Source organism: Ixodes scapularis, unplaced genomic scaffold, assembly GCF_016920785.2.
Source record: "Ixodes scapularis isolate PalLabHiFi unplaced genomic scaffold, ASM1692078v2 PGA_scaffold4__175_contigs__length_147842914, whole genome shotgun sequence".
Classification (NCBI taxonomy): domain Eukaryota; kingdom Metazoa; phylum Arthropoda; class Arachnida; order Ixodida; family Ixodidae; genus Ixodes; species Ixodes scapularis.
The window spans coordinates 125571980-125716158 of record NW_024609879.1 but is presented as its reverse complement, the minus strand read 5'-3'; the positions used below and the strand labels follow the sequence as shown (position 1 = coordinate 125716158).

Below are 144179 nucleotides of genomic sequence, written 5' to 3'. Positions count from 1 at the left end.
ATGGTGTACATACCAGTTACTGACACCGTGCCAATGTGAGGTTGATGCCATGCCACATACGTGCTACCAGTGACGCTAGCAAGTGTGGATCACATTTCAATATGTGCAACCAACTAGTACACCAGTTAATTTTGACTTGGTTACATTGTGACAAATATTTTGGCATCGTCATACCAACCTTTGTTCACTGCGGTGTCAAAACGCCGACACTGAAATGTTGATTACAGAGTTACCTCTCAGTTAGAAATGCAGCCTTACAAACTTAAAGGGACACTGCAATAAAAAATATACTGTAAACGACTTAATTTTCGCGGGCTCAAATTTTCACGAATTGGGCCAAAGATGAAAATTTTAAATTATTCGCAGGTTCTAATTTTCGCGAATCAAGTGTAGCTTCTGTAGCATTGACATACTGCCCGAATCGTTTGCGGGACATATTTTTCGCAAATTGTAGGCAATATGCGAAAATTAGGTTCTAGCAAAAATTTGGTCGTTTACACTAATTTTTTTCTAAAAAGCCTAAATGGGACACATATTTAAAAAAAATTTCCCCACATTTCAGTTTTTAGCAATATTTACATTGTTTGATGCACTTTAGGTGGAAAACAGGGAGGCTGCAGCCTGCTAAGCCCCGCCCCATGCTTACACCGTGCTGACATTTCTCATTGGCTGGAGAGACGATTGACGTGTGAAATGTTGGTTGTAAAATTGTATGTACCTCCGTGCCGCTACAGTATTTTAATTGGCAATTTTTTTATGCTTGAGAAACAAATAATCTAGATAAAGTCATTGTTGTTTTCAAAGGTATCCCAAGATTGCCTTTTCCGCATTGGTCTGAAACGATGAAAACAAGGCTGCCGGCTTCTGCGGAGTACATGCTCAACGAGCGCAGCTCGTCAAGCTCGTCTATTTTTACGACGGCGAGTCGTTTTGCGTTCACCAAAGTGTTTAGAGAAAGACCTCCTCAACCGACGTGGTTTGTGACAAACAACTATCGCACACACCATCGGAAGCGCTGTGCGGATGCTAGTTTTCATAGCGGCACTGGCCCAAGCACCTTGTGTCACCCATGTTGCTCAATCTGGCTTGATTTGTTCGTTTGTGCATGTTGATGCCGAATAAAGATCTTGGTTCCGGTAAAAGCGGCTCCGCCGCTTCGTGAATTGTGCAACTGTCATGACTGCAACCATGGTTTCAATAGCCGAGAATATACCTCCACAGGTAAGAACTTGCGAGCCATTTGGCCGAAGGCAATCTGGCGTTCGGCTCGCATCAATTCAGTCCAGGTATGTTCCCGTCATTTCGCTTCGAAAGGCAAGTAGCTCTCAAGTTTTGCAGTGCACCTGGCCTGACAAAGTGAATATTTTTAGGTCACGTTTTAATTGCGCGTCATGACACTCACTCACCTTGCTTGCGGACGCCACGCGAAAAAAATAACAAGAATATGGAAGCTCAAATGACGGCATATTTATTTTGTTGCTGTTTTCAATCCTCTTGGTCGCTTTTTACCACACATCGACAGATGTTGACAGACGCTGGTATTGGACCGTCGCTCACACATAATAGAATGCTCGAATGCCACCTTCAGTCTTGCCAGCATTGTCGAATTTTTTAGATCGGGGCGGAATAGCAGACGGCCAAAGATGAAAACGGACGCCGACGCACAGTTTTCACGTGAGCGCCTCACGGGCATCGCCGACAATACTACCGTGCGTCTGCTCGCACGACTAGCAGGTGGTGTCAAGGTGCCAGACTAGCTGCACCGGATGTCGCGAAAGGGAGACACTAGACATACGAGCATGTTTGGTCGAGCAGCCAAGCCAATCCAGTAGCTATGGGCAGGACCACTGATCTGTAGGCGGGGCTTAGAGCGGGCCGTGACCTCCACCTAAACCTCGTCTAAGGGAGTAAATATCGCGCAAAAAAGTTAATTTTCCCCGTGGAAACACTAAGAAAAAATAAATATGGGTACCAAAAAAGCCTAAAAAACTATCTTTTCATTGCAGTCTTTCTTTTCAGACAAACCTCAGAAAGGATGTATGCTGAGCGACTCACTTGGAGTAGAGCTCGTACAGCGTCTTGAGATACTTCTCAGGATCGTTACGGTCACTGAGATTGGACTGGATGTATTCCTGAAAAAGAAAAGCACCTAACATTAGAGCTTTGCCGTTCATGCATCCACATACTTACAATCAAATACTGAATGAATTCTCATCTCTGATGAAGCTGTTTTTCTGGGTAAATATCTTCATGGCGAAAAGTACAGAAACATAACTCAAAATTGCAAGATCTGAAGGAAATTCTAAGCCATGCTGTCAATATCTAAAAAAAAAGTATAAAAATTAATTCCTCAGGTATAGACATCTACATGAACTAAGATATACATAGGTTACGATTAACATACCTTTTCACAAACAAGTCTAGTTTCAACTACCTACTACTTTTAAAATATCCCATGCTGTTGAAGTGTGCTTAAAATATTCAATCAAGGTTCACTTCCCAATGAGGACAAGATACTGGTGCAGTTCCATTTCAAGCAACACTGTTTATGGCCGAGTTTGAGGTAGCCACAGTAGTACATAACAACAGATAACACTGATATCAAGAACTCGTCGATACATACGAGCTTCGCCAACAGGATTTTGAGACAAAACTGTAGCTAAACCAGCTCTAGTGGCAATGAAGCAAAGGGACTCACTTGCAGCTTGCCATTGTAGATGTTGCAGACAAACTTGCACATCACCTGCTCAGGGTTGGTGAAAACCTCCTCTATGATCTGCTCACAGCGCTCGCAGAGCGGAACAATGTCGGCAAACAAGTCCTTCTTCAGAAAAGCGCCCTACAATAAAGAGTATCCTTTAAAGCACTGCAACCTACCGTGTGTGGGAAACATTTCAAAACTTACGGAACAGGCGGAGCTTAACTCACCATTTGACTCTGGTCGATGAAAGTGTCCACGCAAGTTGAGTAACCCTGGAAGAGAGAGAGACAAGGTAATGTTGTTTCCAGGAATGACATAATTAAGACTGCCAGAAGTTTCGATGCATGAGGCCCGGGAAGCTATAAGAAAAGAAACAGGTGTGTCTGACCTGGCATCCTATGACATGTAGTCAACTACAAATAAGATCAATAATCGACCCCCAAAAAATCTCGAAATTTCACAGAGATGCTTTTTGACTGCCATTTCATCAATACGGGAAAAAAGAGACACTACGACTACGCATCACTTGTAAGTGCATGTTACCATCTTGCACCATCTTTTGCAGGGCACCATAACTACATAGCCGTAGGTGTTGTTTCCCCCTCCAGGAAGCACTGCTGTCGCCGGACTCTTCTACACTTTTCATAACTGACTAGGGGTGTCGCGAACTTTTGTCGAACCGGATTTTTAGGTCGAACTTTCGGGGTTCGACTGGGTCGAACCGGTTCGGAACTTTTCACCAGATTCGACCGGTTCGACTTTGTGGACACTGTGGCCAGACCTTGATACAAGCATGTCTAGGGTTGGAGAACTTTTTTTTGTATGCGATGGGTTATTTTATTTTATGAACAGTTGCAGTTAAAAGAAATCAATTCTTATCACTGAAGAAGTTAATAACTTAATTTTTTGTACTGAATTAACTCAAAGAACCAATCAGCGCTGCCCTTGATTCATCACTTAGCCATCATCATCCAATCCGAAGCCAACTGGTCAGCCTGTCGCGCGTGCGCACACGAGTCGAACCTCAATGCAAGGTTCGCCGAACTTTTCACTAAAAGTTCGAAAAAGTCGAACCTGGTCGAACTCGAACCGCGGCCGGTTCGCGACACCCCTATAACTGACTCGGAGAGCGAGGAATTTGACGGTTTCCCCGAAGCAGCTTAATCTAGATAGGCAAGGCAATGAGAATAAATCTTTTACAGCATGTGGTTGATGTTGCCAAATTCAGCCATGGCTCCATATTCTTTTGCTTCAGTCCAATAACATTGAAAGGTAAGTGGGCCGGTACACATGCATTGTATAAAATTTTCTCATGTCTTAGTTTTCATTCGATGAGCATTTTTTATCTGTCAAGCTCTAGCCGTGTTGCTACATGTAAAAGGAAGGATTGCAGCTAGCTGATCTTTTTGCGGTACCAAGAAAGCGTGTCAAGATTTATCTTTCTGCCTGTGTGTTTATGCATGTGTTGTCTCTGCGACTTGGCCTAAGCTAGGCCTAATGGTCCACAGCTTGGTTTACAAGTGCGTAGCACATTAAAACTAATTCGCTCATCACACATACACTCAAATAAAGTCGACTACCTTCTCATTTTGTATATTTTACATCCTTTTGCTGCGAAATACATACTTGATTGCCCCTGCCAGACAGTGCCGTGCTATGGGCGTTTCTCGCGAATCAGAACGTCAACGTTGTTGCACGTCAAACGGCACATGTGAACAAGCCCATTGTGCGAAGCACAGAATTCGCGATACCAATGTTCATAAAAAGAACAAAAATTCATGTGTGAACCATGCACAGGTGCGACTTGAACAAAAGTGCAACTTATATACCAACTTTTCTGCGAAAACGGCTAAATATACGGAAGTGAGACTTATAGTCTGGAAAATACGGTAGCTAGAACTAATATATTTATTACAAAAAGCTTAACAGTTTACAAACTGTTACAGGAAACCTAACAATGTTCCCTAAAAACTGCAACAAATAATCTAATACTGTAGTCATTACTAGAAAACTGTTACAAGAAACCTTGTACTCTAAATCTACTACACAAACCCAAAAAGAAAAAATACTGTTTGAAAAGAAGCTAGTATTTCGTGCATTCAGGGCAAGGAAAAAAAATTTACATCTCCATCTTCCATTTGTTCAAGATCCTTCATGCGGCATGCCATAGCAAAAATTACTAATACATCAATGTGAGTAATCTCATAGGCACTGGGAGAATCGGAAACCTTTAAATGCTCCTTGCAGCGTAAATACCCGCTTGCTGTTAGACACCTTGGGCTGCGACACCGATTGTGTGCCCAGCTAATACACAGGCACAACCGTACAGATGCTAAGGCAAACCTCGGGTGGGAGACTCACCCTGAAATGCGACAGGACGGCGGCAACTTCCCGCATCACCTCCTTATCGCCCTCATGGTGTGCCCTCACAAATTCTGCGGTCAGGGCCTTTTCGATCTCGTTGTACTTGTGGGCAATTCGCTGGCGGGCCTTGTCAAACCTTGGAGTCGGATTCAACGAAAGACTTGTACAAGCGAAACAAAACTTCCACCTGCTAGAAATTCCTTCTGCGTCTCGTGCCGACGAACTTATTGTTCCACAGCACACGTTACAAGTCGTGCGACATCCTCTTTCATTTTGTGCCTGTCTCTGTCACAACAAAGCTCCTCTTTAAGATTTTCCTATCAACTCCGACTCCCACCGGGCTTTACCTCAAATTCTAGCTACAATGATTCGACATCAGCACTCCTGTCCCCTTGCGTTAGCTGTGCTTCACTGCGCAACAGCCAGATACCGCCGTGAAAACTGACTCTTGACATTCACTGCGTAAGTTACTGTCTCAATTAAGGTGGCGTGTCAAAAGGTACCAAAGTGTCTGCGGCGATCCACAACGAGACCGCATTGAATGAAGACCCAACATACTTCCCGGATGGAAGTTCCTGGGCAATCAGGTGGAGTTTCTGAATGATGTCCGCCGCCTCGTGAAGCTGCAAGGGACGCAAATGGAAGTGTCGCTCAATTGCTCTGCTTTCTCCAGAGTTGAAAAATTGGGCTCTGTCAACAGCACAGCACCTACGTTTCATATGTTACCGAATGAAACAGTTTGTTTGGACCCTTGGCAAGAAATACTCCCCTTATCGATGTCAGCCTGCCAGTTTTAACATCCACTAATGTTTCTTGTCATTACTATCAGCCAAACAGCAATAATATGAACAATGACAACTGCTTCATGCAGCAAAAAGTTAAAGGAAGATCCATTGTTGGATTCTTGATGAATGGTTTAGCATGACCCTTGGGAAACACCACACACGTTCCCATTTTGGGCACGCTAACATTGACCCCTTCACTTTTTTGTTTTGGCTTTCACCTTTGCTTTCTCTGTATCTTGCTACCTCTTCTTGGCTTCGTCACGGGGTCAGTGTTAGCGTTTCCCAAGAGGGGACGTGTGTGGGGTTTCCTAAGGGTCATGTTAACGCATTCCATAAGGATCCACCAATAGACCCTCTAATTTTTTCCGGCTTCAGTCCCATGCAGGTCCGCGTCGGCTTGCTGCTTCTTGCACCACATTTCGGCCAGCCAAGCTAGGAGCTGCTTCCTCTCCTCTGTCACGTTCGCCCGCCTTGCACGCTTAGCAGCTGCATCCACTGCCTGACGCTGCTTTCGCCGTTCACCGGCTACCCATGCGTGCCTCGGTGCCCACCCTGTGACGTCGCCTCCCTATCACCTTTGTCCTTCACTACTCTCCTCCTCTCTATGCGGCGTGCTTCCCTTTCCACTGTTTTGTCCGCAGACAGATGCCTCTAGGACAAAAAGAAGGAGGCTATCTATGAAATGTCCAAGGTGTTAGTGAAACAAATAAATTGGTGTATAATTATACAGCAATTCAGGTTTTCTTGCTAAAGTTAGTGAGGAAATTATGTGTTATACTTTTACGTCACAATTTCTTGGGGGAAATTTCTTTTAATGCAACCCTAGCCCTTAACAGAATCTGTGTAGAACACTGAAAAGAGTGCGAGAAAGATATAATGTGCTCGCCACCCTCACCTTGTTGGGGTCGTGAAGCACGCTCGCCGACGCCAGCCCGTGTTGCTGTTCGGGCGGCCCCAGAAACTCCGCGAAATGCTTCATAAGCTTCTGTGCCTCGACGGCTCGCGAGCGCGGCGTGTTGACGCTCTCCAGAAGATCGCCCAGGTGAACGACCTTCATGGCCACGTAGCCGATCTGTGCATCCAGTTCCTTGTAGGTGGCATACGACGCCTGGAAAAGGAGGTCAAAAGCAATTTGAAGCACACGCTCATTCATTTCATTGGTTTATCCATACAAATCGTTTTGCGCCCGAATAGCTTTCGGGGACACTCTGCAGCTTGCTTTGCTTTTATTGTCCATGGGATATTATAATGTCCCTTGAACATCTCATGAAAATCTATACATCGTAATAATGTCATAAATATCTACAGACGTCCATAGATCAATATATGGCATGGAAAAAGGCGGTCGCACCTCTGTCTAAGTAGTCGACATCTACCTTGATTTGTTTTTGTCGTCCATGGGATATTATAATGTCTCTCCAATATTCTATGGATGTCCATAGATCATTATATATAGCCATAAATATTTATAGACGTCCATAGAACTGCAAGTTCCATGTAAACTGTATGGAAAAAAGTTAGTTTCCACATTCATCTAATTTGCTTCCGCTTTTGTCATCCATCTGGGCTTACAATGCCGCATGAATATTCAATGAACGTCTACACATCGTTACAATGTCATATATATCTGTAGATGTCCATAGAGCTACGAGTTCCACGTAGGCCGCACCTTGTTCTTGTCCTGTAGCTCAGAGACTTTCTGGCAGTGGCGCGTCTCCTCCTCGCGGCAGATCATCTCGAGTCGCTCACACTTTTTCTGGGTCATCTCAAAGAGAAGCTGGAGGTCTCTGATGCCCTGCTTGAAGGCCTCCTGCAGCACACTTGGGTCAAATGTCTCGGGGTCCATGTTGCCCCCGAGGCTGCGCCATGCCAGGCGCTCCACAAAGTCCTCCGGACTGAAGGACTCCTGACATGTCAGGGCAGTGAACGGTTTCAGTTTCCATCCTCCGAAATTCATTCAGCATTGGCATTCTACATTGAACTCTGCAATGTCAGGTCACCACAGAAAGCCGTATGCTCGTACCCGTAGGTTAGCAATGCCTTGCAAAAGGTTAATAGATACATGCGTGCGCATGAACAAACAAAACAGAATGAAACTTGAACGCCGGAGTGCGTGGCCTTCTATGTAAGTTGCGCTGTCTAGAGGCGATAAAAACAGCCGTGTGGAGAGGGGTATGTGAGGTTGTGCACATCACAGGAACGGCACACTCTTGCAGCCAAGGAGGTTAGAAGTACTAGAAGAGGGCACGTTGCAATATTGGTGAAGCCTAGTCATAAAAAGTTTAAACGATGTTGTGGCCAACATGACCGTAGATCTCTCTGGCAATTGGTGCGCGTGACATGTCACGTGTGAGATGGATGGTTGATTGTAGAAGCACTCCTTGCAGGCTTGCGCGCACTCCGTCCGTTAGGTTTTATCAGATTGAAAGCTAGACTGTGGTGTATTCTAGTACTCCATGGCTAGACGAAGACTAGCTACGGTCACGTGATCTGGTCACGTTTACCCTGGTAAGTGGGGAGAGTAAGGAGGAAAATGAGAGAGGCGAGGCGTCAAGGAAGCATGGCTTGTGGAGCTACGCGGCTGTCGTCATGCCCTCTCCTACCCTTCTATCCTCCTTGCTTGCAGCCCCCCTCTCCGCCACAAAGTTTTATCAACCTCCAGGTAAGCATGTAGCAAAAGCTACGTGTTCTGGTGCTCACATTTCATTTTATTCCGATAGTACATGTATACAAAAAAGAAAGAAGATGGACGGAGGTAGGAGTGGTTTAAGATAGATGAATGGCATGCATAGTATCATCCTTGCAGAGCTCTGTCACGGTTTATCACCTATACTCCGCTCACCCTTAAGCCGAGACTGCAGCCAAAGCCACAAGTGCGAGCTAGCACGCACACTCCTGGATTCGAGACGCGCTTTTCTAGTGCGAGCGCTCATTTCCTGGAAGAATGTTTCAAAGCCACAATTTCTCGCTCTCGTGCTTGCGGCATTGCCCGCAGTCACGATCTTTAGGGTGAATGGAGTATGGGGCACTAGCTGCGGGATCGTTTCACAGCAGGCACCAGAGCTGAACAGCTGGGTTTGACCGTGGTTGCAGGAACGGAAGATTCCCGATGTACGGGGTCCATAAACCAGCTTTAGTTTCAACGCCTCTATTGTAACTGACGGGATGAGAACGTAGGACAATCGAAAAACCTCCCTGCTGTTCTCATCCTGCTAGTGACGGCAATTCAATTTGGTATTCTACGCACAGCGTTTTTTTTTTTTCTTTTTTCTTTTTGTTAGAGTGAGGACGTCAGGGCCTTTCGGCTGTCCCGCCTCCGATGTCTTACGAGCTTCGACGAGCTGCGCGATGCTGATTAGAGGTAGGTATACTTCGTTTCAGCTTCGGTCCAGACGCAGCCAAAGCTACAAGCGCGAGCTCCGGACTTTCAGCATCCCTGCCTAGCACGCGCGCTCGTGCAGTGCAAGCACCGTTCTTGGCCACATGCTCGCGCTTGCAGCACCGGCTGCGTCTGGACCGAAGCTGAAACGAAGTATAGGCTACTTCGATGCCGATGAAAGCAAGAGTCACAAAATCTATGCCACTGAGGCAGCGATCATCTTATTAAAAAAGTTTCACGTTCGCATTAGGATAAAAAAAATAATAAAAAAAAAAATAACGATGTTAACACTCTGTATGCACCTCGCATCGTAGCACGTATGGAGAGAGAACGAACAAGTAGGTTCAACTTGATAGGGAGGTTTTCGTCCTCGGTAACCTCAATAAGCGCCAGTGTAGAGCTTAAACTGAAACTTATTTAAGCATGCGAGTGACAAGCGATTGTCGTAATTTGTTTAATAGAAAACAACAACAACAAAAACATAAGCCGCACACGTCCGGCGTCCGGTGCCTCTTTCGAAATATGTAGAGGCACACAGTTCGTTCGGACGAACGCGCTACTCACTTGTTCGAGTTCGGGAAGGAAGTGGGACATGTCTGGTGATTTTCGTCGGGTTTGACATGCAGTTTGTAAACAGCGGAACTGCTCGGGACTTCAGCGAACGACGGTCAATTTGTGTGTTGGGAAACGCCGCAAAACACACCCCTACGCCGCCATCTTTGGTGACAGGACTGCTAGCGCCACCTTTCGAATACAAAGCGAAGCGGCAAGCCTTTTGCCAAGAATGCGTTCGATGAATCGTGTTACTCGCAGTTTTCTCTGACGCCTCTGAATCCTTTAGTTCGCAATTCAAAAAACAACTTCTTGCTAATAACTTATCAGCTTGCTTCAAATAAATTTAATTAATTTTACAAGTGTACAGTTGTTTTTATATTAATTCGTGGGATTTCTCACCTTTAGTGCGACAAATTACGTCACGTGAGCTATAACTGGTGACGTTTTTGTCTTTTCGCCCATAAAGAGGGAGAACGTTTAATCCTAGAGTGAAACAGATCGGGTACGCGAAAACGCTCAGAAACCCGGAAAGCACCGGAAAACTTCTCGGATGTATTGGTTCTCACGTGCGATGTTCCGTACTCCACATACGCTACAGTTGTGCTCGGTCCATTACAAAACTTTCATCGATGCGATCCATGCACTCCAAAGTCGGATCAGCCAAAAGGTCTTGTGCCGCTCATGTTCGAGCTCGAGCCGTGTCAGCGGACCCGCAAGAAAATACGATGTCGACCCGAGTCAGTTCCCACAGGAGAACATTCGAAATTTCTGCATCGTCGCTCACGTCGATCACGGCAAGAGCACGCTTTCGGACCGCCTCCTCGAGTTCACGGACACGATTCGAACATCGAAAGACAACCAACAAGTCTTAGATCGCCTCCCGGTCGAACGCGAACGAGGTATCACCGTCAAGGCGCAAACGGTGTCTATGGTCTACCACCGACCCGGCCACGAATCGCCGTTCCTCCTTAACCTCATCGACACACCAGGTCACGTAGACTTCAGTTACGAAGTGCTACGGTCCGTAGCCGTCTGCCAGGGAGTCATCCTGCTCGTAGACGCCAATCAGGGGGTGCAAGCGCAGACGGTAGCCAACTTCAACATGGCCTTCTGTTCGGACCTCACCATACTCCCCGTGCTGAACAAGGTAGATCTCAAGAATGCCGATGTCGAGGGGGTGACGTCTCAGATGGAGAACCTCTTCGGTACCAGGAGGGAGGACGTCCTCAAGGTGTCTGCTAAGCTTGGCACGGGTGTCGAAGAACTTATCGAAGCAATCATCGACAGAATACCATCACCGAAGGGTGATGCTGACGCGAAATTTCGCGGGTTCCTGTTAGATTCCTGGTACGACCGCTACCGCGGCGTCATCGCGCTTTTGATGGCTGTCGACGGAACACTCAGACTAGGAGACGAGATAATCTCGCACATGACGGGAACCAGCTATACGGTGCGGGACCTTGGGTTCTTGAATCCCCTCGAAACACCAACCGCCATGCTGTGTGCTGGACAGGCCGGCTACGTTGTTGCCAACATGAGGTCACCCAAAGAAGCCCACGTTGGAGACACCCTGTCGCACAAGTCTGCGGCCATCAAGCCGCTGCCCAAGCTGGAAGAATCTAAGCCAATGGTCTTTGCCGGCATTTACCCGGAAGACCAGTCGCAAAACAATGAACTGAGGAGCGCCATTGACCGTCTGCTATTGAACGATCCCAGTGTCCAGGTGTCCATCGAGAGCAATCCTGCTTTGGGGCAGGGCTGGCGGCTTGGTTTCCTCGGTCTCCTCCACATGGATGTCTTCTGCCAGAGACTGGACCAGGAGTTTGATGCTCAGGTTGTGGTCACGGCACCGAGCGTCAGCTACAAGGTCAAGGTCCACGGTGCTAAGAACATCAAAAAGTATGGCGGGGAGATGGTGACCGTGAACAACCCCCTCCACCTTCCGGACAGGTCCATCATCAAGGAATACTATGAGCCGATGGCCTTTGGTACCATCATCACTCCGGGCACTTACCTCCGCGACGTGACGAGTCTGTGCGTTGACCGGAGGGGTGTCCCCAAGAGCACGCAGGACGTGGATGACAACACCATACTGCTCCAGTACAAGTTTCCGCTCAACGAGATCATCGTCGACTTCTACGACGAACTCAAGTCTATCACATCCGGCTACGCGAGCTTCGACTATGAGGAAACCGGGTATGAGGAAAGCAGTCTTGTCCAGATGCAGATCCTCATCAATGGCAAGGTGGTAGAAGAGTTGACCACCATCGTGCACACAACGCGAGCCCAGCGGGTGGGTCGTTCTATGCTTCTAAAACTTAAAGAGTGCATTCCGCAGCAGTTATACGCTGTTGCGCTACAGGCTGCCGTGGGGGCCAAGGTCCTTGCACGGGAAGACATCCGAGCACTGAAGAAGAACGTTCTTGCTAAGTGCTACGGTGGTGACATCACCAGGAAGGTGAAGTTGCTCAAGAGGCATTCGGAGAAGCAGAAAAAGCTTAGGCTCATCGGTAATGTGGAAGTCCCACGAGATGCCTTTATCAAGGTGCTAAAGCGAACGTGAGGAACTGTGCTTTGTTGGTTTAGGTTTTAGTCATAGGTTGGACTGGACCTGACTGCTGGTCCTCTTGTCAAAATGTGAAGAAGCTGGTGGAAATGTTTGTAGTTCAGGCCTTTGTGGTAACCTTATGGCTGTTTAACTTCATAAGGGTTGTACATATCAGGTGTGTGCCAGTTTGTTCTTTGTAGCATGAAAGAGATTGGCACGTGCCTCAAGCTATGTTTACCTCAAACTACGTCATGTCTTATTTGAATAGAGAGAGGAAGTGGAAAACTGCCATGTTAATGCTTGTTGGCTGCTCTGAAATGAGAATGATTGGTCCGTTTTTTAGGCACAAGAAGTACAGAGGAAAAAAGCTACAGCATTGAAAAGTAAACTCACTAGTCAAAGCATATATGATGGCATGGCATGTGCTTGTGTTGTCTAGTTGTTGATTTTTCTGTGCTCCGTCTGTAGCTCTAAAGAAATGAATGAAGGAACCGTTTTGTAGTTTGTCTTTATTGGTACCATCTTGAACAATATTGGTTAGCAGTCAGCTTACTAAATGTGACAAAATGTATTTGCTAATAGACACCACTCCTGAGAGGCCCATTGTTGTACAGTGTATGCAAGACATTGTATAGCAAATATATATTCATCTTAGTGAACATTGCCACATTTGGCTCACTGTTTTATTATTTCATAACTAAACTACAATCCTCTACAGGTGCTCAAGAGTCTATGTTTTCACGTGCTGCATTGTACAGTAGGCAGCACTAGGGGATGCTGAGGGGTGTACTCTGTGATGTGGTTGATATGTTTCCTATTGCCTCATACTTCTGGGGACGGCGAAGAAACAAGGGGGCCCAACGTCTCCCTTAATATGCCTCTGAAACTGCAGTGACTTCTGTTACGTCTCAGCCTCTGCGGCCACCTGTTTCGTTGAAACAGCTCATGCTGCTGCCGACCGCACATCCATCTTACGAGTTCTTCTGTGGCATCGTGGTGATAATCTGCAAGGGCAAAAGCGTTCATACTCAATATCTTAACAAAGGCCTCTAAGCAGAATCAAAACTTACCGTCTTTACTTCAGTATATTCGAGGGCTCCGTCTTCGCCCCTGCGTGGAAGAAAAGCCAGTTTATACAAATCAATGATCGAGCATGGAAGGTGAAAGAATTAGAAGGTCGTATTTTGCTACGCACATTTCTCGACCAATCCCGGACATCTTGTAGCCCCCAAAAGGAGCTTGTGCACTCATGGACAGGAATGTGTTGACCCTAGTATTGAAAACGCCAGGAACATACGAGTTTTTAATCGCCCCTTTATTACAGCAACTGGATTGCGCAAAACTCGCGTCAGCAGACCAAAAAGCTTTGATTACAGAAACATTCACTGGATCACTGCAGGGCATATTCACAGTTTAAATGTGAGCATTAAAGTACGCTATCGTCATCCTCAATTCAAGGGAGCAAAGGTAGTGATGGGATTGCTGCACCAAAGTGTTCCAAATTTCATACTCTGCCATGTCCTGTTCCATTTCACCAAGTGTGATGGGCTTGTGCGTACATTACGCTAGAAGTTGAATTCCACTTTATCAACACACAAACGACCACGATAGACTCGCGCGAACTTTCGAAAAGTTTAGATGATTGCCTCGAATAATTTACAATTCTATTTAACCTCCGTGTCAAACACTGATTAGTAGTCGACATTGCCCGTGATCTGTTCGGGTCGGTTAGTGAGCTCCGTTGAATCCGCTTCTCCCTACGCAGCGGTGCTGTGCAGAGAAGCGATACTCACAGAGTGGACGTCGCCATCCTGTCTCTGTCTCCTCAGCCTAGTGCAGTTGTCTGCTAAAGGGAAAGCCCCTTCTTCAGAGCGGTGTTGTATTTGGGTAAAAAGTTCGTGAATGCTGATGTATGTGTCAACCTTATCTTACAGTCAGTTTCGAAAAAATAAAAACTCGGTTAGTATACAACTTGCTTCACCAACGACGGAACATATTGCTATTTATGAGGAATGAAAAAAAAAAAAAAAAATTGTTCGAGACACGGTGCAAAACATATAAATGTGGACATACAGCACGGCGAACGCCGCGACGGGATCGACCAGGTAAAGTCCTATTGGCGCGCCCACCAGTAGCTTATTCTAACAGTGAATTGTCTCCTCCGGTCAAAAAGCGCAACTAAAAAAAGAAATAAAATAAAGGTATCGTTGCCATGGCGGAAAGCGCATGCGCATGATATCGCGTGCGCTTTCCGCGCGGTGTGTCGGCTCTGACCTCGACGGACACTGGCTTGAACACCGCGCCAGAGATACCTTAATTTCAACGCGTTCATAAAATTTGCTTTTGTCGACGTTGAGGCACGAAACTAGGGTCAGTGATGAAGTTGTCTCTAAGCAATACGTGAAGCGTAAGGGCCAAGTTCTACACGACGCGGCTTACCCAAGAAAACGACTTTAAAAACAAGCATGTCTCCCATAGAAAAAGCACGGGAAACCGGACCCGCGAGAGGCAACCACTCGTCGATTAATCTGGCAGCTGTGGCGCACGCGGTGTTCATGCCTAAATATATCTTACACCGTGCTCCTTCAAGACAGGGTTGTCAACCGTGGCAGACGTCGGTGTGTGAATGAAAAGTGATAATTATCAACCTAATTACCTAAAATTCACTCATTAACGTTTCAAATATTGTCATTGCGTGGCACATTTTATTTAGAGATCGGTGGCACATTTTCAAAACAGGCTATAGCGGTTCCTCGACATCGGAAAGCTAGGCCCGCTATGAAAGTTTACGTCGCTTTCGGCAAAAACTTCCGTCCCCTTCTCGGGTTTCATAGTTTCGGAATCTGACTCCCCACGGGCCCTGCCGGTCTGCTTAGTTGCAGGTATAGTACTTAACACCTTGCTGAACCTTACCAGCCCTTTTCCTACCAGAAAATTCGCAGAGGTCTGCCGAAAGTTTTATTTTACTTTTTTTTTTGCGCATGATATGCACGGGAAAACAATTTAGCTCCGTTGAATACGCTTCTTCATGTTGCAACATGAAGAAGACATGTTACCACGGGGACTTGCACGAGTCCCCTCCCAATACTTAATTATATGAACTTAAGGATGATTGAGGAATGCTTACCACACTACGCCGGCCTCGAGAGCATGTGCAACGGTATTGGCTGTATTCAAGTCGTTTGTCACGAGCCCTGCAGCCAATCCGTACATCGTGTCATTCGCTCTTGCGATCACTTCTTCCGTGGTTTCGAACTTGAAGATGCTTTGGACCGGACCAAATATCTCTTCCCTGGCGATCTTCATGTGGTCTTTGACGTCCGAAAACACAGTCGGCTCAATGAAGTAACCCCTGGAGCCCAAACGACGCCCCCCGCATCGCAGTTTGGCACCTTCTTCTTGACCGATGCCGATGTATTCCATTATACGGTCGAACTGTGTCTCATCAATCTGGAAAAGTAGATATAATATAATATAATATAATATAATATAATATAATATAATATAATATAATAAAATATCTTTATTCGTAACATACAGATGAACTCATAATGCATACGCAGTTCACCAAAGGTCGTACTTTAACGAAATTTAAAATATACTCGTCCTGCTCAAAAATAGGTTGAATATAATCCACGACATCCGTAAATGACAACCACATGTTTGTATTCTGAGCCTGATGGCTGTATTTTTCCCTATAAACGGCCCACTCTGGCAAGCTCTCGGAGAGCAGCCAGCGGAGCTAGAGCACGTGAGACCCGGCGCAATCCTGACGGAGCCTGTCTCGGGACGACCAAAGCTGCGGCGAGGCTGACGTCGACAAGACGATTGCAAGCAGGGCATCTGGCCGCTGCCATGTCTCTGCTCGTGCGGGCAAGTGCGTGCAATTACAAGCTTGCCAAAGCCACGTTCGCGCCCGTGTTGCACATGCTTGAACGCGTGGGGCACGCGCAAGTGAGGCTATAGGAAGTATTCACTGGCGGCCATAGCTGTGTGCGCGACTGCTGAGCGCGTGCTGATGGCGAGCTTCCACGGTTTTTTTGGAACGTGCATTCCACACCATCTAGATTGCCGGTCTTAGCAACCTATTGATGTGGGCTCGTTCTGAGCATGCGCTGTAAACAGCCCTCACAAATATGGCGTCCAGTGAATACTCCTTATAGTTCTAGGCGTAGAGGTAGGAAGCTTCTGGAGGCGACATGGCGCCGCCAGAGGTGAGACTAGGAGTGTCGAGGGACACGCACCCAACGATGACCAAAACCGCAGCTGTTTCGGTCAACGTTGGGGTCGTGCCCCTCCACACTTTTGCCCTCACCTCTGGTGGTGTCATGTCACCTCCAGAAGCTTCCTACCTGCATGGTTCTAAGCGAGACATGCATCGTCACTAACTGTCAATGTTCCTAGACGGACATTACAAACGAGGCCTTAGCGACATCCGTCAGTTGCTAATCGTTTAATTCGTTTTATAATTCCCTTTCTTGTCATTTTTAACAGGAGATTGGGGCGTACGATGTGATATCTGCTCCCTTGAACACGTATAGGCCAAGAAATAAGAGCCGAAATGTTGGTGTAATATACCTTTGAAGAAACTAGTGATGGGACGAATCTTTATCCGAATCTAGATTCGGAGCCGAATCGAGATTTGGAAAGATTCGGAAGAGTAGCCGAATCTCAAGCGATTCGGAAAAGTTCGGAAAGATTCGGAGCGTTGCCATAATAGCCAGATCACGTTGATGAGAGTTTCAACTTTTCGCGATATTGAATTCACTAAATTCTACAAAATGGACAAAATAATATTGTGATATAATATCATAGTAATGAATAAAATGTTCCGCTTTGTTTATATTATTTTGGATGTTTGTTGAGAACGGTAGCCAGACATCGCGGGAAAATTGGTTTCGGTTCCGGATTACGACCAAAATAGGCAAGGTGCACGTGGAAATAAATACAAACGCATGCTTTTATCGCCACAAGAGATCGATGCCGTAATTACGGTCATGGTGGCACACACCACACGAGTGAGTATGTTCGATTCGATTATCTTCAACGTGTGTCCACTGAGGTATTGTTTTCGGAACACGGGAAACGATCACTCCTTGCGCCGTACTATTACAGTCTCCTGTACTGCATTTGTACCCTTCTGGTTAATGATATCCGATTGAGTTGGTGTTTGTTTACGAACAACGAAGTTGCACTGGACATCCCTGTGTTGTGTTTCTTTTTCATCAAATAAAGTTAACGTACACAAACCTTGCTGCCGAGAACGGAGAAACGACAGTGCGACATTTGTCTTCGCCACCGGCGCCGGGTCGAACTCGTGACGATCAACATTCATATCGCTCTCGCACCTTACAGGTACAGACATACGCAACTCTAGAGAAGGAGACGAATCATTTCCTTGCCTGAATATATTTATTGTGCGTCGCGCCACATAAAGTATAATACATAGCATTTTGCTACGTCTTACCGACCACCACGAAACCGCACAGAAACCGAGATCGTGCATTGGTTAGGCCTACGTCAACCACACCGATCACCTCAGCTCGACCTGGGCGCGTGCCAGGATTCAGAAATGACAGTACAGTACATACCATACGTTGAAATAGACAAGACGAAATCTGGTTTTATGCAGTAACAGTACCTAAGAAAGAAACAAAACTCACCGCATTCGCGAGGTTTACGACAAGGTTCACGCTGCCGTCTGCAACCGGCAACGAACCTGACGAATCTCCGAATATTCGTCGCGGGAAGTTCAGAAATTTCCGAATTTGTCCGAATCCGAATCTCCGGTGATTCGTCCCATCCGAAGAAACATCATGGTCCGATTCGTAGGTGGCTTCAGAAACAGTCGTGAGATTCTATTGTGCTGCATGCAAGACGTTGCTTAACACTGACGGATCATCAACGGCCAATTTGGTGGTTTTGATGATAAGCGCGTACTTCGTGCAGCAGACGTTTTGCACTATCGACTTTGCTATTATCGGCAGGAAGTAGGTATGACTGCTAGCGTTATAAGATGTCCGCACGTAGCCACAATTGTATTTCAGGGGGTGTTTAATAACATTAATCCCCCCCCCCCCCCCCCCCCCCCCCCCCTTCCACGACGAAGCAGGGTGAGATTGGCGGTACGGACGCTCACGCAAAGATTAGCGATACGCTGTTAAAATAAAACGGGTAAAGATGCATTGTCATTTTTGAAAACGGAGCAGGCTTCATTTACAAGAATACGGGCGTAATGGCTTACTGCTCCACTGTCGTCGTAGTTGCGGCCCACCAACTTTAAGAACTTCCTCGCAGCACACAACTCCCCCCGCTTTTTCAGGTAGCCCTGCATTACCAACGCGCGGAGGCCTGACAAAACACAAGGATTGCTATAGACCAGTGTCTGCCCTGTTCCATGGGCGCCGCCTTGTTTGTTTATCCTGACGCCATGACACAATAAAAGGGGAGGGGGGGGGGGCGCTAAAATGCCACGTTGTGCAGTGTGGGAATCAGTGGGAAGCAAAATCCATACGCGCTCCGATCCTGGGCCACAGGTTCCCAGAATGCAACGCGCGCGGTGACAGATTTTTGGAAGCAGTAGTTGGCTCCAGCCTCCATTTGACTGTGATGGCGTTTCATGAAGGACGATCAGGTCGTTCGCTGGCCTCGATTATTCTAGGTGGTGTTATGAAGACACGCTGTTGGGGGTTGCGTATATACCTGTGCGCCGTGTGAAGTGCGTTCGTCGAAGGGGTCTCCCACTATTCTCTTCTTGGCCAGTTCGACCGACTTGGCCACGAACTTGTCGTAGACGTCGGCGTGCACGTAGGTTCGTGTCGGGGCGCAGCACGCCTGTCCCTGGTTCCAGAATACGGCTTCGTGGGCCAACGTCGCTGCCAAGTCCACTGCATGGAATGTGCGGGCTGTCTCACCGAACGCCGTTCAAAATTGTTCGCGTCAAAAACTATGCGGAGAGCTAGTCGTCTGCTACCTGAGCAGGGGTTGTGGTGACGTCAGAATGCCGAGCTCTGATTATCTTGAGTTGAAAGGATAGTGGGTAGACCTCAATGTTAGATGCCTTGAGGTCTACCCACTATTTGTTTCAATCAGCCAATAAGAGCTGGGCATTCTGACATCATCGCGACTCCCGACTTGCAGACGGACTTGCGCTCCGCATACACCAACGCGCGCCTCGGACGTCATGGCATCGCGGTGGCGCTGGCGTCAGCTTGGCGTATGCACTGACGCTTCCCTTCATTCCAATGTGGTGTCTGTGCACGCATAGTGCCATGCACTTGGTGTGGGTAAGTGCGGACTTGTTCAAGAACAGCGCGTTGGTCTATTCGTGCCGAGAAGTTTTGGTATCGCCACCTGGTGGAATTTGTTTCACAACCCAGAGTGAGGAAACTTTGACTTCCTCTGTTTGGTGCAAGCACGTGCAATGACAAGTTTCTATGCACCATGAAAATTAAGACATAATCACGTGGGTAGCACGTGTGCACTACTAATTGTGAGAAAAACAGAAGCGCCCCTAGCGAGCTTCTGACCACGAATCGGGGGTATTCACATGGACGCCATACTTTAGTACGCCGTTTGAAGTGCACACTGAGAACGAGCGCATATTGATGGGCTGCTAAGACCGGAAATCTGGATGGTGTGGGATGCACGTTGCAAAAGAACCGTGGAAGCACGCCGTCAGCACGCTCTGAGCAGTCGCGCACATACCGTATTATTTACCGCCAAGAGACATTTAAGAGGTTTTCCGAGAAAGCGTTCTAAAATTATGGTTTTCAGCTCACAGGCGACGCCATCCGTGATTCTCCAAGTGGAAGCAAAAACAAATTACATCACTGCACGATGTCACGTAGGAAGATTTTTCTTTAAAAGCAATTTCGTGCGTTGCGTCTTATGAATCCCCGATGAAGGCGAAAGGTCGGGTATTCTTTTCTTGTACGCGTGTAAATAGATTTGCGCTGTTGGCATTTTTTTTTTTTTTTGTAATACAAAACAAGATACTACATTGAAGCTCTTGCTAAAATATATAAAAAAAGGGTTCATGTCAAGTAATGAAACTCACAGTCAGCGTCCGGGAAGATAATCAGAGGACTCTTGCCACCGAGTTCCAGAGAAACTTTTTTGATGTTGGAATCTCCCGATGCCTTCAGTATCAGCCTCCCAATCTTTGTAAAAGAAAGAAAAACAATAACAATAACAAGTATTTAGGTTGGGATATTTTTGTTTTCGTTGGAAAGTCAGCGGAAATGTAAAGCTTTTTTATACTTCGTCTCACCTTAGCGTGGACTATTGTTAGCCGCGCGTGCCAAAAGCCCGAGCTAATAGTTGCCTTGGATGAAGCCTCGGCGGCTGCACGAGCGCTCTTGCAGCGAGTGCTCCAGTCAAGGCTGTCGAAGCTACCCGCTCGCGCTTGCACAGCCTTCGCAGTTAGTCCGTGCTAAGGTGAGATTAAGTATAGTTTGTCGAACTAAGCATGATTTAAAATTGTCACGCACACAGCGCCACCTCTCCTCTGTAACTCGCTTGTTCAGCGATAAAAAAAAAAAAGGAGAACAAGTTGAGTTTTTTTAGGACGAGTTTAGTTTACTTTTGGTCTTAACTACACGACTCTAAAGTAATGTTCTATGAAAATTCATTCAAGTAGCTATTCTTTCTAACTCCAGTGAAAATCCAACACATGAAACATCTAACATATTACGTGGACATATGCGATGAAGTATTGCTCGTCTAAATCTGAATCTGAATAATAACGATTGACACTAAAACTTCGACATCCGGTTTGGACCGCTAGCTCTACATTTGGTATGAGAATGAGCATTCGGGTACGAGTAGTTTATTTTGCTATATTAAAAAAAAAAAAAAAAAAAAACTACTGTAATTTTTGGGGGGGGGGGGGGGGGGACACCGTGTATAGGCGTGCCATACGCCTTATGCTATTACAATTTTTCGTAATAATACGGGTTTACTTTATCATGGGCAAGAATTCAACATGCTGCAAAAATTGTTTATGCAAAAACAAAAACAAAACAACAACAACAAAAACGGACAGTCTTGATTGGGAATAAAAAGTGTACCGTTCCTAACGTTCCAAATAGCAGTATCAATTAATATTTTATTATTGCCATCTGTAATTTTTCTGGAGAATGTAACGATGTCTGCAGTTGCTCGGCTGAAGTAAATCTTTTGCAACATTTTTTCTGAGGGTCCCTGGGGATGAACCTTAGAAATGAGTTGGTAGGAAGAACTTGAAAGGAATTTTCTGGAAACTTCCTGGAAGTTTCAAGGAGGTTCAGAAAGCTACCGGAAGCTCCGGCTTTCAAGATGTTCCTTTCACGTCACACGGCTAGTGTTGACACGTTTTTTTCCCATTTCGATATAAGTGGGCATGGCTGCCAACGGTCCTACGAGACCTTGTGGATGAGCTGACACAGAAAAAACTTCAAGTAGACATCTTGGAAGCATTGTAAAAGTCTCATGGAAGCCTCCAGAAGGTTTCATAAACTCCAGGAAGCTCCATCTTCCAAGATGTGCCTTTCATGTCACACTCCTAGTGTGGACACGTTTCTTTCCAATTTCGATATAAGCGGGCATGGCTGCCAACGGTCCAACGAGACATTGTGGATGAGCTGACACAGAAAAAACTTCAAGTAAACATCTTGGAAGCATTGTGAAAGTCTCATGGAAGCCTCCAGAAGGTTTCATAAACTCCAGGAAGCTCCAGCTTCCAAGATGTTCCTTTCATGTCACACTCCTAGTGTGGACACGTTTCTTTCCCATTTCGATATAAGCGGGCATGGCTGCCAACGGTCCAACGAGACCTTGTGGATGAGCTGACACAGAAAAAACTTCAAGTAAACATCTTGGAAGCATTGTGAAAGTCTCATGGAAGCCTCCAGAAGGTTTTATAAAATCCAGGAAGCTCCAGCTTCCAAGATGTTCCTTTCATGTGACACTCCTAGTGTGGACACGTTTCTTTCCCATTTTGATTTAAGCGGGCATGGCTGCCAACGGTCCAACGAGACCTTGTGGATGAGCTGACACAGAAAAAACTTCAAGTAAACATCTTGAAAGCATTGTGAAAGTCTCATGGAAGCCTCCAGAAGGTTTCATAAATTCCAGGAAGCTCCAGCTTCCAATATGTTCCTTTCATGTCACAATCCTAGTGTGGACACGTTTTTTTTCCCATTTCAATATAAGCGGGCATGTCTGCCAACGGTCCTACGAGACCTTGTGGATGAGCTGACACAGAAAAAAATTCAAGTAAACATCTTGGAAGCATTCTGGAAGCTCCCTGGAAGCCTCCAGGAGTTTCCAGGCACTCCAGGAAGTCCCAGCTACCAAGATATTCCTTTAATGTCACACCCCTATAGTGTTTAGACGTTATTTCCCGCTTTAATATATGGGTGTGTATTTTACGGCGTTTATTAATGAGAAAAATCGGGGGACGCTTTTTGGCGTTCATTTTTTAAAAACAGCGGTGCGTTTCGGTTGGGCGACTCATGACGAGGCTAAAAACGGGGATTATCAGATAAAGAATCCGGTTTATTTTTACTATATATTGTGAGCCAAACTTGTCGCCCCCGGTTTTTAAGAAAGAAATGCCATAAAAGTGAAAAAGAGATGTGAGGCTTTGTGCACCCAAAGTGAATATATGCTGCCACCGCGAGAGTAATTGAGGTTCATTATTTTGAAGGAGCTCCATGGGCATCTTAGTTGTTGAAGATATTTTCCTTTTTTTTTTCTGCAGTTGCAGCATTAACTTTAGTCTCAAAATTGCCACAGAGACGCACTGACGCACGCTTTGTTTGTCAGCCTAGTTTTTGTTACCGAATCTTGAGAAAAGACGCACTGACACGTGTTTTACTGTGGAAGCGGCGGGATATTCTGAGCACCTTTTGCGAGGTGGACAAAACTTACACCCCTCAGCTGAGCCGGAGTTGCCAGGCACTAGCAGAGTAATCCGCCATATATTTGTGAGATATAACTTAAAAATCGTCAAATCTCGGGTTATAAAAATAGTCCAAATAGCCCAAAACATAGAACTTTATACATTATATTTGAAACAACTCTTTGGAAGACTTATGACATATTACACCTATTACAAAAGTATGCAAAAGGAAGACCAAACATTACTAGTTTTCAGAAACAATGGCGGAGCACGGGTACATTATTGCGCTATTGAAAAGCGCCAAAAAAACTTTAAACGGCAGTACTTCAGAAAAAAAAAATCAATCACGTTTCCGCGACTAACAGCATGTGAGGACTCACTTTTTATTGTGTTGTATCACGCTTGTGATTTAGACAGTTTTTTTCTTCTCTATTGAACTAATCCTTGTTTTTTATCTGGCTCAAAAATACAATGTTTAAGGCTTAGAAAGAAAGTGCTTTGAAATTGCTTGAATCTCGGGTGTGAAATAGCAAAAAATAACCAAATAGCCAACCACCAGATGTTCCCGCCAGCTACAAAAATAAGGAACAAAACGTGAGGGCGCGAGTGAGCTCATGTAAGTTCATAATTGTAGAAGTACCTGAGACAGCGGTGCCGACAGAAAAACAACGGGAAGGAGGAAAGAAGTCTCCGCAATCTCGGGTAATTCTACAATTATAAAAATAACAAGCCCCATTGGGCTATTTATAGCCCAATCTGGCGACCCTGATCAGCCCCCTTTCCATAAAAAGTGGAACAAGTCGAGCGAACCCATCAAGGGTGACACTAAACCGAGCCAGTAGCCCCGGAAGCCCTAGGAAACTAAACAGAGAACAATATACGCATCTCCGTCTCCCATGCGAAGAGACGCGTCACCAAGGTCAGTGACCCGACCTGGACGACACTGATGTTGGCAGTGTCTTCCAAAAGCGACATCGATCTTCGAATAGACACTGGAAGGTCGATGCAAGATCCACTAGAGATCCACGAGAAGACGTCTTTGATGAATCTCTACGGTGGAGGATTCAATAACCGGTGTGTTTCGGTTTTAACCTTTTTGGTATTTTTTATAACCGACGGATGTTTATCGGTGTTCTACTAGACCTCTGTGGATCCCGTGAAGGCGATCTTGTCGATGTCCGGGTGACCCGATATGGCGGCTCCCGCCGTCTCGCCGTATCCCGGGATGATGTTCACCACTCCAGGAGGAAATCCTGCTTTCGGGACAAGGTTCGCGACAGCCAAGGCCGTCAGTGGCGTCTGCTCGGCTGGTTTCATGACCACCACGTTTCCCATTGCCAGGGCGGGACCCAACTTCCAGCTCAGCATCAGGATGGGGACATTCCACTGCGCGGTGGTTTATTAATGCGTCAGCATTAGTACCCCCATGACGGGGAAAAGCTGACGGCGTCCGTCTGCCGACAAAACAGTTGAAAAGGAAGCGCGTCGCGTAGCGAGGAGGAAAGTAGTGAAGGTCAAAGGCGAGGAGGAGGTGACGTCACGGGGCGGAAGCCCATGAGCGCGCGGATACTGGGGCGAGTCTGAACCTGCAGCAGCGTCAGGTAGCTGGAAGATCTCTGTGTGGATACTTTGGGGATGCGTTAGCATGACCCTTGAGAAAACCCTACACAGGTCCCCCTTTGGGAAACTCTAACACTGACCCCGTAACGAAGCCAAAAGGATGTTCCAAAAAATAAAGGAAGCAAGATAGAAAGCCAAACAGAAAAGTGAAGGGGTCACTGTATAAGCGTTTCCCAAAGGGAGACGTGTGTGGCCTTTCCCAAGGGTCATCATAACGCATTGCCTAATGACGAATTCCACGAGTCGTTTTGGAGCGCGCCGGAACCAGTAGACCTGATACGAGATGGAACACGCTATCCGGACGGAGTCGCTCCGCCTCGGGATCCCCAGTGGAACACGACCTCTGCGGGATCGGCGGATGCCTTTCCCTAATTCACCTTCCCGGGCATCCTTTTCCCGCGGTCCCGGAACTCGAAGCAGATGTTTTCGCAATCGCGGCGCTAACAACACCTATTCAACATACGGGCGAAGGTAATCATGATGTGAAAGATATGAGTCGATAAGCGATGCGCATCAGCGTAGACCACTTGCTTCTTGACCGTAAAACTTGAGAACGGTATCCAAGTACGTCTCGATTTTCGGCCTTCCCTGCGGAGGTCCGAAAAGACAGTCGAATTCATGCGGGAGATACCAGCAATCCTCGTCGTCGCTGCTACTCGAGCCGCGGCTGCTAGAGGAGCTGATCGAGAAGCTTGATGACGAACTGCCATCAAGCAGCTGCAGTAAAATGGGCGGCACTTCGCGAGCGGCCATTACGATACGAATGCCAGTCGAGAACGGAAGTTACGCCTCAAGTAGCACCGAGTGTTGTGCGAACATTCCCTGGATGTTCTGAATGTTGAAGGAACGTTACCACATCATTCAGAACGTTCGTGGAACGTTCGTAGGCGAGCATTCCCTAGAAAGTAAGCTGCTCAACATTCTAGGAACGTTCGTTGGCGAACATTCGTATGCACAATGCTCTCGGAACGTTCTCCTTCGAACATTTATTTGCGCAACATTCTTGGAACGTTTGCTTGCGAACGTTCCTAGACTTTTTGCGGGTGAAGCCAACGTTACGAAGCTCTCACGCAACCTGTGGTTCGAAACACCGCCCATTATAATGCCACTTTGTTCCAAAAATATGCAAATTAAGTGGAGTTTCTGGAAACTTAGCATAAGGGATCATTTGTATTTTATATGAGTCTACCGAGGAATGTGATATAAGGTGTAAGAGAAAAGGAATGGTTTTGAAAACTTGATAATGAACTTGGCACTCACTGCGTATGTTGAGGGGCAGTTTTGAAAAGATCAGATTTTTAATATGTGAAATTTATAACCTTGAAAAAGGTAATTCCCAGTTCTGTGTTGAATGCCATGTGTATCTGTTCTAAAGTTCGGTGTGAGTAATCGGTTATATAGACAGCGCATTTTGAATGGAAGAAGTTGACAAGTGACACGTAGGAGTAAGCTGTCATTAATACGTGCTCAGGCCCGTGCACTGTGAAAGCGGCTAGCTTATGCTTGCACCTTCTAAAAATCTATTTCGATTAAAAAATATCGCTCTGTGGGGAGATTTATCTCATCCATGTATGTAGTGCGGCTCATTGGGGCTGTAGCCTAAGCAAGCCGTAATTGTGGAATCTTTGTAAATAGTCCTCAAATAATGTTTTCTGAGTGTAGTGATGACCCACGCCACATTCTGAGGAGATTGAAAGGATGTCCCTGCATAAATTAGCAACATTTCAAAGAAAAGTTATAGAAGTTCTCTGGATGTTCAGAAAACGTTCTTCTGGTTAGGATATTTGAATGTTGGTTGAACGCCCTGGTAATGTTCTATGTTCTTCACAGAACGTTCTAAGAATATCCCTTGGAAAACATTCCCCGAATGTAGCGATAAGTGCCTGCGTTAAATTCTGACAGCGTTGATAGAATGTTCTTACGTAAATTTTCAACATTCCAAGAATGTTGCCTATGTTCTTTTGAACATTCCCGGAATGTTCTCAGAACGTTCTCGTGCTACGTGGGGTGTGCGCTCAGAGGGCAGGCCAGGCTGATTCCTGGTCGAATCCGCCGAAATCGGCGGAGCGACTTTTCTCGGATCTAGATCGAGATTTGCACTGGAAGCTGATCCCAAACGACAAGTGGAACACGTCCGTCTCGACCTCGATCGCCAAGGAAACAGGCGCGCTCCAGAAAAGCCGATCCCGGCGCGCTCCAAAACGACCCGTGAAATTCGCCATAAAACTCCACCGATAGATCTTCCTTTAATTTTAATGAACAGATTTCGATGGGGGCTTGAGTGAATTGACTATTCATTGTAAACATATAAACAAAATAGCGCAAACGAACAGAAGGACAAGTAGAAGGGACAAAGACACACAACGCTGTCTGTGTCCCTTCTTCTACTTGTCCTTGTGTAAGTTGTGTTCGTTTGCGCTGTTTTAGTTATATGTTTACAATGCACCACCGACGAGCCCACCTCCAAACATGACTATTCATTATAGAAAACACCAGCGAAAATAGAAATCCAGTATTACAGCTGTTAGTGCCCTTCTTGTCTTTCTGTGTATGTATCCTCTGTTGTCCTGATCTTTCTTGAGCTGTTGTTTGCTGCCTATAACATTTTTTTAGCCGATAACTAACGTGAGTCGTTATTTGGCATTTTGATGTATATATTGATTCTTTATAGCAGTTCGGTAATCTGATATGCTCAAATGAAAAGCTTCCATCTTCTTTTTCTACTTCTTTTGTTGGGACAACACATAACGGACGTTTGAGTTAGCAAGGACTACGCACCATTTTTTTAACGGAAAAGTATATATATTTTTTTCATATTCACAATATTTTTTTATTTTAAGGTAAAGTAATAATATAGACTGCTGTACTGTGCGTGGGCTGTGTAGCGCAACCCAGGCTTTACAAAAGAGAGCCTAGCCCCGTCACAAAATATTTAATTGCGCGAGTTCTTGTGCGATCAAACAACAACCATTTTGAAGATCAGGGTTTTCGCGCTGGTGCCCTTTACTTGCGTGCTGCACAGAAGTCTTTAGACGGTACCTACTCCATTGTAAAATGAACGACCACAGCAAAGCGGTATCGGCATGGCTGGATGCGCGTGCGTATGTTTCCCTTCAGAGCACGAAAAGCGTACCAATAGCCCACATTCAAAACATGGCGCCTCGATGTCTGTCTGTCTCAAAGAGAACCCAACCATTCGTGAGGTCCATATACTCAACCTTTTGTTGAATCCCATGCTGCCACTGCACATCGAAATGGAGACAAACAGAAAATGTGTGCGCTAAAATGACCGTCAAGTAAAAAGGAAAAGTCGCGAGTGCGAGAGAGTCGCACAGAGCGGACAAGAGACTCTTTTCAAAAGTGCGCGCCATCTAGGAGCAGCTATGCCAATGAACCTTTTCCGGCCCGGTGCCAAGCGGCGGAAGTCGGCACGAGAAATCGAGGAAATTCAGAAGGAGGCATCGGATCAGCGAGTAGAAAACGTAATTACGGCATATATATAATTGTGTTTCACAAAAAAAGAAAGTGTACGGAAAGAGAAACACCCCTTACAAAAAATTTATATCTGGCCAGATCTGAAGATTTCAGATATGGCCATATCAAAAATTGGCCACATATAACCTGATATGGTATATCTGCCAGATATAACCTGATACTCTTGGCTAGGTATGGAAATCCCAGATCTGGCTAAGTAAGGAAATTCCAGATCTGGTCAGGCATTTCAAAGGGACACAAGCCTGAAATCATCACTTTATATCTTTTTATTGTCTACAATTCTCCCAAGTGCCCCGGTCCGCACTCGAGGAGTTATGGAAACGGTGATCCTTCAGCTCCCTAGTGATCGCTAGTTATGACCAATTCCATGGTTACACAGTTTCGAGTGTAATTCGTAGTCACCCTGAACAAGCGTCCCATAGGGCTCAAGTACCTGTCATATCACTTTTAAGTTTTCTCATCAATGGCAGCGTTTATGATACTGTGCATTCTTCCAACCTTCAACCAGGCTGAGCCGCCGAAATCTCTTACCATATTATCATTCTCGTGATTGTTGTTTTAGCAGGAATTACTTAAAAGCCGAAAATTCACAACAAACAAAACCGGGATTTAGCTCGCATTAAGCGGAGCTGTTTATAACATTTTTAGCATTTCTAACTTAAAATCAGCGTCTTTGAAGCTGCACGAGAATGATAATAATGTAATAGATATGTGTGCAGCTCATCCAGGTGGAAGGTTGAACGGAATGCACAGTACTGACATTGGCGGGACATTTTAAAAGTGGTATGGCGGGTACTTGGGTTCTGTACGCCAAGTGTTCAGGGTGACTCCGAATTACACTCAAATTTGTGTAACCATAAAATTGCTCGAAATTTTCGATCACTAGGCAACTGAAGAAACACCGTCCATATATGATTCCTCGAGTACGGGCCGAGGCGCTTGGGGATTTAGCAAATTGTCTATTCGCGCGTAATGTGAACACCTCGAAATAATGAAGCTACATTGAAATCCTCGTGAAAACTAGCACAAATTATGTCAAACTTAAGCTTGTCAAAGCTGAAGTTTGGGATTATTTTTGCTAATATTTAGTTCGGGAACAATGAGTTATTCCGAGGTTGGCAACAAAGAAATTTTTTAAACCTTTTTTTTACTTTTTAATATATTGAAAACCGACCGCCAGATAACTCTGTATATACGCCAGATCGGTCTGTATATACGCCATATCAGGCTGTATATATGCCAGATAAGTCTGTATATTCGCCAGATAAGTCTGTATATACACCATATCAGGCTGTATATACGCCAGATAAGTCTGTATATACGCCAGATAAGGCTGTATATAGGCCGTATATAATCATATAATGTTTGATATGGCCAGATATGGCCCAGATATAAGATTTCCATACGGGACGACGTTTGGCTGGACGCTACGGATGCCCCTCTTTAAAGTCGCGGTGGGCACGCGCCGCAGCTCAGAGTGCGAAGAAACTGGTATACCGTAGCTCCCATTATCGATTGGTAGCGCAGGTATACGTCACTTCTTCGATTTTTGGTTCGTGTAGCCACCGCCTGATGCCGTCGGTATGTGGAAAAGGTCCATTACGCGAGCCCGTCATTGTCCGGGCACTATACACTGAGCATGTATACTGCGTCAACGTTTTGGCGACGACTCGGATCCAACAAACAGGTTTAAAGCTAAGGAATGGCGATCGCCAATGATGCTTGGTGTGATTTTGCAAAGGGTTCACTTGACAGTACGATCAAGCCTCGCGAGTGGTGTCTGTCCCAGTCTCGAGTGCACACTGCAGATTTTTGGGCTTCAAACGTATTATGTGGGCTTGATACTGTCGGGTATCGCAGTCAATGGCGTTTCTATTGTTTTATAAATGCTCCACAGGGAATCACATTTGGGCTCTTTTGAGAGTTGGAATTGTCTAATAGGCCATATGCTTACCGGTATGATCTGTCCCACAACGCCGATGGGCTCGCGTCTCGTGTAGGCGAAAACGTCTCCGTCTATTAAAGAGAACAAATAACATAGAATGAGAATTAACCGAGAATCGGCGGCTCGTTATGCGAGGTCCATACCTGCTTCTTCCTAGGATAAATACCAATTGTGCCCGCTAAACTATCAACCGTTGGCCACGGTATGCGCAGAGAGCAGCAGATATATAGGACGTTATACCGACCGCTCATTGTTCAGCAAGCATCTAATTTCCGTTTCAGCATCAGCTTATATCGCAACAAGGAACATATTGACATGTTGCTATATGATCACTGCGTGGCGAGTCCAGTGCATCTGATTTGCTCCGAAGCCAATGATATTGTGGCATCAGAGCCGTATATTAGGAGAGTTTGGCCAGTTTATGATCTCGCCACCGTAACGCCCCCCTGCCTAGTGAGCCAATCAGCCCGCGGCGCAGAGGGAGAAGTGTGAGATCATGCGTGTGAACTCCCGGGTGTTCCCGGCTGAGCGGTGAGGGCCGCCATTTTCATGCACTCGCCCGTTGGAATGCATGGGATCGACATCCAAATTTTGGTTATTTCGTTTTATTTCGCTGGCTCTGGCAAGGAAATGATTAGGTGTTGTTCCTCGCTATAGGTTAAGAAGCCAATGAATGAACTTTTCTCGTCGTTTCACCGCAAACGTTTTTTCAGGCAAAAAAGAAGTCGGCCTGTAGCAGACGACGCGTAGCTTCAACAGTGTTCTGTACGGAAAGCGTGTTGCGTCAAAATGGCGGTTGTCTCCTCTTTGCTCTCCTCCACTTTTCTCCTCTCCAGCGCCTTCGTCGCCACACCCACTGACCAGGCTCTACAAATGTACGGCTGTGCGTGGCATTAGCCAACGAGATCGCAGAAGCGCAAATCACGATGCAAGAACCATGAACAGAATTGTCCATGCCCTGCGTTTGCTCAGTGACTGCGATGGATTAAAAGTAGGGTGTGGCTAATCTTGATGCCGCTCGTCGTTTTGGTTATTGGTTCCTGATTCTTTTCATCTGCTAGATCTTGACGCTTCCCGGTGCTCAGTGATAATAATATGATAATGATATAATAATAATATGACAGTGATATGATTATGATAATACAAGGATAATGATAAGGACTGTAGGGCTGATCACACTCTGTTGTTCTGAAGTTGTTAGCTATTATAACAGGTATGTCAAGCAGGGCAAACTCAGACCCGTGGGTTCGATAGAGGGAATAAAACGGAGATCAATATAAAGACGACTGAAGTAGTTATCTTTACGAAACGAATTTATTTTAGTGTATATAAGACGATGGAGTTAAACGCTTGGCAGAATCCTGAGTGTCAAGTCTTGAAATTACATTTTTTTTTAGGTAACGAGGCCCATAAAAGAATATCTTTTTAAACGTACACTTGAGATTGATCTGGAAACTCATAGAAAAGAGAGAAACAATTATTTTGTAAGGCCCACATCTTTGGGGTACCACTCTTTGACCTCGCCTCAAACACAAAAATCTTGAAAAAAAAACAAAAAAAAAAAAAACGAGACGACGGCAATCATCTTTACCGCATGAGAACGCATTATTTCCTTCCTGTCACTCCAATAAACGACCTTGATAAAGAATATGTTGAATGATGGTAGTAAGTGACGCACTGTTTACTTTCCGTATTTGCTTCACACACTACAATAATAGCAAAAAAGATCATATGCATTTGTTGCAGAACACTCATAAGCAGTCACGCAGTCCTAAACCAGTGTCATTTTTCTTCAACTTAAGTAAACTATTTATGAAGTGCACGCAGAAGCTTAGCTATCACTCACCGACAGGAATGGTGTTCCCATGCACCTTGTCAGCATATCCGCCGTAATAGCGTATAACAGCGCTGGCAAACATGACGTCAGCAAGGGAGAGGGTGAAAGGCTTGCCGTTGTCCACCGTTTCCAGACTCTGAAAGCCGTAATACTTCGTCAAATGAGACATAAATGTAGTCGAATACGGCAGAAAGAGCTTGAACCTGAGCATGAGCCTTTAAGTCGTTGATATTATAAAAATCTTGCAAACGTCGAGTATTGCAATACGACCCTTTTCGTTCGTGCAGTTGAGGTACATTAATCTAAGATTGCGTTGAGGGGAAGCTATGTATATACATTGCCGCGCCTAGATGAATGGAATTCTGCTGGGCTAAATAATAGGAATTAAAATTCAGCACAAACACTTTACAATTGTCCCAATGGGTCAAAATGGTTCGTTGAGGTTGAAACACTGTACAGTCACTAACAGTTAAGAAACGCAGAACGTGGCAAATTTCAAGCATCTTATTATCGCTCTACAGCCAATAAGATTGCATCAATCATCATCATTATTCTCGTCATCTTTGCTGCATTATCCGGAAAGATTGCCGAAGAGTGAATTACAAAATAAGAAGTGTGAACATAAGTCACACCCTGGTTAAAATGTATAAAAGCGCGAAAAACCTCAAGTAGCCAAGACTAAGTAAGAAAAGCTTGCTTCTTGCAATTTGCAAAAAGCAAGAGGACTAACAGTGTTTGTTGCTTTCGGCGCTTTCATACTTTTTAAACTACCTACCAACTAGCCCAAGTAACCACTTTGCTGCGCCCTGAGTTTCTCAGGTAGTCAGACACTAACTTAGACGTCGACAACAACGTCACACACTACAGGAAATTCGGTCACAAATCTCACGGCAAGGTAGTCGGCGTTCTCTTCCATCAGGTCCGCCAGTTTGAGAAGCATTCGACCTCTTTTGGACGCGTCCATTGTCCTCCATTCCGAACCACGTGCGAAAGCGGCTCGTGCTGCTTTGACAGCCAGATCCACATCTTCCTGAGTGGCGATATTGCACGTCACAAGTCCAAGTATTGAGCAAACATGATTTCATGCAATGATTTTAGGGCAAATCCCCAAGGTGGAGAAGATTTACGCAATAATGAAGTGACTTCCGCCTGAAATGGTGCGCAACTCGCGCCCTCTATAGGCGATTGGCGGCCGCTGCAAAGCGATGTTCTAAGCCAACACACCTCTTGATAAGCAACTTGTGTACTCACATTGTGTGCACTAATGGTGCGCCCATTTGTTGACAAGTCTGGTGTTGAGACTATCATACAGCCACATTTTATAATCCGTAGAGCGCTTATTAGGTTATTTATCACCAAATAAAAGCGGCATACTCCTTTCTGAGCCTAACCGTCTCAGAGTTCCTTCACTATTTGCGTGCGTGATGCTTCGTAATTCCAGAGGAAATATTTTTTCTTTACTATATTTATTTTAACATGATGTCAGCCATGAGGCCAAAGCAAGTTATTTTGAAAAGTACTTAACTATTAAAAGCACACCTGATATTATTGTTATGATGCTAAAACAAATAATGCCAAGGCTAGTTCACGCAATTGCGTTCGACTGTGATCGACTTCGTTGGAACCGCTTGAAACCGCTTGGAACCGCTTAAAACGAGAAAAAATACTGGCACCATCTCTCAGATAGACCCGAAGCACTTCTGATCTTCCTATATTTTACAAATATTGTTTTTTTCTGTGTGTTTGGAAAAAGAATTGCAATGTTATACAATATCATTTTTTATAGGTGTAAAGTATTCCATCTCACAAATACTCCATGCCAGTGTGTTTTTCCTTCGTAAGCATTCATGAGCTGTCACGTAACGCTGTCTATCACCCCGACCCCAAATGTGTGCACCAGCCTAAACTGTAACAGCAGTGTTGCCACATTACTAAGTTGGTTTTACCCTTGTCAAGGCGCAGACTTTTTTTTTGTCCCGCAATTTAACGTTTAGTTACAAAAGCAGACTGTTTTTAAAGAAAAGTATCACATATGCAACTATCTCCAAATGTAGAAACACACACAAAAAAAAAAAAAAAATACGCTGAGAAAATAGAGCAAAAAAGAAAACAGCACGAATCTTCTTAGGCAGCCTTGAACGAAAGTTGCGTAGAAAATAAACAAAGGTTTTATTATAACATGTATTCAAATTCAAGCCAAAACTGCGTTCTCCTAATGAAGGCTCTTCCTGCTTACGGAATACCTGCGACATTTCAAGCGTGAATCGCAAAATAATTAGTGATCTGTAAAAAAATATCAGAACCACTAAATTAGGGCAATTGCTTTCGCTAACCCTCTTAATGCCAAACATACGTAAATATTAAGAACAGTCTTAGCTAAGATGGGAGCTTTCCGGTGTTGTTAACAAGTATAGAGGAGTTTACTGGCTGTATCTCGGTCTTGACTCAAAGATACGAAACAGAGTTTTTGACAGGGTCAAAGTATTTTACATGCGTTCGAGTTAAGTTTCCCCTATAGGACTATGTTTTTTCTCGAAATATAGGAAATGTTTCACGATTCGGCAACACTGTGTGACATGAGTGCAACCAGAACCAGTGTGACAATGATTTCAATTAATTGATCGAATGATTCTTGCCTTGTCTCCTTCCTGAATGTCGGCAATCTTTTCGCCGGTGGCGGGGTTGTACGTCGCAAACGTCTTGCCCGAAACCGAGTTGACAAACTCATTGTTGATGAAGATCTTAAAAGAATAAAGGACATCAAGTGAGCGACAAATTGGAAATGGTTAAAAAGTCCTCATTATGCCGGAAAAGATAAACATCACGATGAACTGCACTTGCGTGTTTATTTTTAAAATCCAGTGTCGTCATTTTGGCGGTTTCTTTTAGTCTTTTTTTACAACGATGTTTGGGTTAGCAGAATTTTGTTCTTTTACTGAGCTTTCAATTTATCATGCTTGTGCACTCCAAGCAAGGTGTCTAGAACGTCAGCTTTCTCGCAAATCGGGAGGGCAAATCGTTGCAATCTACGAAAAAAGACTGGTGAATGACGGGGCACAAAATACGTTTAGTTTTAGACCTAAGGAAACAAAGAAACCGAAGTTTCAAGATTTCTCAGGGCGTAGCTCTGTGGGGAACGAGGCGATCATCTGTGAGTGGCGCTGACAGGCAAAAAGATCGTACATGTTTTATGAATGGCTAGTTGAACTGTCGACGACTAAAAATGGACGGTGAAAAACAAGTGCATAAGTAATCAGAGAAACATAATAAGGGTGCAGGCGAGCTGGTGAATATTAACGACGTTGAAGTTTTCTGAGACCGGAGAAGAAGAGAAACGTTAAAACGGCAGAAGGAACAAAATATAGACAGGATGAGGTCTCGAGCTCGGCCAAGTCGTTCTTTAGTCCACCACCTTATAAAGTCTAAAACTCATCGTCGTCAATACCAACACAAGACTACGAGGTCTACACAGTTCAAGCGCCGCAACCAGGTGGGGACAATTCTTACATTCCGTGATGGTGGTTGTGGCGCTTGAACTGTATAGACTTCGTCCTTGTGTGTTGACGGCGACGATGTTTTGCCTTTGAGACTATAATGAAGGGGTGGTCAAAATAAACAAGTTAGCCGAGTCCGAGACGTCGTCCTGTTTATTTTTTGATCCCTTCAACCATTTGATGCTTTTCTTCTTCCCCTGTCTCAGGGTAATTCGACGGTACGTAAACTCGAATATCTAAGTCGTGAAAGCCATGTCGTTGATAATGTGCTATGATAGTTTGTGTTCGTATCCCTAGCTAAAAAAAAAGTTCCTTGATAGGTTTGTTTTGTATGAACGGAACTCTAGATCGTAGGGTCCAGGAGGGAAAAGTACAGCAATATCAATAGTAAAATAAAAAAAAAAAAAGTTTTTTGGTTGTTAAAGTATTTCTGATTGTATATAGTTTTGAAATGAAAGACTCATAATGACCGATATGTATGTATACAGTGCCCCTCAAACTTAACACCGCCACTCGGTTCCGCGAATATTGATCTATTGCATGCTACCAAAAAATAGATTGATCGCTGCAGCTGCTGGAGTACCTTCCTTTGGTTGGGTTTTCATTGGGGACGCAAACCTTCACCAACTAGTTCGACCGCTAGGTTTAGGAATAGCTCAAAAAGTGAAGAAACCGGACCATCTCGTGGCGGCGTTAAGCTTGGGGCGCACCGTACCTTATTAAGTTTATTAGTCACCGACAACTTAAGAAACATAATGTACGATGAGTCCCGGACATTTTGTTGACACTCAGCAGCCAATCAGATGGCCGCATTGACCGATAAAAAAGCAGAAGAAACAATCACGAAGCGAGGAGCTCGAACATTAGCTACGTCCAGGTCCTACCTTGCCTTTCTTGAGACGCCCGGGACTACAGTAAATTCTACCAGGATATCAGAATCAACTAATCATAAACGTCGGTATATCGACTAGATTCTTCGTTTTGTTAATTGTTTTTACTAATTGGCCGGGAAATTGATAGTTAGAGCACATTATATTATTTTAATGTAACTCGGTAAATATCAATAACCACTAATATATCAACTTATGCGCATTATTTATGCGCTGCGAGAAGTAGTTCTTTAAAAGGTTGGTTGTCGGAAAAAGAAATTGTGACTTTGGTGATTGAAACAGGTACGTCTTGATAAAATAGCTTAAAAGAAAGCATAGACTTCCACTAACCTGTGTAGACGTGATCTCGGGGTTCCGCACGGGCGCCATTATCTACAGCAGAAGCGCGACGAGTTCGTTAGTGACAAACTGCGGTTCACATCGAGCGATGCTCGAACTTAAATACCAGCGCAAGAGCTGCCGTTGGCATAGTGATCGTACGTTTGTTTCGTTATATGTGGTAAGTTTGGGGTAATCTCGTTCCATCTCGACCTTGACGAGAGAGAGAGAGAGACTACGAGACATAATGGCCCCACTTCGAGCAAACATATACGAATGTTATCTTCGCATGTCAAACACCAAGCCCTACTGTGGGGGGTGGAATGTCAATGCGATGGAACGTTCGGGACGCCTATTGTGAACACCGCGCAATACCTTTTGTTTTGTTTTAGAAATCCATTTATTGTAAACCCCGATGGCGATGACGTCATACTGCTGCGGTGGCGCCACTGTCGGGGCGGCGCATTGTAGAGCTTATATATAGATTTGAGAGAGGGGAGCGACTGAAACCGTTTGAAATTTAATGGCAAACGCTTCCCGCTCAGATCGGTCGCGTGTGCGCATGCGCGTTGTTGTTGCGTGTCGAGGAGGAAAGCAGGCAGAAAGGCGGGGGCGTTTGCAGACGATCAACGCTGTCGTCGTCTCATCGCAGCCGGCATTGCAGACGCGGGCCCGTAGACCACGTGACTGCAATCGAGCAGTTGGAAACGCTCCGAGAGCTAGGCACACTACGGCGCACGCGCAGACGGTATTTAATTCGCGCGAATCCGGTTTCCGTGCGCGTGAATTGCTCAAAACCTGTTTTGCGAAAGCGCGGACTCGGTGCCTTGTATTGTTTGTAAGTGGCGTGTTTGTCTATTACACGCATAAATTGATTAACAGGAAGAGTACACATGAAACTACTTACGCACAGCGACAATCCACCTTTTCGTTTGGTACATTTTAAGAAAAAACACCAAGGACGCGGTTAAATGGGCCGTGCAACAATGTTCGGACTTCGGTAAAATAATTTTGGTAGTTCTTCCCTGTTTCACGTCTGAATTAGAGTACTGAAAGCCGATTTTACCCGCGCACTAATTCTTAGAAGAAAAAAAAAAAGAAGTCAAACAATGCGGAGCCCAAGTTCGTCTGCTTGTTTTGCAGGCGACGTCAAAACGCCGCGCTCTGATTGGAAGGTAGTGGATAGACCTCAAGCAAGCTGCCTTGTGGTCTATCCATTATCCTTCCAATCGGAGTCAATCAGAGGTCGGCGTTCTGACGTCATCACAACCCCCGCAAAAGAAGCAGACGAACTTGGGCTTCATACATCTTGCCAACTTATTACATTGCACCCAGTTACGCATTGTAATATTCCCTTCTTTGCTTCGCAATTACGCAACGGAATTGCGATATTTCAACAGAATGAGACGGTTTCTCCGTCCCTTTTATTAAGATGAACAATGTTAAGATTACTTTAAAGGAAGGCTGAACGCCTTTATGCGCTCTCTGGTTCAGTTCTAACAGACTGGATTACCGAATTACGTAAGAAAATACAAGACCGACGCAAGAATTCATTCAAGATTTTATTTAAAAGTTCGTTTTCTAAGCGTACCTCGGTTCATCCATTCTAAGCGAATTCCGCCGCACAATACGTCGCCCCCTGATTGTGTTCCCAGTAGACGACCGACATGAAACGGCGTAGGCATAATTATCATATCAGGTAATAAATAAACCAACGTCGGCGCCATCCATTTCACATCGCAGCACGCAGCAAGCGTGACAGAACACAACACACGCCTCGGAATAATAAAGCATTCTTACCCTATTATTCGTAAGAGCGTAGCGTCCGACGTGGACGCGTGGCGTGCTATTCGTGAAAAGAGTAAAAAAAGAAAAGAGGAAGGGGAGGGTGAAGTATGCATAAGGTGTTAACACGACCGCCGTTGAGATAACGGCCCTTTATTGTCACAGATGGCTGGGCGCGAGCGGTCGACCTTAGCGACATCGTTTGAAGAATACTGCGGTTAAATTACCATGCGATATTTTTCTTGAAGGTAAACATCTTCGACAGACGCTGATGTACGTGGACCCATTTCTTTCATTCGATCACAATACGAAAATTTGCCATCCCAAGAGAGGTTTTCAGCCCCATTTGCCCCGACCCTCCTCTCTCTCTTTCACTCTTTGCCTCTTTCTATTTCTTTCTCTCTCTCTTTGTTTCAATCAATCAATCAATCAATCAATCAATCAACAAATCATTCAATCAATCAATCAATCAATCCCACGGTTACTCAGCCCCATTCGAAAGCACACTCGACACACACCTTCGCGCTGCGTGTTCGGAAAAGATGTCGCTTTCTCTCTGAATTCTCTTGACTTGTCTTCCTCCTCTTTTCGAATATCTGCTGATATTCCGATATCTTATTCTTCATTTCTTTTTGCTATGTTCGAATGTTTGTCAATAAGAAAACCTACCACCATATCTCGAAAGTAATTTGTAATTTGGGCAGACGCTACTCGGAAAAATTATTTACAGTAAACTGCTAATTAGCGAAATGGAAATGAAATTAAAAGTTACTGAATACTCATAAAAGCAATTGAACTATACACTAACTTCCTAGTGCGATTTTCTTTTTTCTCCTAAAATTAATTTCTAAATTCCTAAAGTGTTCTTTTTGTGGTTAGCTATTCCTGTCACCGCAAACCCTCGATAGACAGTTTTAGTACAGCGTTGCTGGCTCTTGCGTACGCAATAGGCAGTAGTTTAGCGTACGCTAAAAACGACATGCGGCGTACCGATTTTAGTTGTGCGTTACGTTGCCGAGTGAACATATCGCATGATCTTTTTGATCCAATTTGCCAGAGCCGTAGAATTCCGCGTGCTTAAAACGCCACCATGCTACTAAAAAGGAGTATTCTAAATGAAAACGTTTCCAACAAATTTATTTCCAATGAAACCAAGCCGCAGCTGCCCGGTCAAGCGCACTTTTCTGCGAGGTACGGAGGTACGAGTAGGAGTTCGTATCCAAACTCGACCACGGAGATTCCGACAATCGTCCCGTGGAAACGGCACCTTTTATCAATGCTATCGCGGAAAGAAATCCATGACCTACTGATGTCCAGTGCATAGCGAGAACTTTGGCGATTTCTTTTAGAGTCGTTCGTCCGTCGGCGATAAACTTCGCGAAGAGGCTTAGCGTTGGGCAGATCGCAGCGTTCACGCACATTTCGAGCGGTGAACATTTTCACTATGCACTCCTTCAGCTGCACGTCGATCTGATTCGATCGCGGTAGGTCCCGGAAAGAATTGCCGAGATGAACACCACGCAATTTCACGTAATACTGAACTTCGTGAACACCACGTCGCCCTTGCTGCGCCAGTTGAGGTAATCGCCATCTTGGAACTGGTGCTCTCGCTGGGCCCGAGATCTCTCGAGAGCTTCCCGCAAAGCCTGCTAGTCTGCAACGCAAAATCCACAGCGTTGCTTGCATACGCAATACGCTAGCCCTTCTATTGCGTTCTGCGGATGCGCACTCTCGACTCGCAATTTCTTCGTGTATGCAAAAATTTAGTGTACGGTCCACTAATACTGTCTAATATGATTCGTTAAAAAAATCGAATAAAAATAGGTCGATCTTTGGCGCACCACTGGTCCAGCGTCAATTTGAACTTTCAACACCCACAACAAAATATGGGGTGACCACTAAAATACAAGAAGAGGATCTGATGTTCATAGTACTATTACATCTTCACTTCATTTAGAGGGCCTTAATGGTGCGGAGACTTTCATCAGACATGGAGTTCGCCGCAGTGTACTAGACCTGACATTCCTGTCACGGATATATTGGCAGACTGGAATGTGCTAGCCGCTTCCTGGGGCAGTAATCATATACCGATCATGATTACCAGCAAGTTGTCTGCCAAAAAACCAGGGAAACTTACAGAGAAGTTCGAGTTACCAACTGGGATGTATTTCGATCTCAAATGAACTTTGCTCTAGCTGGCAGCACGAAAGACACCACAGCCATGATTGCACGAGCCATTCAGCTGTCAACAAAGAGCATTGGAGTACCATACAGTCGGCCTGTTTCCGACCTCATGTACCTGAACTTAAGGGCTGCTCGACTGTCCAATATGGCTCGCGCAGCGCCGAGCTCGAAAAATAAATGATCCGAATGATTGCACTGCACATCGCAAGACGGACGCCAAATGTCGCCGACAGATTAAGCGCCTCCAACGCCTACAGTGGAAGAAACTATGAGAGTCGGTCGGTTCCCCATCAGGCATTTCTAAAGCATGGAGGGTCGTCAGCGTCTTGAAAGATAGGAAGTAACCTGAGCATCCTGTGGCAGGATTAGCGATAGCCCTGTGCCGCACTACTCAGAAAACCACGGAGCTTCTTGCCGATGCGTTCGCTGCCACAATCCCGCTGCCACAATCCCGCTGCCCCAGGGGTACAGCGACAAGCCTCCAGTTCCATTGAAAACAAATACTTGCACAGAGACAGACCCTGACTTTAGCATCACTGAACTTGATGTTGTCCTCCGACACTCCGGCCGTCAAACCGCTCCGGGACAGGACGGCGTAAAGTTTAAAACACTGAGCAATCCTTTTTTCCCGCATAGAAAGGTCCCTACTGGAGTCTATTAAACACATATGGAGATCGGCAAAAATCCCTGTAACATGGCTCACCTCAGTAGTGGTTCCCACCAGAAAGCCAGGGATACCCGTCGATAAATTTAATCCTACCGGTCAATTTTTATGGCCACATATGTCGGGAAATTAATAGAAAGACTAGTTAGTACTTTCAAGGCTTACCTGGTTGCTTGAATCCAAAGAAGCATTGTCAGATCAACTCTGCTGATTCCGACGAAGCAGGTGCATCTTCGACGCCATTGCTGATCTCGTTTTGACCCTTGAGAAGGCACGTTCAACTCACCAAACAGTCTACTTCATATTTTTGGACATTTCCAAAGATTTCGAAGCCCTACCACACCATACTATTCTGCGTAAACTCACACGGTACGGAATTGCCCGAATCATTCGTACTCATCCGTAAATTGATTACCAAATCACCCCTAACCCCTCTTTTTTTTTCTCACCCTGTTTCCTCGCCTGTCCGAGTCTTGCCCCTGCTCAAGGAGGCTAACATCACGCGCAGGCATCCCATCTTTCTCTGTATAGCAACAATGAACAAGAACAGCGATGTCAATTTGAACATTGGCAAGTAAATATATTTTCCGAATCAGCGTAAAAAACTGAGTCTAGAGCAGCAAATGAATTTCCTCAAAAGTTCTTAAGTATTTCTTAATCGTAGAAAAACGATAAAAGAGAAACCGAAACCAACTTGCAACTTTGCTGGTCCGCCACCTTTTTTTTCCGTCAGATGTATAAACATCAGCACATGGGCAGCTTGAGCCTGTTTCGCCCAGCGTGTGAAGCAGTCAAAAGGCCGTCGCGATCGTCCGTGAAAAATAAGCGACTACAATTAATCGAGCTTGTCTGAGTCGAGCAGTGGCCGGCAAATGTTATACGATTTTCAGCACGAGATTCCAGACGATTCGCCATTCGCATTCGGTCCGACGGCGTCGCCTCCGAGGAGACCACCCGTGGCGGCTGCGTCCGCGATCTGCCGGCATATGGACCCAGATGCCGCTCCAGAAGCATGAATGGCATGGAAGGTCTTGTGTGCTAGCACGTTGCGAACGCTATACACTATTCCAATCCCCTATTCCAGCGTGCGATCTCCTCAACCCAGCAGGCGCATGTTCGTCGCTTCGGAAAGCGAACAAATCACGCGTCATACGCACGAATTTCGAAAATAGAAGCGGCCAGTAGCTCTTTTTTTTTTTTTAAATGTCTATGCGCAGAGAAAGTCGTCTGCTTCTTGTGCAGGAGTTGCGGTGACGTCAGCACGACGCTGAGCTCGGATTGGCTTCGATTGACAGGATAGTGGGGAGACCTCAATGCTAGATGCCTTGTGGTCTACCCACTATTTGTTTTTCAATCAGACAATCAGAAATCGGCGTTTTTTGACGTTACCGCAACCCTTGTGCAAGAACCAGACGACTTGCTCTCCGCGTAGGAGCCAGCGTTCGCGTCGGACTGCTCGGACCCACTTCTATCGCTGAGACTTCTCTATCGAAAACAGATGAGCTGTGTCTCTCGCTCTCTTCGTTGTGTTACTGCATCCCACAGCACATTACCGATTCTCCCGATCCTCCATCGCATGCCGCAAATAGCCTAAACCAGACACCATCCGCATAAACCACAGATTCTCACTACCACTACAACCCACAGCGCCGTGGAGGAGCGAGCGTCGTCTGCTCTCGGATACAACATTTGACGTGGGTGGATGGATGATAATGGCTAGACTCTTTGTAACGGGCGGCAGCTTGCGCCACCTAGCCTAAAATTTTGTCATCCCTTCTTCTGACGAGCGTCCCTGCTCGTTGTTGCCAGTGGAGCGAGGGCCAGCGATTCGGTGTGCTGTACCCGTAAACTTCGAAATTCGTTTTTTGGAAAGAAATTTATTATTTTGATGAGATATTGTGTAGTCATACTCTGAAATGGATGTTTAGTCCATGGTGAAAATTTCATAAACATCGATGACCGTCAATATACGAGTGTATTGCGCGGGTCATGGTGGCTAATTAGGATGATTTGTTCAACAAAGAAAGCAGAAGAAACTCGTCAAACTCGCCTCGGAACGTGATCATGAATAGATGAATTGAGATCAGGGCAATGAATTAATCTATGAATTGGCATTTATACAAAAAATATTAAACCTCGCTAACTTTTTTTTTTTCTTCACTCAAACGGAAAGTGTTCTATTTTCAATACAAAGCTGTATGACCGATATAACGATCATGAAAAAAATCGTTAGTTTTTAGCTATAGCTTAAAATCTCAGATGAGATTGTTTTATTAAAACAAAGTAAAATAAAATAAAATAAAAAAGACACCGTTGTTGTAGCCCTTATTGTTACAAATGCATACCATATGTTTCTAAACAGAGACTGATGTGATTAAATTTGGTATCTATGATTCGCGCTTTATATTAGCTAGTACGGAAAATCTATTGTTCTGAAAACAAGCGTTATACTACAGGAATCATGTACTGCTCAAACCAGGGTACTCTCTTTCTGGAACCTTTGCAAGTTATTTGATGCTGCATGGTTGAAACCTTCTGGTTTATTATGTTTTGAAGGATAACGTTTCGAGAAAGTGTAAGCAAAAATTTCGGACCACACATGAATATTCTTTTTAAATATTTAGGTAGATGGTACAGCGTAGCTTTATTTGGTTTTCACGAGTATGGTATCTCAAATCCCTGAGGGGTGACATAACTCATAACATCCGGCACGAAATGCCAAGTGTTTACGACATCTTCTGTGGGATTGCAGTGACGACCTAAAAAAAAAAAAAGAAAAGAAGAAAATTAAATTTGGAAGTGATGAGGCATTTATTTGTCTAATTGCGCATGCCAAAATTATTATCAATTAAATCTTGTTCGACGAGAACGCAGAAACAACGCCGAGACAATTAAAACGTATGCTACAGGGGTCACAAATATATTTAAACGGCACACTGATTAAGTGAAACGAGTGCTAAACACTAAAGGTTGCAAAATGCGAAGAGCATACGTTCTCTCGTCGGCATTCATTAAAAAAAAGATATTACGCAGAAATAGCTCGTGGGATACGTCTTGTTTCTATCTTTTTAATATGCCTAAAATTCTGATGCAGCTCACACACGCGCAAATAAAAGGCGTTTCTTTGCTGACAACGTAAGACAGTTCTGCCACCTGTCGTAAAGAGAGCAGTGCTAGTATGTTTGAACAAGATGTTTAAGATAATCGCTAAGAAAAATAAAGAAACTACACGCGAACGCCAGCTATCGCGGAAGAAATAAGTAAAAAAAAAAAAGGAAATGACTTTGCACTTCTCACATAATAAAGTATAAAATTAAAGAGCAAACAGTTTTACAAAAGCTGCGACATAAATTCACTCACCGTCTTCACTTGGGTGTACGCAAGCAATCCGTCTTCTCCCCTAAAGTAAAAAAGAATAATAAAAAAGTACAAAAACATGAGACCCGGCAAAGAAAATAAAAATAAAATTATACTTTTCTAACGTGCGACCAATTTATTGAGCAACACCATAAGGATGGGAAAGATACATTCAAAAGTGTATCGAAATACGAATATAAAATATTCCGACTGAAATGTATTTATTTACTAACACAAATACAAATTTTAGTAAAAGTATTTAAATACAAACACAATTACACTTTTTTCATACCTAAGTATGTAAATACAAGATGCAAGCACAACGAGCGTACTTGATCATCTTTAAATACTTTTACAACTAAATTTTGTCCCCATAATCTGGCATCTTCAAATTACATTTAACCTCGTGTTAAAAAAAGAAGACTGCCGAAATAAAAAGAATGGAGTTTCTATATACCAAGAATGAAGCGCTTAAAGGAAAGTTGCAGCTTTAAAAACGCATGGCGAATCGCTAGCCAACTGTGTGGCATATGTGAAATGTTCTAACGTTTATATGATGGTTTAGCAGCTCGTCTAGTTGGTTCAGCCAGACGCCCTATAGACGCTTTCAGGCAGCTGTGCATGGGCGCCGCCATGACCGACCTTCAGTTTTTGTTTCCTCTTATTCCGTTCGCTTCACTTCATATTTTCCACAGCAGGACAGGTTATTGCCACTTTAGATGTTACTGCCTCCTTCTCCCTAGCATAGGCCCTTGTGGAGGCTCGTGAACGCCAGCTTTAGTGACTCGGCATCTCGATAAGACAAGATAAGGTCGGCAATGGCGGCTCAACCTGGCGCGTGTTTAAAGCGTCTATACGTTCACGGCGCTCTTCATTGAATAATTTAACGCGTGGCGGGTGTACACTTGAAACAATAAACCTGGAGATCATCCAGGACCTTCTAATTCAGTCCTCCCCTCCCACCTCGCCTGCTCGCCCATCTCTCCTCCTCACTCCACCCCTGGTCACATGACCTCCCCGTTAACTAATCAGCTTGGAGCACCTCACTCTTTTTCTCACACCCGTCAACCAATCAGAGTCGAGCCTCGCGGCCACGCTTTTATCCAGGCTTCACCTTGTGGCTTCGCGAAACGCCAAACACCTAGCCAAAAAAACGTGTCACGTTAAAATAAAAATTTTCGTTATATACACGTTTGCAAGAGAGGCTCCTGTGCGCTGCCATTTTGAGCGATGCTGGCGCCCCGTACCGTTTCCGCCATGCTGGGGTGCGCCAGGGGCACGTCACTGGGGTGCGCGATGACAAGATGGTGCCGTTTGCTGCATCGCCGATGGCTTACGTTAGCGGTACACTTACTGTCTCGGAACGCAGGAGGAGGTATCCACACAGAATCGTAGCGTCACATATTGTAGGACGGGGCATCTTTCAGGGTTGGAGCTGACTTTATAGACGCTTTACACACGCGCCAGAATACAGCCGCCATTGCTGACCTTCTCTTGTTTTACCGAGATACCGAGCCACTGAAATTGGCGTGGACGAGCCTCCACAAAGGCCAATGCTGAGGAGCAAGACAGAATAAAATTTAAGATGTCAATAACCTGGCCTGCTATGGTAATAATGAAGTGAAGTAAACGTAATAAGGGGGAACAAAAACTGAAGGTCAGTTATGGCGGCGCCCATGCACAGCTGCTGCAAAGCGTCTATAACTATCGCAGCCTCTGTTCCTGCATGTTGTGGAAGCCAGAGCTGCCGCGAGCGCAGCCATCGTTGATGCAAAGACCATGCGACTTTTGGCGCATTCTGAAGAGAGCGCCTTCAGACATTTAGATCTTTTTGAAAATTTTCGATTTGTTACCGCTTTAGGCATTTTATTTAATTTTCCTTGCTATTTCGCTGTCGAAGACGACACGTGTACGTTTTATAATTGTTTTTTTTTTTTTTAATTTCTTTCTCCGCTCAGTGGTGTACGCTTCGGCGAGAGACGCTTGGCAACATTGTACGACAACCAGCGAACGTCCTGGCTGGAGAGTAGGTCCGCCTCACCTTGGCGCGCGGTTCGAGGTTAAGCCGGGATTCCACTTGCAAAGGTGTATAAAATAGGTGGGTAAAACACCAAGAAGCAGAATGCATTTAGTACGAGTTTAACCTGAAAGGCTCAATGGAAGGTAAAACTACCCGTACTTTTCAAACAAGTCGTTAATCCGACGTCTAAAAAATTAAACCAGTCTACCAAAAAGTCAATTACTGTACCCAATGCGTTCCTTCTTCTGCTCTATCTTTTTTTCTCTATGTTTATATGAGTGAAGTGGAGCAAGTTTAATGCTCTCTATGTATGACTCGTGTTGCGAAGGGTTCATAATTTATCGCTTTTGATTACGAAGAACGGTGCCACAATTGTATCTGGGCAGCATTGGAAATACAAGCATTTGAAATACTTAATGTTTGAGTATTTAAATCGATGACACATATAAAATACTCAAATGTATTTTTGCATTTGAAATACCGCCCATCTCTGAGCAATACAAATTGTTTTCAAGACACTTCATACCTTGCATGAAGCTAATGACTCGATGCATGTCTAAATTTGGGACCAACAAGATCACACATAGGCTCGGATAATTTAAGACACGCAGGTCACCCTTAAGTTACCGCTCCACAATCAAGGGGATTGAGGAATTCGCCTATAAGTACACCAAAAGGACGAATCGTGACGCAAGAAGCGTGGCCACATTAAGTCTCCCCTCGCTTTTCAGGTATATTGCTGGTTCATGGCGGCGAAAGACACTACCGATACATAAGGTTTTCCCACATTTGCATTTACAAAAAAATAATTGTACGGGGGATTGCTGGGAAATTGTGTTGTACTGTCGCCGGTTATAACGAAGTCGGTTATAACGAAATAGCGTCCACAGCGAAGTGATCGTGATTCCCCATTCCCTTTTGCACTTCGTTATAACGAAGTTGGTTATAAAGAAATAGCGGATATAGCGAAGTGATTTCCGATTCCCGCTAACTTAGTTATAACCGGTCTTGACAGTATACGTGAAACATTCTAGCATCAAGTGACATCAGGTCACGTGACGTAGATTCCTCCGCTAAATTTGACGGGGAAACTGAATTGGTGCGTAGGTTATGTGACGTTAATTTTCCCGCTAAATTTAGAGGAGAAACTATATTGCCGTATTTATTCACGTGACGCCAATTTCACCGCTACATTTAGCGGGAAACTGAATTGGTGCGTAGGTCGCGGGACGTTAATTTGCCGCTAAATTTAGCGGGGAAATTGACGTCACGTGACCTGATACCATGTGGCCTACACGCCAGTTTCGAATCCCCCGCTAAATCAGGCTACCATGTTCTAGAAGGGGAAGTAGTGGCAAAAGCGAGGCCAGTGCCAGTGGGGGACGCTGTGCTTAAAAGGTAAGGCGGACGGCCGCATGTGGCGCTGCGTTCGACGAATGGAGGAGACAACGGCTGCATCGGTTGCTTCTAGAAGTTTGTGCGCGACACAAGAAACAATCACAAGGGACAAACTCCCTTGTGATTGTTTCTTGTGTCGCGCACAAACTTCTAGACTGCATCATGAACCAACTAGGCCAACAACAAGTTTTGATTAAAATGCAATTAAATACAAAGGTGCAAACGAGCTGGACAATAATGACGAAAATAATCCCTGGAGAAGGGGAACAAGAGGGACAAAGGACAAACATAAATCTCCAAACACAGCTATGTGACTGGTGAGCGACCGAAAAAATCCGCCTGGTCCGGGTATCGAACCCGGGACCTCTCCACTTGTAATGGAGAGGTCCCGGGTTCGATACCCGGACCAGGCGGATTTTTTCGGTCGCTCACCAGTCACATGGCTGTGTTTGGAGATTAATGTTTGTCCTTTGTCCCTCTTGTTCCCCTTCTCCAGGGATTATTTTCGTCAACAAGTTTTGATCGGTTGCTCCCTCTCGCGTTAGCAGCCATAGGCGCCCTGGGCGGACGCCGCTTGTCTAAAAGATTGGATATGTGCTGATCACTCCAAAGCACTAACTGCCGAAGCGATGTTACCACTAGACGCATTTTTGAAATTTTGAAGATTTTGGAAGATTTAAAAGTTAATTTCGTTCTTCAGCGTATTCAATGTTGCAGTTTTCTTGACAACGAAAGCCGTGAAGACCGCTTGACGAGGCCAGGCAGCCATTACATTCTGGATCAGGTGTGCAAACATAACGAAGTAAACTCACTTAGAGATTTATGCGTGTTGGGAAATTTTTAAACCAGCAAAATCTGTTGACTGTGGGTCAGATGACAAAGGAATGGGTGACCGCACATAAGCACTTACAGCTCGGTGCCGATTCCGGACATCTTGAAACCGCCAAAAGGTGCTTGCGTGGCAACCGTGAGGAATGTGTTGATCCTGTCGGGAAAAAAAAAAAAAAAACAATATGAGGATTTTTGTTAAATCTGCGCAAAGACAGGACTTCTGGGTTAAATAAAAAAATAGAGGTATTTGTTTATTTTGAACCTCAGTCAAATATGTTTAGCCACACAATCTTAATCTGTGTGTAATCTGTCGTCTAGGTTAAACAAAGAAAAAAATAAATTTAAAATTGTAGAAAATATTTTTGTAGATGTCTGGCATAGTTTAAACGGTTCCTCTGGGAAGCGCTATCTATATACATCCCGATATTTCAACGAAATCATCGGGGGGAAAAAAAGCAGGGAAGGGGAACGCGCCGTTCTCTTGGTTTTGGCAGTTCCAAAAGGCCCTACTACCGCAACCTCTCAAATATGGATGCTCATTTCTCTCTCTTTTCTGACCCTAGTGGAGTGGTCTATGTTTTTTTTTTAAAGAAGTCATTAGAGGTTTGTGGTTTTCACAATGGGACAGAAGAAGGGCAGGATAGGGAGAATATGCGACTTGGGCCCTTACCACACAACGCCAGCTTGAAGAGCCTGCGCCACGACGTGTGCAGTGGTCACGTCTTGGGTGACGATTCCGGCGGCTAGGCCGTAGATGGTGTCATTGGCTCTGGCTATCACTTCATCCGTGGTGTGGAACTTGAAAATGCTCTGCACGGGGCCGAAGATCTCCTCTCGGGCGATCTTCATGTCGTCCGTGACGTCGGAGAACACGGTGGGCTGGACGAAAAAGCCTTTGGTTCCATGGCGACGTCCGCCGCACTGAAGCTTGGCCCCTTCTTTTTTCCCGATGTTGACGTAGTTCAGGATGCTCTCCATCTGTCTCTCGCTGATCTGGAAATTCAAAAACATTTTTGCATTGGAAGGGTGCGCAAAGGCAAGAGCGTGAACTCCGTGGGATTTTTCTTGTTACTACCCGTTTCGGAAAATGACAAAACAAACTAGTTCCGCAACAAGCAGTTATGTACTGACCGTCATGGCTGCGCGGCGCGACCCAAAAGCCCCCGCGCATAGTATTATTAGTAGAAATAGTAGTGATAGTAGCTGGTTTTTGTGTAACGTTCCCTACACTCAAAAAAAAAAAAAAAACAGTTTGTGCTTACAAGGTTCTCTGACGCCCCAAGAACTCCTTCAACTCGTAAAGAACGGTTTCGCCTCAAGCACAATCGACCCCTGGCGCACTAGAAAGGCAACTGGAAGATGAAGGACTCTTTTGCATAATAAAAGGAGCTTAAAAAAAACCCTTAAAGTTTTCCCACGAAGAAACCTTCTAGGGGTGATTAAAAGCACTTTTTATGGTGCAAAATATGGACAAGCCGAAGAACCCCTGTGTTCTTTTACGTCCAAATTTTTTGTAGAGTGTCTGTTAGCATAGCAGTAAGGTATGCAGCATGGGCAGAAGTCGCGCCATAAAAAGGTCTATTTCGCAGTGTCTTTTTGTGGAGTGTTCCGTCTGGGAACAAGATGTCGTGTGGTAAGTCTTGGTACCCCTGCGCTTGCAATCTTTTGTTCATCTGTGCTCTTTGAACTGTGTACACCGGTATATGGTTTTCTGTCTCTATGTCGGGGCAGGTAAGGCTTAGCCCTTTCTTCATTTTGTTCGGTGTCTACGCAGAATCGTTGCCTTCGCACGTGGCAGCTCTCGTTTTCCTCGGCAAATATGGTTCTGCATGGTTTCCCGCTTTTTATGTCGATTCGCACATCATAATGCTCTTTGAGAGGGTCTGTCGATGCGTCAGCCAATGGGGGGTTCTTGATGGGTCACTGCTGCAAGTCTGTCCACCTTCTCGTCATGCCTCGGAACCCACCAGAAACATACCGGTGTGACTTTTGTCGTTAGGGCACCGACCGCATTTCTTGCTCACGTTGTTAGAGGGTCACTGTAGTTCACGTTTCCCAAGCTCTGCAGGGCGTAATTGGAGCCTGTGAGTGCGACTATCTGCTGTGGTGAGCCCCAAGGCTGCCGACTCAGCAGATAGTCGCAGCTCACTGACTCAGCATTTTTCGCTGAGGTAAAAGGCGCTGAAAATGTGGGCAGGCACTCTTTAGCGCCCCACGAACAAAAATTTGTCTTTAAAAATGAACTTTCTGGAAGCATCAATGTGACAGCTAAAGACTTCCAGGGGCCCTAATTACACAGCGGGACCAAGCGGAGCCAAGCGGGACCAAGGGTCCGGGACATTGCCGCCCGCTGCGATTGGTCAGCGGTTCGGAGCTGGCCAATCGCAGCAGGCGACGATGTCTAGGTCCCGCTTGGTCCCTCCGTGTAGATTAGGGCCCCAGGAGCCTTCTTTTCTTTCTATGGACTTCCAGTAGATTAAGAACGTCTTAGAGCCACCGTGTCTGGAGAAACTGGAGCACCGTACAAGGGTGGAAGAAACCCAAAAGTTTTATCTACATAAGCAGCCCGGTTTGTCATGGCCGGTTTGGTCACTCGAGCGCTCGCAGAACGCGATTTGGGCCAGGGCTGCTTGTCATCGTCCGGCTCACTTGTGGAGCCCGTGGCGTAGTCCGGCTACTCATACCCTTCCCCCTACAAAATTCAAGCTACCCGGCGTCTCTTTCTCGCACGTCGACCGTCGGGGCCTTGCTGAGTCATTGGCCAGCTCTGCTTTCGATCGGTCACTGGAGCTGCCGGCGCTGTCTTCTGGTGTTGGCTGCCTCACCTGCTCGTCAGCCTGCGTTGAACCACCGGCCTTTTGCGTGTGCTTGTCCCGTTCTTGCTCTTTTGGCGCTTTTTTAGCGTCTCGCTTTCGCAGCTGATCCAAGTGCCGCCATTGTTTCCCATCATTCAGCGCGACCATTCGCCTCCCTTGAGTGGATACCAGCGTTCCTGGTAGCCATCTTGGACCGCGCTGATACTGACGTGACCAGACGTGCGTTCCAGGAGCAAATAGCAGTGGTCCGTTTGTTGGGAACTCTTTGTCGCCTTGCTCTTTGTCGCCTGGCTCTTTGTTGCCTGGAAAGTAGCCTATTTGTTGCCACTTCGGGACCACTTTTGATGCACGGGCGAGGATAGGAAGCTAAACACACCAATCGGGGACGATTTCCAGGAAGCTCCTCCCACCTCTCTACACTTCAGCAGAGCGAACACTGGAGAGGATGTCGCTTCCCCTCCAACGGTGTTGCACGGACGCGTTTCGGAATCGGAAAGGCTCACCTGCGGTCCCTGCACACTGCGCTCGTCAAATGGGTCCCCCACGACCCTGTCCTTGGCGAGTTCAACGGACTTGGCCACGAACTTGTCGTAGATGTCGGCGTGCACGTAGGTTCGTGTCGGGGCACAGCAGATCTGTCCCTGGTTGGCGAAGACCGTGTGGTGCGCCAGCGTAACCGCGAGGTCCACTGGAAAATAAAATGTAAGATTTACTTGGGCCAGTTAGCAATCCTTTGACCCCATCTACTGAACTAGTTGGCAGCGCATTGTTCCTCATTCTTCTACCTGTCCACAGGTATTGGGTATCTCATACTCCGCACGAAAAAAGATGGTGAAAGATGTGAGTGGAACTTCCGAGATAGCCATCGCTTACGACGGCATTCGACAAAAGGAATCACTTTGTTCCCTTTTGTACTAGCAGGCCCCTGTATCGACATCACGTGGAATAATCAAAGCCCATATGTGCTAGAACATTGACATCATCATAGTCCGATCGAGCGCAAACAAAAACGACACGAGCGGTGCGTCAGCGCTCGGCTCGGTGTCGGGTTCAATCGGTGCACCGATGGACGCACGGTGTAAGGTTTGGGCCCAGTTGATGTGTTGGCGATGTCTTGGCGTGATAACGTTCCATGGCACTAGAGAAGGTTGTTCACATGCGTTAATTTTATTAGTCTATGCTTCGTTTTAAGTCTAAAGGCAGCCGACGCTATGAGCTAATGGTACCAATCAAGCAGCATAAACAGCACATGTCACTAGCCCCTTTCTGTTTATGATTGGTTGAGCGATGATAAAACACGTACAGAAACACGACGAACACCATGACGTTGCGCTTTTGGAGCTGTCTAATTGGTCCCATCAGCTCGTAGCGTCTGCTGCGTCTGGACGTAAGATGGAACGAAGTATAGACCAACTCAATTCACTGACGTCACGCCACTGCGGTGGCGCTGCCGTCGGCACTGCGCATGCGCAGAAGCTTCGCCTCACGCGAATCTGGTTTCTGCGCACGCGCAGTGCCCACACCCGATGTGGGCAAATGCGGGCTTGTTTGTACACACTGTGTCGGTGTATAGGTGGTGTTGGTCCTCACCGAGTCTATGATAGACTGTACCGAGCCTACGATAGACTGTAGTGGCGAAGACACGAAGCTGAAGGTGACGACCAGGACACTTCCCGTAAAGAATGACTTGCATTTTTTTTTTGTTTTTAGCTGTACTGAATATGTTTTTAGAGCGTTACTCTTAGGCGCCCGTTTCCGGCTTGAGCGGCGTCGGCGTCGCCGTTGCCGTCGCCGTCACCGTCACCGTAACTGCGCGCAACCCTCGTAACCCTCGTGAGGGTTACGAGGGTTACTCTCACGAGGGTTACGAGCGTTACTCTCACGAGGGTTACGAGGGTAACCCTCGTGATCCTCGTGAGGGTAACAACCCTCGTAACCCTCGCGAGGGTTAGGAGGGTTACTTTCACGAGGGTTATGAGGGTTACTCTCACAAGGGTTACGAGGGTTACCCTCACGAGGGTCACGAGGGTTATAAGAGTTACCCTCACGAGGGTCACGAGGGTCTTGAATACCCTCTGAGGTCCCGTGAGCCCCCGCTGAGGTCACGTGACCCCCCGCTTAGGTCACGTGACCCCCTGAGGTCACGGGACTCCCCCTGATGTCACGTGACCCCCCTGAGGTCACGTGACCGCCCCCCACCCCCCCGAGGTGACGTGACCTCAGGTAATCACCTGTCCCTTAGTACTCTAACATCCTATCCCTCTTTACCGTTCCATCCTCCCCAAGAGCTGCGCTCTAACCCGGCATTACAGGGAGTTGTAAACGGCTTTTTAGAACGCAGCTCTTAGGCGCCCGTTTCCGGCTTGAGCGGCGTCGGCATCGGCGTAAGCGCGCGTAACCCTCGTAACCCTCGTGAGGGTTACGAAGGTTACTCTCACGACAGTTACCCTCGAAACCCTCGTGAGAGTAACTCTGGTAACCCTCGTAACCCTCACGAGGGTTACGAGGGTCAGTTACCCTATAAAGGTTTACCCTCACGAGGGTTGTGAGAGTTACCCTCCCGAGGGTTATGAGAGTTACCCTCGCGAGGGTCACGAGAGTTACCCTTACGAGGGTCACGAGGGTTATCCTCACGAGGGTCATGGTGGTTACCCTCTCGAGGGTCACGAGGGTTACCCTCACAAGAGTTACCCTCATGAGGGTCACGAGAGTTACCCTCACAAGGGTTACTAGGGTTACCCTCACGAGGGTTCCCCGCACGAGGGTCACGAGGGTTATCCTCACGAGGGTTACCCTCACGAGGGTCACTGTGGTTTTCTCACGAGGGTCACGAGGGTTACCCTCACGAGGGTCACGAGGGTTGGCCTCACGAGAGTCATGAGGGTTACCCCCTGAGGTCACGTGACCTCCCTCAGGTCACGTGATCCCCTCAGGTTACGTGAACGCCTGCTGTCACGTGACCACCCCCGAGGTCACGAGACCTCAAGGAGGCATCTATCCCTTAGTAGTAAGTACCCTTCCATCCAGTCCCTCAGTACCCTTCCATCCTCCTCCTCAAGAGCTGCGCTTTAATCCGGCGTTACAGGGAGTTGTAAACGGCTTTCATTTTTTTGACACTTGTTAAGAGTAATCCTCTCTTGCCTTTTTTTTAATGAACTCGGTTGGAAAGAAATCGAGGTGGGGAAACATGGAGTAAAACCCGTGTCGGTTTTCAGTAGCTTCCGTGAGGAAGCTGAGGGGCTAGGAGCAGTACCGTCGGTCATCATTGGATTGCGCTAACTAGCATAACAGAAAACGCAGAAGGCGTTTGGAGAACATTGTTTGTGCAAACACTCGGCTCTACCTTCGAACATCATCGCTCGAGGTATACTATGACAAAATCTAGCGTAAGAAACCGCATTTTGTTAAACTATACTTCTAGCCGTTGAGAATAGTGAATGTGTTTGCTTAGGCCACGGGAAGACAGGCAGCCTCAATGGGTTTCTGGTGTCGCCGTTGTAGGTGAGAAGTTTAATCAGTGCAGCTGCACACCCGCTAGCGTGGCGTGTTTTACAATGCTCATCCAGATCGACACGGGCGGGGTTGAGGACTGAACCCAATGATTGCATGGGTTCTGCTGCACGAGTTTCCGCTCCGTGTACTCCGAGTTCCGTTGCTTATAATTAACGCACTTGGCCGCCGATTTCTCGTCGCCAACGGCACTGGCGACGCTCTGCCCAAAACAATGGCCATCCACGCTAACGCAGCTGGCATGTCATCACTGAGGCGAATTAAAGCACTGCCGTCCCGGCAACGTTCCACCGTGCGAGTAGAAGTATATGCTGTCGGGTAACTCCGTTCCTTTTTTTCTTTGGATGACACATAGTTGCATAGCCTCCTATATACTGACAAAACCTTGCAGATCGGCAGGAGAAGCGGCCGCCGAAATGGAAAAGGTGGAGTGGCAGACAACGGACGAGAGGAGAGCCACGTGACTGGCGCCCCGCTGCGGCGAGACGCCGAAACACACTTCTCCGGAGTGAACAAGTGTGTTTCGGGTCCTCGCTGCTGTAAAAGCTGTGCGCTGTCGTCCAAGTTTTCAGAGAAAAAGATCTTTGATGCATGCTCTATAGACGCTTTACACACGCGCCAAATTACAGCCGCCATTGCTGACCTTCTCTTGTCTTACCGAGATGCCGAGCAACTGAAACGGTAGTTGACGATCCTCTACAAAGGCCGATGCTTTAGAAAAGGACACAGTTGAATCTAGTATGGCAATAACCTGGCCTGCTATGGTAATGATGAAGTGAAATAAACGGAATAAGAGGAAACGAAAACTGGAGGTCAGTTATGGCGGCGTCCATGCACAGCTGCTTAAATCGTTTATAATACCAGAGCCTCGCGCTCCAAATCTGCGACCGGGCACTCTATGGCTCCGTCGTCGAACTGCCAGGTTTGTGAGTAGAAAGGAGGATATATGATAGTAGTGACTCACGATCGGCATCCGCGAAAATGATCAGTGGACTCTTCCCTCCAAGTTCCAGGGTCACATTCTTGCAGTTGGATTCGCCCGAGGCCTTGAGCATCAACTTCCCAATCTAAGATAAAAAAATAAGTAAACAAAAAATAAAGCAAGAAATAAGAAATTTTAGTGTAGAGTTTGTACCATTAACTTGCGCAAGAAAATTCCTTCCGTACTCCGTATATGTTTCGTCTGCTCTCTGCTGCCTGTACACTATAAACACCGACAACTTAAGAAGCGCAGGGCGTGGCAAACTCCAAGCATTTCATTATCACTCCGGAGCCAATCAGATTGCGGCATGAGACGATGAGAATGCCGAAGGACCAATCACAAAGTAAGAAGTTTGAAGATAACGAACCCCACCGTGCGTTTTTTAAGCTGTCAGGGACGTAAAGTCGAGATAAGTAAACCGTTATTTTTTTGGAAGGCATAAATAAACTATTCTTTTTTTGCACAAAGCTATATCTCTGCGAGAACGTGACGATAACGGTGGTGACAAAAGTCCTAAAGATTGAGCGCATAGCGTTATCTAAATAGTAAAAGGTGAACAAAAGATCTGAGCCGACGTTTACCTAAGCTATAGGTTTCTTCAAACTTAAATTTTAGATTATAAACGCGTCGATTACGACAAGAAAAAAAAAGCTTGCCAGGAATGGTTTCTTTATGTGCACTCAAAGGTTACCTCACCAAAGTTTACGCATTCGGACTTCATCTAATTGGGTCCGACGCAGTAGCTGTAAAATCCGCGACCTTCTTACAAACCCACTTACAAGTAGAACACGCTAACTATCCCGCCACCTCGGCGTGTAAGCAATTGAAGGAACAGTGGGGAGAAAATACAGCTTTCTTGATTTGAACTAGCCTTCGGTAACTCAAATTAGACCCCTAAAGAAGTTTTCATTAAACAAGATACGGAATATGAAAAACACTTCACCGAACGCAGCACCAGAAGGACGTAATAGGATAAATATTAAAATAGAAGAGTTCGCTGTCCGTGCAAGCCGCGACCAGCGCAATACTGGTTCCTATGTCAAGATTCATGGATGCAGCGTTTGTCAAGATTCATGGATGCAGCGTTTATATACTGAGTGGAGAAGACAAATATGTAAGCGAGGTGTGTGTCAGTTGACGGCACTTAAAAAACAAATGGCATTAATAGCACATTCATTGTCAACAGCGCGTGGCCGAACCGTTTTCACATGAGCCGGTAACCGTAATTTTTTTTACGGTTCAGTTCCGGTTCGGGTTCATCGCGATAACAATATAACGGTTCGGGTTCGGGTTCAGTTCCGGAAAAAATACCGGTTCGGTTCCGGTTTTCGGTTCGGTTCGGTTCCGGTTCGACACCCTGATATATATATATATATATATATATATATATATATATATATATATATATATATATATATATATATATATATATATATATAGAACGGGCATGGTGGCGGGAGGCCGAAGGCGTGGGTATAAAACTGAGAAGAAAAAAACCCTTAGTGAAAACAGCAACAACGGACGATTTAATCTTCGACGTTTTGGCCGGAGTCCGGCCTTCGTCAGGAAGACGAAGGCCGGAGTCCGGCCGAAACGTCGAAGATTAAATCGTCCGTTGTTGCTGTTTTCACTAAGGGTTTTTTTTCTTCTCAGTTTTATATATATATATATATCTATATATATATATATATAGTTTTACTGGCAAGCTTTTTTTTTTTTTTCTTGTCGTAATCGACGCGCGTTTATAATCTAAAATTTAAGTTAAGGATAATATATAAGTGTTTTTTACTGAGAAAGGTGCTACAAGCGCCGACAATCTTAAATTTCGGTTTGATGAATAATATATGCTTAGGTGGACGTCGGCTCCTGCAGACATTTTATTTTTCGTTTGTACCCTCTGACCCAGCTAAGGTCATTTGCTCGAACCTTCACATTATATCACCACCGCTAGCGTGCACATTCCCACGGAGTTGCAGCTTTCTGAAATGCGTAGCTTTTTTACGCGAGCCGAAAAACCGGGTTTCATTTTCTCGATCTAACCCTAATCATTCCTTTAATCGCCTACTGCGTGCTGCAATTTTGGCGCGCTGGGCTGTAGAACGCGTTCCGAGCATGCGCAGTTGCCTTCTTCTTCTGCCTAACATCAAGAGCCGAGCGCTCGTTCACACCCCGATGACTCAGCGTATTTCACCTGGGTGAGAAGCCCTGAATAATAATAATATTATTATTCGTTCGTCTGTCCACCGTGGATGGAGAACGCTTTGTTGGGGCGCCAGTCTAGAAACGTGGGTATACGCCTCGGCGATGCTAACGTCATGAGCTCGAACCGGGCGTAGCCAGGCAACTAAAATCAGTTGTAACATATGTATAGGGGACGAAAACCGGAAATAAGGAAGGAATATCAGTACGATAATTCACGGGGCAGCTCGTTGTTATTCGAGGCTAGAACCCTGTGCCGTATGCCAAGGGGAAGACGAGACAATAGAACATGTGGTGTCAAGGTGCACAGGGCTAGCTCCAGCCCTCCAGGAAAGGGCGACGGATTTAGCCGGAGCGCTACACTCTAAGCCCGGTCCCACTTAGTAAGAGGGACATTTCTTCGATTTTTTCCCACTTAACTTTAAGGGGGGCGACAGACCTCTTAATATTACATGGAGATGCTCCCTCTTAATTAAGTGAGACACCACCCCTCTTAAAGTAAGCGAGGCGGCGTCTCCCTTAAATTTGAGGTCAGAGTCCCTTAGTAAGAGGGACAGTTTTTAGATATTTTCTTCCTTAAATTCGGAGGGACGGTGGCCCGCTTAAAATGCAGGGGTATAGTCCCCCTTAAGTCGGGGTCACGCTGCTTATACTTCATACAAAATACATTCTGCAGACATGTTCCGAAACGAGTCGCCTCGACATCCGCGCTTCGTACGCCACGAGGTAACCAATCAAGAGGTTACTTTGTCACGTGGCATATAAAGCACGGATGTCGCGGTGACTCGCATTGGAACATGTCTGCAGAATGTATTTTGTATGATGTATAAGCAGCGTGACCCCGTCTTTAAGTTACCTCTGTTATTGTATCGTACAATTTCTGCTCCTTCGTGTTTTGAGTGTAAGCTGACATGCTGCACTGCACTTCTCGCACTTTCGCTGATATTGTTTAACCAAAGTTATTCTGTGCTGCGTAGCAGAATTGAAATTTCATCTGTATATCTTGTTTGATAAACGGAATCAATGTGTTAAAGAAAACAGTAACAATCTTTAGGAGTAAACACTGTTTTATTTGCCATGACACAAGAAAATATTTTGATATGTCTTTATCAAAATAATAATTCCATAGCGATGTTCTGGTAGCTTCTACGAATAAAAAAGACTTAGAACGACGCCAGAAATCGCCGTTTCTTGGAAACTATCACACAAAAAATTTCGTGCTGCAGAGTGACTCATTTTGCCTATCATAAACAATAACAATACAATCGTGCTGGAAAAAAAAACTTTTTTTAGCGGATAACACAAAAAGAAAAGTACACTCTAAAAAAAAGCCCGTGCGTCTACTTTCCCGCACAACACTTGGAAAGACAATCACCATAACTCTCGGAGGCAGCTCAGCGAATGTAGATGCCGAAACATATGATTATACCAAAAAAATGAGTTGCGACATTAAGCACAACAAGCGTGATGTTTTGCATTGGTTAATGTCACAACTCGGACTGGCTTTTTTGGTCTTATCTTATGTTTCGGCATCGTGATTCGCTGAGCTGCTTCCGTGAGTTACGGTGATTGACTTTCCAAGTGCTGGCTCGAGAAAGTAGATTCCTGTGCTTTTTTTTAGAGCGTAGTTACCTACTTCATAGCATTAAAAACTAATTATTCGGCGTCACTTGCCATCAGCAGAAGCTCAGAATTTCTGTTGTTTTTGAACGGCCATAAGCAATTTTATGAGCTTCTCCGACATAAACTGAATCGAAACACTTTATTTTCAACGAGCAGACCCTATAGGAGTCCAAGGTTTTGTCCACATGCCTCAGGGTAGGAGAGTCCCGTTATGTAATACACCCATAAGCACATGACTAGTTCCCCCTCCATAGTCGTGCTAGCGGTTAGTTTCACTGACCAGTTCCCAGAAACGATCCCTTTCTCCGAACCGAAGAAAGTCTTGGGTCTTGGAACTTTTTCGTCAGGGGTAAAATCGTCCTGCAAACAGCAATTGTTAAAAAAAAAAAAAAATTGCGTCAGCGTCAAATTTAGATTTCTATTTTTGCATTCGCTTTTTCACATACCAAAGGTGATGAAAGAACTTCTGGCCAATCGAGACCGGAGGATGGTCTTAATGTTCATGAATGTTGTTGGGTTGTCTCCGCAGAAGGCCCATTTTACCTCCTCCAGGTTTCCCAGCATGGTGACGATCGTGTTATGGAACCGAAGTTGTGCATCCACCTTTAGCTGAATGAAAGACCATATTGTTTTCCTTTAGATACAGAGAGTGGGAATTAGAATAAAGGTAATGAAGCGCTTTCACCTGTTATCAAGCAGGCGCTAGGAAACAAATGCGAAAATAAAGTGCAAACAGTTCAAAGATTCGGAACCCAATCTGTATACGATCAAATAGCGAGTGACATTAGCTTATGACGTAACTTCTGCTACTATTAATTTTTAGTACGAGAATAGACTGCAGTTTTAATTAATTTACGAGAATCAATCGTTTTTGTATTACCAAGACAAAACGAAAACGCATTTAGTAGTAGATAAACTTTAGAAGCCCCATGTGCTTTGGAAAGCATGGATTGCATTTGCGGCTCGAAGCTGCAGAAGTGATCTAGTGCATGTTTTAGAAAGCAACATAATCAAATAAAAAATTACATTTCTGTAAATATTTCGCCGCAAGCCATTCATTTTTTTTTTTTTTTTTTTCAGAAGCAGTGCATATGTTAACAGAACGTAAATAGAGCCTACCTACATACCAAAATACAAAAAGTTAATTATTACCGAGTTCGTTGTGAACCGTGTGCGGGTGTCCGCAGTAGGCTCACCACTCAGGGTGGTGCGTTCCACCGTGCACAGGGTCCCGGTAGAGCTCTTTACACGAGCAATCCGAGCGGAACCCCCGCCTGATTCCCTTGATGTCAACGTTCGTTGCCATTGCCTCACTCTGAAAACAAGATTGTTAATAACGGTCAGTCATTTAACGCCCATAGTCAACCTAGCCCGCATAAGAAAGAAAAAAAAGCAAACTTCTGCTTATATATTTTTCGCGGATGTACGACACAGAAAAAAAAAATATTCAGCAAGCTACAGAAAACAAAGAGCATAATAAACATCATAAATAAAATCTCCAAAAACAAAAACATGGTCGGCGCCAAAAAAAAAAAAAAAAAAAGCCGGTAGCTGTGCCGGCACGACCGTCAAAATATAACGAACAAAACAGTACGCCAAAGAAATACAAAAAAAAAAAAAAATGTACTCCCTGGCCACCGCTACACCCTTCCCGCCTTTCCGCAGACGCCGCGACGCCGACGCAACGCGAACACGCGAAGAAAAAAAAAACCTTTATTTCTTCTTTTTGTTTTGTGCTCGTCCAATCCCCCTGCCCATTTCACAAACATACACACACATTATGGGTTTTTGCTCGCCGCCCACTTGAGAAAAAAATGTTTATAATCACTGCAACGCTAACGATGTCTACAACATAACGTTGCAGTGTAAATTGCTGTAATGAATTGTGAAGGCAAACAAACGCAAAATCGCCAACATTGTTTCTGTCAATCAACGCTCTCGGGCGGTCAACCTCAAGCATTTAGAGTCCACACCGAGAAAGAAATCGGCGAGCCAAGCTTACAAACACTGACTGCCCCAGCTAGGGTGCCTTTATGGTGGCTATGCCTTAGGGAGGGTGATGCCATCCTTTGTAGTACTCGATGCCGACAGTGTACGCTCACGGATAAAATACCAGGAAATTGCCGGTAATAAAATGCCGGCGTAGCACTGCCAAAGTTAGCAGCTCGAGCTGGGAGAAGAACGATCGCGCGTTCGAAATTAAAAAGTAGACAAAAGCGTCGGACAGAAAATGGTCTGATATCACCAGCTTAAGACAGACGCGTACACATTAGGACACCCTAACCTGCTAAAAGTGTTTTGTGCGAAAGACAGCCCTGCGGCTCACGGCAGGGCAAACGATTAGCGGCGCTTTGTCCTTAGCTGAACGAGCAGATCCAGGAAGCGACCGCGTCCGCGGACTACAGCTGAACACTCTCACTCTACATGCAAAGCTCGTGCATCTCATAGTCAGCGTGAAAATATTGATGGCTAGTTATTCCCACCCGCACTGCACCTAAAACAAAAGCGCCAATATGACAGGATTACTCACCCGAAGGAAGTCAAACGAGCAGCATGACGCTTGCGACTCTCCGGCAACGACCGTTTCCAGCTCTCCGTGAATTGGCGCGAAGCCTTAGCACCGTCCGAACTCTTTGCCGTGGATTAGTGCGCCCGCCCCCCTCCTCCTGACCAAACTACATTGGTCCAGTTAAGAGGGACCTGTCCCCTCTTAATATGAAGGGACACCCGTGAATCTTTTTGTCTGTCTTTCCTGTTCAGAGGGACTAACGAAACGGTTTCCTTGGTCTCTCTTAATATGTTTGTGTCCCTCTAGATGTTGCTATTTTATTTTTAAATTTCCCTCTTAAAAAGAGCTGTCCCCCTGAAAGCATTGTTGTCCCCTCTAAAATCAGAGGGACAGCGTTTTTTATGAGAGACCGGTTTTAGAGTGTAGGATTTGCAGACAAGAATGGAGGAATGGATGATAATTGTGCATTTAAATAACAAAGAGGAGATTGGAAGGCCGGTGGAAATTACCCAGGGAGAATTGAATGGCGTACAACTAACTCACACAGCTGGGGACAAGCGGGACAGAGGAAACTTTGGACTCCCTCCCGCGTGGCTCCGGCCCAAAAGACTTCCACTCTTTCTCCCAGTGGACCCGGTTTGACCAGAGGAAAATTCGCGACTTTTTCGCCAGGGGGAAGATAGGGGCGTGATGCTTTTAATTCTTTATGCCCGATCCCCCAAAGGTAATCCTGGTGATATCCCCCCACCACCTGGTGATTGTTACGAAATTGCAGAGGGCAAGCAAAATTGGCGACGGAAAGCAATCCTACTTTTGGTTCTTAATGTTTTAGCCTAGGTGGCGCAAGCTACCGCCCATTATAAAGGGTACAGCCGTTAGCATCCATTCATCCATCCATGCTTCACTATCAGACAATCTACCCACACCAGCAGCAAGATGGCGTCGCCCAGAGGCCGTACACGCAAACGTCCATCGAAGGGATTCGAGTGTTGTTCCCAAAAGCAGCAAATGAGCCTCAAAAAGCAAACGTAAGAAAGGAGTGGTCCACTTTTCTTCTTTCTCGCTGCTGGATACTCTCATTACTCTTTCCTCTCACGGCTTTGCTTTTAGGGCTAGAAGAGGAGATTAGCTACCGCCTCTATTGGTCGGTAGCTTGCGCCGCCTAGGCTAAGAAATTAAGAACCAAAAGTAGGATTGCTTTCCTTCGCTAATTTTGCTTGCCCTCTGCGATTTCATAACTATCACGAGGTGGTGGGGATATCACCAGGATTACCTTTGGGGGATCGGGCATAACTAACTAAAAGCAGACCTCTGTCGAAAATGTTTACGTTTAAATCGCTAGAAGATTGCAGATGTAAAGCTGCAGTGGGACCGCCCACACATCGTACAAAGGACACGAATATTTCTCCGCGGACACCATGACTTAGTTATCTCCGGGAACGCCCCACGCATGCGTTCGAAGCACATTCGCTTCATACATAAATGTATGCTTCGAATTTGTCTGCAGACAGTTCTTGAATGGCCAACGTTACGGAAAACCCTCGTACGAGGAAAAAGAACGCTTCAGGCAGTGCCTCCAGACTGTCTTTTGTATAATGTGTTCGCAGGGTGAGCGCGACTAGCCACTATAGCGCATGAGGTAGCCAATATCGCTGCAGTGTACGGAGGGAACACGGGGAATGATATGAAGCTGAACGTATCTATAAACCCCCCTCCCCCCCCCCCTCCCCCCACACACTCCTTTTCCAAATAAAGTAAGTTAGTTTGGGTTGTGACATTGATAATGTCGTTTCACCAGTCTTGTATACTTTACTGGAAAAAACGTATTCGCTTAAAATTAAGATTTCTCTCGGTTGCAAATGTATCCAATTAGATTACTCGATAATACGAGAGGAAAAGTAATTCATAGTTACTTGAAAAGAAAGTAACCGTCACTCTTGCAATTAGTTCAGATGTTCGAAAACGACAAATTTTCATGCCGGTTTGAAAAAAAAACGGCGTCTTTCGTGCTGTCCGTTATTGGATTAGAATGACCGAACTATACAAATCACAATAGCCTCCCCTAGTGCCACTAAATAAGCTACGCTTCAGAGTAACGACACTTGGCCATATTGTGTCTTAAAATCATGGTTGCCAGTTATCTGAAGCTTTATCTGAAATCACAGGAAATGCTTTTTCGCCCTCGACAAATGTTTAAACCGTTCGCGACAGAGCAAAGCAATATTACATGACCTTCTTAACACCGAATCTAGTGCTGAGGAAGTCGCACATTTGAATCATGACGATCGGCAGTTGCGTCTGTTCTGCATACGAGCCAAAATGGCGGCGCCCACAACAATGTCGGGGAACGGAGTGCCGATACTCTAAGCGCAGCTTATTTAGTGGCTCTAGCCTCCCCTATACTGACTAAGCCCGGCAGATCGCCACGTGACGCGGCCGCCGAAAGTGAAAAGGTAGAACGGCAGCCAACGGATGAGAGGTGAGGCGTGTAAGGGGCGCCCCGCTGCGGCGAGACGCCGAAACACACTTCTCCCGATCGATAGAATGTCCGCTCGTGCTCCTCGCGTTCCTCGCGCTACCGCTTCGTTTCTCGTCGGGTTTAAAAGCCATGTTTCGGGTCCTTGCCGCTGCAAAAGCTGTGCGCTGAATACCAGAAATGCTCTCTGCAAGCTGATCCTCGCGGTGCCAATCTGCGACCGGGCACTCTATGGCTCCGTCATCGAACTTTCAGGCTTTTGAGTATAGAGGAGGCTATGAAACTACTCATCTTTTAGATCCTCCATTTTTGGTAAACCATCCTCCTGTAAAAGACTTGGTTCGAGGACTCTTTTCTAAGAAACTCTTACAAAGGGCACCACTATAGGAAGGAGGAGGGAAGAATTTAGCAGTTACGAGTAATGTTTAATACTTCCTAAAGTAACAGGATTCTTCTTGCGATTACTTCCTAATAGATGAATTCAAACGATTATGAAACTTACTCCAAAAAGTATTGGAACAAGTAATTTGATTACTTGTTATGAGTACAGTACAAATCTGCGTTTCACATGCTTATACTCGATGCTCAGTGTCACCGATGCGGACTAACTTCTTTTTAGTTGTAAACAATATTTTAGCCTTGTCATTGGCTGAGCTGCCTCCGTAGCCAGCAGCAATTGGCTCCTCTAAGTGCTTTGCAGGAACGTAGACATACCGAATTACAAACTGTACGAACACCAAGGAAATGCTTTTCTTTTTTTTTTTGTTTTGTTTTCAGACCTGGGTGGATCCCGTGAAGGCGATCTTGTCGATTTCGTGGTGGCCCGATATGGCGGCTCCCGCCGTGTGTCCGAAGCCCGGAATGATGTTCACGACCCCGGCTGGAAACCCGGCCCTGGGCACGAGGCTCGCGACCGCCAGCGCTGTCAGGGGTGTCTGCTCGGCCGGCTTCAAGACCACTACGTTGCCGGTGCAAAGCGCAGAACCCAGTTTCATGGCCAGCATCAGGATGGGACCGTTCCACTGTATGCAGCAATAAAAGATTCATGGGGCGATGAGACACTGTACTCAAGTTGCGCGATTGTTTGGGCATGCGCAGCTGTGGCGTTTTCTTTACGGGTACCCTGGCGACCGCAGCGGCGCATGCGCGGCGCCAGGCTTGTCTCCATAGTAAGGTCTTGTGGCAGATTACAGAGCGAAATGCGGGTGGTTAGCGGGCTGCGGAAACTGTCTACTAAAACTCCCTGTTGAAGCGCGACGTAGGAGAGTAAGAAAGCAAATCTCCGAGTCGCCATTATCTCCGAGGTGGCATCCGTGTATACGCATGAGACACTGGTGGACTTGAGACTTGAGCACCCTCCTCCTCTGTCCGCAACGTAAACCAAAGTAACGTGCGTGGAGGCACGAAAGAAAGCTCCGCCGCCGCGTGTATCTAGTTGCCGGCGTGCGCTCATTTGTAACGTGCCTAACCAAAAAAAAAAAAAAAAGTAATTTAGGAGGCCTTGGAGTTGCTCCATTGTTTTTCTTCGTGATCAAACAGCTACAGTGCAATCCATTTGTAAGAACCATGAAAGAAACCCGAAACTTCTATCGTTATAACCGAATATATCGTTGCACCTGGACTCGAAACTGAGCGTTTCCAGTCTGGAAACTCTGGAAACCGATCGTTATGAGCAGTACATCTTTATGTGTGGTACACCGTTACAAGTGGATTGCACCGTGGTACGCTGATGGCGTCAGTATATACGGCAAGTTCGTCTGGCTTCTCACGCAACGGCCATATAGCGGCTCCAAGGTATATGTACATGGGTAGCGAAGCTTCGGCCAAAAAGCGGTTCAAAACAAATCGCCAGCGGCATCGACCTGGAGGGTCACGTGAAGGATGCGATTGAAGCGTGACTAGGAGAGGTGGGGACAAACATTATTAAAATTAATTAGTTTGTGACTAGAAGTATAATCATTGGTATTTTTAAACAAGCTAAATTAAATTATTAGATAATATCAATCATATTTAAAGTGCAACAAAATTCAAAACTGTTTTTGTTTTGCTAATATTATGCATACTTCTTATTAGCGTCCTCTGTACGCCACTAGCAAAAAGGCCGACTAGCAATAGCGATATTTGCAGTTTTTTTGTAGACCTCGTGGCGCGCGGAAAGGCAGTCTGCTGACGTCCGTCTGCTTGCTTGTGCTTGGGCCTCCACGTGCTCTTCGCGTTTAATTGTTTTAGCGGCAGTTAACACCGTTTCGGGAGTTTTGTTGTTTGCTCGGGCGTGATTAGCCCAGTTACCTGCGCGGGAACTCGGCTGTCGTGCGCTTGGATCTTGGACGCTACTGCGCCCAATGGGCTCAACGTCTTTTGCGATGATGAGCACAGCGCGATACGCAAAGAAACGGTGCTCCGTGGAAATGTGTGAAAGCAACACCCGCACGGCTGGCATCTCGCTGCACCGGTTTCCCCTCGACGCTCGAAGGTGAGACTTCGCTACTGTCAGTGACATGCCTGCTGTGTGATGTATGCCCCTTGTTCGGTCTCCTCTTAACTCTTGTTAGTTTTACCTAAAACTATTAGGGTTGTCTGGATGTGCACAAGAAGGCGTAATATGTTATACTATGAATGTTTTAAGTTCGAAATCACTGACTTCGCAGCGTTGTGTACCGTTATTATAGAAGTGCCCACGATATTAAAATTTACCTGTACCGGCCTGGCTCTGAGGAGCCTAGTGTCGTGATCATCGGCGTGGTTATCAGTGGTACAACACAGATATATAATAGCGCATCTGTGCGTAAGACTCGTGTTTTTACTCTTCATGATGTACACAGAGCAGTGATGTCATGCATTTGTTAAGGTCCTTGCACTGATTTGCTTTGGTTTGTGGACATTTTGGCTACATTTTCTTTTCGTAAGTATTCATGGCACCCTCATAGCACCATGCCTTATCTGCAGGCGCGAAGCCTGGGTTCGGTTCTGCAACAACTGAAGTCTACAGGGGAAGACTCCATGGCAGCTACGAGACAGGGTAGTTTTCTCCTTACATATCGAGGAGTCAGCTCTCATGCGCCCTGGACACCTCCGTCACAATGCGTTGCTAAGTGTGCTTCCCACAAAAAGTAAACAGACCAATAAACCTTCCGTGCACTTTGTGACTAAGCATGGCTAACCCGCTCTTATAAAAATGGTTACCACATGGGGTTGAAATATTGCTTTTGTGGGCTCATAACATTTTTATATTATTTGCAGGGACGACACATGGCGACATTTCCAGCAAAAGTTCTCCAGGTTCAGCAGTTTTGCATGGTGAGCTTTTTCACTGAAACTAACATAAAGTGGCAGCAACTGCCAGCACCACTGCATTAACTCATGGTCTTCATGACTTGAGCATTTTGCAAAAGAACTAGGTGAGATTAGCTGGGAAAAGCTGGTTGAACAAGGACAGAGGTACTGCTAGAAGTTCATTTCAGCCCCGTTTATAATGACATGTTTTACTTGAGGTGACATAATCAACGTCACAGAGCATATTTTGCCTTGCCGACACCCAGTCTTCCATAATAAAGCTGCCCATAAAAGAAAGTGATTTAAATTTTGTGTTAAAATAGGCGAATTCACCATAAATTTGTAGAGGTGAGTTTGACACCCTCATTGAGCTACACATGCTTCGGCAGTTCAGACTCACGGAGCTTCTGTAGTCACCCTGAAGACCAGTCTTCCGAAATGAAACTTTCGTGGGAACAAGGTGATTTCCTTTGTCGTGTGTTAGAATAGACACATAGGAAGGAACTCAACTACTATTCTATGGCCAACTTCACGCTAAATTTGCAAAGAGGATTTCGCCAGCCTCATCGAGCTGCACATACTCCGGCCACTCAGACTGGTGGAGTTCCTGTAGTCACCCTCTTGACCAGTCTTCTGAATTGAACCTGTCATAAAGGAAGGTGAATATAATTTTTATGGATTCGAATAGGGGAATAAGGGAGGACTTCCTCTTCTCCTTTGCTAAGTTCACATTAAATTTGCAGAGCGGATTTCTGTGGCTTCATTGGACCACACATACTCGTGCACCTTACTAGAGAACAGTCGACTAGGGGCCAATAATAAGTGGTGGCCGAATATTGCTTGTTCTATCTTTTTATTCCCCTTTCTTTGTGAGCTTGCTTTCTCAAGTGGTAGAAACAGCACAACTTGACGTAAAACAGGAAACAAGGAGTATACAGACAGGCGCAGTAAAAGTACACAGAGAGGCACTGTTTCTGCCAGCTTAAATGAACGACCAACTCGTCCAACTTTCCACTCTGTTGAACATGCTTTCTTACTTGCAGTTTTTACAAAAGCTTTTCTTTCTTTCTTTCTTTCTTTTTTTTGCGGTTGATGACAGCTGCGCTCTACGTCAAGATGCTGTTCCTGCTGAAGAGTCCAGCGGGGACGTGGTTGACATGGAGATTGTGGTTTCTACACCGTCGCCTAGAGACTCTCTCTCTGGCTGTGCTGCTGGGCCTTCTCACAAATGTGAGTGCTTTCTATGATGCAAACTTTTTTCTTTTGCAGGTTTTTTGTGTGAAGTTATAAAAGATCAGGCCGCAAAAATAAAAAAGCCAAGGCTCGAAAAACACAAGGGGATACTAAACTTTATCTTGAGAGCAGATGACGCAAGGGGCCACATAACACCAGACCGACTAGCTGGCAGCTACAAATCGAAGTTTGTTCAAAGTTCACCACATTTTTGTTCCACGGTATTGTCATTGTCAAGCACAAAAAAAGACAAAAAAAAATGTTCCACACGCAGGTGTTAACACCGTCAAATCAAAACAACTGAACCGGTTTCACTGAATCACAAGTCTTCCCGCAAAACCTCACGTAAGACAGTGTTTCTTAAAGTTATAGAAAAGCTGCCGTGATCATAGGTGTGGGATGCTGAGCCTGTCATGGTCCCTTGTCCTATCTGCCAAACTTTAGTTGCCTGTTGTTGTGCGAGCGCTTCACTGTTACAATGCCATGGGCATAAGTAAGGTATGGTCAAGCTTTAAGAAAATGCATTTCACAGTTTGGATGCCTATTCTGACTTGCATGTTTCTGTGTGCGCCCTTGTCTTTTTGGACTATCAGGTCTCTGGCCAACATGAAGCGCCTAGTCGAACATAAAGATGTACTGTTGCTTTCCTAAACTTGAATTGCATGTGTAGTTTGTCAAACTTACAGTTCTTGTTTAAAGACACTTCAGATCATTGAGGAATGTTCTTGAGCGTGAATAGATTACACATTTAATAAATTGATGGCGAATGCAAGTTTTTCTTGGGGACCTAATCTGGGTCATTTGCCAAATCGCAGCACCCTGCAAAAGCTGCAGCATCGGCAACAAGAAGGTGAACGCCTGAGAGCCAAGGTGCGACAGCTTCAAGAGCGTAACAAGAGGCTGCAAAGAAGGCTGCAAAGAAGGCTGCAAAGAAGGCTGCAACGACAACGTCAGATGAGGACTGTTGCCGAAGTCGTTGAGAGTGTCCGCGTTCATGTGTCTCCTCGTGTCGCCGCACTCGTTGAAGCCCAGCTTAGAATGAGCAATGTGAGCCGGTTTGGCCAGAGATGGTGCAGCCACAACAAAGCCTTGGCTTTAGGCCTCTACTTTCTAGCCCCAAAGGCTATAAGTGTTGCAGGCGACTGCTCAGGCTGCCATCAGTAAGGTCACTGCAGCTATGGCTTCAGCGTGTGCCACTAAAGATTGGATTTTACCCTGGCATTTTCGAGCTGATAAAGAGGCGGGCAGCTGCTTTTCCTCGAGCCGATTGGGCCTGCAGCATAGTCTTTGATGAAATGCACATCAAAAAAGAGCTTTCATACAACCCCTCGTCTGACAGGTTTGAAAGACTTAAAGAACATAGTGGACACCAAGGCAAAAAACTGGCAGTTAAGGCTCTCATGTTCATGGCGAAAGGAGTCGGAACACCGTGGAAGCAGCCGCTTGGCTATTTTTTGCTCACAAAGGCACACCTTCAGATGTACTAAAAGATCTATTTTTCCAGTGCTACAGCGCCCTTGTGGACGCTGGCCTGAAGCCGGTAGCTGTTGTATGCGATGAACGGTGCCAGAACGTGTCCCTTTTTCAAGCACCGTAACTGCCGAAAAGCCTTACGTAGAGATCAATGGCAAGCCACTTTTTTTTCCTTTCCAATGCTCCGCACCTTTTGAAGTGACTAAGAAACATGTTATTTAAATACGACTAAAAAGTTGGTGATTACATAGTGAAAAGTTCCTACATCAAGGAAGCTTATGAAAAGGACCGTAGACTTGAGATCGGTTCTATGCTAAAGCTGAAGGAAAAGCATTTTAATTTGACCTTCTCGTCAAAGATGTCGGTGAAACTAGCAGCTCAAGTGTTTAGCAATCACTGCGCAGCTGCAATGTACGCCCTTGTTACTTCTTAGCAATTGCCAGCCAGAGCTGTTCACACAGCGAGATTCGTTGAAAGAATTGACCGTCTCTTTGACAGCGTAAATAGCTCGCAGAAATCTGCAAAGACGCCATATGCCTCTGCAATCTGTAACGGCTCTATCCATGAGGAGTTTCTGAAAGAGTGCATTCTGGTTTCTAAAAGCCTGCAAGTACTCGGATGTGGAAGGCAGCCACACTGCATTCGTGGCTTCTGCTTAACAGTTAGGTCTCTACTGCTGCTCAGCAATCACCTCGCGGTTAATTGCGGCTTTTCCCACCTTTTAAACCGCTATCTGAACCAGGACACCCTTGAAAACACTTTTGCTGTTGTACATTCAAAATCGGGTGCAAACACGAACTCCACTTTCCGTCAATTTCAGGCTGCGTTCAGGCACCTTTGATTAGCAACCTATTCAAGCTGTCGAAAAAATCAAACTGTGCTGATGACATGTCTCTCCTTGCTACGTTCCCAGCAGGCCTTTTGGCACCTTCTCCTCGTCTTGCCTTAGGAAGCACAGTTTTTCTTGCCACAGCAGACGATTCGCCTTCAAACTACCCTTTGGCAATAGGAGAGAACAACATGGTTTATTTTGCTGGGTGGCTGGCATCGAAATTCCTCAAGGTTCATTCCTGTGTAGGAACATCCCAGAAATATGAGTTGAGGACAGAAAATGCGTGTTTTTCTGAGGGAAATCAAGTGCTCTTGTATTTGAGTGCGAAAGGAACTGCCGACTCCCACTTTGGAATCCTCTCAGTTCCTTCTGCTTCTTTCATATTATTTGTTGAAGCTTGTGAGGAAGTCTTCGAGACATGTATCAACAACCTAATTTCAAAGGAGAACGTAGAACGGACTCTTTGTGTCTTTTTAACCAGAAGCTTTCAAAGTCTCTGACTGTATGTGACGAAAGTGTTTATGATAATTTGTTTTCTCTGATTGCCAGAGTTATTCTGCACTGGTTCGCGCGGAAAAAAAATGCCGACTATTTGATACAGTAGCAATGTGTAAAGCTAGGCAGCAAGTGCGCAGACTACGTATGTGAGACCACCCAGAGTACTTTTTAAAGCAGTGCAGGCATGTTCTATTCGAGCCTTTCATTTTCTTCGGTTTGTTGAGGAGTAATGTGGTCCTCTAACTTATTCACATATATAGAGTTTAAATCTGTGAAGCAAAACTGGCTTATGAAGTGCAGCATACTACAGGGCTCCAAGAGGGTTTACTCCACTTGGCTTCCTTGACCTCCACCAAACAATCGCTGCGTTGCCGTGTAGCAGCACCAGCAGATGCAAGTTAAGATATTTTCAGCATTATGGTACCTTGCCCAAGGAATGTGTAGAAAAGTGTAGCTTTTCTGTGTATTACAGTGGTGGCCTCAGTTGTCGTCGGAACACTGTGGAACCTCCGAGTTATTAGTGGCTGCCTATCAACTGTCACCGTCCTCACAACGTCCAGCCGATTGTACAATGTCTTATGTTATAACAGTGTGCCTCATGTACCGATCTACTAATTTTCTTCGACCATGACCTTTTGAAAATAGTTGATACCGATTGTATAATTCTAGTGAGTAATCTGAGTGAATTATTGTAAGTGAATAAAACAAATAAAACGCGACTGTTAAAGCGACGTTGGACTTGCATTAGAGTTACTGTTGTGTATTTCATACGCCCAACAACACACTCCAGCAATTTGATTCACTCTTTTTTGTGACATTACATAATTTGCTTTCAGGTTTCTCACATATTTCCCAGGGATCCTGAAGGAACAAAAAGCAAAACACTGCGGCTGGAGTTTGACCACAGTGCAAAGACACGATGGTTGTGATGAAATGAAACTACTCTCATAGCAGGTCGGCTAACAAAGTCGGCTGCAGAAAAAAAACATTTCGAACAAAATATAAGAGCAAGGGCAAATAAGGGTGTAAACGATCCAGTATTCCAGTATAGAGTAAACACAAGGTGTAAACACCCCAGGAAAAACCCGAGACTGCAGGTAAAAAGAACGACATATACACTAAAAAGTATCAAACAAAGCTCAAACACGGAGCTATGTTTGAGACTTTTAGTGTATATGTCGTTCATTTACCTGTGATCTCTGGAATTAGTTTTGTTTAATTTTCGCGCCAAACCGCACGCACGCATGACGTCACGGTTTTTTCCGGAAGTGTCGTCATTTCCTGTTGATTTTTTGTTCCGCCGGAAGTGTCCCCACGACTCATAGATGGCGCTAAAGCAGCTCCATGGGCCGCCATTTTTTCGACATGTGGGCTTCTATGGAAGCTTCGCTACCCATGTACATATACCTTGGCGGCTCCATGATGCCGGGTTGTGATTGGAAGGATAGTTGGTGAAGACGGAATGGCTGGCTACCCTTGTCTTTCTACCGACCGTACACATTGGGCCGTTTTGTTCTGTTACGTTGCCGAAACACGTCGCCCATGCGTGATACAAAAGACCCGGTTTTTCTGCGCGGACATTATCCGCAGACATTATCCGCAGATATTATGTGCTGACACGCATCGGGCGTTGTTCGAAGAAGACCGTGAACTGTACCCATACAGGTAATCAAATTGCTCGTCATCAGTAACTTTTTGAGGTAATTTTTGTAATCAATTCATTACCTTTATTAGGAAGTAATCACGAGAGTAACCTGATTACTTCTGCAAGTACTGATATTGCATGCAACCGGTACAACGTTTCTCTTTCCTCCTTTTTGTTTCTACGGGATTCATTCCGCGAGGAATCTTTTAACCAGGTTTCCTGCAGGAGGACATGGTCGATTTAGAAGATAAGCAGTTTATAATCACGTGATTCTAATCCAGTAATAGTCAGTAACGAAGTACTCGTTTTCAAGCTGCCAGTTTAAAAAAAAAAATCTGTCCTTTTAAAAAATAGGAAGTAATCGAAAAAACAACGCTTACTTTTTCAACTAACGCTTGAGTACTTTTTTTTTCTGAACTAATAAAATAATATCATTGAATACTTTTTAAATCAAGAGAAATTCTAAGTGTAACTATTATTTTTTTTTTTCGAGCAACGTGAACAAGACTGACTCGAAGTATGTTTTCTTCACGTCTATGTGCGCGCTTCGAGCATGCCGTCAGTTTTTGTACGACCAATATGTGACACAACCGATCGGTATACGAGGAAAACAGTCTCTTCAATCAGGACCGGCAGTCTATCTTTTGTATGATGTATTTCAACCGTAACGGCGGCTTTACGGCGAAACAGAGCATAGCCTTGAGCACAGTGAGGATATATACTTACGGGTATGATTTGTCCCACGACGCCGATGGGCTCACGTCGAGTGTACGCGAAACAGTTGCCGTCTAGAAAGAGAGCAATAAAAAGGGGTTATGATCTTTCGGACCTTCGACGCACACCACGAAGAGATGCGATAGCATTTCTTATCTTTTATGGAGGCTAAACTCCTCTAGTTGCACGGCGTCGAACACAATAATGGCACCTTATCATTATCGTTTTCTCACCACATGACGCTCAAGACGTGTCTAATCGGAACCATATGTTCATTTTAACTAATTACAAAATAAATGAGTAGATTTTAGATAATTATTTCGCTAATTAGTACGTTTGTGAAATCTCTAACGTCCGCCGTGGCTCGCAGATTTTTTCTTATACTGACCGATCGGAATGGTCTTTCCGTGTATCTTGTCCGAGTAGCCGGCGCAGTAGCGAAGAACACGGACGGCGAACGCGACGTCTTCTTGAGAGGTCGCGAAGGTTTTACCGCCGTCTATTGTCTCCAGGCTCTGAAGGACAAAAAGGGATGGTGGAGGCAAATTTGTAGAACCCACGGGGGCGAATTGGATGCCTATGAATGCGACAGCATTTATCGTTGCACACACAAGGGCAGGTGTTGGGTTCCCCGCTCAATTCAGCGGAGAACCTGAATTCGTGCATGGGTCACATGACGTAAATATTCCACTATATTTAGCATGGAGCCTCAATTTGTCTGCAGGCCCCGTGTCATCATTTTTTTCGCTAAATTTAGCGGGGAACTGAATTAGTGAATAGACCACGCGACAAATTTTCCGCTAAATTTAGCGGGAAAACTGAAGTTGTGCAGAGGTCACGTGACGCCAATTTTCCGCTAAATTGAGCGGAAAACTGAATTGGTGCATAGACCACGTGATATGAATTTTCTGCTAAATTTAGCGGGGAAACTGAATTGGTGCTTAGGTCACGTGACTTCAATTACCACCAAATTTAGTGAGGAAAAGTATTTGAGGCCAGAATATAGGTAAGGGAAAATCTTGGGTAGCAGCTTAAAGGGATGCTACAATGAAATTTCGGCGCTTATTTCTTAGTCTATTCGTGCTCAAGGGAGGTATATAGTGACGATAACTGTATCGCCTCTGGCTACAACGAGAGACGAGCTAAAGGAAAACTCCCCTCTCCCCGAGAATCTCTTTTGTGTGTCTCACAAGTTGGTATTGTCCCTCTACAAGATTATAGAAGGTTAACACTCAAAATCCGTACAAAGAGAGCTTTGGGGTTACTTGCGGTGGCCCGATCGCCTGTGTTTTTGGCTGCTTTCAGCGGATGGTACGAGCCATCGGGGCCTATCCAAGGCCGTGTCAGCGTCACGTGACCTTGGAGAGGGGATTGGCTAGGATAGCTCGCAGCGTCCGCCGCGTCCGGACGCGAGGTCCCGAGACAATCTACGTCACGATTGCGGCGGATGTGACGTGCTCTCCGCTGGCTGCTCTCCGAGCGCTTGCCAGAGTGGGCCGTTTATAAGAAAAAATGGAGCCACCAGGCTCAAAATACAAACGTGCGATTGTCATTTACGGATATTGTGGATCATGTTCAGCCTATTTCTGAACACGACCGCTATATTTCAAATTTCGCTGAAGTCTCCCTTTACGTCCAGACGCGCAGTCAACGCTACGAGCTGATGGAAGCCATCAAACAGCTTCAAGGGGGCACAATCATGGAGTTCGTCATGTTTCTTCACGTGTTCTCTCATCGCTGAACCATTCATAAACATAAAAAAAAGTAACTTGCGCTTTTGGCGCTGCTTGCCTGGTCCATTAGTTCGTATCGTTGACTGCTACTTTTTCTTTTTTAAAGCCGTAGAAATAGCATTGAGAAGTCGTTTTGTACGCCAAGTTTAACGATAGTACGAAACCTTTGTTTTGGGGATAACCAATGCGACGGCATTGGACAAAAAGAGGAAGAACTCTACTGCTTACCGCCAAATAGTGTTTCTGTTCCTCGATGAGGTCGGCCAGCTTGAAGAGCAACGTTCCTCTCTTGGATGCATCCATTGATCGCCACTCGGAGCCACGGGCGAACGCTGCCTTGGCCGCCTTCACGGCCTTCTCGACATCCTCCTGAGAAGGCATGAATGAGGACATGTATAAAAGCATGGACCGCTTTCAACGAGACCCCCAATCCAAAAATGTTGTCCGTCCGTCCGTCCGTACGCTCATTTTCCCGCTAAATTTAGCGGGAGAACTGACGTCACCTGACGTGAAGTCGTGCGCGACTTCACATGGCCTAAAATCTTCTTTGTAGACCCTACACTCATAAAAAAAAGCTTTTACAAAGTATGTTTTTGCGTAAAGCAAGAAAGCTCTTTTTCTAGAAAATTTTATTGGAGATTAGTACAGAATGACAGGAGCGTGATGTTTGCATAAAGGTTTAGCTTATAGGGTTTTACGGCACAATTAACATTGTTTTTATACAGTTATGTCTCACCGATGACTTTAGGTAGCGCGTCCCGACATGGGTGCGTCCTAACTTCGCGGGTAATTCGTGGCGCGTCCTCCTCGAAGACGGGGGTTGGCATCCTTGGAACCCCTTCTACCGTATATGTTTCGGCGCCAAAATGGCCAATTAAAGCCAGAATAGAAGTTACAGCGCACGCTATTGAATGCGATACTCCCGAACCAATACAAGCGGCCGTGCAGTTCCTCGAGTGACCGCTGCGGGAAAAATGGCGGCGCTGCGGTCGCCAGTAGTTCGGTTGTCCAGTAAAAGTTAAAGTACGGATCGGTGCAACTTTTTGAGAGCCTCGCAGCCTCCGTTCCAGCACGTCGTGGAAGCCAGTGTTGCAGAGAGCGCAGCAGCCATCGTTGATGCAATGGCTATGCGGCTTATTTATGTAAGCCGAATGTATACGTGGCTTGCACATGACGTCCTTTCCGATGACCTCCAGAGAAAAGGGGAAGAAGGAGCTCCCCTCTTATCAGGATCCTCCTTTGTGCCTCCCGGATTTGCACAGCTAGGCGCCGCTATTCCCAGAAGATTAAAAAAAATTAACATGTCACTCAAAATTCTTACAAAAGCATCTTCTCTCAAAAGTATGCGATGTGACGTCAGTCTAGACTCTACAGGGACTCCCTTTAGACCTTGTGCGGGTTCTCTGCAGGCACCCTGTGACGTCATTCTGTGGACTCCACAAGGACTCCCTGTAGACGTTGTGCGGGTTCTCTGTAGGCACCCATAGCCACCCTATGGGTACTGTGAAACCCTACAAAGTTCTGTGGACATTAGGAGGTTAACCTTGAAAGGAGACACCAGCCATATGGACATCTAAAGGACATCCTAAAGTGTCTTACTGTACAGAGGGTATAGAATGACCTTACATCGTCACTAGTATAGGACGTCTATAGAACGTATTCGATAGGGCGGCCATAGGACAACTTCAGGGAGGCAACAGTTAAGTCGTGGTCCGTTTATAGAATCCCTATGTTTTTTCTAAGTAATTAAAATAAGAACACCGACTCGACATAACAACGTCTCCCGGCTTTTGGAGTATTTTTGCTTTTTTTCTAAGGACGCTGCTCTATAGAACGTCCTCGTAGTGTCCTTAGATCTTTTTGTAAGACCTCTAACTCTAGCTCAAACTAACTCTAACTCTAACTCTAACTAATTCTAATTCTAATTAATTCTAACTTTAACTGACCTAACTCTTGTTTCAAGCTAGCTCTCTCTAATGAACTTTTTCTAACTCTAATGAACTCTAATTCAAATTCTAATTAACTCTAATTTAAACTAGCCTAACTCTAAATCTAATTAACTCTAACTTTAATTAGCCTAACTAACTCTAACTCTAGCTCAAGCTAACTCTAGCTTTAACTCCAACTCCAACTCTAACTCTAATTAGCGCTTGTTAATTCTAACTGTAGCTATATAACTGTAACTGACTAACTGTCAGTGGCGTACCGACTTGTTTTTGAGTGGGGGGGGGGGGGGCAAACCAGACCCCCTCCCCTCCCCAGGGCCTGGGGGTGGTGCCCTTGGAGTCTCTTGGGCGCCGCCAGCCAGTGTTTGCCCTGCCCAGTGGCGACTGTTTCAGGGGGGGGGGGGGGGGGGGGGAAGACAGGCCTTGCCGCTCCCCTTCCCCCCCTCTAAGAACTGGGGGAGGGAGGACCAGCGCCCCCCTTGCCCTCGCCACTTCCCCGGTTGGTAGGCCCATGCTAACTGTTAGTCTAACTGACTTTAACTCTGACTAACACTAGCTCATCACTCTTAACTAAACTAAAATTTCGCACCAGCAGCGCGAAGGCAAGAGCATTTCAAGTGGCAACACAATTGCGGGCAATTTGCGGTACATTTTTTTTATCACGGACGTAAACAAATTGTAGTGCAAGAAAAAAAAAGCACGCCAGAGACAGTGTTTGCAAAGTGTCTTTTGAATGATCGCAACAGCGGTGTTACCGCGGCTCTAGTTTTTAGTACTTTAAGCGTGTCGCGATGTACACTTCCTTGCCGAGTCCACGTAGCCCTGTGTGTCTTAGACATCCTAAACATGATCCGCCTGTTTTGGCGTTTCTCACCTTTTGGCATTAGTCACTTCAAATTGATGACCAAAAAAAAACAAAATAAAAAGTGCAATCACACAAGTTAAGCCGTTTTAAAGGTGACTCTCTGGTCTTACCTTGTCGCCCTCTTGAATGTCGGCGATCTTTTCACCCGTCGCAGGATTGTACGTCGCGAACGTCTTCCCCGAAGCAGAGTTGACAAACTGGTTGTTGATGAAGATCTGTTGCCGGAAGTCGGCGTCGTCATCAGCGAGCGGAAATGAAAACGAGTGTCGTTTTTGTAAGTTCTTGTGACGGGGGCTAATTTGCTGTGCACGTATATCGAAACGAGGCCGTAACCCGAGCCGCTACCAACCAAACTTCGATTTACGTCTTGGTAACCACTAGATGAGTTGAGCGTGCAATTCCAGATTTTCTTTTCGAGTCGCTGGAAGACGTAGGTACGTTCAATTAGAATTTAAATCGCTCCGCTCGACTACAAGACAGCAATAGTTAGAGAAACGTGCGTTGTCTGCTTTGCTCTCCGAACGAGCCATTTGTCTATAGGGTGACCTTTAAGGTAACGAGATGTTTGGTTTTACCGGTTGTGGTCTTGAAACTAATTGGTTCTGGTTTCATAAACTGATTGACGTTTGGGTAACCGAAATTCGCATTTCCTGTTTGGAATTTATTAAGGTTACATGCATGGAGGTTTCAAATTTCCATGCACGCTTCCGCGAAAGCCTTCACCTGGTGCCCTACTGACCATAATGCATGGTTTGGAGATTTCTGGAGCACGTGAACAGAAAGAAATGATATCGAATAAGATGGAAAAAAAATTGCAGGAATGCGTCAGCTCTAATCATATAAAAGATACTCAAATTACAACCTCATGTAACGTTGAAAGTAGAAAAAAAGAAAAAGGAAACTCGTGCAAACTGGACTAAGTTTATAAATAAATATTCAAAACTGGGGAAAAACAAAATAGGCATGCACTCACACCATCTTAACGTTGAGACGGTGTGTGTCTGCTTTTCAGTTGTTTTGTTTTTATTTGTTCCAAGTCTCAAGTTTTTCGTTATAAAACCATGTAACGTGAAGTACCACCCGGAAAACTAACGATAAAACTAATTGGTTAAAAAAACTAAAAAAACACGATGTTTTCGAGATGTCAGGGGATCATAAATAACGAGAAACTTGATTCGGGCAGAACCTATGGTCCGAGGCACGTACATTGTTTAAGCGCTTGTGAGATTGAATTGTGTTGTAGGAGTTTAGGAGCAACAAGAAGATACATAAACAAGGTGCCGACTGATTAAAGCGGTGTCTATTTGTTTCAAACTTATCACCACCGACTATCTGATTATAATGTGCAAAAAGAATTTCGCGTACAAACTAGAAAAAACAAAACAAAACAGTTCTTTTTCGTTGAAAATGTTAACGCTTCGAAAAAATTGTCCGACTTGCGCGAAACATTTTAGCAACATTTGTTTTATTTTTCGCTGCGTTTTACTCTGGCCATTTAACGTTTGCCCTCTTCGCCTGCCGCACGCAATCATGAGCATACATCCCACTTCGTTAGGCTGTTATACTCCGTTTCATCTTACGTTTAAGCGCAGCGGGTGTTACGAGCCATCGGAGCCAATGGGAGGACGTGTGATTGTCACGTGACGTTAGAGAGGGGGCACAGCGACGCGCGAAGAGCGCATCACGGGCCATGTCCACAGAACGGGACTCCGCTGCATCCGGACGTGTATAGGTCGAAATAATCGTCCACAAACGTGGAAAACGTAAACGCTGCGACACACACGCGTATTCAAGCTTGTTACGCTATAGGTTTCCCGCTGCGAGGAATGGCTGCAACTATCGCAAATGAAGAGCTCCATCGTGATTGATTAATTTTTCCTAGTATTATTCTTTTGTGAACGGCTCGTACAGCATTACCGAATCAATAGATTGTTCATGCTCAAAGTGACCAATACTGCAATTTACGTTTTTCCTCCACATGAGAGATTGTCTCGAGTTAGTGACTCAATGTGGAACAGTGGTGTAGCCAGGAATGTTTTTCGGGAAAAGGGGGGGGGGGGGGGGGGGGGGACTGCACTGTGAACCACCATGTTCGTGTGCGAGGTTATTTAAATAGTGACGTCGGCTGGGCATCACAGTTATTTTTTAGAAAAAAGCAGGCCTAGTGGTTCCCTCGCCATCGCAATTTTTTGTAGCTTCAATTTTATAAAAATAATAACATTAACTTAATTTTTTTTTTGCCCGCTTCGACACATTTTACATATCTACGGTAATCTCCGAACACGTTTTTTTTCTTTCTCTTTTTGCACTTTTGAGGCGTCTTCACAGTTTGCGCCGCGCAAGAATTTTTGTCCTTAATATTGTCCTATGACAGCTAAATTTGGCACCCATAAGCTCGAAGATCCGTTGAATGCAACTATCCAGGTATAATTGGGAAAAAAAAAATATATATATACCGGGTGTTTTTTTTTTTATTCTTGCAGGTTGTTTAAAAAAAAAAAGCCATGAAAGCTACACTTATGCGATTTGCGCGAGTGAGTTATACGCCCAGGGAGACACTATGTGGGTGGCTAATTTTTGCGATAAGTCGGCTAAATAGTTAAATTAACTAATTAACTTTTAATTACTCAAAATAGTCATATGGTTCCAATTAGTAATTACCTGAGCGTCGTCCAAAACCCCTAAATCAGTAATTTTTAGAAAGAGTTTGAGCGCGTGCGCAGTAGTGCGCTGAAGTTACTACTCGTGGAGCAGGTACAACGTTAGGGCTTGATAAGAGACAGAAAAATTCCGCGGGCGCCTTACCGCAACCGCTAGCCTTGTACCTTTTCCACGAGTGGTAACTTTAGTGAACTACTGCGCTTCTCACGTGCTCAAAGTACTTTTGAAAACGACTGAATTAGTGGTATTTGATAACGCTCAGCAAGTTTCTAAATGAAACCATATGTCTATTTTCACGAATTAAAAAGTTAATTAGTGCATTTTAATTAATTAGCAAACTTATCGCAAAGATTAGCCACCCCTATAATGTCCCCCTGGGCGTCTAAATTGCTCGCACAAACCGCGTAAGTGTGGCTTTTATGCCTTTTTTTTTTAAATCTGCAAGAATAAAAACAAAGTAAAAGAAAAAAAAAAACGGTATATTTTAGCTGTTGTTTTTGCGATATTCATTTATTATATAAAAGAAAAAAAAATAGTTATCGCGCACATTCTTTTGGTTGTTCATTGCACTGAGTGTTTTAAGAGGAGCGAATTAGCCTACTTTCTTAAGCTCTTTTAAGTGTGTTGCCATGAAACCCATATGCACGCAAGAACATCTCTTTCTTTTTTAGCATATGCCTTGAATTTAGATTATAAAGCAGGCTATAATAAAACTCACACCAGATTTGCGAAAACGAGATCAAACACTCTAAACTGTGAAAGTGTTTCTCTGATGACGGGTTCAAATTTGTTTGACATTACCTACTTTCTGATAATCCCAACTTTAGCTTTATTCAAATACAAGCGCTCCCGACATAAACAAATCTATTATTGCTTTATATATCTTTTTTAACGATCAGAGAGTATAGATGACGATCCTATAAGAGATTATACAAAGGAACGAGTCTCAAACCTGAGTGAACTTGACCTCCGGGTTCCGAATGGGCGCCATCTTGGAGTACCGTCGTCCAAAATTCTACCGCTCAACACAATCCCAGAAAAAAAGAAAAAAGCGTCCTAGTCACACGGCGTCCTCAGAACGAATGCGGCTTCACCCAAAGACGGACGTTCTATTCAAGTAAGGAGGAAAAAAATTGGCATTCGGAGTTGGTACACTTCCTCGACCTTAAGTATACCTTGCTTTTCCGCGTTTCTTTATATATATTTCTATTAGAAGTAGCTCGCTGAATCCTCCGCGTTGTCCTTGAGGCCTGTAATGACAGTCGGATTGCCGGGCTCACGTTGCGTAATATGTACAACGACGTGACACATTAAGAGGCGTCACAGTAGACGTCGGGTTATTGCGAACATCGAATTTCGTAACATCCTGGTTTTCGAGCTATGGCACCTTATCTTTCGGCGGAAAAAAACACCTTAGAATTTATTTTTAATTTAAGATAGATATGTGATTTTATTGAGAAACTTTCAATTAAAATTGCCGTAAAACAACAACAACAACAACAAAAAAAAAAAACACGAAAGCGGAGATAAAAATTTCTAGCATTGCTGGACACTTCCGCGAAATAAGGCATATTAAGTATGCTCGGGCAAATTCCACCTGCAACTGTTGCAACACATGCAGCTAAAGAAGAAAAAAAAATGACCACATCTCCACGTGGTGAATGACGCTGATTGAGGCGAAGCTCTGGTGGGTGCTGATGATACTGATTTTTGTCATAGGTAGTGCTGATGGTGCTGATTTGTTCTTATTGCTCATACGTAATGCTGAGTTCCGGGTTGCGTTTCGACTTAATTATTACTGCCTTATGGTCGGTGAAATGCAGAGCCAGTGGTTCTTCTAGCGGATCAGCTTGGATCCTCTAGAAGCCGTGGGAACGCATCTCCACCGCTTAAGTCAAATATCCATGTAAGAAAGAGAATATGTGGTATGGAACGTGGTTATATACGCATTTGAGCATTTGACCGCAGCGCCCTCTCGTATATAAACGTTGAGCCAATGCGTGCAAGGTTTAACGCAATTATATACGCATTTGACCGCACCGCCCTCTCCGGTATAGATGTTGAGCGGCTACATGCAACGTTTCATGCATGACAGAAACCCGAGCTCTTGAGTTTCTACCACAAACTCAGAGCCCCCTACTCGTCCCGCAGTCGTGGCCGAGTGGTTAAGGCGATGGACTATAGATCCATTGGCGTCTCCCCGCACAGGTTCGAATCCTGTCGACTGCGCAAACATTTTTTTTTCTTTTTATGCGAGCACGGACGCCGGTCGGACGGACGGACGGACGGACGGACGGACGGACAAGGCTAGACCCTAAAGAGCTTCGCAAAAAAAAAACAAAAAAAAACGCTTCACGTAAAAGAACAAAAATCTAAATGAAAGCGAAGAACGTACACTCAGCGGAACCCTGTCGTTGCAACACGACCCGCCCACTCCACGTGTGGCTATCTTCTAAACTCCGCCTCACCGTCGCTTGGCAAACGGCAAAGGCTACAATCCCGTTGCGCCAATCAGTGACGCACACGACTTTTAAGCAGAAAGGAGTCAAAAATTGCCGATTGAGAATATGTTTTTTTTTTTGTTTTTTTTTTTTGTGTGTGTGTAATGCCGACCGCTTATCTTACATAAAAATAAGATATTACGTGTTTTTTTTTGTTTCACATTAGTTGAGACATTATCAGGTTTTGGTTATCTAGGGGCATCAGAGTGTAAAAATCGAATTTAGTATATTTTTTATGTGATGGGAGAACAGCTTGAAAGGGGATTCAAAACGCAAATGTTACATTAACCATGAACCTTTGCACACAATTTTAAAGCTTGTTGTTGGCCTACCGTAGAATACCGTGCATCCGCCCACACCACACTAAGCGCCCATTCTCAAATTTGCAGGATCTGAGAAAATACACAAAGTACATTTGTATGTAAAATTGATGAGCGAAGAAGGGCCCATCACCGATTTTTTCACGATTATCTCTAACGTTTGAGTGGGCGCTTGCTCGGTATTTTACGGTAGTTGGTTTATGATGCTGTCTAAAAGTTTTTGGCGAAACACAAGGGACAACCACAAGGGAGTGGACAATGGACAACGGGAACATGAATTGTCAATCAGGAAGAAAGGCAATGCACACGTGCCAACTCACTGTGCGGACTGTGGGTGTGAGGCGCTATTTCACAAGATCAGGATCTTGGGTAGAAGCAAAGAGACCACAGCCAGAAAACTGATGGGAGCGTTTTCTATAAAGGAGGGACGTGCCTGTGGTAGCGATACCTCGGTTTTCTTGCTTGAGAGTGATGCCCAGTTTTTATCTGGGTTGCTACACTTCGTCTCACACTACGATGGACTAAAGACAAAATCCACGGGCCGCCGGGTCCAATCACGTTCCACGCTAAACTATATGACATGCTCAGCATTGATTAGGGGTGAACGAATGAGGCTCCGAACTCCAAAGCGCTGCATCATTTCTATAGCTCCGACACTGCAAACAGCCTGCACGTCGCGACTTATTTTAGCAATTTAAAGCTATTCAACTCGAGCCACTGTCCACCCATCCCCATCAGCGATACGAGACGCGGGCTCCAATACGTGCCTCGAAGCGAAATAGCACACAATTTCTAAGTGGCTCGTGATTGGATCTGTCGGTCCGTAGATTTTATTTTTAGTCCATCGTAGGGTGAGGCAAAGTATGGTGTGATAATGACTATCATTGAACGTGTCTTGGTGCGTGACTTTTCTATCTTTTTCTTTTTTTCTGTTTCTTTTTTTTTTTTTCTTCCGTGTAGCGTGCTGCGCATGCTCTTTCTGGATGTTCGGGGTTGACGAGTTGAAAGTTGGGCTTGTCCGTGTCTACTGCCTTGTGATTTTCCCTTGTGTCGCGCAAAGACTTCTAGACTGAACCTTTGTACTGAATGGCTTATGTGGAGAAGTCAAACTACGAAATGCCAGCTCAACCGCCCCCCCCCCCCCCCCCCCCCCACCCCATTAAAAAAAAGGGCAATTACAACAACACCAACAACGCCAACACAATATAAACTGACCAGACAAAAACCCTGATTTCCTTCCGTACAGCTTTTTTTTGTTTTATTATCTTGTTGTTCGCAGGAGCTCACTTAAGTTTGAGCTGTGGTGACTAAGTATAGCAAAACTTCGAAACCGATGGGGGAGTAGTAATGGTACAGAATTTCTTTTTACTTATAAAAGTAATCAAATTATTCTTTTAATGACTACATAAAAATAGCAATCAAATTATTACTAAATTACTCCAAAAGTAATCGATTACAAGTAATTTGATTACTCGTAGGGAGTACCGGACAAGTCTGGTGTATTCGGTGTGTGGAATGGCCCGCTAGATTTAGCGTGGAATCTCAGTATTAGTGACACTGCCTAAAGCCCCTGGATGCGTTTGTGTTCGTTTTACGAGCAAAGAGAAATCGACCGGACAGTGGCTCCACGGTGCGGCTTTTCGCAGAGAAGCATTTTGCATTGAACCCGACGAGACTGGCATAGACATCCAGCGTTGAGAATGCAGCAAACCTCAGTTCTTAAGAAATAGCGAGTTTTCGTAGATAGTTTTCGCCGTCCCGCAACGGCTCTCCGCAACCAACTAGGATACCCGGAACTCTACAGTCAAGGCCATCGGCGCGCAGGCGCAGTAGCGGCTTCTTCATCCCGGAGGGCTTTGCGGAGGGGGAAACGCGGTCTACCAAAAACTCTCTAATTTCAGCTCACCTGTCCACAGCGCTATGCAAAAACGTTCGGAGCCGCACTCGGCGCTAAGATTTTGAACACGAGACCAGGAAATTGAGAACGCAGATCCCCTCCACGCACCGGCGAAAACCGCCGCGATCGTCTGAATCGCAGAACGCATCTACTCGACTCGCCGGCGAGCGAAGAGCAATTTAATAACAAGAGGAGCTAAAAATACTCCTCAGACAGATTTTGATCAATTACTGGAACTGATGAATGTCGTCTCGTAGTGATTTCTGGACCGTCGCGCACACAACCGCTTCGCAAAGCATGTTCCAACGCAGGTAAAAAAAAAAAAGAAAAAAAGAAATTATGGCGGTATTTTGCCGTCGTTGTTACTTGCAACTAGGGGACACACGACTGAACCCGAGCTCAGACCAACTCCTGCGGGTTAAACGACGTGAAACCACACAAGATCGAGAAACATAGCCGCAGGGAAGGGGAAGACACGAATCAGAAGACGCCGCGAGTGCAATAGAAGAGGCATACGAGTGGGTAGAGCTTTACTAGACAACGCAACGCGGACACTGTCGTTAGAAGCGCTGCCAACCAAGTGACCTTAGCCACGCTCGTCTGCTTTCTTTGCAAGGGTGGTGATGACGTCAGAAGGTCGAGCTCCGATTGGCTCCGATTGAAGGATTGTGGGTATGCCTCAAAGCAAGCCGCCTTGAGGTCTGTACCCACTATCCTTCAATCAGAGCCAATCAGCGCTCGGCGGTCTAGCGTCACTGCAACCCCTGAAAAAGAAGCAGACGAACTCACGCTCCGCATAAGGGTGAATAGGGGTGGATTTTCGGGCTCATTAAGCTTGGGGGGGAGGGGGGAAGTCTGCAGATATCCTTGCCGTCACAGAAGCATGGGGCATCACTGGCGAAGCGTAGCCGAATCTGTTTTGTTCACCTAAAATTTGCCATGTCACCGACCTAACTAAACATTTCTCCCTAAAAAGATAAGGTAATGTATGTCGTCTTTTTCTATAAAAAAAAAGTTGCTTTTTGGAAATTGGAGAGAAGGGGGGCGCATAACAATGTTAGCTTTTGTTGCTTACTACGCCGCACAAGCAAACAACAGCGCGCCGGTATTTTAACTCGATTCAATTCAACTTAAAACTTTATTTTCAGTTGTCAAGGCATCCCTGAAATATGGGTTTCAATCGGTGTTCATTATGTCATTAAGAACATTAGTAACAAAAATGTTTAAGTGAATATTTTAGGACAGCCCGTCTTAAAAACCAACTCCTTTTTTTTTCTTCTTTTTCTCCATAGCTTGAGCAAGTGAATTTTGAACAAGCTTGTGTTGTCTTGAGCAGAGGTCGGCATTTTAGGTCGCCCTCACTCACCCTCACCCTCACAGCCACACTCACCTAAGCCCCTCACTCACCCTCACCCTCACAGCTACACTCACCTTCAGCCCCTCACTCACCCTCACCCCTACAGTCACACTCACCTTCAGCCCTCACTCACCCTCACTGAACCTCACGGCCCTCACTCACTCACCGCCCTCACGGCCCTCACGCCCCTCACTCACTCATGGCCCTCACGCCACTCACCGCTCTCACGCCACTCACCGCCCTCACGCACTCATAGCCCTCACCACCCTCACGGCCCTCACCGCCCTCACGGCCCTCACGCCACTCACGCCACTCACTGCCCTCACGCCACTCACCGCCCTCACGCCACTCACCGCCCTCACGCCACTCACCGCTCTCACGCCACTCACCGCCCTCACGCCACTCACCGCCCTTGCGGCCCTCACACCCCTCACGCCCCTCACGCACTGATGGCCCTCACGCCACTCAGGCCATCTTGAGATGGGGCAATTTCGCCCAGAAACTTTACGTCGCAACACCAGCAACACGGGCCGCCCGCGATCACAAGCAGCAACCAATTGCTGCAATTTGCCATCGTCATCATAAAATTTTATTTTTTCTTGCACTATTTAGACACAATTACGCGTCATAAACGTGTTTTATGAATTTAAATCTCGTTAAGAATACTAATGCACCTTCTGAAACAGTTTATTTCCAAAAAACGATCGATTTCAAACCAGAACCAAGTCTTTCGGTGTCATATCACGTGAAAATTGTGCGTCCCTGATTGGATGCAGCCGCTTCAAACGTATTCGAATTGATCCGAGTTGCTTGCTTATTTCGAGCCGGACCCGATCTCAGCAATTCGTGTCGACCTAGGGAAAGCTAGAGAACAACCCGCCATTAACACCAACATTGCTGAGAAAGATGCTCGATCTGAAGGGGGCCTCACGCACTCACCGCCCTCACGCACTCATGGCCCTCACACACCTCATACACTCACCGCCCTCACGGCCCTCACGCCTCTCATGTACTCACTGCCCTCACGCACTCATGGCCCTCACACCCCTCACGCACTCACCGCCCTCACACCACCCACGCACTCATGGCCCTCACGCCACTCACCGCCCTCACGCCCCTCACCGCCCTCATGGCCCTCACGGCCCTCACGGCCCTCACCGCCCTCACCGCCCTCACCGCCCTCACCGCCCTCACCGCCCTCACCGCCCTCACCGCCCTCACGGCCCTCACGGCCCTCACGGCCCTCACGGCCCTCACGGCCCTCACGGCCCTCACACTCATGAATCTTCCTGGTTCAGAAACTCACTCATTCTCACTTCACCTGTGAAGGTGAGGGTGAGTGAGGGAGAGTGAGGGCCCTCATGAGTGAGGTTTGCCGAGGTATGGTCTTGAGGCATGTCGTGCTGTTTCGAATGAGAAAAAAAAAAAAAAAGGTGCGGAACAATTTATTGTGTTCCGGCTACAATCAACCATTTCATAATCATCGGGGCTCTGCAGCTTCAAGGACGACACTAATTATTCAACACGAATGAACAGTTATGGACGCGCACGTGATTATTATGAGTGATTACGATGTTACAATAAACGGACCCTGTCGCTTCCGTTCACGCAAGGCAACACACTCCGAAACCGATGGGGGAGTAAGAATGGTAGAGGAATTTTTGTTTTACTTATAAAAGTAATCAAATTATTCTTTTAATGACTACATAATAATAGCAATCAAATTATTACTAAATTACTCCAAAAGTAATCGATTACATGTAATTTGATTACTCGTAGGGAGTACCTGACAAGTCTAGTGTATTCGGTGTGTGGAATGGCCCGCTAGATTTAGCGTGGAATCTCAGTATTAGTGACACTGCCTAAAGCCCCTGGATGCGTTTGTGTTCGTTTTACGAGTAAAGACAAATCTACCGGACAGTGGCGCCACGGTGTGGATTTTCGCAGATAAGCATTTGGCATTGAACCCGACGAGTCTGGCATAAACATCCAGCGTTGAGAATGCAGCCAACCTCAGTTCCTAAGAAATAGTGAGTTTTCGTAGATAGCTTTCGCCCTTCCGCAACGGCTCTCCGCAACCAGCTACGCTAGCCGGAACTCTACAGTCAAGGCCATCGGCGCGCAGGCGCAGTAGCGGCTTCATCCCGGAGTGCTTAGCCGAGGGGGAAACGCGGTCTACGAAAACTCTCTAATATCAGCTCACCTGGTCACAGCGCTATGCAAAAACGTTGGGAGCCGCACTCGGCGCTAACATTTTGAACACGAGACCAGGAAATCGAGAACGCAGATCCCCTCCACGCACCGGCGAAAACCGCCGCGATCATCTGAATCGCAGAACGCCTCTACTCGACTCGCCGGCGAGCGAAGAGCAATTTAATAACAAGAGGAGCTAAAAATACTCCTCAGACAGATTTTAATCAATTACTGGGACTGATGAATGTCGTCTCGTAGTGATTTCTGGACCGTCGCGCGCACAATCGCTTCACAAAACATGTTCCAACGCAGACAAAAAAAAAAAAAAAAAAAAGAAAAAAAAGAAGTTATGGCGGTATTTTGCCGTCGTTGTTACTTGCAACTAGGGGACACACGACTGAACCCGAGCTCAGACCAACTCCTGCGGGTTAAACGACGTGAAACCACACAAGATCGAGAAACATAGCCGCAGGGAAGGGGACGACACAAATAAGAAGACGCCGCGGGTGCAATAGAAGAGGCATACGACCGGCTAGAGCTTTACTAGGCAACGCAATGCGGACGCTGCCGTTAGAGGCGCTGCCAACCAAATGACCTTTGCTTCCAAGACAGAGAGGCGCGTCTCACGCTCGTCTGCTTTCTTTGCAAGGCTGGTGATGACGTCAGAAGGTCGAGCTCCGATTGGCTCCGATTGAAGGATTGTGGGTATGCCTCAAAGCAAGCCGCCTTGAGGTCTGTACCCACTATCCTTCAATCAGAGCCAATCAGCGCTCGGCGGTCTAGCGTCACTGCAACCCCTGAAAAAGAAGCAGACGAACTCACGCTCCGCATAGGGTGAATAGGGGTGGATTTTCGGGCTAATTAAGCTTGGGGGGGGGGGGGGGGGGGGGGGTCTGCAGGTATATTTTCCGTCACAGAAGCATGGGCATCACTGGCGAAGCGTAGCCGAATCTGTTTTGTTCACCTAAAATTTGCCATGTCACCCACCTAACTAAACATTTCTCCTTAAAAAGATAAGGTAATGTATGTCGTTTTTTTTTTATAAAACAAAAAAAGAAAGTTGCCCTTCGGAAATTGGAGGGAAGGGGGGCTCATAACAATGTTAGCTTTTGTTGCTTACTACGCCGCACAAGCAAACAACAGCGCGCCGGTATTTTAACTCAATTCAGTTCAACTTAAAACTTTATTTTCAGTTGTCAAGGCATCCCTAGAAAATGGGTTTCAATCGGTGTTCATTGTGTCATTAACAACATTAGTAACAAAAATGTTTAAGTGAATATTTTAGGATAGCCCGTCTTAAAAACGAACTCTTTTTTTTTTTCTTCTTCTTCTTTTTCTTTATAGCTTGAGCAAGTGAATTCTGAGTCATGTCGTGCTGTGTCGAATGAGGAAAAAAAAAAGATTCGGAACAATTTATTCTGCTCTGCCTACAATCAACCATTTCATAATCACCGGGGCTCTGCGGCTTCAAGGACGACACTAATTATTCAACACGAATGAGCAGTTATGGACGCGCACGTGATTATTATGAGTGATTACGATGTGACAATAAACGGACCCTGTCGCTTCCGTTCACACAAGGCAACACACCGACTTAAGTTACCTTCCTCCATTCTCGATTTGAGTATACCGAATAGGAGAATAGGATGTAAAGACTGGAAGTGTCACGTAAAACGGTTATGAATAAAGCAGTGACGTGTAGCAAACATCATCCAAACGGCGACGCCAACTGTAGTTGTAGCAACACGCGCAGACACACACACGCGCACGCACACACACACACACTCTCTCTCTCTCTCTCTCTTTGTCGGTTGTTAATAGAAGGAAGCAAAACTAAATAAGAAATAATAAAATCACTCTAATTTTATATATATGTATATGTATATATACAAGGATACGACACTTTTGTCAGATATTGTAACTTTGCCTCCAATCGTTTGGCTTAGACAAGCGAGGGAGCGAGGGAAGCCTCGAGGGCAAGTGGCTCCATCTGTGAGATGCGGTCGCAAAACAGCGGCCATTCCGTCTGCTGCTTCTTACGGACGGCGTCCTTTCGTAGACGAAAAGCAGTTCTTCATTTCTAACTTTTTATTCCGGCGACAGAGAGTGTTGGAATTTTGGCATCTTGCTCGAACGGCTGGGGTGACGGTCTGACTGAGTTCGAGCTCTCCGCGATGTCTAATATATTCTTGCAATGCGAAAAAAAAAGTTTTTTTTCTCTGATGTTTGGTATATATAAGAGGCCAGTAGTAAAAAATAACGGTAGTTCAATAGGTTCCAAGGAGGAACAAAAACAACCGGGAGCGTCTCTATGCGCGAGACTATCCGCGTAATTTAAATAGAACACCCGAGCAGACGCATTGAAGCGTGAAGGTTTGTCATTGGTTCTAGAGTTGCATCGGCGACTTTCTCTCGTTAGTTCCGATAGGCGAGTTACTACTCCCCGCTGGGATTAAAACTCGGCTATACACCAACACACACACTGTTTACCAACGTTCCCGCGTTCGCCCAGACCGGGTGAGCGCCACATTGCGCGCGCAGAAACCATAATCACCCGAGGCGAAGCATCTGCGCCTGCGCAGTGCCGACGGCAGCGCCACCGCTGTGGCGTAACGTCTCAGTGTTGAGTTGGCGTACGTTCACAATTTAGAACCGACCGCAGCCGTCGCTACAATTGAATGGATCGTAGCGTCACGTCACGTCACGGGCAGCAATTTCAGACGGTACTTGCTCTACTTCGTTTCATTCCAAGACGGACCGTGGTGGATATGCTACATGAGCCCCCCCCCCCCCAAAAAAAACACCGCTGCGAGCAACGCTGCGTCACTTCGCCCCTCGCTGCGTCCAACCGGTAGGTCACGTGACGGGCTCTCAGCACTCGGTTGACTCCGAAGAATTTGCAGCCACCGTTGCGGTCAATATTAAGATTTAAAAAAAAGATAAAATAACGTTAGGTCAATGTGTCAATGTTGCTGCATTGTGAGCAAGAGCAGAACTTGAAGTGTGTTAGCACGAGAGAACCATTCGACATCGCCCAGGACAAGACAATAGGCCGATCTCACCAGCCAATTTGACCACGCCACCGCTGCCGCAATGCATCCGGGGAACTCTAGTCTTTCTGCACGCGCGAAAACCCCTCTGAAGCTCTGCGCGTGTGGAGCACGAGACGGCGCGAGCCCTGTCGCGCACTGCAGTCTGCCTCCTGTGAACTAAAGTTATGGCGGCGTCACGCATGCGCCGAACGCTTAGTGAAATCTGTCTATCGCTATTCGCAGCTATTTGGAAGAGATACAAATCCTTCGAAGATGTGGACACCGAGAAATAACGAAAACACTTTTTACTTTAGTCAACGACGTTAGAATTGGGAAGGTTTTTTTGCCTTGGGAAAGTTTTTTTTTTATTGCATATATGGAACTCCAGCTCTCTTATTCACTAAGAACGTATGACGATTTTTTTTATTTTTCATTCAGTCATAGATTCTAACTCCTCCTGGAAAATTGACTACCAGACAAAGTTATTGCTCAAAATGAATGGTGACAACGTCGTTATTTCCAGGTCAAAGAAGCATACGAAAGATCTTTTTTTGTTGTTGCAATTTTTGTCACTTTGATTATACACCGGTCACCGCAGGTGCAATTTAGGGCATATAGGGCATCCTTATTCTTTATCAGATATCTCATCTATAGCTTGCAGCAACCGTGGACTGTCCACGCCTGCGCGAAATAAACTCTCGCTGTTGTCACGCCGCTACAATTAGGTGTTAAAGAAAATATAGACAGTGAACAAATTGGTAAGAGTCTACCACATTCTCGCATGTGAACCTTTTATCAAAAGACCAGAAAAAAATATTTACTTTCATACGCTCATCAACATAGATTTCTGCCAGATCATCGAGGCTCGAATTATTGATCAAAACCTCGTTAAAAAATAATAATAAAAGTGGCTAATTATATAGGGTCAGGTGTAAGAGGGGTAGTTCTGTTTTTATTCACTGGAAGAGAGTCCCTAACATCTGGCATCGCACTGAAGATAAAAAAGTTCATCGTGAAAGGAACACGCCCTGAAAAGTTTAGACTTCAGGCAGCACGTAAAAACATATCACGCAGAAGTTGGCATTTTGATTGCAGGTTTGGAAAGACACTTCTAGCATCCTCAATCATCCGCACCGGCGCGCACCGGTGCGCACCGGTGCGCACCGGTGCGCACCGGACGTCCTCGATGAACGAAGCGCACTCTCCCGGTGCGACTTTTCGTTGCCGCAACGCGCCGGGGTGCAGTCCCATCAGGCGTTGCGGGAATCGAGGTGATAGCAGGGGGAATAGCAGAGGCGCAGTCTATCAAGATATGGCGACCTTGCGAAAACGAACACTCCTTGCAGCGGCACCCGATGAATTCCTCAGCTCTTCTGACAGCGAGGACGACGAGCCTCTTAACCATCGCCGCGATCACCGGCGATTGCCGCGGCGGCGAAGAGCGCCCGAAAGTTAGGAACTTCGTGGAAAGCCTCGTGACGCGTTTTGATGACGCGTCTTAAGGTACGGTTGTTATCTGCTGGTAACTCTTTCTTGTACAACCAGCGACGGGCAAAATATGCCTGTGGAATCGTCACCTGTGACCACATCGACGATCACGTCCACGATGTTCGTTTGTGGCTACGTTTCCATGGATGCGACCATGGCGCATCGGATCGAGATGTGACCAGTCACGCGCCCGCGATCCTCCTTTCCCTTCCTCGTCTACCCAATCATAGGCGGTTAATCTCGATTCGATTCGCTACGATCGCATCCATGTAAACTCAGCCTGTGTGGGACTGCTAAATCCGCTAGTAGATAAAAGACATTAGGGAGTTTTAGTAGACCGTGTTTCCCCCTCCGCAACGAAGAAGCCGCCACTGCGCCTGCGCCGATGGCCTTGGCTGTAGAGTTCCGGGTAGCGGAGGGGGAAACACGGTCTACTAAAACTCGCTATTAGGAAGTTTTAGTAGACCGTGTTTCCCCCTCCGCTCACCCTCCGCTACGAAGAAGCCGCCACTGCGCCTGCGCGCCGATGGCCTTGGCTGTAGAGTTCCGGGTAGCGGAGGGGCTGGAGTGGGAAACACGGTCTACTAAAACTCGCTTTGACAGCAGACGGGCACCACGCGCGGAACTACGCAAAATAACAAAGGGAACAAAACACGAGGTGACGCATGGTGACGGTCTTCGCGATGCACCGGCGCGGCCCAGTTTGTCTTCGATGTTGCATGTACTTCGTGCTGCATGACCGAGGAACGCTGTGCACTGTCCTGGTTTCAGGGCAATTCCGATGAGAGCTTGACCGAATACGCTATTAAATTTATCCTAGTATGTACCCCAGAATCCTACAGGCAGGCGTGCTGTCTTAGTGTAGCAGAAATAATGTCGTTAAAACGGAGGCTGTCGTCAAAACATCACAATGGTAATTCATTAGTTCTCACTATATAGATTCTAAAAAGTAAAAAAAAAAAAACGGGCTTTTTTGTTTACATTGAGTGTGTGCAATGGCATGCTCCACCACTGCTTCGACCTGACGTCGTAGGAGGCCTTTGGTCCATGCACGGCGCAGGTTAGAAGCCAACAGTGCATATATTAAACCATTTTATTTATCCCGCATACATCGACGACATTCACCGCCGCTAAGGCCTTTATGGATGGACATTTATCGAAGTGGAAGTAATTCGGACCTTCAAATATTCTCGCAGAAAGGTGACCGTCCCAAGGAAGCTTCTAAATCAACCGTAAAATTATAATAAAAGCAAAATCGAGTTTATAGATCCCTTGGATATATTTGGTGCTTTAGCCTCAATTGCAGAAACACAGCACAGAGACGTTCCACGGAGTCCTCTTACGAGTTTTTCTCCGACATCTTGGTGACGACCTGTTCAAAGAGACAACGTGAAACATCCGTTAAGCCGGGATCACACTCCTCATACCGATCATACAAAAGACAGTCTGCCAACACGAGTCACTGCAATGTCCGTGGTTCGAATGCCGGTTGCGAATCTTTCTCCTTGAACTCGTTGCCACGCGGCATTCGAAGCACGGATCTCGCGGCGACTCGCGTTCGTGTCTGTTTGCAGACTGTCTTTTGTATGATGTAGAAGCAGTCTGACTCCCGCTTTTAAGACAGTACAAAAACAAAAAGCATGAAACGTTTACGATTTAAAAATATAATTACTCACCGTTTTGACTTCGGTGTATTCTAGAATTCCGTCTTTGCCCCTGTAGAAAAGATGTTTGTACAAGTCATTTCTAGAGGCTTTCGAACCATTTTTTTTGACGCATTAGGTATTCCGCCAAAAAATGAAACCAGTGACACTTCTTTTTTTAATATCTTAGTTTTTTTTTTAAATTTAGGTCACTACATTTGTATCTTCGTTCAAAAATTGGATATTAATATTCTTGTTCGTCCTATTTAAGAAAAAAAAAACAAAAAAAAAACGACTAATATGTAAGTTTGCACCCCTGTAGTACTGTGTTTGCAATGGCTCGAGGTGAGGGTGTGGTTCACGCTTAAAAGAATGGTATTCGCTTTAACTTGGAAGATAAACCAAATGTGAACCGAACGGATCAGGAAATAAATCGGAGATAGGATCTCTAATTGTTATTTTCGATAACCTATTTTTTTGTCGTTGTCACGAACCACAGTGTGCAGCGAGTTTTTGTTTATATGTCCTTTTGAGGCGACTTTTCACACCGTGTGCTCCTTGTCGCTCGCTAATATATTCGTAGCTCCAGAGAAGGCGACGCCACCCAGCGGCCAAGACGCGAAGAGCTAGCACTGCCTAGCGGCCAAAATGTAAAACAGAGTAAAGGGTATTAAATGAACGAGGTCGGAGTTGCAAAGAAAAGGCCACGAGGGTGACTCTATACAATTTCAGAGAACGTCGCCACATTTTATGAAAACATTCTGTCAGCGAACCAATTCCTTCACGATTAAACGTTCGCACGGCTGGCCAGTTTTGCGTAGGCGTAAACAAACCCATGTACAGGAAGTTGCTTCTTTAGCGACTCACATTTCCCGGGCGATGCCGGACATCTTGTAACCGCTGAAGGGCGTCTGGGGGCTCCATTCCATGAACGTGTTCACCCTACGCGGTCAAAAGTGAAAGAATGATCACAACGGTCAGCCATTATATCAGTAACGATTAAAGCCTTTTTCTTTTGGGGGGGGGGGGGGGGGGGGGGGGGAAGGGACACGTCCTAAGCAGTGTCTTCAGACGGTATTTTAAAGCATTAAATGCTTTGCAACGCTACCAACCATCCCAAAATATTGTCCGTGCATGCAATTCCGGCTAAATTCGGCGGGAAATCGCTATCAGTAGACCTATACACACGAATTCAGCTTCCGAGCTAAATTTAGGATAAAAATAAACATATCGATTCAGTTTTCCCGCTAAAACTAGCGGAATAATTGACGTCAGGCGACCTATAAACGCCAAATCAGTTTCCCCGCCAAATTGGGCGGGCAAGTGGCATGACGTGACGTCTTCTGACGTCACGTGACGTATACACCTTGGGGGAAATCGTCGGCACGTGAGACCTATACATCACATCAATTTCCCTGCTAAAGTTGGCGGGAAAATCTACGTCATATGACCAAAAAAACATCGATTCGGTTTCCCCACTAAAATTTAGCGCGAGATTAGGGAGTTTTCGTAGACCGCGCTGCCCCCTCCGCTAAGCGTTCCGCAACGAAGAAGTTGCTACTGCGCCTGCGCGCCGATAGCCTTGACTGTGGAGTTCCCGCTGTCGTAGCGGGTTGCGGAGGGCCTTGCGAGACGGCGAAAACGATCTACGAAAACTCCCTATCGACGCCACGCGACGTGTACACCAATTCAGTTAACCGCTAAATTTAGCGGGAAAATTCACGCCTTGTGACCTAGACATTAGATAGAGTTTTAGTAGATCGTAGTTTAGACGACTCCGATAACGGTACCCGACAGTCTGCCGCCACCTTTTGCGCTCGCATCGTGAATCGTTACGGGGTATCGTTTTCGGAGGTATCGGAGCGATCTACTAAAACTTTCCTGGTAATCCGGTTTTCCGCTAAATTTAGCGTCGCCCAACTTCGCCCGACCTATGCGAACGACCATTCGGTTTCCCCGTTAACGGGAAAATGTACGTCAGATGTCACACAAATTCTCTATTACGCACTTCATGCGCCATGGGACTTTTAGAAACTAAAGGTCGCTGCCAATATTTTGCATGATGTATATCAGCAATGTGGCGGCGGCTTAGAAGAGCAACATACATCCTGTCCAGCGAACACCACTTATATTCTTTGTCACATCGAGAAAAAGAAAAAGAAAGGCGTTTTGTGGATTAGTTATGCACTGCGCGAAAAAGTTAATCCCTACAAAATTTAGCTGCAAAAAGAAAAAAGAAAAGATGATTTGGGTTTCTGAAACTTGCACGTCTTGATAAAGCAACACAAATCTGATCTAAGATAAACTTACATATACATCTTCATTCAACACACAAAAAAGGGGGAAATTGGTAACGTACCGCTACAAGCCGGACTCTGTTTCTTTTAATGTGAAACTTTTTTTTTTTTTTTGCTAGTTGCTCCGGATTTTGTGAATCCGCATTTCGTGAAGCCCTGGCCAGTGACGTCCCAGTTTCCCCGCTAAATTTAGCGGGATAATTGACGTCACGTGACCTCAAGACCCGCTAAATTTAGCAGGGAAAATGAAGTCTCAAACTCAGTGCCACATCACCTATACTATAACTTAGAGATGGAAACGACGTCAGATGACTTCACGTCACTTGACCTATAAACAAATTCAGTTTCCCCCTCTAAATTTAGCGGGGAAACCGAAATAGTGTTGAAGTCATGTGATGCGAGAATTGTTTCACGTATCCAACAAAATTGTCTCGCAATTTGGCACATTTCTTTTTTTGTTTCTGCTTCGTATTATTGAGGTGAGTACCAGTGTAGAATAAGCCAAGGCCTGCAAATATCGTCCTCTTTCTCAGTGGAACGTCGTCACAGTAGGATTTGTTCCAGCTCAGCAATTGGACGCGAGCGCGACGCCGAACGTCCATCGAAGCGTTGATTGGACCCGAAGACCATCCGAACGCTGACTCGGCACTCGTATCCAATCGGCGTCCTTCGCTCGATCTGACTGCGATGACGTCAAAACTCTATAGTGCACAGGCTTCAATCGTCCTAGATCGTGTTTGCTAAAACACCTCTACCGTGTTTGTGTAAGGACCTTATATATTCACCTTCTAAATGTCTCCTACAATTTAATTTTAGTCACCCGCCGCAAGTATCCTTCTAAATGTCTGTAATAACCTTTACACGTTTTTCTTTCTTTTTTTTTGGGGTAGGGGGGGGGGGGAAAGGGGGGGGGGGGCGTTACTGAGAAGTAGAGGATATGTAACGCGGGTAGCAAAAATAAGCGGGGTAGCCGAGTTTGAAACGTTGCCTGTCCTGTACTTTTCTGTCCCTTTCATAAGCCTTGGCAATCATTCATTTTCTCATTTCGAATATCGTGTTGTTTTACACCGTGTGAAAGTGGGGTTTTCTCGCCGAAACCGACCGCCGTTAATGGAACCTACACCGGCGGGGTTTTTTACATAAACGAAAGAACTTGAAGCCCGCTTTGCTCATTACCGAGAAAATTCTTGTACGTGTACACCTTTCGAGCGCTTTAACGTGCGCCCTGGCGAAAATTGACGAGTGACTGCGCTGTAAACACACGCGATGCGTCTGGTGTACAGCGGAAGAGGGCGACCGCATGTGCTCAGAACGCGTCGCACATCCCGGTGGACAAAGATGGCGGCGCCCAGAACGGGGATCATTGAAATCACGGAGAATAGAAGGGTAGGAGAGGGGATGACGTCAGCCGCGTAGCCTCCACAAGCCATGCTCCTTTGATGCCTTGCCTCCACATCACGTGACCGTAGCTAGCCTTCGATTTGATAAAACCTACCGGACGGAGCGCGCGCAAGCCTCCAAGGAATCCTCCTACAATCAACCAACCACCTCGCACGTGACATGTCACGCGCACCAATCGCCAGGGAGATCAGCCGTCACGCTGGGCACAAAATCGTTTAAACTTTTTATGACTAGACTTCACCAATATTGCAACGTGCCCCTTCCTAGTACTTCTAACCTCCTTGACGGAAATGGTCTCTAGTCGCCAACAACCGTGGGGACACTTCACCAGGGTGGACAAAGATGGCGGCGCCCAAAACGGGGATCATTGGAATGGTCTCTAGTCGCCAACAACCGTGGTGAGACTCCACCAGGGTCGATAATACAAATCAAGATTAATTAAATAGCGATTTAAATCAGACCGGTTTTACTATGACGACTTATAATCAAATCTTTTTCTCTTTAATTTACCGCTTGTCTGTCATTTTATGCGTCAATGCGCATTTGTTTTGTATTTAAAGTAAAGAATAATAAGAGCAGGAAAGATTTATATAAGGCATGGACACGAACAAAATACGAGATCTCTTCTGAGGAAATCGGAGCATTTGAGCTTGATTTTTACCTTCGACTTCGCCAGTTACGCAACGTCCAATTCAGTGTTGCACTTAAAGAAATAAAAAGAAAAAAGGGTGTATTCTTACACCCTTTGAGGCTTGATAGCCGAGTGGTACAACTTATTGAAATAGCTATTGTACGTGTTACTGACTACAAAAAAAAAAAAAAAAAGGCGTTTTTTTTGGCCTTATTGCAAAACCTCAGTGTTTTCTTTCTGTGGCCTTATATACGTACTTTAGCTATTTAATAAGTTATATATCACAGTTATCAAGCCCCTCGTAAAATATGGGGCCGTCTGTTCGACCATAGGGCGCTGAACGTCAAACTAAAGTTTCGGGGCGCGTTATATGGGACAAAAGGGTGGACGATGACACGATTTTTTTAGAGTGTGGGAAGTACTCCGAGCACACTGTACTAAACGTAGCTGCTTATTCAAGTAGGTTAAAAAAACAAAGAAGACTTGTACATTACTTGAAGTACATTCTTTGATTATGTGCAAAGCTTGCACCTCACTTTTTTTTCGTTACTTTTTTAGGGAAGTACAGCACCCGAAGTACATTCCCAAATGTGGGTCTTATTAAAGTGGTACATCGCCGTTCTGCGAGGACACGGACACCCGTCACACGCTCCGCGTTTAGGAAATGGCGACCGCCGATGTTGCTCAACGTACTTTTGAAAAGAGTATATTTCACGAACGTGTACTACTTCCGGCTGCTACCACTTACCACACGGTCCCAGCCTCCAGGGCCTGAGATACGACGAGGGCGGTGTCCACGTCCTTGGTGATGAGACCAGCAGCGAGACCGTACGTCGTGTTGTTTGCTCTCTCGATGACTTCCTCGGTGGTCTTGAACTTGAAGAGGTTCTGAACGGGGCCGAAGATCTCTTCCTTGGCGATGGTCATGTGGTCTTCGACGTCCGAGAACACGGTGGGCTCAATGAAATAGCCCTTTCTCGGCAGGCGCTTACCACCGTACTGTAGCTTAGCGCCGTCGCATTTGCCGCACTCGATGTACTTCAAGACTTGTTCCATTTGTTCCTTGGACACCTGAACGAAACAAAGAAAGAACGATTAGGTTTCAACTATGGAGACTCGGAAACACAAGGGTAACTTCAGTGTCAAAAGGATAAGAAGCGCGTTTGATCAGACCAGTTAGAAAATCTGAATGTTCAAGGCTTTACACCGCAAAGTATTTAAGGTTAAAAAAAAGTGATGTTTCATAAAAGTTTCAGTTATGAGGCTAAACCTGTACCCCGTACCTCTCGCGTTCTGTACGACTAAACGGATCCTCGATATGTCAAGAGGGTTATTCTAAAACTGGAAGTTTTTTTCTTTCTTTCTTTTCTTAGTTTAATGTTTGGTTGATCCTTGCTTTTTCTGTTCAATGCTTTATTTTTCCACCGCAACCCCAAGTGAGTGCGTGCCATATTAACAAAGAGCATCGTACGCCCCAGCGGAGGACAGGATTATTTTCGACAACCTGGGAATCTTAACGTGCAGCTAAAACCACAGTTAGACGGCGCCTTTTCAGCGATAAGCCTTCATCAGTCTGTGGGCATTTCGGCCGGGATTCGAACCCACTATCAGGATATCCGTAGGTTGGCGCTTTGTCTCGAGAGAAAGATCTCCGTCACCTGCGGGCCCTGCATGGTCTTCTCGTCGAACGGGTCTCCGAGAATCCTCTTCTGGGCCAGTTCCACAGACTTGGCCACGAAGGCATCGTAGATGTCCTCATGGACGAAGGTGCGAGTGGGACCGCAGCAGATTTGGCCCTGGTTGTAGAAAAGGCAGTGGTGGGCCAACTGCACCGCCAGGTCCACTGCGGCAAAGAGCACGAATGACGAATGCATGAACTAGACTACACTCCTAAGATTACCAATAAGCATCAAAGAATGCAGAATTCAGGCACCCTTAGATTGAATTATCCTATCTACAGTTTGTTCTGCGAGCACGCGTTCGTTTTTAGGCATGCGTTTATCTTTCTAATATTTCAGTTCCAAGTTACGCCGTGTCACGTTGTCGCCTTCCGCATTTTTCTCAGTTTCCTTTATGTTTTGCCCTTAAGATGAATAAGAACCAAATAGCCCAGTTGGCCATTTTAAACCAGAAAGCAATTCGGCATTTGTTGGTTTATTAAATATGATACACCTCAGTGTATCAAGTCGACAATTGTTAACATTAATAAATTAGCGCAAACTGAACAAGGACGGAGAGGCACAGATACGACAGGACTGCATGGTGCTGACTTCCTACCACGTTGATTAAAACATCAAACCAGGCAATATATACCAACGCCTGCTGGAAAAATCACACTCAATTGAAACGAGGTGAAATTATACCGCCTGCAAGTTCGTCTGCTTTTTGGGCACGTTGGGCGTTTGTTTACCCCCCAAACGCACCCCGGCTCACTTTTGTGAACACTAATGTCCAGGCGAAGCGCAAACCCCACGACATCTTTATCACCTTCAAAAATCTTTTGCGAAAAATAGTGACTTGCGAATAGCTAACGCTGACCCTTTTAATTTTCTTTCTTGACTTCGTCTATTGGCTTTCTTTTTGCATGTTAAATTTTTTCTGCCTCTTTTTTTTTCTTGTTACGGGGTCAACGTTAGCGATTCCCGAAGGGGGGCGTGCGTGACATTTCCCAAGGGTCATGCTAACAGTTTCCCAAGGATTCACCAATGGATCTTGCTGTAACATGTCACCCATTTTCTGTACTCTGCCTGTCAGAGTATGTCGGCGCTTTTGGATACGGTCATCTAAATCACTCGTGAAAAGAACCACATCCATACCACTCATGGAAGGAAACGCATCCATATCACTTGTGGAGGAAAGCGCATCCATCGTTGTAACTACACACACACACATCACAGCTCACTCACGCCACTACGGAAATCCAGAGCGAAGAATATCCGGTGACGGCAAAGCGGCCACTGAGCACGCTCGCATTCCACCAAGCCGCGGCGCAACACCTCCTACATAACAAAGCCAAGCGCTGACGGAGCACTCGTTTCCAATCTGTGTCCAGCGTTGGCCTTCTCTGATGACGCCATCTCATTCAGCACTGCAGCTTTAATTGCTATCTATCTAGGAGGTGTTGACGGCGCCTCCTCCTCTCTGGCTCTGCGCCAGCTGTGCGCACGACTGACGGAAACCAAAGGCTCGTTTCGACTAAAACCCGGCGGTGTCTGTCAGTTTGTCAGCGCCGGGGAGATAGGGAGAGGTTGACGCGAGCTGACGCCAGCGCTTCGGACCAATAGGAGAATCGTACGCGTCACCTTCTTCCCCTCCCTCTCTCCCCGGCACTGACAAACAAAAGACACCGCCGGATTTTCGCCAAAACGAGCGTCCTAATGCGAACGCATTAAAAGAAGATTAACACCATACCTATCAGCTATCATTTTTTAAGATTGTACCAAACTGTGTGCATGCAAAGGCCGGAACACATGATAAAAATGACGGAATGTGCAGCCGAAATCGCAAACGAAATTCGGACGGCAACTGGGCTCTTCCCCTTTTCGCGAAATCGAAAACGATTCGAGAGATGTAGAGCATCAGGTATGTTTCGGACGGCTTGGCGCGAGAAAACGTAAATCACTGCGATTTCCGTGTGGGAAAACCATGCCTCATGTGGCTCGTCTTCCAAAAATCGCGTACAACGGTTGTAGGATGGTCCAATTTCCGTCCGATTCTCGGTCAATTTTTTCGCATAATATGTTCCACAACTTGCACTTATATTTTTTAACTGTTCGCAAGTAGGTTTTTTGTTATGTGACCCTTTAATTTCCCGTAAAAGGCTCTCTCAAATACCTGATAGTAACATGGTAGGGTACCCTGCAAATTTTAACTTCTTAAATTGATGATCGAAGCCGGCTGACATTTTTGTGAAGGTCGTATGTAAACAATTACTAGCTATTCCTTTTTTTTGTGATCCTTGAGTGGGCACTTTCAAATGCCAAACGAATATTTTTTTATTGCTGGCTATACATCGAGCAGAAGTGTTCCTTAAAGAAATCAATCTACTAATCTAAAAACGAAATGCAATCATGGTTTTCCATGTCACAGGTGAACTCTCCGACTCCCGAATGGACATACAAAAATGTCGATTATTGCTGCGACATCAAATTCATTTGTCCCTTCCGCCCATCTAAAGATCGCACGACACCGGGGCGTCCCGATAAATACACCATTAGTTTGCACAAAGAACTGATCATTAAGGCAGACAACCATCGACTTAACGTAATATTCCATTATGGCTCAAAAGTTCTCACAGTTGATGCCAGCCGAATTTCGGAACTATATACAGTCCATCCGGATTCCTCAGTCTTGTCCCTTAAATCACTGAGGAGTCCACCATGTGGCACAGAGTAGTAGAGATCTTGCACATCCACTCTAAGGACTCCCCTGCAGTTACAAGTCCGTCATTGACCTCCTGTACAGTCTTGACAAAGTTTTTACAAGGAAAGTATGAATCAGCTACCCCAGTCAAGTCGTGTTACGACAATCGTTAGCTGAGATGTTGTTGCGGAAAAATGGCAGTATGAGGCAGAATTCAAGTTGGGTGTTCATCTTCATACATGTGCATGTATGTAAGGGTGCGCAACAGCAAGATCATGGCCCGTAAATCTGAAACCACAGATGTTTTTCCTATCGAACATGAGGACGATCTCGTTAAGATCTGCTAAGACAAAAATCTGCTAAGTAAAGACTTGGCAGATTTTTAGCAGAAATGACAGTTATTAATTTGTTTCTGCCCTAGAATATCGGCAGTGATAGTGATAAATCAACGCGCAAGCTTTTGAAACTGTTTCATTTTAACGTTAGATCAGCCACATCAAAGGTGGGCAAGCTTACGTTTCTTTTTGGTCTTTTAGATGCTCATTTGACGTGATAATGTTCACCGAAACGTGGTACCGAGATGACTCCGACTTTTTTTGTTCTTTCCCAGTATACTCACTTTTTATCAAAACTGCGTTTGTGGGCGTGGTGGTGGCGTTTCGATACTGACCGCTAGTGGTGACTTTGGAGTTGTTTCAGAGTATACATGCCTTACAGGTAACTATGAATTACTGTCTCTTGAACAAAACCAATTTATGTTTTCTATTGTCTGTCGTCCACCCAGCGGAAATGTTAACCTTTTTCTTGCATTTTTAGATAAACTGTTGTATCACGCCAATGAATTAAAGTACTCTTTTTTTGTTGGTGGCGACTTAAATATAAATTTGCTGCACGATACTACAAGCGCCTCGGAGTTACTGCTACTACTAACGGCAAATAACTTCTATAATGTTATAAACCACCCCAGTGCACCACGTTGTTTACATCCATATTACTTGATCTATTTATTACAAATTTTGGCAAGGAAAAGGTCAGGGCTGGTGTAGTAAGTTCTGATATTAGCGATCATTTGCCCATATTTATGCTAGTCGATACAGCACGAGAAATATGTAAACTCAATTTATATACTGTGACTGTCCAAAACATTACTCAAGCTACTTTAGGTACATTTAGACAAAAATTATTGACCACTGATTGGGCCGATATATTCTGTTCTGACGACGTAGATGGCGCATACAACACATTTATTAAAAAAAAAATTATACAGCATTATTTTGACTGTTTCTCAGATAAAACCATTAAAGTTGCCAGAAAGGGGCGAAAGCCATGAATGACCCCCCACTTTTTAAAGGAACACGTAGAAAATATCAACTCTATTAAATATTTCTTGCAACTCGTGAAAAAAAACGGCGCCTGAACAATTCAAGAAATATAGAAACCAATTAACTACAGAAATTAGAAAATCGAAAAAAACACTATTACTCTCATTTATTTGATCTGGAGTGCCTAAAAAAAGCCGATTTATTATGGAAACCTATAAACAGGGTTCTTAATATGTCCTATAAATCAAACAAAATTGAAAGCCTATAAACCATAACGGCGAAATTTTGAGTGGTTCGAATTTGGCAAATGCATTTAACAACTATTTTGTGAATATAGCTAATAACTCTTACAATCCTGAAGCGTCAGACAACATTAGATCAATCTCGGAATCAGTATTTATCTATCCTACTGATGAAACTGAGGTTTGTTCTTCTATTTTGACTCTTAATAACAACCACAGTCGTGATGCCGATGACTTGCAAATTAAACCTATAAGTATGTGATAGGTATAATTGCTCCATGTCTAACTTACATATTCAACCCCGCAATATCATCTGGCACTTTTCCCCCCAAAAAAGCAAACTGCAAAAGTTTTATCGTTGTTTAAAGCAGGTAAAAAAAATGAACTAGGGAACTACCGTCCTATGTCTATACTTCCTGTGTTCTCAAAAAGTAGAGAAAAATAATTCACTCTCGTGTTGTTAACTTTTGTGATAAGCACTCTATAATTACTGATTGTGAATTCATATTTCGAAAGAATAGGTCAACAGAGACAGCGTTAATGGTTCAAAAAGAAGAAATACTTAAACATTTCGAAGATAAAACTTTAACGATTGGGATATTTTTAGACTTGAGCAAAGCGTTTGACTTTATAAATCATTCCATTTTGTTAGATAAACTACATGCTTATGGCATTCGTGATCTTCCACATGCATAAATCAAGTCCTATTTAAAATATCGACCCAGTTTGTGCAAATTAATTACGAGAAATCAATTCCATTAACCATATCAACAGGAGTGCCACAAGGAAGTATTCTAGGACTAGTTTTTCTGTTATATATTAATGATAATAGGAACATTGATTCAATATGTAAATATATAATCTATGCGGATGACACGACTATATTTTTTTCTGATATATCCGAAGAGGGCCTCATAAATAAAGCTAACGCATTTCTTTCGAAGTTAAAATTATGGTCCGAGTCCAGTTGCTTGAATATAAATACTTCAAAAACAAAAGCATTTATGTCTCGTCCACGCGGTTCAAGTAACCGAGTTTATAGTCCTCTTAATTTCGGGTCTTCAAACATTGAATTTGTAAATAGCGTAAAAAATCTCGGAGTAATTTTTTTCGATGATATGCTCTGGACTAATCACGTGAAATATCCCTGCTCTAAATTAGGTAAAGCTGCTGGAATTATAAATAAGCATAGGCACGTCCTTCCATCCAGCGTAAAAAAGGTTTTGTACAATTTCTTATTTTATTCTCATTTATGTTACTGCACCCTTATCTGGGATAATACGTCTTTCTCAAACTTACATATACTACACTTATTGCAAAAAAAAAGTTAAAAATAATAGCTAACGTTTCCTACATACATCATACGCAGTCACTGTTCAAATCATACAAGATTATAAATATACACCAAATCTAGAACTATCGTTGAACGATGGCGTATAAATATGCGGCATTAGGACGCTCAAATATAATTTTTCAACTGTCTGACTTAAAAGAAAAAAGCGATTATTATTCATCGAGGAATCACCAGCTTTGGCAAATTCCAAAATGCAGGACCAACGATGGAAAAAAAAAAAAATAGTTATGCTTTACCGGCTATGCTGAACGAATATTTTGTTAAAAACATATATATTGTGCAATTGTCAAACAGCCAAATAATCAATTTGTTCATTTGATCTTCTTATTTTTGACCACTGTATTGTGTGCGCTCCGTCGCAGCTTCTGAAAAGGGGGGGGGGGGGGGGGGGGGGGGAAGCCCGGAGCCTCGTCAAGCTGCATTTCTGCAGCTTTTTCTCCGGCCTCCCATTCACCACTTGTATTTGTAGCGAAAAATAAAGTTCGTATTATATCGTATTGTATCGTATATAAATCGAAAAGGCCTGACTTAAATGAAATACGCAAAAAAAAAAGAACAGCTAGCAAAGCAAGGATGACATTCGTCATCATCTTGGCGATAGAACAAGTAAATAAATACTAGGAAAAATTATTCAAACTACTCTTCAATACGACCCTTGAAGTACGGCCAGATCACAGCTCGGATACGAAGCTCGCAGCGAAATCACATCTGGACATTGGAGGAAATTGGCAGAGGCAAAAACCTAAAAACAGTTCCTATACTCACGATCAGCATCGCGGAAGATGATGAGTGGACTTTTCCCGCCTAGCTCCAGGGACACACGTTTGCAGTTTGAGTCACCGGAAGCTTTGAGCATCAGCTTTCCTACCTGTCAAGGCAAGACGTCAAGTTAATAAAATAGCCGACTTTACGTAAGCCGGCTATCACGCTATGCATATTAGCGTAAAAAAAAAATACAAAACCGACTCTTACATGGTCTAAAGTAGTGATGTTGGTAATAGTTACCGCTTGTCATCCTCGGGACATAAAGAGGCCAATAGAAGTCTAAGAAAGCCTTACTTTTTATGATGTGTTTGACGATTACGCGTACTTACTGGTGAAACCCAACCCCTGATTGCCATATAACTAAGCAGTGAAGCGTAACCCTGGAATTCGTTTGGGGCTTAAGGACCAATTCATCCAGACAGCGGGCTTGACCGGTTTCGTGGGGCATTCAGGGTCCTAAATTCCCGGACAATGGCCATTGGTGGCCCGATAAATTTTAGGCCATCTTTACTTTCAGGTTTCTAAGATGTAAATTACGAACGAATTGCTAATCTTGAGTGTGCGCAAGTTCTGCAGCCGGTATACCACTCCAATTCGTAACAATTATCGAGCATGCAAAAACAAAATTACGTAAAAAAAATGCGGGCAATTTTTCTTTAGACGTACAAGAAATCTTTTGTCGGTTTGCGTATTAACACAAACGCACCCAACCTGCGTGTGAACGGGCCCCGACCATTTTTGTGGTGTCTAGCGTATTTTCCGCTGCCATATGATTTCACCCCGCAACCTTGCACGGCTGTCGTACTTAGTTTAGCTAGATAAAACTAGACTTGCGCATACTTAAAAGCCGGCAAAAAGACTTAAAAAAAACATGTATTGGCGGTCGCCATTTTTTGGGCACGACGCGTGTGATCGGTCCTCAGTCCTCCCCAATGACGACGCAGTACTCGCTCCGAGTTGAGCAGGGTTCACGTTGAGTGCTCACGGAATTCTCCCGTAATATAGAGATTCAGGGTACGTTCCAAATCAATGGCGGGCTCAAAGAAGGGGCGGGGCGCTGCAGCTACGAAATGGCGCGCATTCTGGCAAAGGGTCTATTTTGACTGCATTGCGATTTACAAACACCTTCAAAAAAACAAAACAACAAACGTTATCATGATTTAGAGCTGGCCAAGGAGTATAAATCTTGCTTCACAACATCTATCACTCTAACTCAACACTTCGCCAAACGCTATTTAAAGAACCACCTTACACAGCATCAAGCACCAGTCATTCACTAAATGTTAGGATCCCCCATTGCAGCACATTTACTTTTAAAGCCTCCTTCTTGCCCCAAACCTTCATTGATTGAAATCACCTTCCCACAGCCAGTTACAATTACCCACACCGCTGATTTTAGAATTGCAATTATCAATTTGTTCAATGATGTCTTGTACAAATTTTGTATTTTTTTTTTTTATATGTACGTTACAGTGCCCTATTTCTCTCTTAATGCCTTCGAGCTCTGGAGGGGAAATAAATTAAATGAACTGAACTAAAGGGAAGGTTCACGCACATCGACAGACCCGGTGAAGGCAATCTTGTTGACGTCCGGGTGCCCAGAAAGTGCGGCTCCCGCAGTCTCTCCGTAACCTGGCACAATGTTGACGACCCCAGGCGGGAAGCCTGCCTCGACGACGAGACTGGCCACGAAGAGCGCAGTCAGAGGTGTCTGCTCGGCAGGCTTGAGCACCACAGTGTTGCCCATGGAGAGGGCTGGAGCGATCTTCCAGCAGAGCATCACGATGGGGACGTTCCACTGGAACGCGAAACACCAGGTGAGACAGGGGCAAATCCAAAACTCCGTTTGTTTTTTTTTTTTTTTTTGGGGGGGGGGGGGGGGAAGGGGGGGCGGCGAAATTTTTAAGGATACTATTCTCCCATTCCTTCTTGTGCACCGGGGTGTCCACCCATGTCAAATTGCCCTCCGAACAGGGGGAAGGGGGGGGGGGGGGGGGCCTCGACATCGCTTAGGGGCGGGGGGGGGGGAGGGCCGCCCCTCCCTTGGATCCGCCCCTGAGGTGAGCACGCCGGATGCACAAGGAGACGAAGAAAAAGAAAAAAACTATATCGCTTTTTTTTTTTCGGCTTTCTCAAATAACAAAAATCTAAGGTGGCCACAGTTTTCCTCACGTTGTAAAACGAGCCGGAAAAATCGGCGCCTACATATTGAAAAATCCAGCTTTCATCAAATGTGCACTTAGGTGGTGGATTTTACCTTAAAGGGATGCTGAACTGAAAATCAATTTTCAGAAAACAACGCAGAATCAATAGGCGGGACGCTACAAATTCCAAAACGTCACTCACAAAGCGGTATCTCCAACGGATCGTCGTATTTTTGCAAAAATAGAAGAGCGCGCTCGCACATGGCCGAAAAGACGCGTGACCTCGAGATTCCCATTTCCTCCTCTTTTCGCTTTGACTCCGCGAGGGCGCAGAGAATAAAGGGAGAGAGCCAATTTCTCCTCCTTCTCAACCCTTCTGCGATAAGATGACGTCAACATTCTCCCCCATTCGCTCCTTTATTTTCCAGAAGTACGGCCATCCGCTCGAGATATGGCTATAGGAGTGATTTCGGTGGTTTATGGCGCCCTATTGCACACATCTGCAAGCTTATCTCGTGAAATCCGAATTCCGGTTCAGTATTTCTTTAAGCAATTTCGAGGCATAGTTTTCTTTTTGTGAAAACGGGACCAACAAACTTGCCAAAGTCAACGACCGACGTGCACGCAAATGACCGACTTAGCGATGAATGTAACGATGCACACTGTAATCTGCTAGCCTCACTATTGGGAGAGGGAGCAACAAATTACATAAAACTTGATTAAGAAAGAAAAGAGTGTGCAGGTAACAGCAAAGACACTCAAAAGTCAAAAGTTTGTCGTTGCCTGCAGTCTCGGGGTTTTTAAATCATGGTTAATGTACACCAGCTCGTTTGCGCCCTAAGATTTATTTCAAGTTACATTCATTGCTAACTTGGTCGTCTGCGAACACGTCCGTCGTTGATTTTGGCAAGTTTGTTGGTCTTATTTATTACGGAAAGAGAACTATATCTTTAAATTTCACAAGATAAGATCTACCACATAATGCACAGTTTGCGAAAATTGCAAGGTTTCTATGCGGAGCCGTCGAGTTTTCAAGTTTGTTTTACAGCCTAAGAAATGCCGTGACCACCGTATACTCATACGGTGTCTAAAATATTGAGGTTCAATCGAAAATGAGTTACAAAACTGGCGCCTGCACGTAGCCATCTAAACTTTTCGTCGAAGGTGTCTTTTACAGGTGGCTTTTCCCTTGTAAAATAAAAGGGTGTACATCCCTTTCTGCAAAAAATAAGGAAAAAAAAAAAAAAACTTGCCGGGGTCAACGGCAGACGGCAATGCAGACGACCGAGTCGAGTGGCGAGGCCCGTTTGGTGAACGCCTTGATGCGTAGCCGACCAGCGAAAGAAAGCAATCGACACGCAGACGAAATCCATTGGCAGCAAAGACGGTTTCGTTATGCTACCGCGTTTTATTTTATTTTTGTTTCTTGGATTTTTTTTTGTCATTGTCCGCATTTATTTCCAAACCAAAAGTTCACTGCAAAAATATTATGCTCCTTTAATATACCACGGTCGTTGAGGGCAGTTTCGATATTTCTTAAAAGCAACCCGGAACAAGGAGGGAGCGCCATCTTTCAATGCGTGCGCCAAACGCGCCCGGCCACTCAACGCGGTTGTCTGCATCGCCTTGACCATGGCAAATTTTTTGGCACTATACTTTTTTTTTTTTTTTTTTTTTACAAAAAGGAACTACGCGGCTTGTAAAATTACAAGAAACCCTCCCTGTGAAATAGACCTTTGATGAAAAATTTCGATTACTACGTGCAGGCGGCGATTTTTACGGCCCATTTTAGAACGAGACTCGGCATTTCAGACACCCCATATGTATCAGTAGTAAGGTCAGGATTTACTCACCGGAATGATTTGACCAATGACGCCAAGAGGTTCTCGTCTGGTGTATGCGAATGTGCTGCCATCTGTTGAGTGTCAACAACAAAAAAGGCGTTGATATATAAATAGAATATAGGTGTTAATCAACTTTGTTAGCCCTCTCACTTCTTCCACCTCCCTCCCAATTTTTTTTTTTTATATAAAAAAGTTTGAGAACCCCTTCTGTATTGAATCCAGTGTCGCCACCTAGCCGAGAACACGTCAAGAGACGAGGAGCAAGCACTTCTATAGGCGAGCAGCGAAAACTAGCCACCTAGCGGGTGAAGCATGATGCAGCGGAATAGGTACCAAACCATAAGTGCGCCTGAAACTAAGGATACAAATCATAATTGAGTACGCAAATTGTAAATTGCTGACATTCACTATAGTATTTACTCGCTCTCACCTTCTTTACACTTGGGAATTGAACGCATACACCAGAATATCATAATGATATATGGGTACATGTGTACTTTACCCATGGGAATTGTCTTTCCGTGCACCTTGTCACTAAAGCCCGCACAGTAGCGGATGCTCGCCACGCTGAACTTGATGTCCCCCACCGAGGACTCAAAAGGCTTTCCGTTATCCAAACTCTCAAGACTCTGGAAGATAAACACAGAAGAATTCCGTCGTTTGTATTCACATCAAAGCAAACTGAGTATGAAACACAACTGGAAGGTCCCCGAAACCTCCATAAGAGCTGCGGAGTGCGGACATCGCCGGAACAGATTTAGTTTTCTCGGGGCTATGGTGCCATTGAATGCGTCTCCAACTGGTGCGTTTACCGCCTCCTGAAATGTGGTATATGCATTTTACGCCTGATGACGTCATACAGATATCCTGCTGTCGACGACCGCGATCGTGCAGCGGTGTCACAACTGTGGTGGTGTCCGTGGTAGATGCATGTTCTGCTGCAGGTTGCGCTCCAGCTTGGTGGTAGTCCACATAAGCTTCAGCGTCTAGGAGCTGGGTCTCCGCAATGACAGCGACACACGCGTGTTCGCTTGTACTTTTTGGCGCAACTTTTAGCACCAACCGCCAGGATCGCTGCATCCGACAACATGAACACGCCGACTTCTGTGACGTCATTTGTTGCTACTTTGGGTCCACTTTTCGTGTATAGACGGGATAGAACGCTAAACACACAAGTCAAAAGGGAGTTTTAGGAAACCGTTGTTGCCCATCCCATATGGTACAATGGGCCCTCCGGTACGCACTGCGTATGCGCTACTGCAAAAAACTGATATGCGTACACTCTAAAAAAGTCTGTGCATCTACTTTCCCGCACAACACTCAGAGAGCCAATCACCGCAACTTACGGAGGCAGCTCAGCGAATGACGATGCGGAAACATATGTTTAGACCAAAAAAACGCAGTCTGAGTTGTGACAGTAAGCAATGCAAGCGTGACGTTTTGCATTGCTTAATGTCACAACTTAGACTGCGTTTTTTGGTCTAAACATATGTTTCGGCATTGTCATTCGCTGAGCTGCCTCCGTAAGTTGCGCTGATTGGCTCTCCGAGTGTTGTGCGGGAAAGCAGACGCACGATTTTTTTTTAGAGTGTAGTTCGTAGCGGAGGGTCCGTTGTACCGTATCTGACGTGCAAAAACGGTTCCCTAAAACTCTCTAATGACGCCTTTTAGGTTCCGTACTTAAGGTAATTTTCGGGGTTTGAAGATGGAAAGTCTTCTTGACAGGCATCTTGCCAAGACTCCTCAAAAACTTGGGAAGACAATGAATACAAGTAAGCAAGAAAGTCAGGAAACTAGGCATGTAACGTTACCGCCAAGTAGTCAATGTTCTTTTCCAGAAGATCCGCCAGCTTGTTTAGTAGTTGTCCACGCTTGGAAGCGTTCATGGTACGCCATGGCGAGCCGCGCTTAAAAGCTGCTCTGGCGGCTTTCACGGCTTCGTCAATGTCCTCCTAAAGAAACAAACGAGATTTGGAAAGATCAACTCAATTAAAAGTCAGCTTATTGTCACTGTGAAGTGATCTACATTAATAAAAGAGGTAGAACAGTTATTAGTGTGAAAAACGAAGGATGGCGTTAGGCAGAAAAAAAAGAAAAGGAATATCTCATACTAATTTATTTTCATCTTCACCGCTACTTACCGCCCAAGTCCCGGAGTTTTAAATGATCCCAAGTTGTTCTCAATTATGCGCCTACGCCTACTTTTCGAAAGGTTGCCGCTCAACCGTTCCAGACACATTATAACGTCTGAACCATTCTTCATTTCGTCTCTTTCTGCCGGAGTAAGAAATAAATTAATCGAGTTATTTATGCAGTGATTACCGGGCGAAAACACCGTTGTAAGAACAATTTCGGGATTGTGTTCAATGCCTCATCAAAACAAGATGTAACCGTGTACTGCACTTAACAATGCAGACCGGTGACGTTTGAAATGAAACAAATTTTGGCCCCATATATATGCAATAGGAAATTATGGGATCTGCAACAAAAGGCTATGCCAGTGAAAACATCAAGAGCCTTACGTTTATTGCTAAATAGGACCTCTATTCGCCATCTTTTATAATCAGCTTAGAACTGTGTGAATCACCACAGCCACCGACAACTTAAAAAGCGCCAAGCGTGGCGCGCGAGTCTCCAAAAATCCCATTATCGCTCGACAGCCAACGAAATCGCAGCATTAGCCAATAAGAACGCCAAACAACCAATCACAAAGCGTGAACATGATAAGCCACGCCCCCTTCGTCACTTAAGCCGTCAGTCACTATGCAGAGTGCAAGTTCGTCTGCTTTTTTTGCAGGGGTTGTGATGACGCCAGAACGCCGGGCTCTGATTGGTTCTCAATGAAGGATAGTGGGTAGACCTCAAAGCAGCTTGTCTTAAGGTCTATTCACTATCATTCCATGCTGAGCTAATCAGAGCTCGGCGTTCTCACATCATCACAACCCCCTGAGCAAGAAGCAGGCGAACTACATACAAATATTTGAGACGAGCGCCCGTTGTGAACTCCGTGGGCAACAAAACCGAAAGGTGATGAGCTCACCTTGAAGCCCTCCTGGACATCGGCAATTTTTTCTTCGGTTGCCGGGTTGTATGTCGGGAAAGTCTTGCCGGACTTGGAGTTGACGAAGGTGTTGTTGATGAAGATCTGCGAGGAAGCCAGATCCATCTTGACGGTTATACCAATTTGCGTGGTTTGTCAGCACTAAACTTAAATGCATAAGGTCCATCAATACTATAGTTATAGGTACCTCATATCGATTGAGCGAACACCGCCGAATCTACGCTTTGTCCAGTCGGAAAGGACAAAAAGAACATCTTACGACGTGTGTATTTTTTTAGGACGGTTTTTGTTTTTGATGTTTTTATTTAACTCAAGCTTACAAAGTAGGTTGGTGTTTATTTCACTACTTATCCACTAAAAAAACACTCAGTGAATAAAACGACGCAAAGGAGTAAAAAAAAAAGTCTGCTTGACTGTTTAACACTTTCGGATCGTGAATTCAGTTTTATCTAGAGGCAATGACTGATGTCACGCTATCAAATTGTATAGGGGCCATGACTGATGTATGCTTGTTTTGCAAAATTCGTAAGATTTACAGAAAATTACACCATCTTCCCGAGGGGAACCATGGGGTGATGCGGAGCATCGCGGATCGTTATTAACGGTGTTATTAACGGTGTTAGTAACGTTGTTAGTAACGTTGTTAACTTCCGTGTTGTTACGTTAGTTTGTGGGGTGATGCTGACGTTTGCTTTGCGCCAACCCACTAACTGACGGGACTGTTGCTTCCATCACACTTCATCGGAAAAACAGAGTGAAGTGGAGTCAACAGCGGTGACTTCACTTCTCTCCTTTTCACAACTTTCCCCCGCAGTCGGTCAGTAAGAGTCTTGAGAGCAATCAAATCAAAGGAAGTGTTGCTGAGCCGGAAGCTGGAACGCGCGCAGCGCGGCTACCGCTGCTTATATTCACACTTGAAGGAGAGGAGACTAGAGGAGGAGAGTTGCGCATGCGCGCGCTGTGTGAGTAGAAGCGAACGCACGCGAAGTGCACGCAGCTGGTAGAGAGAGAGAGCGGAGAGAGTAACGCGCAGCTGATGGAGAGAGGGAAGGAGGAGGGTGGCGCATGCGTAGTGTGAGTGCGGACTACGACGCCGCGGGACATAGACCCGAGCAAGAGATGGTCCGCATCTAAAAAAACAAAACAACACACGTACATCTGTTGATCGATTCAGTTTTTTTGTGTGTTTATTTACTGATTAGGCACAGCACTTGGCGTAGAGTGATATCAACTGTTTAATATAACGCGTCGGAAAGCAGACAACAAAAGCCAACGACTGTCGGAAAGCAGACAACAAACGGAGGGCTCGAAGAACAATGACACTCGACGGCGGCAGACACGGTAAGCGTTGCGACTGCAAAAGAAGGACTCCGAAAAGAGTGGCAACATGCACAAGAATATGGTTTCCGCGGAATCGCTAAATGCACGGTCGCAACGCGCCTCGTCTTCATATACCGCTTTCAAAACTGCTGCGCACTGGCTACGTTTACATGGATGCGACTGCAGCGCATCGGATGCAGTTAACGAATCGAATCGGTCCATGTAAACAACTCTGATCGGATCGGATCGGATCCGATCCGATCCTATGGGACGGTGTGGTTTGAGATGGTCAATCCGAATCAAGACTCTATATGTATACGTTAGCGGATCGAATCGAGTGCTCGAGCGAGGGATTACGGGAGCTTTGCTTTGCATGCCGCTAGGCAAACCGAACACCTCGGAAACAATCTGGAGGTCACGAGGTTTGCGTTGTGACCCTTCGACACGAGGTGCCGCTACTGGTTTATCCGAATCCATGTAAACGTAGTGGTTGAAGTGGATCCGGTTCGCTAACTGAATCCGATGCGCTGCTGTCGCATCCATGTAAACGTAGCCACTGACCGCGAGAGAACCCGGAGAGAAAGATGCATGTCGCAGGTTCCAGATGGCAACGATCCGGGACCACCTCTCGGAAGATTCCGTACCGTATCTGCCCGATATACAACCTTCGACGGCGGTGAAGACGACGAAAGAAAGACCGCGAGCCCTAAGTGCATTATCTTCGTGCCCTCTTTGTTTGTTTTTGTGTGTGTTTCTGTGTGTTTTTAGAGGGGCAGTAAGAAAGTAGTCGTGTTCCGGTATTGCCGTTGGGCAGGTGTCGTACTCGGGCGCGGCCACTTGTTTCTGCCGCGCCATGGCCTCATCTTTTTTTTTTTTTTTTTTTTTTAATTTCTAGAGTTTTTAGAGACGTAATGGGGGCTACGCAGCTCCCATTATAAGACAGGCCCACCACATCCGCATCGGTAACGTTCGGGACAAATGACGTCAGACTGGCGCTCACCCATCTGCGGAGACCCTTAATTGCTGACCCAGAAGGAGGGCCACCATGAGACCTCCTAAGAAGTCTCCTATTTGTTTTTAGATAGGCCGGGGGTGGGGGGGGGGGGGGGAGATGTGTGGGCAACCGAGGGGTTTAAAGCGTTGGACCATGGTGGCCCGCGTGCCAAATGATCGCGCTGTTCCATTCGCGTTGTTCCATTATGAAATGATCCATAGTCATTTCGACCACATGGGGTCCGAAGGCGATTGGCCGCGCGAGCGGCGCTCTGCCGCTAATAAACGGTCATTTTAGGAGTTTTTGTAGATGAGTAGTGAAATAAATACCAACCTACTTGGTAAGCTTGGGCTAAATAAAAACATAAAAAGCCGCGGCGAGGGTGATAACGGTGAATTAATGTCTACGTGTTGTTGACCCAGTGCGTTGTGTTATTCACCGAGAAAGGGTAGCAACAAGGAAATTCATAGACATTTGAGAATTTGAGGAAACAACAATAACAATACTTTATTAATTTTAGCGGGGAAACTGCTTTCAGGTAAAGTTCAAGTGACGTCAGGTAAATTTTCCCGCTACATTTAGCTGGGAAACTTAAATGCATAGAATATATGAAGTCAGGTCACGTGACATCAATTTCCTCTTCAAATTTAGAGGGTGAACTGAATTGATGTATGGGTCACGTGACGGGAGGTCAGGGTCAGGTTTTTACCGGTAATAATTGTTTTTAGGATCCACACAAAAAACAAACAAAAACACCGTAATTCTTAAGATACGTTTTGTTTTTTTTTTAATTCAAAGAAAAAGTTTGTGCTGTTCGAGTTTCTGCATATGGTAGCGCAGTCTAGGGAAACGAAGTAAATGTTACGTTATAACTAGGCTGTAGTCTTTCCTGCTTTAACCGGAAAATACCACTCCGTCGGCGTGAAACATTCGGCGGCGTCAAGAATACAAATTCGGTTAAAATCGCAAAACACGGATTAACATTGGTCGATTTCTGAAATACATACCTGGTTAACCAAAAAAAGATTTTTGGAAAAAATTCTGCTCCAGCTAGGACTGTTTCTTAAAGGAACGCTTTCCTCTCAAACTAAAACACTCGCATCGACAAAAAAAAGAAATATTTTTTTTAAGCGTTCGTTCAAAATGAATAATCAAAATACACCAAAAAATAAAAAAAAAACGCCGTAAAACGTTTCTTTTTAAATCTTATCTCATAAATTAACACTGAAAAAATCGTACGAGCAGCACAACTGTAGGTTGCATAGTGGCGGAGGAGTGCGGGTGGTATATACACAGGATGCACGATTTTCCATCCTGTGCAGTCATCCGGCATGTGAAACACAGGCTAACGAACTATTGGAGAAACACGTACTGACGCCATTCGAGCACGTAATCAAATGACTAGGACGATCCAAACTCGAGGCTTCGCCGGCTTTCCTCAGACTACGCAAAAAAAGTAAATTTGTGGCCAGTGGTGTAACAACTTGTTTTTCAGTAGGGGGGGCAAGTCAAACCCCCCCCCCCCCTCCCCCTCCCCAGGGCCGGGGGGCGGTGCCCTTGCTGCCCCTTGGGCGCCGCCGGACAGTGTTTACCCTGCCCAGTAGCGGCTGTTTCAGGGGGGGGGGGGGGGCAAACACGTAGTTTGACCCCCCCCCCCCCCCCCCACCACTCTGAGAACAGGGGGAGGGGAAGCAAGCGCCGCCCTTGCCCCCCCGGCCGGATGGTATGTCCATGTTTGTGGCCCACCAAGAAAAGACCCGGACCAAGAACACGTGACTTTTCAATTGCGTGCTCCAATTTTACCTAGAAGCAGATGTTTTCGTATTGCGCTTTATAATGCTCTTCAATAGACCGATTATACTTCTTTTATAACCGTTTCGGGTACGAATTGTGCAAATAAATGTTTTTTTTTTGTGTGTCGCTAATACGAACAATTCACACCTAGGAACGCTTTTTCTTTTCTTTCGAAACTCAGGTGTCCATATTAACGAGACATAATTGTATTATGTTCCCATTTGATCAAAGTAACGAATTATCTAAACGGAATTCGTTACTAATATATGTATATATTTATATTATAGTTGAGCTAGGAGCCTTTACAAATATGTACCGCGGCAAATACAAAATTGTTCGGAGAAAAATAACGGACGATTTTCCTTATATGGCCGCACTGTTTATTTGTGGGGTGTTCGGTCCCCTGCAGTTTGACTTGGGACGACGTGAACGCAGGAGGAGCAGGCGAGCGCTGCGTTCGCTATCGCTCTAGACTGTCTCAATGGCGGGCAACACAGAGACACTCTACATCGCACCATGGGAGTCAGACAGCAGGGGGGTGTTTTTCGTTGGACTGTGACACCTCGATTTGTAAGAATTATCCCTCGTTTATCTCTCTTTTTTTTTTTGCGTTTGCCGATTGTCAAGAATGGGCGGTTGAATACCCTTTTGCATGTCCACCGTGTGAATCTGATCTAGATTCAGATTAATTGAACTATATTTATTAAAGATATACAAGGGAACGACTATTGTTATGGGAGAAAAACAAAACGACGCAGATCACGAGAGTTGTTGCTTCGTCGAGCTGGTACACGGTCTTATACCCGTGCCACACGGGCAACTCGAATGCCATTTGCAACGAATAACTTTTGAGTGGACGGCCAATCAGCGCGCGACACTCCGGGCGTGGCCCATTCCACGCGCGACAGATTGCGAGCTGATTCGCCGATCACACAAATGTCATTCGTTGTAAATGGCATTCGACTTGCCCGTGTGGCACGGGTGTTAGTAACACACGCGCTGGTCTGAAGATCCTAAATAAGAGCTTCCTACAGGTAGCGTCATTTTTTGAAGCGCCGACTGCGTGACAATGCAGGATTTAAGAGGCGAAGGGCGGCAGACAGCAGTAGACTGAACTGAATACCGCCATTTTGTTCCAGCGGAATGTGCTTTGTCATTTGTATTGGTTGTCGTTACTTGTAAAAATAAAGTAGCAAGGGCCTTGACGCCGATCTCCGCGCTGATCGCTCTCGTCGCGCCACTCAACGGTCGCCGGTGGAAGCTTCCGCGCAGCCTGTGAGGCGCCTCGGGAACAGTGATGGTGCGAAGTGGCAGGCCGTTTCAATGAATAGAATTCGCGCCGATTCGGTTCAGTTTATCCCAAGGTTACTAGAACACTCGGTTGGGAAACTCGCCGTTTAAACCTGGGCCGCTGGCGTCCACTGAGACCGAGCTAAATACGATAACAGCGCCACCCTTTAGCGACGAGTTGAAACAGACAAGTTGCTTTTTACGGGTACTTTTTGAGTCGCTGAATGTTCCCAGAGTACCAAACTCCCAGGCTCGAGGTGCCAAGATGGCGGTTTTATCTTTTTTTTTTTTGCTGCGTTCACCATGAGCTTTTAGAAAGCATGTTTAACAAACGCAATAAAAAAATTGTGGGAACTTTTTTTGGGGATTATTACAAAATAACAGGAGCGGGATTTTTTTTATATTTAGTTCACAAGGTTTTGCGGCACAATTAATATTGTTTTTATACAACCATGTTCCACCGGTGATTTCAGGTAGCTCGTCCCGACCTGGGCGGGTCCTAACTTCGGTTGCAATTCGCGACGCGTCCGCTTGGGAGACGGGGATTGCGATGATGGGATTTCTGATACGCTTTCTACCGTATATGCTTCGGCGCCAAAATGGCCCATTAAAGCCAAAATGGAAGACTCACAGAGGACGCTGCGACTGTTCTAGTAATGCGATACTCCGCGCAGTTACTGGAGTGGTCTCTGCGAGAGAAATGGCGGCGTTGCGATCGCCATTAGCTCGGTTCTCGAGAATGGATCGGTGCCACTTTTTCAGAGCAGGCTCTATGACAGTTACCCAACTGAGCTGGTCTAGTAAACGTTGGTTTACCCCAACATACAGCGCTGCTAATCGCTGCGCCTTCTCTGTGCATAACAATGCTAAAACACACACACACAAAAAAAAAAACACATTCGCCGTGTGGCAAAACAAACAAACAGAAAACACACCCACACGAATTGCGGTCAAACAACTTATTCATCCTATATACAAAAGGAGAGTTTGGAGACTGTGTGCGAGTCGTGTTTGTTTTTTGTATGACGTTGTCTCACAAACAAACTGTCTGCAGAGATGTAAGAAGCACACATTTGTGTGAAAACAAAGACATGCGTAGAACATGCTTGTGGCGTGTGAGCCAATAATTCTCTCGTCCTGCCTGCAGCTAAAACCGCGTCCTTTTGCAACACGCGTGAGCAGCGCGTGACGTGCGGCTAAAATGTCCCTCACCTTGGTAAACTTAATCTCCGGGTTGCGGATGGCAGGCATCTTGGGCGGCGAAGAACGTGCAAATCCCGAATTCTCTCTACAGAACCCTCCGGCAGCTATACACGACGCAGTCGACCGACTTTCTCCGAGCTAGACTAATAACAGGCGCTACTCCTCTTCACCGCTGGGAGGGGGAGGGTCCACAATTCGCGTTATCAACTCGTGAACCGCGACGAGAACTGCGACACAACTGGCGCTATCAGGGATCGCCGAACTCGCTCGGGAAAGAGACGCGTCTCACGAAGCACTTGATGATAACTGCTGCCGTCCTCCTGCCGCGAGCTCGAAACACACGCGTCCTTCGCTTTGGTTCACCTTAGGATGGACAGCGGCGATCGCTACGAGATGTCCGAGCCAATGAAATGCGGCGTGAGTATCACGTGACCTTGGAGAGCCGCGCGCAGCAACGCGCTCGACTCCTTCCGTTGCGTTTGCGTGCAGCGTTGGAGTATAGCTGGGATGGCTCATCACATCCGCAGCAGTTCATTGTTACGTAGACCTTGGAATTATTAAGCGGCGAGGCACGTAGTACACGGAGAAGCAAAAATAATAATCTAGTAAAAATGATTAAAAAAACACAAAAAAAACTTCGAGGAAGTTCTTGTTGGCCTTGCGTGTGCGCGACGGTTACATTATTGTGTGGTTGTGCGTGGCATAAGAATATTAAGGTTTCCGGTGACGTAACCGGTTGGGCTGTGTTGTTACGACCTGATTTGCCTAATTAGCAGGGGTTGTGCGGATCGTGGTTCGAATCGAATAGCGCTGCGTCATTCATAGCCTTCACAGTGCAATGCAAGCCAAGATGGCCGGTTCTTTCAACACTGCAGAACCTAGGGATGACGCCGCGTTATTCGATTCAAACCAGTCTTCGCATGCCGCTACTAATTAGGACGTGACCGGACGTGACCACACTGCGCGCATGCGCAAATTCGTCCAAGGCCAAGCATCTGCGCATGCGCAGCGCCGTGACGTCAGAGAGCTGAGTGTGTCTAGACTATATAGTAACGTTAGTAGAACAACTCAGTTGAAAACTGGCATAGAGCCTGCTATTAAAAAAATGTGGAACCGATCCGTACTCGACAACCGAACTAACGGCAATCTCTACGCCGCCATTTCTCCTGCAGCGGCCATTCAGGCAACTGCACTGCTGTTTGTATTGATTCGGGAGTATCGCACTCGATAGCGTCCGCTGTGTCTCTCCTATTTTGGCTTTAATCGGCCATTGTGGTGCCGAAAGGTATGCAGTGCAAGGGGGGGGGGGGGGGGGGGGCTGCCGACCCCTCTCTCCCAAGCAGACGCGCTGCGATTATGCACTCAAGGAAGGACCCAGGTCGGGACGCGCTACCTGAAGTCAGTGGTGAGACATGGCTGTATAAAAACAATACTAATTGTGCCGCAAAACCCTGTAAACGAAAATTCTATGCAAACGTCACACTCCTGTCATTTTGTACTCGTCTCCAATAAACGTTCCTACAAAAGCAGCTTTCTTCGTTTGTTTTGACGCAAAAACATGCTTTCTAAAAGGTCATGGTAACCTCAGTAAAGAAAAAAAGATTGAGCCGCCATCTTGGCACTTTGAGCCTGGTAGTTTCGGTAATCTGAAAACATTCAGTGACTCTAGCAGTAGCCATATAAAGCAAATTTCATCTTTCAACTCGTCGCTAAAGTGCGGCGCTGTTATCGTATTCAGCTCGGTCTCGGTGGACGCCAGTGGCCCAGGTTTCAAGGGTGAGTTGCCCAACTGAGTGTTTTAGTGACGTTGGTTTATAGTCGCTATACTACGTTTCACTCAGAGTCCTGACGCAGCCGAGGCTACGAGCTGAGGGGGACCAATCAGACGGCGTCAAAAGTGCACCATCATGGTGTTCGTCACGCGTTCTTGTATACGCGTTCCATCGTCGCTGAACCAATCATAAACAGAAAAGGCCCAGTGACTTGCGCTTTAAACGCTGCTTGATTGGCGTCGGCTGTGTATGAACTTAAGCTGAAACGAAGTATAGCGAATTTTGTTTGGGGGATTTAATGCTTAAGAGTCAACTAAGCGTCTTAGAGCGTCACATTGCGCATCCGCAATGCGACACACCAACCTGCTCGGGGAAGGGTGTCCGGGCCCTTGATCGTAAAGCTTTCTAGGGGCTACAGAAGGTGGGTGATGCTAATTGTAGTGATCAAATTGAGGGCCATGAAAGTTTGTTTTTTAACGTTTGCGTGTCAACATGGAATTTAAATTGTTTTGTGTGTGTTGTTTATCGAGCTCCAAACGCCACCAGATTTGTTTCTTGATAGTCTATATATGATCATCTGCTGGTCCAGCGCGGGCCAAGTGTAATTATAACGGGCAATTTTATTTTCCACGGTTTAGACTGGAAGCAGCTGGCAGCAGCAATGAGGTTATGTTGAACATGATGTTAGCCTCAACCCTTGATTATATTGTTTGTGACTGCACTTGTAAAAGTGCTCTTTTAGATTTGTTTTCTTAGTCAATTTTGAGGGTGTGCTTAGTGTTGAACCCGGTATTTCAGATCATCGTGTTTTGTCTTTTTGTTGGACTGCTAAACAGTCTGGTAGCAAGACGAACCGTTCTGTTGTAAATATTAAATACTTGGAAAGGGCTAATGACCAAAACATTATTGATTACCTGGAGGCTGAATTAAATAATACCTCTGAGGATAGTGTTTGTAGTTTATAAGTGAAGTTTAAGGATGCCATAAAGTCTTTTGTTGAACATATTTTCCGCTCGAGGAAAGTGCGAAAAAATCGCCAAAATCCTTGGGTCAGTTGGGATAAAGCGACGTAGAAAGCAACACACATCAACTGGCCATTTAAGGAACTAATACAATGCTTGGTGGTAGAACTAAATCTTACAAGAATAAAATATTTCAATGTAACGCTTGCTGAATTTATTAAAAGTGACCCACAATAAATTTGGCGTCATCTAGGACAAACAAAAATATTGAAGAAAGTACTGGAAAAACTAAGAATGGATGGGAATTTTGTAACCGAGGTTAGGAAAATCGCACAAGCTTTCAATCGGTACTTTCAAAGTGTATTTAATGCCAAAATGTAACACAAGGTGCAAAACTAGTTAGTTAGTCGTAACAAGGTTTTGTCCATTTCAGTAAAAGCGGCTTTTACCATGCTACGTAAGCTGAAAGTTAAGAAGAACTCTGGCCCAAATAATCTCCCCAATGCTTTTTTAGAGCGCTACGCCGAGCAGTTGGTTGAATATTTAGCTAAGATCTTTCAAGTTTCGTTACTCACCGGTGAAGTGCCTAACGACTGGAAGAGAGCTCAAGTAATACCGATTAAAAAAAGATGGCAAATTGTTACTCTCCAAGTATCGGCCAGTATCAATAACTTGTAGTTGTTGCAAGTTACTAGAACACGTAGTGGCCGGTTTTATTTAACATTTTTTTCTAAAACTGAGAAGGGTATTTTATTGCCTAAGCAGCATGAATTGAGGAAAGGAATGTTCACTGTCACGCAACTTGTTAATGAGTTTTCCGTGATACCCGAATACTCGAGGCAATTTGATATAATTTTCTTAGATATTTGTAAGGCCCTTGACAAGATACCATATGGGAAACTGATTTATAAGCCTGATCGCTTATGTTTGCCTTCCTATATTATCGTTTAGGTCGAAGCATATTTAAGAAATATAACTCAGTTTGTTTACGTTAATTGTCCCGTTTCCGAGGTTCTTGCTGTCACATCTGGTGTACCCTTTTCGTACGTTAATGATCTCGCTGAAATAATGCCACAGCCGGTTTCGATAAGGTTTTTCGCAGACGACTTTATTATATTTAAAGACAATAACTCTGCTTACGATCACGCTGCACTTCAAGAATCTATCCTTGAAATTGAGAAACGGTGTGAAAATTGGGAGATGAACTTGAATGTCGTGAAAACTGTGCTTTTGAGAATTACAAGAAAAAGAACTATTAGTTCAGTTGTGTATCGTTTATTTATCTGTACTATTCAAGAAGATGCTAGCTATAAATATTTAGGTGTCATCATTAATAATTGTTTAACATCGTGAACACATACCTCAAATATTTGCTCCGCAGCATTCTCAAAACTGTGCTTTCTAAGGTGGGTCATTCCATGCCAAAGGAGACGGCAATTTTCGTCATATTTTGGATATGCTTGAAAAAAATAATATGATATAAAGACACATTTGAAAGTAAGGATGGCTAAGTTTGAGGGCTGAATTATGTTTATTTTTGCTGACGTCATGCTCCAAAGTGCCGGGAATTTGAGAAAACCTCCTGTATTTAAAAAAATTGCTGAAAAAAATCTATTCTTACCACATAATTTTACGTTTGCATGCGATCAAGCATAAATATATTCTATCTTACCTTGAAAGGAAAACACCTTACGCCGCCATTTTGGGTCCAGACAGGCACTCCAAACAGAAGCAAATTTTTAAGATTTCTTGATTTTTTTAGACAACTTGAAATTAAAATTTGACTAAGAAAATTTCTCTACTTATTTTTATAAACCTTATACTCGACTAGGTTGCATTACAACAGTAAAAAATCATTCAGACAGTTTTTAATTAAATGGTGAATATGACACTTTCTTAAAAAACTGCCCTATAGAGGGTAAAAAAAAGCCATGTGGGCAACGGTGCTCGCATTTTCTGAAATAGTCAAAAGCTTAACCGACCCCATCTGTTCAACATATCAAAAAATTGGAAAGGTACTTTTTGTTATTTTGGAGAAATTATTTTTTAAATATGAGGCAGAACGGCATCACCTCCAGGCGTCCACCTCGTCGGGAACGCACGCCGTCGTCTGCTACGGTCGAGTGAAACACTGCACGGGGTACTTACTTTCGTTAATTATATTTGTATAGCTAAAGCTGAGGATCTAGACATTATGACATGTCTATTTGTAGTGACTAGAGACTGCATATTTTTTTTCTCTAAACTATATGTCCGGGTGCGCTTGCAAGTTGAATAGCGACAACTCGAAATATTGTTTGGGATACTTTTTATCAAAGCCGGAACAAAGGACATTTGCAGCGCACCGACGTTTTTGTTTCTTATGTAGATAAATATAAATTATAGTCAAGAAATGCTATATCACATTTAGAATATCAGTGTTTCATTAGCTTTCAGTTCATCTCATAGGCTAGAACACTGCGCACGTCTGGAACGTCACGGGTGTGAACCGTCTGCCGCGATGTTTTAAATTCGCATGGAAAACTCTTCCTGCACGATGGACGTGTGTGTTATTTTAGCCACCACGTAATAATATTCTTTTGGCACGCTAATTTGAAGGCTTTAATTCTACTTTACATGCGCTCAGGTGACTGGAGACAAAGCCGTTGTCTACTAACCGAGTTTGTGAACGCAGACGGTTCATCAAAATTGGTTAGCAGACGGCGCGTCTTCCCTTTTTGGTCATACTGCGTTTACTTGTAAAAAATGAAATAGTGAACGCTGGAGATCGTCAACCATGCTGAGCGATAACGGTGATTTTCCTCCTTTTCAACGAAAAGGTATTGGGGTACAAATACATAGTGCAACTGAAATACATAGAGTGAAACATTAAAAGAAACAGAACATTAAGAGTGGATATTCAGGCCAACTGCCATTCGAAGGTTATAACAAAACAAAAGCATGTTGCGAGTTTACCACTTGTAAAATATATGTCTCCCCTATATGAAAAAAAGTTCTGTTGTGTGCTCCTATCGAAAACCCCTAAATATGAGTATTCGCCTGCCCTTTCTGGTATATTGATATCTTATCTGAGTGACATCTGTACATAGTATTTCTGGTCTATATATTACATTCATGTACATAAGAAAAAAAGAAATGTCGATGAACTACAAATGTGCTTTGTTTCGGCTTTGATAAAAAGTATCCTAAACAGTATTCGAGTTGTCGCTATTCAACTTGCAAGCGCACCCAAACATATTGGTTAGACCAAAAAAAAAAAAAATATATCCCCTTTCTAGTCACTATAAGTAGACATGTCATAATGTCAAGATTCTTAGCGTTAGCTATACAAATATAGTTGACGAAATTAAGTTCCCCGTGCAGTGTTTCGCTCGACCGTACCAGACGACGGCGTGCGTTGCCGACGAGGTGGACACCTGGAGGCGATGTTGTTCTGCCTCATATTTAAAAAATAATTTCTCCAAAATATCAAAAAGTACTTTTCCAATTTGTTTATATGTTGAACAGATGGGGTCGGTTAAACTTTTGGCTATTTCAGAAAATGCGAGCACCGTTGCCCACATGGCTTTTTTTTACCCTCTATAGGGCAGTTTTTGAAGAAAGTGTCATATTCACCATTTAATTAAAAACTGTCCGAATAATTTTTTACTGTTGTAATGCAACCTAGTCGAGTATAAGGTTTATAAAAATAAGTAAAAACATTTTTTAGTCAAATTTTAATTTCAAGTTGTCTAAAAAAAATCAAGAAATCTTAAAAATTTGCTTCTGTTTGGAGTGCCTGTCTGGACCCAAAATGGCGGCGTAAGGTGTTTTCCTTTCAATGTAAGATAGAATATATTTATGCTTGATTGCATGCAGACGTAAAATTATGTGGTAAGAATAGCTTTTTTTCAGCAATTTTTTGAAATACAGGAGGTTTTCTCAAATTTCCGGCACTTTGGAGCATGACGTCAGCAAAAATAAACATATTTCAGCCCTCAAACTTAGCCATTCTAACTTTCAAATGTGTCTTTATTCATATTATTTTTTTCAAGCATATCTAAAATATGACGAAAATTGCCGTCTCCTTTGGCATGGAATGACCCAGGTGTAAACTCAAACACGTCTCCCTGGTAACATCAAGCTTCTTACATATAACACATTCATTAGGTCCAAACATGAGTATGCATCAGTCAAATGGGATGCATACATTAAAAAAGGATATTAAACAAATTGAGATTGGTCAAAGAAAATCGGTAAGATTCATATCTGGTAAATACAAGAGACTAGACTCCCCCACCAAAGTTATGAGAGAAATACCGTATCAACGCTAGAATCACGTACAAGACTGACTTGTGTATTGTTTCTTGATAACGTATTAATCCATTAGGCAAACATAGAAACACCCACTTATTTAACTCTGCTTAGCACAAGAAGGACACGAAACGCAATGCAATTCTTGGCAATCCATATTCGCCGAGGCAAATGCTTTTAAGCCCAGTTTTTCCCCTCCAACAGTTTCTGAATGGAAAACAATTCCGGTGGCTATATTTCAAACCTCTAATTTTAATCAGGCTATAGAAGAATGTTTGCTTAATCAACCTAATTTTTCTTCATCGTTGGTCTTGTCTATATATTTATATACGTATATGCACACCGCCCCCCCCCCCCCCCCCCCCCACACACACACACATATATATATGGGTGAAGTAAGGTAAATATAAAAGCAATGAACGGGGAAAAGTTAATAAGTCAAAGATGCGTACAGTCGGAGTTACTAATTCGAAGTTTATTACGACGTTTCAAGCGGGGACCGCTCCTCATCAGGACCTGATGAAAAGCGGTCCCCGCTCGAAACGTCGTTATAAACTTCGAATTAGTAACCTCCGACAGTACGCATATATATATACCGGGTGTTCATTTTAAGTCGAACAGATTTATTACAAAAAAAATTTGTAAAAGATGCACTGATACGGTTTGTTCAGGTGGGGTATACGGCCAGGCGGACATTATGTGTGTGGCTAATCTTTGCGATAAGTCGGCTAATTAATTAAAATTTGTTAATTAACTTTGTAATTAGTGGCAATAGACATATGGTTCCATTTAGAAACTTGCTGAGCGTGAAAAAAAAAAATATATATATATATGTTCTTACTATATTTGGTGACCAAGATTGTTTTATTTTGTTGTTTCGTACCTTCTGCTATTGTGCATTTACATTTATTTTAATCTGGTTATATTTTGCTCCTCCTGCTTGGGTCATGAAACTGGCCTCCATTATTGTGAAATAAATAATAAAACATATAAATAAAATAGTAGTACATCCGTGAGCAAGACCATGGAATATGTCTTCAAAATATTTATTTTATTTCGAAATATATAACGTTCCAAGTCTACACGTACACCTCTATATCACTGGCAGCCGCTCTGTACTGGCAACAACGAGCAGCGAAGGCGTTGGGATTGCCCGTGAGCTCGAACGGTGTACTCGAGAGCAGACGCTGCCTCCTTTACGGTGTTGTGCATCATACTGATAGTGAGCGTCCACTGTTTTGCGGATTGTGTCTGGTGCAGTGGCGTACCAACTTGTTTTTGAGTGGGGGGGCAAACCAGACCCCCCCCCCCCCAATGGACGGGGGGCAGTGCTCTTGGTATCCCTGGGACGCCGCCGGCCCGTGTTTGCCCTGCCCAGTGGTGGCTGTTTCAAGGGGGGCAAAGCACGTGCCTTGCCCCCCCCCCCCCCCCCCCCCACCCCCGACTCTGAAAACTGGGGGGGGGGGGGAGCAGCACCCCCCTTGCCCCCTCGGTTGGTACGCCCATAGCCTCCTTTATATACCGTATAGAGGAGGCTATGTTGCTGTGCTTTGGGGCGCAACAACAGCGGGAAGAAATTAAACAGAGTGACATTTCATCGGTTTCCGACCGAGAAGTCTCTGAGACGGAAGTGGGTCTGAGCGATCCGACTCGAACGCTAGCTGGCTCTGAGCGTTCGCGTCGCGCTGGAAAACAGTTAGCACCGCGCTAGCAAAACAAAACCCTCCGTACCACTGAGCTTCTGAGGAGGCATCCGGGTTCGCATGTCGGCGGATCGCGAATGCAGCCTCCATGGGTTGTCAACCCGGAAGCTACAATCTCATGTTGAAAATCTTGAAACATTTGCTGGTCACTGCTTGACTACGAGAGAAGCTTGACTATTTCCTACGAACGATCGTGACGGCCATCTGACTGCTGCTGATTCTGGGCGAAAGAGGCTCAAGCTGCCCGAGTGCTGATGATAGCAGAAACTGAGAAAGCAGAAGAAAACGAAAGAGAGAGAGAGAGAGGGGGGGGGGGGGGAGATAAGAGCGCGGGGTACACCTGAGCGCCGAGCTCTGACTTGTATGATCAGTGGGTAGAGGAGGCAAGGCTAGATGCCTTCATATCCTATGCACTTTTCGAACACGTTCGAACAGTGCAGTGGACACAAAGCTTTGCTTCTATACCACGGATCATTCCAGTCAGAACTCGGCGTTCTGGAGTCCACGCGCGCTCTCGCTTCTTCCTCCGCCCAGTTTGTGCCCGCACACAACAGGTCTGTTCGATTCGCCTGAGCTGGCTGAACTAGTTCAGCAGTGCAGGAACTGGTGCATTCGATTCAACCGGAAGTTGCAGGGCCGCTGCACTGGCGCGTTCGATTCATCCCAGTTCTGAACCAGTTCAGACCCAGTTCCTCAAAATCTTGCACCGGCTCCGGAGTCAGTTCAGCGTCCGTGCAGAAGCAGACGACAAGAGCAGACGGCGATAGCGGACGACACTTCTCGTCCGTCTCTGCTCGCGGTGCCATATTTCGCGGCTCTTGCTCAAACGTCTGCGATGTTTAACATTAACGCCGATACGGACGTTGCATCTCCTCTCATTTATGATAATAATGTACCCGCGGTGGACGCGGAATTGAGATGATAACCGAGGGTAGGATTTCGATTGATAATGATATTCTGAAAACGTTTTAGGCACCTGCTCGTGCAGGCTTGGCTTCCTGTGGTAAGTGTTGGAATACTGGCTCACGTAAATTGTTTCTTTTTGATGCTATGTGGGGATCCACAGTGTTGATATTCTTCCTTACCGACACGGGAAAGGTATTGCACTCTTGATAGTCCCCGCCTTCAGTTGCTCTTGGATGCATACTGACGACTCCGATACATTGCAGAGGTCTAAGATTTAGTACATTGGCCCTCGCATGCCCCGTAGCTGAGCATAATACTGCATGCTTTGTCCGCTGGTATCTGGACGCCCACTAACAGGAGAAAAACGACGCCGAGAATCGCCATTGGCTTGGTAGGTTTTTCTTGCAGGTCTTTCTTGAGAATCAGGATAAATGCTTCGCAGCTTGACGACAAAGTGTCGGTCGATTGGCCAAAACGCTATCGCCGGGCCTTCGTCTTCGAGGTGACCGCTACCGACCGCGCGCTGCCGCCAGTGACTGCCGACGCAAAATCATCCTGATGCCGCGAACTTATCGTCGAAATGCGAAACTCGAGAAGCTTGGAATGAATCTACTCCTCTGAACTCGGACAGAACTAGTTCAGAACTTTCTGGCCGAATCGAACATACCTATCACGACAAGATGGCGGACCAATGAAGTTTCGAGTCAGTTTCGGTTTCGCTTTTATTGTGTTTCTACGACTAAAACTTTATTCAGAGTTTCGGGGAACATTTACTTGTTTCTCTCGGGCTCAATTTTTTGCGCTCATTCCGAAAATATTTTTAGTTGAAAGCTCACCTCTAAAGCCGTCAGTAACTATGATAAAGTGTAGTTGGAGCGGTCTGGTCAGCGGTGTTCGTTGTTTCGCAAGAGCCGAAAGTTTGCAGGCGAGCCGGTAAGGAAACGTCTCGACCGTTCTTTTTCTTTCTACGTGTCATGAGGTTTACATCACGATGTTTGTTGTTTTGTTTGCTATAGCGGGACTAGACCTTCAGTATTTCATTGTCGGTCGTTAGCCTTAATGGGCCTTTTTTTTTTTTTTCTCGGCCTCTGCGTACACATACGCCTGACTTCCCGCTATCGCCATTTTCGAAGAGCGCCGCACCACACCGCACGACCAACAACCGAGTTTTATGGACCAAGCTTCCCCGGCTCTTTGGGTTCCCCCAGATACGCAAGGAGCGTTGCCCCGCGCATGCTTAAAACTTGTGCGTTTGAGCAGTGCAATGCCACGAGGTGCTCGATAGGGGACCAGAGCGTTGGGACCCCTATTCTAAGTCAACTCTCAACGCCAATACTCTGCAAGTATATTTTCTTTTTGCAAGTAGTTTTTTGAGCACTGGTAATATGCGGCATAAAAACAAAGAAAACATAAGATACATAGGCACGGTGGGAACGTGTTCTTTGGCTGGCCGAGGCATGTCGGGCTGCCATTTGTTTACACCCCCCCCCCCCCCCCCCCTTAGACACATTGCCCCCCCAAAAAAATAATAATAAAAAAGGTCAATACAGCTGGAGGCTGCATTGTCCTCCACATTTCTCTCTCTTTCTCTCGCTCTCTTATTTTTTTTTGTTTCCTCCGTTCTACTAGTTCATTACTCAGTCTCGTCCAACGAGTGGATTAGAGTCTTATTTTTCCCCCGTTCGCTCCTTATTTTCTAGAGGCGAGCGCTTCATTAGCTAAATTGGAAACCGACGTTAATCTTCGGGGACTCCACAGGGTCAATAGTAAGTCGAAGTAAATAGTAAGTAACTCCACAGGGTTAATAGTAAGTCGTAGTAATCAAAAGAGTGATCATAATGGAAACTGAGCCGAGAATAGACCACTTGGTTGTATAAAAGAAGAAAAAAAAAAAAAGAAGAAAACTCGAAGTAATAGAAAGAGTGGCGGATATGTCAATTTGACCAACATCGAGATGTCAATAATGCCAGCATAAACTCAGTTATGTGGCTAATATATGGGGGAAGGATAAAAGGTAACAACTAGGTTAATTTAGCTAATTTAAAGTCAGGTGGGTGAATAGTAACACGGAATAATGAAAGGAGTAATTTAAATCTTAGCTGTTCTTTTATGTAGTATCATTTGTCAAGAATAATTCAAATTAATGAACCGAGTAATGAAAATTTTGCTTCTATAAGGTTGTTTGCTTCGATAATAGCTATACAAACAAAAAGTAATCACAAGATGAAGGGAGCTTCTACCAAGTTATATTTTTGTCAATAATTGCTCGAATTAATCGAGAGGGTAACAAAAAAAAAGTTTGTTAAACTTTTAGCGTGTAAATTTTGTTATTAATAGTTCAATTAGAAGGGCGTCATAGTGCACGTCATACGTCAGAGAACGAAAAGTAATCTTGGGCTTTTGGGGTGGGGCTACCCTCCTTTGTCCCTCTCACTGCGCTCGTCGAACCCTTCCAAATGCGAGATCCCAACTCCGGACGCCGGCGTTCCGCGTCCGAAAGCGTCGGACGAGTGTAGTGGTGATAAAAGCTTTAGGCCTTTATCGTATAACTTAATAAACGTCAATAAAAAAACAAACAAACAGACACTGTCTTAGGCAGGCTTCTTCCTTGTATGACGCTTTCGTCACATGTGTAAAAAAATAAAAATAAAAAAAAGTTTGGCGGTAAGCCAAGAGTGGGCATGGAAACAGCCTGAGGATGCAGTCTTCTAATCCGTTCTGCTTCATTGTACAGATCCTGCTTTGCCTGTGTTCAGCGCCTGTCTGGGCATCGCCGTTTTCTCAAGTCATCGTCACAACAACGCTGGCCACGGAAGGATTTCCAGTTTTTCAAGATAAATCCGACGTACGTTTTGGCGTACTCGCGTACTGGCCGCAGTATGCCTTCACCCGGCACAAGGAAGCTACCCCATCGACATCGACACTAATCAACGAGGCTTCAAAACCGTGGAACGTCGCCAGTTCTGTCAGTGGGCATGGAAACAGCCTGAGGATGCAGTCTTCTAATCCGTTCTGCTTCATTGTACAGATCCTGCTTTGCCTGTGTTCAGCGCCTGTCTGGGCATCGCCGTTTTCTCAAGTCATCGTCACAACAACGCTGGCCACGGAAGGATTTCCAGTTTTTCAAGATAAATCCGACGTACGTTTTGGCGTACTCGCGTACTGGCCGCAGTATGCCTTCACCCGGCACAAGGAAGCTACCCCATCGACATCGACACTAATCAACGAGGCTTCAAAACCGTGGAACGTCGCCAGTTCTGTCAGTGGGCATGGAAACAGCCTGAGGATGCAGTCTTCTAATCCGTTCTGCTTCATTGTACAGGTGGGTTCCTCTCCGTCGTTACATACTAGACGAACGAATAACGTCGTTCTTCTGCTGTTTCCATGCCCAAGTGTTATTTGTGTTACGGTCATTGAGTGTTATGATGTGGTAAAATCGTTACTAGCACTTTCGGGCGACATTGAACTTAATCCCGGCCCCATGAGCGACGTTCAAGCGAAACAATTCGCGGATTTGATGCAGCTGGTGAGGGATATGAATGAACGATCTTTGAAATCTGAAGTTGGGCAAAACAGTTTACTAGACAGTGTGAAAGAAATAAGAGAAGGTCAGAGTTCAATCGAAAGAAAAATTAACGACATCGGTAATCGACTTACGCTTGTCGAGAATAAAGTATCTGCGCTTGAATTGGTTGACCAAGATTTCAACACAGTGAAATGTCTCGCTGAAAAATTAAATTATGACAACGCCACTTTGAATGACCGTCTAAACGACCTTGAAGATCGATCACGTAGGGATAATCTAATTATTTATGGTTTGGCGGATTCTCCGTCCGAAACTTGGTCCGTTACTGAAAGAAAAGTTCTCGAGCTTGCTTCTGGCTCTCTTGAGTTACAGGTGCCCCCAGACTGCATTGAGCGCTCACACCGCATCGGTACTTTTAGTGCCAATCGCTGTCGCCCAACAATAGTGAAATTCTCCTCCAATAAAGTCAAGAATTATGTATTTTCGTCGCGTTTTAAGTTGAAAGGTAGTGACATTTACATCTGTGAAGATTTCTCGCCAGCAACCCGCCAAGCTAGGAAAAAACTAACTGAGTTTGGAAAAGCCTCTAAAAATGTGTTTCAACTACGCTACAATAAACTGTTTATTAACAAGAGGTGTTATATGTATAACTCAGTGTCTGACGAAGTGTTTGATCTCGGTGCTGGTCCTGATAGGAGTGAAGGTGATAACGTCAACAGGCCTCCCCTTAACTTGCATCAAACGCCCTCATCTGATAGGCGCGAAGGAGATAACGTTAACATGCTTCGTAACACACATCAAGCGTCTTCTTCACCATAACATGTGGCAAGGGGCGTGGGTGCTATTCCTTTTTCCAAAAATGTGTCAGCACTTTTTAGCAATATAAGGAGTATTTTACGTCATCGTGATGAATTGTGTTCAGTTATTGATTCCTGTACCGCTGACGTAGTAGCTTTAACCGAAACATGGCTGTCATCGAATGTTCGGAATTGTGAATTATTTAGTTGTGATAAGCGTTTTAATGTCTGCCGTTGTGATAGGGGTGCACAAAATGGAGGTGGCGTTTTATTGGCAGTTGCCGATCACATTGTTTCTTTCTGTGTGCGTTTGAATAGTGATTTAGAAATAGTTTGTTGTTGCTTGTGTTTGAACTTCCAAAAAGTTATCTTAGCCGTGTGTTATCGTCCGCCATCAGCTAATCCTTCTTTTGTTTCGAATCTTCATGATGTTTTGAACTCAATAATAGTGCGCTTTCCTTCATCTCCTATACTCCTCCTTGGTGATTTCAATTATCCTCAAATAAAATGGTCTCACCCGCATATTTTCTCTAACTCTTTCTCATCAGATGCGGAAGATTTTATAAAGCTATGTGATGACTTCAGCTTTTCGCAGCTGGTGTCTCTTCCTACTCGAATCACTGCTACAACTGCAAACGTATTAGATCTCATTTTGTCAACTTCACCTGAACTTATTTCTTCTGTTACTTTCATGCCGGCTCTCAGCGACCATTCGCTACTACATTTTTCACTTGATGTGCCAGCCAAAACAGCACAGCGAACTCTTAAAAAAATACGAGACTATGGTAGAGGTGACTATGACTCTATTAACGGGGCCCTTGGCCTTTTTCTTAACGATTACTAAGACCACTTTTCTGACCGTTCTTTAGAATTAAATTGGACATTGTTTAAGACGCAGGTTGAGCTCCTAACCATTAAACATATACCGCTACGTAACATCCCAATTGTTTCGAATTCCCCTTGGTTCAATAACACCCTAAAAAGACTTTCCAATAAAAAGAAGCGCAAATTTCGTGCAGCAAAGTTAACAAATTCGGAGGTTAAGTGGCTCGAGTATCATGAGGCTGCCAATGCTTATAAAAGTGCAATCGCGGATGCAAAGTCAGTTTATTTTTCTATCACCCTGCCATCACTACTAACCAACAACGTCAAACAGTTTTGGAAGGCGATTAACGGCAATACAAACACCACACTGTCTCTGTTTACTTTATCAGGTGAACCTGTTTCTACCGATGACTGTGCAAATGTTTTCAATTCTACTTTTGTTGAATCATTTTCAAACTGTATTTCTTCAACTTTACCTCAACTTCAACAACGCGCTTTTCTGCCCATGTATCCCATCTTAATTCAAATAAGTGGAATTATAAAGATAATTGAACAGCTAAAAATATCCTGCTCCGCGGGAGTTGACGGAATTAATTCTAAATTTTTGCTAAGAACAAAAGAGTATTCTTCTATAATACTGTCTAAATTATTTGAGCAATCACTTACTCTAGGCTGTTTACCTGACGATTGGAAGGTGGGTAAAGTGGTGCCCGTGCATAAAACCGGTGATCATCATTCTCCTCTCAATTACCGTCCCATTTCCATAACAAGCATTCCGTGTAAAATTCTTGAGCATATTATTTTTTCTCATCTCGTTCAACACCTAGAATCCAATTCATTCTTTGCTCCTGCACAACATGGCTTCCGTAAATCATTTTCGTGTGAAACTCAGCTACTCACCTTCACTCATGACCTTCACCTTAGTCTTGATCATGGTTCCCAGGTGGATTGTATTTTCCTTGATTTCGCCAAAGCTTTCGATAAGGTGTCACATAATCTACTACTCCATAAGCTTAGCAAACTTAACATTGATCAGGATGTACTTTCATGAATTCGCGCTTTCCTTAATAACCGATCTCAATTTGTGTCTGTGAATAATACCTCTTCAAGTCCAGCTCCCGTGACATCAGGCGTACCTCAAGGCTCAGTGTTAGGTCCCCTGCTCTTTCTTATTTTTATCAACGACTTACCTTCCTGCGTTTCGTCCTCTATTAGCTTATTTGCAGATGATTGCGTTCTTTACCGAGAAATAACTAACACCTCTGATGTTACTATCCTTCAGTCTGACCTTGATTGTGTTTCTAATTGGTGTAACGAATGGAACATGCAGCTCAACACTAACAAATGTAAAGTAATGACTGTTTCTCGTCTTAACTCGCACTCTACTTTCTACTATCTAAACAGTGTTTTGTTGGAAGGTGTATCATCGTATAAGTACTTGGGGATCCATATTTCATCGAACCTGTCTTGGGAGCCTCATATTCGCTACATAACTAACAATGCTAACCGCATGCTTGGCTTTCTCAAACGTAATTTTCCATCTGTTCCTGTATCTCTCAAGCTACTACTATACAAAACCCTTGTCCGCTCAAAATCGGAATACGCCTCCCCTATATGGGATCCCGGTACTGACTTACTTACAACAGCAGTCGAAGCTATTCAAAATAGATCTGTTCGCTTCATTCTTACTAACTATCACCGTAGTGCAAGCGTAACATCCATGAAAACGTTTTTAAACCTACCTAACCTTTCTTCACGTCGTGAGTTATCCCGTCTTTGTCTGTTTCATAAAATTTATCATCACAATTCTTCCTTGCATCAAAAATTACTAACCCCTCCCTCATATGTCTCGCCACGCGTCGATCACCAACACAAAATCGGTCTACCTGTTTGTAAAACCACTACTTTTTATAATTCATTCATCCCCAAAACAACAATCACGTGGAACCACCTTCCATCGTCAGTTGTGTCTGTAACAGATGCCACCATGTTTAAGCGTTGTTTAACCACTTTTCTAAGTTAAAATTTCTTATGTTCGTGTTCCTATTCTTAGGTTGTCATTTTGTTTTTTGGTGATTTTACTTTGTAACCCACTCCCCTCTGTAATGCCCTCGGGCCCTGAGGGTACAATAAATAAATAAATAAAAGCGTGTTCGAAACGTGCTTATAACATACTTGATGCCGAATTCGATTGATGTTTTTTTATTATTATTATTTTCCGACTAGCTTCCTTGCGAGCCTGCAGCACGCGGAAGCAAGAGGAGAAACACACACACAGACACACCTGTAACCGGAATCAGCGATGAAAATTTACGCACACACGCGAAAGGCAGGACCGAGGCAGCAAACCAGGCAGTATACGTGTTTGACATATGCCTAGAAATTTCCGCGTTTCGCCCAATAAATCTCTGTTGTGTAAGGGCAAAGCAACACCTCAGTTCCCGCGAATATATAAAGAAGCATTCATTGAGGTATTTCGTTCCTTTTACTTTTCCGTTGTTTCTTTGAAATCTTACGGACCGTGTACCACCAGGTCAATATAACGTTCTAACAGACTTTCCCTTCAAAACTTCGCCAAAAAAGAGAGAGAGAGAGAGAAAACAAACAGAACAAGGCAAACACAACAAAGATACAATGTTTCAAAACATATATCCAACTTTTGCAGAATACTTTCACCATGACCCGACGACGAGTGAATTTTGGGAGAAAGTGGAGTTGACGTGCAATACCCGTGTTTCGAATGGAATTCAGTACAGCGGCATGCCGCTGCTGCGATTCTTTGAATTCGCTACATTTCTGCTGCTGTCTTTGTTGTAAAACCAAGTTTTTTCTTTTTTTTTGTTGTCGATTTTGGGCATGAACGCCCAAATAATGTAGCGAAAGAAAGGCGGATTTTGAAGTCTGAATAAGTGGAACATTCCTCTTACTTTGATTCCGCAGAGTGATCGTAATGCTGATTTTTTATTTCTTCTAATATCTCACGTTTACCTTTACAACAAACACATGGCAATTACTGAAATGTTCCACGTGGAGAAACATCAAGGAAAAAAAAACAACAAGAAAAAGCTAATTCGTAAATTTTGGTGGTTAGTTTGCTGATGATCACATCACACCCAGTTCAGTGCCGTCAATAAAGCTATCCCTAAATTTCGCTTCATTTAACGCATTCTTTAAAGAAAATATTTTCAGATCTGAAAATTACGTATACAACCTATATACTGCTACGTGATCAAACCTCACACAATCAAATACAAAAAAAAAAAAACATTACAGACAATTCTAGAAAATTTAATCATTCAAAAGACGATTTTATCCTGTTGGCTGCGGACATGATGATTCGCGGTCAATAACGCCTCACGCACTGTTCGCATCGTACATTCAAATGCTTCGAAACTGACGGCAGACAGTTTTTGTAAATGACCAATGTGACGGCATCGTCCCACAAGACAGAAACGCGCCTCACACAGTGTTTGGAGACTGCCTTTTGTATGATGAAAATCAGCTGTACTGACCGCGACTTCAGTCATATAATGTTTTGAACGGGCCGCAAGACGATATTAGGTAGGAATGTTTATCGCTTTACACAAGCTTGTACCGGCACTATTCTTCGTTTCACGATAACTTGGCGAACTGTAGCTTTTCAATTGAAAAGCTGCATAAAAAGCATCTTAGAAGCTAGAGAAGGTAAGATGAAAAGCTATTGACATTTTATATCCTCTGATGACTTTTTTCAGCAGCCTTTCAGCAGAAAAGCATCACAGTATTTTAAGGGTCTACATGTGTGTTTGTGCGTGCATATGTGCGTGAGTGGGTGTGTATACTATATATGTATATAGACCGACACGCTGTTTACAAACAAGCCCTCGTCTGTCCACACCAGATGTGGGTACTGCGCATGCGCAGAAACCGAATTCACGTGAAGTGAATCGTCTGCGCATGCGCAGTGCCGTCGACAGTGCCACCGCAGCTGCGTGACGTCACGGCCGCGTTTTGGTCTATACGTGAGCGTGTGGAGGCTGTATATCATTTTATGCATGTGTATATTATAGTTACTACATATTTTAATCCACTCGGTGGCGGGCTAGCAGGTGCACCTGCGTAAGGCTTCCGACCTTTCTGCTTAGCCTTGCACACAGCCGAGAGGATAATATTGAGTCTTTTTGCTTAAAGGCCGACGACCAGACTCGAGATTCTGCAAGGCAGAAGATCCTCCTCACCACGGGGGAGGAGGAAACAGGCAACGGTGGACAGGGCAGAAGGGGGGGAGAGAGGGAAGCCAGGGAAAAGTGGAAAGCGCGAACTGGTCGTCGGGATACTAAACCAAAGAATTTAGTGTCCATAATAAGTAGCGCACGTTCTTTCCACGAGCCAGCAGCCGCCGGTGTGCGCGAGCACACACAACGAAAATGACGTCAAAGACCTCCATTCGCGCTTAATCTACAAGCGAAAGCTAGGTACTTGTTAGACCAATAGTCGCTTACCGTTTACACCAGACACCACTGTGTAGATGAAAAACTTGTCTTTATTCTCCTTTGGCCCAAAGCCCATACATTTCACTGTCATCTTAACCGCGAATGGAGGTCTTTGACGTCATTTTTGTTGCGTGTTCTCGCGCGCACCGGCGGCTGCTGGTTCGTGGAAAAAACGGGCACCACTTATTATGGACACTAAATTCCTTAAGGTGCAACCCCACCGTGCATGACGTTTTGGTGCTTTTCCGACGGCTTCTAACTTTATTTCTATGTATCTTAGAATTATAAAGTTAGTGTCAAATTAAAGAGCAGCTTCTCAACAATGCTTTAATGTCTTGATATTACTATTATATTTAGTTGTTAGTTAATTATTTGGCGTTTAATAGACCACAGTCTCTAATATTGAAAACATTATTTCTCGAGTTATAACGTCCCATCGTCCACGATATTTTACGTGAGCGTTCGGTTAGATGTAATAAAATAAAAAAGTAATCAACGAACTGTACAGATAATTTATATTTTAAAATAAAAAATAAAGTTTAAAATTGTAATATTTTATGGCGCTATAAAAACGGAATCACGTCAACTAATCAAAATAACGAGACATTAAATTATGAAGCATCCTTCGATATTACATTTTCCAGAACTTCCATATCGATATATTACACGTTAAGAATGTTATAAGACCTCAAACTTTTCCCATTCAGTTACGGCGAATTGTAGTTTCTTAATATAAAATATAGATGGCGACACGTGTTCAAGAACAGCTTGATGTGCATTTTCCGTCGTGTGCCGCTTGGAATGCCACGTGAAAGACAGAAAAAGCGCCAGATGTCAGGGTGTCAGATGCCTGGATGCCCGCAGTGAGCGAGCCAAAGATGTGAGAACAACAAGCGCGAGGCTGCGGGTGCACCGCAGTTACTTTTGCGCGCGTTCTACTGTGCGTCGGTACACATGCCCGACGCGATCCAAATGAAATTGGCGCCATGAAATGCATTCTGCCATTTCAGATTCCACCACGTATGCGAAAACATTTTATTGTTTTTATCACTTGCATAAATCATTTACGATATCGAACTATGCTTGCCGGAATGGTTCGACTATACTTTGTTTCAAAAACCACCTCGGTGGCTCTTAAGTGGCAATGACATTAAAACGTCTCAGTTCCTCTCAGCCAACGCACTGGCCAATGAATCTATATTTGTCGGGTTTAAATATCGGCCGAGGTGCCTTCAATCCGACGGAGGCCATTCTGTGATTTCGGTTGCACGTGAAAAGATCTACGGTTAGTTAAAATAAACCCGCAATAATTTTTTTCTTTATTTGGGCGTGTAAAGTGCTTTTTGTTGGTTTGGCTTGTGAAACCTTAAGATATGAATATTTGCTTTGCTTTACCTTAGTTCGGAGCGCAACCTACGGGCTGATGAAGCCACTGAAGCAGAGCCAAGAGCGCGAAGTTAAGCTGTTCGTTCCCTTTCTGTGCCTATGCGGTCGGGCTAAACTAGACCCACTAAATAAGCTACGCTTCATACAAATATGGATGCTTAAAATGATGGTTGTCAGTTATCTGAAGCTTTATCTGAAATCACAGGAAACGCTTTTCCGTCCTCCACAAATGTTTAAACAGTTGGCGACAAAGCAAAGCAATATTACGTGAGCTTCCTGACACTGAAACTATTGCTGAGGAAGTCGCACTTTTGAATCATGACGACCGGCAGTTGCATTTGATTTGTTACTAACCACCAACATGGCGGCGCCAAAAACAATATCGGGGGAAAAATTAACGATACTCTAAGTGTAGCTCATTTGGTCTAGCTCACAGGATAAATCAAGTGCGTTGGGGGATCGTTGGCCGAGTGCACTGTAGGCGAGTGTGTTGTGGCACCGCAGATCAGAGCACGTGGAGAAATGTTCAAGTGCGAGCTCCGTTCAAAGCACGGAGCTCCCGCTGCAGAGCGTGCAGGGAATAAATCCCCTCGATGTATTTGCGTTGGTCTTTCAAATAACCTCGAAGGTGCCAGTGCACGAGGCCCGTGTCTCGACCGGCCCTTGGACACAAATGGCGACGCAGCACTAATACATTCGAGTTGCCCGTGTGGCATGTGCGCCGTGGACACGGGTATACAATGACTGGCCCTTGAAAGCGAATGGCGGCGGAGCGCCCGCTTTTGGCACGTGTCTTGCGCGTTTTCACAATGGTTGGCGGTACTTGTAAAAAACGCCTTTATCAAGGGGCATTAGCAGGGACCCTGTTTTGAGTCTCCCATCTGCATCCTACCGTCGTGCAATCGTGTATCACATATACTGCGTAATGCACGTTAAAGACCCCGAGCCAACTTTTTATAACCTTCATCGGGTAACAATGTCGTCCTACGAAATAGCTGCTCTCTAAAAAACTAACGACTAATTTTGAATGCGCCGTTGC

The 144179-nt window shown here is 45.0% G+C and overlaps 5 protein-coding genes and 1 non-coding gene across 6 annotated transcripts in view; 2 read left to right on the top strand and 4 right to left on the bottom strand.

Moving 5' to 3' along the window:
* LOC8029984 (exocyst complex component 5) overlaps window positions 1-9951 on the bottom strand; it is a 21082-nt gene extending 11131 nt beyond the window's left edge. The window contains exons 1-8 of the mRNA XM_029991762.4: window positions 9794-9951; window positions 7520-7756; window positions 6746-6958; window positions 5624-5688; window positions 5063-5201; window positions 2929-2973; window positions 2699-2839; window positions 2056-2132 (exon numbers count right to left, since the gene is read on the bottom strand). Coding sequence (XP_029847622.2) covers window positions 2056-2132; window positions 2699-2839; window positions 2929-2973; window positions 5063-5201; window positions 5624-5688; window positions 6746-6958; window positions 7520-7756; window positions 9794-9823 — 947 coding nt within the window. The 5' untranslated portion in view covers window positions 9824-9951. The remainder of the gene's footprint in view (window positions 1-2055; window positions 2133-2698; window positions 2840-2928; window positions 2974-5062; window positions 5202-5623; window positions 5689-6745; window positions 6959-7519; window positions 7757-9793) is intronic.
* A 287-nt stretch (window positions 9952-10238) lies between these two features.
* LOC8029985 (translation factor GUF1 homolog, mitochondrial) lies at window positions 10239-12738 on the top strand. Its single transcript, XM_002408396.5, has one exon. The coding sequence runs from the start codon at window positions 10335-10337 to the stop codon at window positions 12345-12347; it is 2013 nt and encodes a 670-aa protein (XP_002408440.3). The 5' UTR covers window positions 10239-10334; the 3' UTR covers window positions 12348-12738.
* Window positions 12739-13017: 279 nt separating this feature from the next.
* LOC8029986 (aldehyde dehydrogenase, mitochondrial) lies at window positions 13018-41821 on the bottom strand. The gene is made up of 13 exons (XM_029991763.4): window positions 41615-41821; window positions 36829-36870; window positions 34751-34855; window positions 33004-33144; window positions 32124-32250; window positions 30287-30348; window positions 24361-24603; window positions 20392-20494; window positions 19035-19219; window positions 15460-15782; window positions 13528-13602; window positions 13403-13442; window positions 13018-13336 (listed from the first exon to the last, which is right to left on the bottom strand). Exons 2-13 carry the CDS (start codon window positions 36865-36867, stop codon window positions 13304-13306), a joined length of 1476 nt encoding a protein of 491 aa, XP_029847623.2. The 5' UTR covers window positions 36868-36870; window positions 41615-41821; the 3' UTR covers window positions 13018-13303.
* Window positions 41822-44063: 2242 nt separating this feature from the next.
* Window positions 44064-83043, bottom strand: LOC8029987 (retinal dehydrogenase 1). The gene is made up of 12 exons (XM_029991761.4): window positions 82996-83043; window positions 79493-79597; window positions 76800-76940; window positions 75227-75353; window positions 74851-74912; window positions 65950-66192; window positions 56346-56448; window positions 52375-52559; window positions 49726-50048; window positions 49135-49209; window positions 44810-44849; window positions 44064-44208 (listed from the first exon to the last, which is right to left on the bottom strand). Exons 1-12 carry the CDS (start codon window positions 83032-83034, stop codon window positions 44176-44178), a joined length of 1476 nt encoding a protein of 491 aa, XP_029847621.2. The 5' UTR covers window positions 83035-83043; the 3' UTR covers window positions 44064-44175.
* A 1147-nt stretch (window positions 83044-84190) lies between these two features.
* Window positions 84191-84272, top strand: Trnay-aua. The gene has a single exon. It is a non-coding gene; the product is annotated as a tRNA-Tyr (tRNA).
* An 11633-nt stretch (window positions 84273-95905) lies between these two features.
* On the bottom strand, window positions 95906-122838 carry LOC8043594 (retinal dehydrogenase 1). Its single transcript, XM_029991760.4, has 12 exons — window positions 122508-122838; window positions 115877-115981; window positions 114648-114788; window positions 113339-113465; window positions 112846-112907; window positions 110404-110646; window positions 108849-108951; window positions 102462-102646; window positions 101552-101874; window positions 97342-97416; window positions 96508-96547; window positions 95906-96203 (listed from the first exon to the last, which is right to left on the bottom strand). Exons 1-12 carry the CDS (start codon window positions 122544-122546, stop codon window positions 96171-96173), a joined length of 1476 nt encoding a protein of 491 aa, XP_029847620.2. The 5' UTR covers window positions 122547-122838; the 3' UTR covers window positions 95906-96170.
* Window positions 122839-144179: the final 21341 nt, after the last annotated feature.

Bases quoted from the DNA above. Each gene is read 5' to 3' on its own strand.
- LOC8029987 (XM_029991761.4), bottom strand. From the start codon at position 83,034: ATGGCGCCCATTCGGAACCCGGAGGTCAAGTTCACTCAG. The intron at 75,354-76,799 runs GTAAGCAGTAGA...TTTGTCCTTCAG, and splicing joins AACAGAAACACTATTTGGCG to AGCCTGGAGACAATAGACGG. The intron at 44,209-44,809 runs GTGAGTGAATTT...TTTTTTTTTTAG, and splicing joins CGTACACCCAAGTGAAGACG to GTCGTCACTGCAATCCCACA.
- LOC8029985 (XM_002408396.5), top strand. From the start codon at position 10,335: ATGTATTGGTTCTCACGTGCGATGTTCCGTACTCCACATACGCTACAG.
- LOC8029986 (XM_029991763.4), bottom strand. From the start codon at position 36,867: ATGGCGCCCGTGCGGAACCCCGAGATCACGTCTACACAG. The intron at 24,604-30,286 runs GTAAGCATATGG...ACCACCGCGCAG, and splicing joins TTGTGGGACAGATCATACCG to TGGAATGTCCCCATCCTGAT. The intron at 13,443-13,527 runs GTGCGTAGCAAA...TCTTCCACGCAG, and splicing joins TCCGGGATTGGTCGAGAAAT to GGGCGAAGACGGAGCCCTCG.
- LOC8043594 (XM_029991760.4), bottom strand. From the start codon at position 122,546: ATGCCTGCCATCCGCAACCCGGAGATTAAGTTTACCAAG. The intron at 113,466-114,647 runs GTAACGTTACAT...TTTATCTTCCAG, and splicing joins AGAACATTGACTACTTGGCG to AGTCTTGAGAGTTTGGATAA. The intron at 96,204-96,507 runs GTGAGTAATTAT...CTCTTTGAACAG, and splicing joins AATACACCGAAGTCAAAACG to GTCGTCACCAAGATGTCGGA.